Here is a 116,082-nt window from a genome sequence, read left to right as displayed (position 1 = left end):
GTACGGCACACAACTGTGATAGGGAAGACTCACAGAGTGTGATTGTTTGTTTGGGTAGCTTTTTTATGGGTGTGGTTTAATAAAAAAAAAGTAAGTTTTAATAACGTAGGTTAGTTGATTTAAACACATACGAGACAGACTAATAGTAAAAAGAAAAGGTCTTGCCTTGCCCCTACAACCAACTTAATGATGAATACCCACTTCTTTTCGAATTATTTCTCACATGTCACGTTTTTAAACATGATATGTTAAGTTATTGTGTTTTAATTATTGTTTTTCTCAAGTGTAATACTTATTTTGTTATGTTTGGAAATACTAGTATTTAGTAAATATTGTGTTTTCAAAACATGTAAAAATATGTTATTTCACTAAAAAAAAATTAAATTATATTATTATACTAAAATTTATAAATTACTGTGATAATTTAAAAAAAAATCCTTTTAATTTTAATAGAATTAAAAGGATTTTTTAATAGAAGAAAAAATAAATAAAAAATAAGGGTCAATTTTTTTTTAAAATAAAACAACAAAAACTTTGATTGGATGATGAAATAAAAAGTAAAAAAAACTTTAACAAATGGGACAGGAAAAAAAATTAAAAATAAAAAGAATAAGGACCAAAATAAAAAATAAAACATATGAGAAATTATAATTGAATGACTAAATAAATAAAAAAACCTTCTAGAATAAGAATAAAATAAATAAAAAAGGAATTAGAACTGAAATTAAAAAAATATATAATCATGAACTTTACCTCGTAGGAGAAAGGAAAAAAAAAATGAATGTTGATAATAATCCGACCATCATACGATCATCACACGTCATACCATATGAAAAAGGACATAACTATGCATCCAAAGAGATGATGGAAGGTTAGGTTAGACCACCAAGTGATGTCACACGCGCCGCCTGAATGGCATGGACGTCTTCTCCTTGCTGTGCCACTAGCTTTTTTAATTAAAAAATTAAAAAAGCAAAATGAAAATACCAAAACATCTCATATAACCCAAGTAATTATCCAAAAAAACCTGTATAAAAGTATAAAAATACCCTAAAATACAAAACTTAATTTATCTTTTCTAAGGTCAAAAACTAGCCACACATGAATAATAAAAAACCAAAACAAAACCTTGTCCAAAAAACTTTTTTTATAGGATAAATAAATATTAATCTTGGTCATCAGCTCTAAAAAAATATTTAAAAATATAATAAAAAAATTTAAAATATTTTTTATTTGAAAATATGTTAAAATAATATTTTTACTTTTTAAAATTTATTTTTAAAATTTTATTTTTTATATCAACAAATCTAAAAATATTTAAAAAAATTAATTTAAAACAAAAAAATATTCAAATATTAACAAAAACAAATTCAACATCAATACCAAACACCCTTAAATTTTTGTTGACCCGAAAGATAAAAAAATATTTTTATTATACAAAAAAAATATAAAAAACCTAAACATCCAATCTTCAACCGAGAAAAAAATCAAAACACCCCTACTTTCAAGGTTTCTTCTTTTTTTTTTCCACTAAAGGATGAATAGATAATTTTATAATGGGAATCAGCAGTAAATTATATCTATTATTAGAGTGAAAAACTCTTGCACTATAAAGTTTTGGTTACTGTGATCGAAGAAAAAAATTTCATGTTTCCAAAATGTTGCATTTCGGTACATCCAAAACCCTTAAAGATGGGTAGTGTTGTAGACTGCTAGCTAAAATATAACTGGAACAACTAAAGTACACTGCGTGAGAGCACAAAGTCCAAAAACCTATGGAAGGCATGGAAACACAACTAAAATTATCGCAAGACTGGGAAGAATTAATAAGAGGTTTTGCTCACTGATGGAAATATGAGAGCTAGTGACCACGGGTCATCTTTACTTTTGGCATTGCCTTCTTCATCTGACGAGCACGCTCCTTTTCTTCTTTCTTGCGAATTGCCTCTGCACCGAGCTTTGCTTCGGCCTCCTCTAACATCTTTTTCCTCTCTGCCTTCTTTTTCTGTAAAGCTTCTTGTCTTGCACCTTGAAGTTCTTTGTATGCCTCTTGGGCAGCTTTCGCTCTGGCCGCCTCTGTTTTAGAACGAGCCTGCAGTACAGCAGAGCACAGTTTTACAACTATCTAAATTTATAGAAAGTTAAATTAGATTATAGAAGACAATCAAAATCCAACTCACCTGTGAACTCAGCTTGTAGCGCCCAACTAGATCAATGTAATAGGGTACCAAAGCCACCAGCCGGGTCATGTCAGCCATGTTTTTGGCATCAGGAAGAGCAAATTTGAACAATAGCATCTTCTTCTGTGTGCCAGGGAGTTGATCAGAGACATGCATTGAGATGAAGCCCTTGCCATGTTTCTCAAATGATTTCTCACCAAAAACCTGCACGTTTTAAATAGCAAGGAAATAATTTAATGAACATAACCAAACATCACACTAATAATTTAATTAAGGTCAGACATTCAAGGACAAATTTCACATATAAGGAAATCAGACATAATACAAACATTCCAAGAAACAGATTAATGAAATGAGCATGGTATATTCTATAAACTGGGGAATAAATCTAACAATACATGCAATCATTTTTACTCCCTGTGTGTGTGTGTGTCCACACCAATCCAAGTCCAGCAATATAACTTAAAAATGGGGAAAAGGACAAGGTTACACAACTATCATAAGAAAAGATTGAGAGTATGTTCTAAGAATAATCATTTTATTGTTCCTAGAAGTGTCTAAAGTAAATCACAACTACACCCATCCATATCAATCTAATCTTATTGCTATTATTGGGGGGGGGGGGGGGGGGACTTCTCTGTATTAGAATACAAAGATAATCTCCTCGGTCCTTCCCCAAACATGTAATAAAAATCCCTAATTCCACCACACACCCTAGTGGGACCATGTGTTGAAGCTGGACATTTTTCGTAAGGAGCAATTTTTTCCATGGACAAGAACAAGAAAAATTATGAGGGAAATTAATGTATTTTTATTTGGAAACATGTGAAAAATTGAAAAGTACGAATTGCCACTGTTTCCTCATGAGGAAAATGCAACCAAACAGGCACCTGAAGGCCATGATTTAAAATAGCAGTTTTGGTCACTGACATGGGTGTAGCATAATAGATAATGTCATCAGCTGGTATTCCTATTGCATCTTAGTTTGTAGAAGCCAATGCTCCTTGGCCATGTGGTTTGGAGTTGTAACTCCAGGCACTCAACTAAGGTTCAAGCTCTCATAGCAAGCACCAAACCAAGTTTCAGAAAAGAAAAAGAATAGTTTTCAGTGCATTTGTATTCTAATTATGCTAATGACATCACTAAGACCATGTTTGTTTGTGCAGCCCAGCCACGCTTTTCAATTTTTTTGCTTCAAATTAATTCTTTTGGTGTTTTTTTTATCATTTCGCTGATGTCAAAAATAAAATTTAAATAATAAAAAAATTATTTTAATGTATTTTCAAAAGAAAAACACTTTAAAAAACAACTTCTGCCACAATGACAAACACTACCTAAAATTTATGAAGGTTATGTTACCCAATAGCATAGAATCGTTAAAAGGCAACGAGAAAAAGAAAACCTAAAAAACAGCACTTTGGTCTTCCTCTTTAAGGAAACAATTACAAAAATAATGCAGTAAATGAAAAGTAGCCTCTGCAACTAGAACCTCATACCCAAAACTGAATCAAGCTAATTCTTTCAAGACAACCAAACTCCCTGTTTCTAACCTGATCATTCATAGCTTAAACATACAAACTTTCAAAACACAAGCCATAGTGTTCTTCTATCAAAAACTAAAACTCACATCAACAACATCAATAAACACATTCTCAATATTAATAATAATAGTAATAAAAAAAAAAAACAATGCAAGTAATTAGTTCACTACCACAATGCTCAAATATCATATCAAACCAACAAAAACAAAAAATCACACACAATCCAACCTGCTCAAGCACGGCCTCAGTGATCAAATCCCCAGCAACTTCCTTAGACTCAGAAACAACAGCCAACTCCTCAGCCACCCATTTCCTCCCATTAGGCGGCTGCACAACACTCCCAGCAAACCTCTGCAAATCCCTCAATTCCTTCTGCATTGCTTTCGCCATCTTCTTCCTCGCCAAGGCAAAAACCACATGATCCATCGCATCATCATTCATATAAACCTCAATACTAATCTCATCCTTACATGGGACCACCATATTATATATCCTGGACAACAAATCATGCCTACTCTTCAACTCCATTGTCGCCAACAACCCTTGACAATACCTCCGTCCACTCGCATAGAATTTAAACACATTCTGCCCTTCTTTCAACAATAAAGGGGAATCATCCCCTTCTCCCACACCTAAAAGACTAAAATTCTTCTCAAAAATCGAATCTTTCGTCGCAAATTTCGACGCCCAAGATAACGCCAAGTTCTCATTCTCTCTTTTACCAGTGAAGTAATTTATCACAAACATAATCAAAAAACTCACACACACAATCTCCACCAAGAAGGACTGCTTCTTTTTCGAAACGGTGGAGGGTTTTGGATCCGGCGTTTGGACGGTGGCATCTGGAGTGGCAGACTCGGTAATTACCACGGATTCGATGTGGGGTTGATGAGAAGGGAGTCCTTCGAATTCGTCTTCGTCCCAGAACTCGAAGTTGGTCGTTGAAGGTGGGGGAGAGGGTTTGGAGGGTTTCGGATCCGGTTCTTTAGGATCCGGAGTTGGAGTTGATATGGGCGGTGACTCGGACAGAGTTAAAGGGAGATCGGGTAGTTTGAAAGCGTTGGGATCTATTGTTTCCTCGACGACGTCGTCTTCTTCTTCAGCTTCGAATCCTTCGAAGTGGGAATCGGCGAGGACATGGTAGAAGAGAGAGAGGAGGAGGAGAAGTAAGAGAGGGAGGAAGTAGAGAAGGGAAACGGGTCGGGTCATGGTGATGGGTTATTCGGGTTTTTCAATTTTAGAGAGAGGTGAGAGGTGGAGACGGGCGTGAGGACACTGTCATTGCTGGTGGGGAGACTGGGAATAAATTTAGATCAAAATTTGGTAAGTCACCCAATTATACAAATAGTTTTGTTTTAGTCACCAAAGAAATTCTTATCTCAATTGAAGCCCTAAGGTTGTTCATTACTAGAAAACCATTTTCTTTTTTCTTTTTCTTTTCTTTTCAGTGAAAAATTGAAAAATATGTTCATTTATTGAAAGAGGATGAATTTTTCTATAAAAAGATAAAAAAAAAAACACATTAAGATTAAAACTATTCTTCATAAAAATTCAAAATCTTAATTTGTAATGGTTATTTCATATATTTTTTATTCGTGATAATCTAATTATAAAATATTTATTTTATCTTATTTATATTAAAAATAATCAATGAAAAATCATATTGTTAACTTTAAAAATCTTTATTTTAGATTTATAATAAAAATTAAATTTATAAGACTATATATATATATATATAAACTTGGCCCTTTACATTGCTAAAAAAAAAAGTGCTTGTATATAAAAGAATTATACTTTTTCATTTAGAAAATATTAAAAAAAATTAAGAAAATTACGAAACCTTTAAAATATGTTTTGCAAGCTTAATATAGATTTGAAAAACCGGCAAATTAATAGATAAAGAAATATTATATATGAACATTAAGTTTTAGATTTTTTTTATAACTTTCGAATTTTTTTATAACTTAGGATTTTTAAAAAAAAATAGAGTATAGTCACTTAGTCATTCAACAATTCTCTATCCATTGAGAATTTTCTAGAACTTTAGTTTGGTCAGTAAAAAAGGAGATAAAACTCAATTTGTCTATGTACCAATATAAAAACCAACCGAGAAAATTTATATATCTAAGGAAAAATAAATACAAAAATATTATGAATTTTAATGAATTAATTAATTTATTTTTTTATTTCCTAGTTTCTCTTCTGAACAAATGAACTTTGATATGATTAGAGTTATTATACTTGATTTTAATAGTTTATGGAGAAATTTAGGTTCGATCCGTAGGGAGCCTTGAAGTAGGGAAAAAGAGAGTGTAAAAGTAACCTTTTGAGATGTATAAATGGAGATCCTACTCCACAACACATCTTTCGATTTTGGCTTTTTACAGAATAATTGCTTCTGCACGTACCAACCCCGCTTCTGCCACAATTGCTGCCATGCCAATACAGCTACCTCAACTATCCCCAAGTATTTTCTTACCCCCCCCCCCCCCCCCTTTTTGTTTTCCTTTTCCTTTTCTGTCTTTAATTTCTTTTATGTGCCAAGGTTTGTTTTTACAAAAAGTCTGGACAAGTATTAGAGAACAACTTCAATAAAAAGCTATTATTTAGGGTTTTAAGAATGATTTTATACTCCCATCTTTTTATAATTGAAACTTAGGTATATTAATTTACAGGTTCTCATCAATAAGCTTTACTAGAACATGTGCTTCGTGAAGTTCTTGCTTATTAATAACGTCTCTTATGAAGAGTGCCTAATTCCTCCATCATGTACAACAGAGAAACTAGCAGTATAATAACGTCTCTTATGACCCCTTTCCCCATAAAAACGCCCACCACGTACACGAGAAACTAACAAGAGGTCTCCCATTGATTCTACAAGATATTTCTGAACATGATCTAATGTCACACCAGGAGGTGGTGCAATCTGTGTGGCTCTAGGAGGACCCCCCAGCTACAGCTACAGCTACATTATCAAGGTCACAACGAACTACTAGTCCATGGCAATCCACCGCATAAAATTGATTCTTATAGCAAGCGATGTCTTCATAAACCAAGGAGGGAACTTCAACGTTAGTCCATCTCTTGCACCCAATCTAGCAAAGGCCAGCTTGTGATATCTTCCGTTTATGGCCATGACAATACAATCTTGATCGTGTTCATCATGATGTTTCCGAGGATTTGAGGATAGCACAGCCCTCAGCAAGCAAAATTGAGGAAGATTCAGGGTGGATCAACATCTTCGAAGGGATCGGGAAAGGTGTTTTGAGGAGGAAAAGAGATTTGATAACTTGAGAAGGGGTGCAGGAGGTTAATTTTCAAATCACTTTCCAAAGGCTAGCAACCATCCGAAACCTGCTCCTAAACATTTTTTCCCTCGTGCTTCAGGCAAAACCAACTTGTAAACCTTGTAGGATGATAAGCTAAAAAGACAACGTTGTTTTGGACTCTACTTTTCTCTTCTCTGAAAGCATAAGCCACGGGAATGCCGGAGGAGATGATTGGCCTTTCTCAATATTGTAGATTGCCATGATTTGCTCACTGCTCCAAAAACAATATAATCGCCTAGGATCTCTAACTTTTGTGATATAAAAGCTAAGATGTCTTGAGGGAGACTAGTCCAATCCACCATCCTCAATGTGTGTTACCCGATGAAACTCAGAAGTTGAGATGGAGGGCGAAAACTAAGAGAAAATCTCTGATTTTATAAATTAAGTTTGAATCCAACAAACATAAACAGACATTCCACTTAAAATCCCCACGTAGAAACGTGATACCTAATTAAAACTTACCTAACCAATAAAATTCATTTACCATTAAAATTAGTGAATAATAAAATGCTAATCAAGTTAAAAATTCTAATCTAGGAAAATAAAATCAAATTCGTAAATAAAAACACATTTATTATAAATATCTGTTTAAGAGTGTGGTTACAGTTGTTTTTCAAAGTATTTTTTGTGCTGAAATGCATCAAAATGATATTTTATTTTATTTTAAAAAAATTATTTTTGAGATCAGCGAATCAAAACAATCCAAAACATATAAAAAAAATTAATTTTTAGCAAAAAAAGAAAAAACAAATTGAATTTTTTGAGAACAAACCGCGTTCCCAAACGATGCCTAATAAGATGAGTTTTTTATTTCCGTGTTCGTATCTTGTTTTTTATTATGTTTAGTTTCTTTTTTAAAAAAAAAAATGAATCTACATGTTTTATATGCCAAAATTTGATCTATATAAAATAAAGCAGCAAATTTTTTCTTCAATGTCAAATGATTTATAGTACGACAGCTAGCTAAAGATGCTCACGACTTCATGTTTGGGGTTTGTCTTCATCTAACAACAGCTGAATCATGGATTTGACGACCTCATTATCCACAAGAGTTGCATTCTGCCAGACAACAATTATTCATGATCAGATGTCGATACACGGTAGCCGTACAGAAAAGAGTTAAAAGACTCGGCAGTTTGTCAAGACAAGAGTGATTGCAGCGTGCATGCAAGCAAGTGAGGGAACAAAGCAGCTTACTAACAAAATTACATATAGAACGATAGCATGCAGATGGCACAAAGTAAGACTAAAGGCTTGGCATGCCACATTCTTAGGAAATAATTGCTATATTCTGGTGAAGCATGGAGATATTATGATCAATTGACTTCTATTATTCCAAAAATATACTTTGTATTTCTACTTTCTTCTAAAATTCTTTGATTTTTCTTCCTTTCTTTCTATATTTTTTGGTGCTTCACGTATCTCCTCCTAGTATACTTGGTACTCACTAGGTTGTACCACCCTTGCAGCATTTTGATGAACTTCTGTTTTTCTGTGCTTCTGTAAAAATACTGGCCCGCTAATCTACAATGGCTAAAAAACATTGGTTACTGACTTGCAGCCTAGCTCTCTCCAGCTAGGCAGCCAAAAGGATGATGAACTAGTATTATGCATATGTTACTGCAATTGATAGGATACATACGACAATTATTTCAAGGAAAAAGCTGGCAGTTACTGAGAAGCAACCAACCAGTTTGATTTTTTAGTTTCCTAAACTTAATACTTCGAGTTTTCAGTAACCAAGCAATCCTGAGCGTTTCTTCAGTTGGAAGACGTTGTTTTAAAAGCTTTCTAGTAACTGACCTCAAATATATTATCCCCAAAGCAAAATCATCATGCTAATAATAGTGTGCACAAAGCCAGTTTATGAGCAGGATAGCTCCACTGAGACAAACCATTCAACAATTGTGGGCAGGATGCATGTTCGCCACCCAGAAACAAAAGCAATGCATTGCATGTATGTCACCGACCTCACACTCATTAAGCAATCCCTCAATGCCCATAAGATGAAGAACATTAACATGTTTAGCATATGGTAGTCCATTTACCAAGTTAAACACCATCAGCATTCTAAAATATGCCATTTGGAGATTATATGACAAACTTAACAATGCATGAAAGATACCTCTGGCTTTCGAATCAGCTCCTTCAATAGAGCATGAAGTGTTGATCGGAGTTCTTTAAATAAGACAGCATATTGGGCTGAAGCTTTCAGCTTTAGCCATCCATCTATCGTGAGAAGACCAGTCTAAAATTACAGAAAACAAAGGTCAATCAAGAAGGAAGAATATCAAAAGCATTACAGAAAACAAGGATCAATCAAGAAGGAAGAATATCAAAAGCAAATAAGCCATCATATGTAGCTTACAGCACCACCGAATATCATGCTATTTCATTTATCTGGACCAAAAAAGAAATAGTTTTACATGATATCCATTGCCTAACGGTTTTTTAAGGGTTGTATTAGCATTTGCATCAGGAGCATCTGTGACAGCTAATATGCAGACAACAATTATAACTTACATCAGAAACATTATATTTAAGGAAATAACGCAATTGTCTTTTTTCTTTCTTTAAAAAATACTGTAAAAATGACTCATTTCTGCTGTGTACCTTCACCAGTCTACAGTCTCAACAGTGTGAAATGTCTATATGCATAGTTATTTTAGTTTTATGAAGCAGCTGCAACTGTTAGGTAACACAGGTGCCGGCTAGCAACACGGCGACATGACAGAAACCATGATTTAAACCATGCCAAAAATGAATAACAATCACAAAATTAATAGGTGAAAGAGCAAGAGAAAATAGTGCCTCTCATTATCGAGCATGACCAACAGATATTACATGAACAGACCACCAAAAATCATTAAATACTGTTTATACTTGATAGAAAGTCAATATTAGAAGACAATTTAATCCAATCAGTCCAACAGTTTAGTATATACAGAATAATAATCTTCTGCCATGCATGTAACGGAAGAAAATAGGAGAAGCATATAATAGGGGGAAACCATAAGATTCACTCAACTCAGTTGCACCTAAATTGCTAATGCACACATCTTGATGGGTGAGGAGCAGCTATTTAAACACTGATTAATGCATCTACAACAATCTAAATTATTTGTGTACTGACAGAGAACAGACCTGGTGTTGAATGTTAATTTCGCCACCAAAGAGCAAGATAGAGAAGGGAGATATAATAGTAGTATCTCGCAGAAATACTTTGTTGGTCTCAACCTGAAAAACAAAAAATTCCAACTTATTCTAAGCCTAATTTATGTAAATCATCCAGCTTCTATTTCACCATTGCTGAAAACATGGTTTTTTTAATAATACAACAGCTCAAGATACAGATAACCTGACATTTGCAAAAGCAAACTAACTGATATCCCAATGCCCCGCTGAAAACTACATCCTGCCACTGCTTTGTCAAGTAACAGAACTATCTAGTTTCAAAAAAGTTTGAACCACTATTCTTGAAGGAGAGTTTGTTATTTGTTAAATCCCAACATGTCGTATCTCCTATGAATAATAGAAAATTAACTAAATAGCCGTAAAGAGTATCAATGCCTGGTACAACGGATTTGATCTCACATCCAATACCTTACAATGAATTTATTTGATGACTGCCTAAAACCACAGGATGGTTATTTTTGCAGCAACTGGTAGGGAAACTATTCAACAACCTTCCTTCAAACCTGTCTAACAGTCCATCTCATTTTCTACGTACATATTGGCTCATCCACCCAAGCAGTGGGGAAGCTTAGACGCTAGGTTGAAAAGAACAGCAGCATAAACAAGCCACTAACTGAAGTATATATTCACAAAAGTGAAATATTATACGGATATGACCAAACACCTCTATTCAGAAATAATCAGAAGAGAAATACTGGTATCAAAGTAAAATATACCAAGCTTCAGGGTCAAGGGTTTGAAAACCTTTTCAAGGAACACAAGAAATGGGTGCGGAAATGCTTTCATGTTACAGTTGACCGAAGAAGGGTGTATGTGAACCTCTCTTCTTCCATCGTACCATATTGGATGATCCTTTTTTCCAGGCCTGCTGGACTGTTTTAGGCCATTGAGAGTTGCTGCAGTAATTCCTAGTTCGGTTGCAGCAACATTGGGGTATAAACCTGCACATAAAATTGCCTGCCAAAATGTCTTGAGAATTTATCTAAAACCATAACAAATACTGCAAAATTTAGAATGATCTTTGATGTTATTTTGAGCTCTAATTAAGGTTTTACAAAATGAAGAAATCACACAAATAATGTAAGGAACAGGAAAAAAAAATTATGTTTCCTTGATTTCCATCATAATAAGAACTTTAAGCAGCTGCCTAGAAAGATACAGAAAAACAGAATCTAGAACTCCTGGAATAAGCACTGAAGTTCACTAAGAAAAAATGCATGTAATGCAAAAGATTTCAATCATTATATCCCTTCTGCCATAGACTTGGATATAAAATCATGCTTTTGCATTATAATAATATCGAAACAAAATACAATATTATATTTCCAGGAACATCTATAGGAAACAACAAATACATAAATATGTATCTGTATGTGTTAAAGAAATAGAAGCGTAATCATTCAAATAACAAAACAAAATGAAACATCATGTTTTACTTGACTCTTGCTCGTCTAAATTTAGTCAGTTTATGTCTATGCCAAAGCTAATTCAAGCAGCACGAGCTCCACTCATTCAAATTTTACTTGGCTTAAGCTTTGGACAAATTTACTATTGCTAAAAGATGATTTATGACCTAAACTAGGCTTATTATCAAATTATAGACCATGTATAAAAAGATTAAAATACATAATATGAACCTAAGAAAATATCATCTAACACATATTTGTCTTGCCTTGGATAAATTAAACAAGATTGATAACAAAAAAACAGTTATTCTATATATAAAAAACCCTGAGCCTGTTTGATTGGCACCCTCTAAAGTAATTTTTTTTAAGAAAAATTAAGCCACAAGGTGTTTTAATTGAGATCCTCGTAGTTAAATTCCATAAAAAAGAATCCAGTTGCATTTCATGTGAAAATCATGTGATTCACCACTACAATTCTGAAATCACATCTGTTTCTTGAGAAAAACACAAATTCACAATCAGCAAAAAATTGACAGACAAAAAACATCAAATCTAAATTTTTTAAATTATGTTCTTATAAAAAGAAATCTTTAGAACTAGAGAGAACATCCAACATGTTTAGGTATTTCGAGTTTTTAATGTTTTTTTATGGTTTTGTAAATAAACATGGGACAACTGCATATTATTTAACAGTTTTTATGGACAAGACTTTAATAAACAAGGGGGTCCGAATCAAGACATCCCATAGTTCAAGTATTGAAATCCAATAAAATCAGTTCAAGGGTGTTGATCAAAACAGCTTATAGTTTTGGGGGTCATTTGAAGGACTAGCCATATAGAAACTCTCCTTATTCAAGCCTTAATTAATTCATTAACTGAAATTTGTTTATTAAATGCAAGCTTGTTCACAGGTTGTTTGTATTCTAGTCAGGTTTCTATGCCACTTGAGCTTAAGTCATCAAGTTTAATGAACAACCTTGAGCGAGTCCACATCAACCTAAGCTATGAGTAGATCAGCTCATTTGCACCTGCGATAATGACATAGTTCTGATGGTTTTAAGAACACATACAACAACAAAAACTTAAGCAGCTGATTTGAACATTATTGTTCCGCTACCAATTTATAAGATAGAGCATCTCAAGTGGCACTTTTGAAGCTTTCTGATGCCAATAATCAAATACCATATCATGGTGTGAAGGAATCCCAAATGGTAAGGACTGTACTGTTGATAAATCCTCCATAATGCGAAGAAAATGTTAAAGGGAAATATATGATAAAATCGAAACATTATATGTGACATCAGCATTGACAAAACCTTGTCCTCTGGTATGACCCAAGGCAACACATTAGTGGAAAGTATGATGTGTTACAGAAAAAAAAATTGCAGAAACAATTAATTACCCAGTAAAATGGAAAACATGAAAGGAGATAAAAGGAAAAATAATATTAGTACTACCTTCACAAGTGAGGAATGATGTGAATACATGTTGAATGGTTGTGATTTTTCAGACAGCCAACTATCAAGATTCTCTTTCTTCATTCTCCCAACCTATGCCAAGAAACCAAAGTGTTGCTAGCCTTTTTAACATGAAGCTTGAAAGAACAGCATTACTCTAGGACATAAAAGTTAGTCCCTCAATTTCAATTTTTCTCTATTATGATCCCTCAATCTTTCTTTTTCTTTTTCTTTTCTTTTTCTTTTTCTTTTTTACTAATCAGTGTGAAGCTTGTGTGGGTTCTTCATCAGAATCAATTTATTAAAGGTTATTACTGAAGCACAACAGAAAAGAATAGAAATCATGCATGTATCAACTGAACAAAACTTACCTGATAACTCTTTGGAATACTGATAAGCCCAATGTCTGCTAGCAGTGTTCCAAACTGTGTCCTCATGTCCCTGACATTCAGCAACATATAATAAACTCTTATAAGTTGCTGATTTTTTGAGGATAGTAAATATTCATATGACTAATGTCTGCTTATTCTTTGATAGTGTTCTGTAACATCCAAGTTGTTGCAGGAATATGCTCCTGGATACCAACACCAACGCATTTTGCAGCAGCTTTTTTATGATAAAACATGTTGTTCCATCCCCTATCTTGGTCTGCTAATTTTCTTGTCATCTTCTTTTCCCATCCAATTTCATGTGGAAAATCATAGTACCCTTTAAGTTTAAAATTCTCAATTAACTAACTATTTATTTGCTTCAGGTGGAGTTATCTCCAAATATTTGTCATTATGAGGGTAGAGTAGCATATGCCATCTAGGTGGGATTTTGTGCATTTCAACAAACGGTTCGAAAATTTCAAGACTCATCTCCAACTAATGAATAGAATCATGTTTTTCTTTTTTCCTTAGTATTCCACTTTAAATGTCATTACAAGGCTTGTCTTAAACATTAAGAGGACCAGAAGGGGAACTTTGGTTTTGATATGTTGCAGTTTCCTCATCCAAATGATGTCTGATTCTCCTCACTGTACTTTTGCTCATCTTTACCACTAAAATATTTTTTCTTGATTCAAAAAATTAAATTAAAATAAAATTTTCGGATCTTGATGAAGAATGAATATCAGTTAATTTATAAAGCTTATCAAGATGCATATTCAAGTTTTAAATAAGAGAAAAGGACCAATGACACAAAGCAAGATCCCACAAGGAACCATTCACCAGATGAGAGGGGGGGGGGGGGGGGTTGAGATTATCTTGCTTGTCACACTACATAAAGGTAAAAGGCATAAAACACTCATATTGGCATTCGAAATATATTTATGAAATATAAAAGACCAAAAGAAGAGAAAATAAACCTTATCATGTGCATAACTGAACTGCTCAAAAAATAAGTAGCACAAAATTGCTGTGCAGCTTTAAATCCCCTCTGCAAGTGTGAACTTTAAAATGTTAGTAGATAAAGTATTTACTTTGACACTACACATCTTATAAAAGAATTATCGATGAATCATCACCATGAATTATATTTTAACACAGGCCAAAAAAGTCAGCAGTATTATCTCATCAAGTGATGATGTTGATTAGCTAAACACATGACAATACAAATACCGCTATCCGTATCCTCTGGGGATGCATTATTTTGCTACCAGACTTGGACTACTATAGTAGTCTGTTTGACCAAAACAAAAGCTTTTCTATTTTCCAAATTAATGCACTGCACATGCATCAGATAATTACATGCAAAGAACAACTCAGTAAATGATAACAGCATGGAAACACTGTTAAATTACCAATTTTCCAGACTATTTAATGAATGAGAATTTCCATCCATGTCCAGGCAGGGTTTTTTAAAATATCATATCAAGGCACTTTTAAGCATCACAGGTCATTCTTTAGTTGAGAAAAATCCAATTCAAAGCCCAAATTTATTACACATATGTGCCACATAAAAGTCCCAAAACCCAAGGAATAGGTTGCTGGAAAAACTGAAAATCACATGGTTTTAATGATTTCTTATATAAACCCCTAGCTTTCTTCAAACCAATGTAAGTCAGTTCCATTATGCAATGCTTACAGCACATTTCAAAGCACAAAACAACCATTTGATTGCACACCTACACCAGATGTCAATTACTATTAATGTAGAGGACAACTACTTAATAAGGTAAAGCAAACCCTGACTAACCTCGCTCAAAATCTTCTCCCATTTTTTGTATGCAACCATCATTAAGAGGTGGTCAGAAAGCCTGTCATTATAATTTGAATCATTTGAGCCATCTATCTTGTCAGCTAACAGTGCAAGCTTTGCCCTTTCAACATTTTGCTTCTGGAAGTTATAAAATTACAATTGACCAAATTAGAAAAGAAGTCCAAAATGCAACTCTTGATTTTATAGCAGTACGAAACGATAAAAGCTTGTTGCTGCATTTGAACACAGACCTCATCTTTTGGGTACACAAAAGGTGACTTGTAACTCAGGAATGCAGAAATTGACAGAATAGGTGATAAGCAACCAAATATTGCACCATAAAGCAGCATCTGCAGTTAGAGAAAACAGTTAAAGAGTATTCTAAAGAATCTGACTGGGAAGAGAGTTAAAACATCAGGAACAGTATGTTCTCTAACATCCCTTCCTATGCACTAAAGAATATAAATAGCATGGGGTAAAATATAATCCAACTGACTAGTACTAGCCTACACCAGCTAAAAAAACAAATTGTTTAAGAATGTTACACTAGAAGAGGCCTGAAGGACAGGCTGCCATGTTACAAGCATAAACCAAGATAAAGAGCTTATTGAAATCAGATATCGATTGGAATCATAATACATATACAGGTAGCAAACTGAACCAAAGAATTTACAAACACAAAGATCCACTATTGAATTGATACTGACAGTTGCATATCAATACACTAAACACGACATCCATTTTAAGACATAGGAAATACACGTACATACCAAAAAATTTAGGTCATAAAGGCTTTGTCAAAGCCACTGAAGAAATTCAAAAATACTTCCATGAAATAGCAGTCTTCGCAACTTTATATCTTCATTTTGAGTGGCCCTTTGGTCTGATATCAAAATATCTAATGGATAATATACTTGAGTGGTTTTATAAATTAAGGCATATTTTGTGTGAAAATATCAGTTTCAGGATAGGCCTTTATGCTATGAGTTTTGTGCACTTCTATGATTAGATCAAAAGAATAATTTCTAAATTCCTCCCAATAGATGTTATTTGGCAGTTTTAAGGTAGTTTATTGTCTGGAATTCCCAGGTCTATCTTGGAAAGGAAACAGTTCAAAGGCTGTAACTTCTTATCTTTCATCATCCAATCTAAAAGGTTTGGCTTTTGACTAAAAGCATGTTTTCTCTCTTTCCCCCGGCTGCACCTTCTATTCTACTCGTCTTCAAAAATCAGCCCTGACATTAAGACATTCAACCTCATGCCTCAACAGATCATATTTGCTTATATTAAGCCTACACTCTCTTGCTACTTCAAATCAATATATCCCCAAGTACTAGATAAAATGCTCCACAACAAAACAAGTTCTTGAAAAATGGATCGTGGGGGTAAAAATGCAACCAAAATAATATCTAATAAAAATGAGTTCTCAGGATAAGAAATGACAAATAAACATACTTTAAATACAGGAGGAGAAATAACTGAAAGGCTAGGGGGCAAACATTAACCAGTATAATACGTATGCATCATAAATCTTATTAGCACCTTTTTTTTTTTTTTGGGGGGGGGGGGGGAGTCAGGGGTGGGTTTTGCATTCCATGAAATTCCCTTTAAAAATTGTACGAGTTCAAGAGTGGTTCTAAATAAAATTCAAACTTGGGGGGTGGGGGGGCACCCCCTGAATTCGTCTCTGGTGGCCATTTCAGTTTCAAAAATGACTGCTGCTACCTAAGTTGAAAAAGTTTGTAATAATACAAAATCTGAAGATGAGAACTTCTCACAGACAAGCAGACACTTTCAGGCAAAAGAACCTGACACAATAGACCAAATAAGAACTACGAAAAAGAACAGAGGCGCCTACAACTTCCTGACACTGTTGAACTAAGCTGTGCCTCACCAAAACAGTAGAGCCAAAAATGATGACTCTAGGATTCAGTCCTGGGTGCTTTGTCAGTTTCCTCTTTTGTTTTTTTTTTTTTTTTTTTTTTTGGGGGGGGGGGGGGGCGGCAATATAAGAGGTATAAAAAGTTTTTGGTGAACACCTTTCCAATCAGTACATCGACCGGAAGTTTTGCCAAATGATGTCCAAGAGGTGTCAATTGTTCATCCCCTTCTAAAGCTCCAACCTGAGAATGGCAAGGTAATTGAAGTAAATTACAAGCATTACAACACGTAGTTATTCTTTTGCAAAAGGAAAATACTTGCAATAAACATAACTTTCATTGAATATTTAATACCAGGAGAAACAGTTCCAATCAATTCAAATTAAGAGAACAGCACCATATCATAGAAGAAGAATCTCATTTCACCTAGGGTCACAAAAATTCCAGTCATGACAGATCCACAATAAATTTCATTAACAAAATAGTAAAGCCTTTAAGAGCTAGAAATTCCTACTAGGTTAAAGGAAAAATTCAAAGCCGACAACTAGCATCTACTTATACGGATTAACATTGAATGCTTTCAATAGGAAGGATCCTAAACAAATAAAAAAATCTCACAAAAAGGGAAACCAGAACCAAATAAGAATTTGAGGCATATCCTAAGAATTCCAAGTGTAGATATAAAAAGAACAACAAATATGTTGGTAAACAAGCTTTACATAAATCTACCAAGTTTTAGTAAAGAAGGTTCCAAAGGAAACTGCTTAGTTATCACTGGTACACATCAGCCTAAACTTTATCTAACAGCATTTAAATAAACTGACACAAAGAGTAACAAGATTTGAATCCACATTGAAGCTATCAGTACAATATAAAATTAGCTGGAAACCAATAACAAAGGTTAATATCTGTTTGCAGTCCAGTAAATTAAAATTCATGCACAAGTACACGATAAGATCAATTGAAAAGGAAAAGGATAACAACAATTGCCAAGAACAAAAAACTGCAAGCAATATATCTAGACCAATCCAATAAATGTAAGGAGTTAGTTTGTTGGTCCACTTCTAATATTGACAACTTTAGATGATTATTTTTCTTCAATATTCACCTAACTCTTTGAACCCACAAGCTGAACTACTTTGCAAGGTCATATTGAGTTGTGTGCCAGATGATCTGTTGAGGATGTTTCTAAATAGAAAGGATCTTGATTCTTAATTTCCTTGATGGAAGTAAGGATTGGTTCTTAAAAGCAAAAACAATTAAAAAATACCTCCTATTGTAGGACAACTCTGCTAGACAATATTCTGACCAAAATAACCCAAAAAATAAGCATATTTACTTTCGCTAACTGCTTCTCATATGTTGCAACAGTTAAGTCTTGATAGACCAAAATTATACTTCGTTCTCTTTAGATCTAAGACCTTCAGTCTCTTGTTTCTTCCGGAGAGAACTTCTGTGACAAAAGTGTATCTGCTCCCTTTGGAAAGCTAAGTCAATGTTACCTAACTCTTCCTCCCTACACTGCTCTGTAGAATTTGTCCACATTACTGGACATTAGGAAAACACCTCTATTCCATATTCTCCATGATATTGAGTACTGTACCAATCCCCTCAAAACCCTGGGCACAGCCCACCCTGGTATCTAAATGAAAAATATAAAGAAAATGAAGAAAAGACCAAGATTTGAGGTTAACGTAAGAATGATTAAGACCAGTGTTGATTGGTTGACACTCACATCACACATGAAACAAGAAAGTTAATGTGAGTGAAGCAGCAAGTAGCACTCATATAAGACAGATGTTTATGCATATATGGCTCTAGTTGACAAGAGCATTTTAGAACCATAGTTTAAACAAGATAAACCTACCTCATACAACAGTGAAATTGCAGAAGTCATAGCCTCCTCCCTTGGAGGTTCTAAAGCCTGAAAATAATGGCAAACAAAATCAGCTTCAAGATCTTATCAATCAAACCATCAATAATCTAGAAACCAAAGATAGAATTAGTTACCTTGGATAAAAATGGCTTTATGTGTCCCAGAGAAAGTAATTTAATTTGCAGAGAAAGCTCCACTAATGGCATCCGAAGCATCTCGGGAACCTTTCCATTGAAAAGATACAAGGTAAGATGACAGTAAAAAAATCATGAATAGAAAGCTTAATGACATAATAAAGACAGAATACAAATCACAGGTATAGGTACCAAAAGTCTAATGGATTTTCATGCAGAATCTACCTGATAAGGACGCATGAGTTTTTCAAATCTGTGGCGTGTGTACAAGCAAAAGCAAATTCCAGGTTTTACTCGTCCAGCTCTCCCTCGGCGCTGCCTTGCATTTGCTTGAGATATCCAATCTTCAACCATGCTTGTCAATTTCTAAAGCAACAGATATTACAGATCTCACTTAAGTTTGAGAAAGTATATTTAGATAATAACTCTCATCATTGATCTTGTTGCTGGTGGCATCACATAATTAAGCCATCCAAAATTAAAGATGATATCAGAGATAGTGTACTTCTAGGAAATAGTATGAACAGAAAATTGGAGGTTTTTGGATTAATTTAGCATGCGGAGTTCCTGTTTCTTTCATTATATGTTTTGGAACAGCAGGATATTATAACGTGCATGCTTTCCAATCTTTCTATAAGAAGAATAAAATTCAATTAATAGGAGAGATCCTACTCCCTCTATCATGCAGAAATGTATGTTAGATCACAGTTCAAGGCCAAGCCATCTCCACAAAATTAGTTAATATATCGATTTTGAGCAACCTTTAAAGCACAATTTGCATAGTCTAAAAATACTACCAATCAAAAATGCTGATAGCAAAATGCTTGCCGTTTTGATATACATTTGACATGAAAGTTAAAATGAAATTTATGGACCATACCTTTTCTTCACCTTATTTCTTTGACCTTTTCCTCAAGAATAAGGCAACTAATTTTTGGAAGATAATGCTACTTATTATAAAAGGTGAATTTTATAAGAAAGGAAATAATGTCAAAAAATGAGAGAATAGCATATCCTCCAATTGAGAAACATACTCTACGCTCTAAGAAAAGAGTTTCCAATTACACTGAATATCTGCTAAGGATGAAAGATGATTTTTAGAAGTAGCTAAATGCCACTGCCAATCTCATGATTAAAAGAAGAGTTTCTAACAAGAGAAAGTCCTAAGGTCATGTAAAGACTAAATTTCTAGAAGTTGATGAACCATAGAAGATTTAGATGTATTGGATCCTGCACTTGCTCTATCAACATTTTGCAAAGACTCAATGTTGATCAAAGCATTTGGTGGTAGGAAGCAATACTATGGTCTTGCAGAAGAAGGATCTAGGAAAAAGTATGAATTACAGCATTCTTTTATGAAGTGCTTCTCTCAAGACTCTTGCCAGCATGTCAATGATTGCCAGCTCAAGATTCGTATCATTGTACCAGATAATAGCTCATCAAAAGTGCAAATGCTGCACAACATTAAGGTTCTCTTACATGGTTCAATACCAATCACTACTAAGGAGGTTAGAAGAAAATGGAGTTACACAGGAGCATATTATTTTCATCCATTACTAATGACAGAGAGACACAAAAAAGGAACAAACATGTGGATATAACATCTCAACATTCAAAATGACAACTGACCTCTAAGAGCTCCAGATAGGAGAGGATAATTATAAATCCAACCACTATTATTAACGCAGTTAAAGGAAAAGGCCCTAGAAAATGAACATAAACCAGAACAATAACTTTTGGTTCTTTAATTCAGATTTACGATCTATAATAAATCTAACTTGTTGAAACTAACATGATCTATATTAAAAAATAAGTACGGAAACATAGCTGTTTTCTTCATGTAGGCCATACAGCTGAAGAATAGCATTAACTGTCCATGCACTGAAATTTTATGTAAGATAGGCGAGTGCATCTAATTAGGAAATAAACTGTTTTCAATATTACTTCCAACTTATCCACAATACATCAAACATATCTCGATGTTACTTCTTTAAATTTGATAATTATTAATCAAACTATTTTTGCCTTAAAAAACAAGAAGAAATGCACAAACCTTCTGAGGATTATAACGATTTTCCTTGTGTTTTCCACAATCAATCACATATACGACATCATCTATTGTTAAACTTGTCTCTGCAATGTTGGTGGCTATAATAACCTGGATAAAGTAAAAGCAAAAATTAGCAATTTTTATTTCATACATCAATGGCCAAAACAAATGGAAACTTAAGGGCCACCCCCAAGAGAGAGGTGTTGGCAAGCTACTAAGAAGATCAAGCATTCACTTAATCAGTTGAAGAATAGCACCATGATATACCAGCATTATGGCAGGCTACTTACCCTGCACTTACATTTCCTCTTATTTCCTCAAGGTTTCTTAAGGTTCAACTTTCAAAAAGCTAGCTTTTCTTCTCTTCTGTATCCCCTTAAGTTTACCCTTTCCTTAGGGTTATGTGAACTTGCTCACAAATTAGGTAAGTCAGTGCCGTGCCCACTTCTATTGAACAAAAGTTGTCCATATTTTTTAGCTTTCTTATTCATTTTTTTTATTGTAGTAGTTGTCAATCTGAACTCCACCCTTTCTTCTGTCATTAGTCAAAACACTCTTAGCCTCACCTTGTTGATTTCATTGCAATTGCAATAAAACAACCACCTCATTCATTCTCTCTTTATATCCATTTTACAAATTTGTGCTACCTTTTTCCAGCTATTTATCTTGCAGGTGATTCTTCTATCATACAATTTCTAGGACATGGTGAACTTGATTCGCGCATTGATGGTCCTTGCCAATCTAAGATAGAAATCCAATTTTAACATCCTTTCTTGGTGATGGCTTCTAGAAATATTTATAATAAGTCACATGAGTAGGTTATTTGATTTCTATAGTAACCACATCCAGTTGTCCAGAATAATTTTCCCAATAATATGCTGTTTGATTTTCACTTGATGACTAATAATGGTGTATTTCAAAACTGTACAAGCCCCTTCTACAAAAAGGAAATCTTGTTTCTTTCCCGGCCTCCTCTGTGAAGAACATGTTTGATGATCTGACAACCCACCTTCCATGAAAGGCTTTTAATTGCTTTTGACACATCAAAAAGGTCATTTGCTAGTCTCAGGGTGGTCTCATTTGCTACAAACAATGGAGGCAACAATTGCAAAGTCAACCCACCAGCCTAACCCAGCTGAAAAACAGGATCACAGCTCTAAATTTTAACCCAAAGTGACCAAAATTTTAGGGTTTAGTTTGGATCAACCTCCAGGTATCCCATCAGTCAGCCACTTTAAAAGCTTCAGAGTTTGAGATCCCTAATTTTACCAAGTATAAAGCAACAACTTAAGAAATGAGTCATTTGACCTCTTGTTTCTTTCTCTTCCTATTTGTAAAACAAGTTTTTGGCATACCATTCAAACCTTCATGTTTGATATATTCAAGTTATAAAAGTTGTTATCTTTCTATTATTTGATTAGTATATCTGCCTTTTGTTATATTTTATATCATTTATGATTTGCCTGTGTTATAGGAATATATGAACATATGAATGCCATGTCTTAAGGCCCCTGCCAGTCTAAAAAATGAACACTGTAATTTTACAATATCATAATTTAGGGTGGAGACACAGCTTATGAACCCAAACCTGAATATGACCGAACAAAAATAACTGGCTTTAAGTTACCTTGCGTATGTTTTCAGGAGGCCATAGAAACACCTTTTTTTGGTCCTTTGATGCTATAGATGAATGCAAAGGAAGAACCCAATCAGAAGATGGTCCTCCAAATCGATAAGAAGCAACCAACCTATCGAGTAGCATATAAATTTCAGACACGCCCTGTTATAGAGCACAAATTGTATAAGAATGACAGTTCTTGAAGAGAATAAGACAAGCCACTCAGTTGTTGATGAAAGAAAAATATTGAACAGACTTACAGGCAAAAAGATGAGTATGGCACCCTCACCACATGTTTCATCAACATAACATATCAAGTCTTCAAGAAGGTCATAATCAATGATTTCTTCATTCAATCTTTTCTGTAAAAAAGATTGAGCATTCAGCAAGCAAAAGAGCATCAAACTAAATGGACTGAACTCTAAGCCACTACACAGAACTGGCACTTTACCAAATTCTTTTGTGTTTGCTCACTGTAAGTTTGGTAGCTAGTTGAAATATAATGGGGGTTAATACAGTCTTCTGAAAGCTGAGAATCATCACCCCATGCAGATAAAACTAGATTCTTCTTCCCTCTGTGGTTATCTACAGGACCACTCTGCAGGTGTCATGCACATGACAAGCTAAAATCAGCTTAAATAACAATAAAGTCATTAATAGGGAGCAAATTAAGTTGTTACAAAATTTTAAGCCATTTAACCATACATAAGATGAGAATGCAAAACCCAGTGCAACACAAATTACACCATTTTAAGAAAACTAGAGTTAAAATGTAGGCATGGTTTATTCCTCTTTGCTTCAACCAGACAAATGTGATAGATTCATCTGCTTGCTTCCCTGCTTATTGCTATTGCAGTTGTAGGGTATTCATTGTTGGTTGTACTGTTATTTTAATGAGGTTCAACTTCCAATAGTACGCTACAGTACAGAATCACTATCACTATACAGCTGAGTTATCTACATTTTTAAGAAACATGTTAGCTGACTTTGAAGACCTGACACTGTTAAGGGCGGGGGTAGGAGATGGGAAAAAGGTCGTGATGATCAAACAAAATTACACACGCAAACACACAAAGTGAATGACTGAATTGAATAGATTAAAGCAGACAATCCACATCAGTATCCTACTCGCCAAGCAATCATGATCTTCATCAATGACCCAACCACATTATGCAATAATATACATTACCTAAGTTGAAAAAATTGAAAAAATATACATTACTAGCTTCTTTCTATCATACTTCCCTTATGCTGCAATGATAAAAACTGAAAAATCTTCATCATTAAGTGATTAGTAAAAATTATGGGTCTTCACTATGAAATATGGGTATATATTATTTGCAACACACCCAGCAACCTGCCCATTGGGCATCTCCTCTGCTCTCAGTTTTTGTTCCTTTTTCAGGTCCCAAAAAGAGTAACAGATGAATAAAAATGAAGTTGAGAGAGAGGTATACATGGTCATGATTACTGAATTACTATGTGCATATGCACAATATGGAACATTTCAGAAAAAACAAAGATCAAACCATAGATTAGGGGAAATTAAATAGAATAAAGCAGCAAAACAATATGAAAACAACAACCACATTCTGGAATAAAAATGTTTAAGCACCTTATCAAATGCAGATGTTTCGTATCTTAAAGCAGCTGGAGCATCTGAAGCCAGGTTATAATTGATGTATTCATATATATCCTCAAGAAAGTAATTTGTCACAGGATGTGTACGGCCTTGAGCAGTAAGTACAGGGCATTGTCCAAAGTACCTCGAAAATAAACTTGAATCTACTGTGGCAGACCTGAACAAAGTCATTGATTAAATAAGAACACGTGCAAGATTATAGAAAAACAGAAGTGCTAAGAGAAAACTGAAAATGAACAAACATACATAAGAATAACTTTAAGTTTTGGTGTGTCTTGAGAAGATTGCTTCTCAATCAGGTTCTTCAAAACAATGAGTAGAAAATCACCCTGTCACAGGAAAAGAGTGATTAATTTTGTTTAATTCAACTTTTGGTTCTTCTGATATAACTGCCTTTAGCCGGGAACAGGCCCCTGTCTATTACAAACTAAGTAAACAAATAAAATAGAAAATAAAGAAACCAGTACTGATTAGGCACTTCCCAGATTTAGCAGCAGTAGAAATGCTTCAGGAAAAAGAGGGAAAAAAATTGTAAAGATGTGAATCTAACCCATGTTGAACAAATCGTGATAACAGATTGCTCCTTCAGTTTTCCTTTTCTAGATACTAAATATGCTCCCAGCTAAGTTTTCCAAAACATCAATTATCAAACACTATGAAAGCAAATTAGAAAAGGCTCATAAGCATCACATTTTTCATAACACAGCAATCACATGAATGTCAACAAACCAGGTCAGCATAGCATCAAAGCATCATGCACAGGTTACTGGAGTGTTTAGACTGTAGAGCCATGTTAACAAAGTGGTGATCCCACCTAGACATGTGTCTGAATCCTGGATCACATGAACCAATAGCAACACATTCACAATCCAAACGAACAGGATGATGAGTCCCACATATCAGAGTTTTCCAATATCAGATGAGGAATTGAGAAGGCTAGCAACAGAGGAATCTTAAAATTCAAGTAATGCCTACATTGTGAATCGCTGTGACTAATGGACATGATAAATCTAGTCATATTGCATCAATGGCATCCACTAGTAAGCCCGGTAACATTTTGAATGACAACATGTGGGGTATTGTATATGCTATTAACATTTACAAACTTGCCTAGCCAACTATATATGCCTTCTGCATACGAAAAATCAGTGCTTCCAACAAGATGCAACCAAACTACCTTATAATTCAATTCTGTGTAGGGAACTAACTTGATGAAAATAGCACTGAAGAGGAACACCACATGCATGAGTAAGAGTGCTAAAACAGAAGGAATCCAAAAGAAACTACTTTTCAAAATCCAGGAGATCAAGAAATTAAACTACTAAAACTATGTTAAACTTCACTCACCAAAAGAGATCGTTCATGCACTTCATCAACTATGACATGTGTTATTCCACTCAAACTCCTATCCCCCTGCAATTTATAAGATCCATAATCAGATAATGCCATGCATATGAAAATGCAGTGCCAAATATTTTTTTCTAATATGCAAAGCAATAAACACTTGTCCTCGATACTTGAAGATCTTTCATATCACCAATAATTAATCCTAAATAATTCTTATAATATACTACTTCCAGAAAAACAAAGAAGTTGGCCTCTAAATATTTGTTGGTGAAACATTATTTGAGACAAACTTAAGAACCACAGATTCAACAGAGTTAAGTTAAATAATGGGCATACCGCAAGCTTCCTTAGAAGAATGCCTGTTGTACAAAAGAGAAGTTTTGTTTTTTCATTCCTGAGAAAATAAAGCATGAGCAAAAAAAATTCAATATCAATAGTAAATATTCAATATAATATTAGGAGAATCTCAGAGTCATCTGTGACATAGATCATCATGCACAATTGTTTAAAACTTAAATCAATATGTAAACACAAATTTAATAATAATGTGGAACTTTTTTTTTTTTTTGATAATATAATAATGTGGTACTTAAATTGTGTAGCTTTAAGTGTGAGTTTTGGTGAATATGTAAGCAACAGGAGAATCATAACTGAAGTCATTTTGTGCAAATAGGAGTATCAGATTATATCCATATTTAAGAAATATTAAGCATCTTTCAGGAAGCTATGGCTTTGCTTTTGTGAACCTATAAGTAAAATAATGAGTCAACTTGGTTAGGCTTATCATATTCATATAGCCCCAATTGACTAGGCATTGTAGGGTATCTAAACGAACATGAACTGCAAATATTCTAGTCCAAACCTATAAAGCCAAGCAGAACCAAAAAGAAAACTTTATTTGGTTGTATTCAGTTTTTTCTTTCATTTGGTTTGGTTTTCCACACTTGGAATTCAATACTTCTGTTCAGTGTCACTTTTGCCTAAAAACCCAGGCACAGCAAACCATTTACAACCCAAACAGACACACACAAACACAGAAGAGAGAGAGAGAGAGAGAGCAACCAACAAACAAACAAACGCTTCCCATTAGCTTCTCTTATCTCAAAAGCAAATAAAAACTAGACACTTTTCAAGAGCAATAATAAGACATGAATTGGCATATTTACAGAATTTTTTATTAATAAAAATCCTAGTTTGATATTTCAATTGAATCTTGAAAACAAATGATAATTTCGATAGTATGTATGCATATGCGGTGAGAGGGTTTGAAACAAAGTAATTAAATACAACAATTTGATAGCATCCAAAGAAATGAGGCCAGAGGTATGAGTTTCTTGTTAGTGCATTCATAAAATAATTAAAAACAGAAAAAATAGACAAGGCAGATTAAGACCTTGCGCTATCAAGCCGAACTTGATAGCCAACCAAAGAACCAACTGCACCAGGAGAAGGTTCACAGCGCTCATCAGCAACTCTTTCAGCAACAGATATAGCCTACATGGTAATGCAGCATCACAAATTGTAGATAACAAGTACATAGGGCTTACATGCAATTCCTTAATACAATCAGAGAAGCAGAAAATAATAACAATGGTACTAAATGAGCTTTACTGGATTAGTATTTCATTATAAGCATGAGATGACAACCATTTGCAAGTGTAGGTGAAAAAAGTTGTAACAACCACCAAACCTCAAAAGGAGAGAATTTGTAATTCACCATTCCAGGAAATTAGTCAGGCTCATTTCATAAGTTACCTTAACTGTAACTGACAAATGGATGTAATCCAAACAATTCTTAATGTTTGGTGGGGGGCGAGAAAAAAAAATTTCAGTGAATAATTGAGACACCTCACAAAACCTCAGGGGGATCCTTGAAATCTACCAAAATAAAAACTTTTCAATTTACTAAATTACAGATAAAGGGACAGAAACTCTGATTCTTCTTTTCTTTGGACTGCATCAACATGACTAGGGACCGAAGAAACCTTCATTGTAAAGTCACCAAATAAAGTAACAGGGCTCATCAAGGATCTGGAGGCTCCCAATCATGGGATTTTCACTTTATATTTTTCTCATGAAAAAGATTAAAAGAAGTAAAGAAGAAAAATGTTACATGAAGGAGATAAGGTATCATCCTAAATTAAAAAAGAAAAGAAAAGGGGAAGAAAGAAGGAAAGACAGGTAGGGGAAAGAACTACCAAATGAAAGCAATCAATTTCACCAGATATTAGCTAAAGACATTCCTGGAAACACCCCAGATGCAAAGCACCATAAAGAAGAAAAATGTTACATGAGGGAGATAAGGTATCATACTAAATAAAAAAAAAAAAAAAAAAAAAAGGTAAGGGAAAGAACTACCAAATGAAAGCAATCAATTTCACAGGATATTAGCTAAAGACACTTCTGGAAACACCCCAAAAGCAAAGCACCATAAAAAAGCTATAAAAAGGGTCCTGTCCCACAATAATTTCTTGGAAAAGGAGTAGTTTTTTAGTTCCATTACATCCAAAAACTCCAAATAACCACAAAGACAGCACATCATATTCATTCACATGCATTGCGTCTGTATTGCCATTGAGGAAAGGATGGATTTTTGCTCAATCTTGACATCTAGAAATTCAAAGGTAATATGAAAATGTATCACCTGCCTACTGTTCACACCACCTCACAAACAATCTATTCTTGACAAATTATCATCACTTAACTAGTCCTTGGCATTCTAGCTTTCCCACTGATCCAATAGCTCGAGGGAAACATGAAACGCTCTTATTGCCCATGGGAGTTTAGTCTCCATTTATAAGCACCCAATGACCATATCAAACAGGGAACTCTCCCTGTTCAATTATCACAATTCTCTCTGACAGCCATGGAAACTTCTCAATGGTCCACTCTTAAGAAAACACAACCTTAGATCTTATCTTCTAGATCCTAATTAATCTTATAGAAAACTTGTTTTCTCCGGTAACATTCATTGTACGACCCCCTGACAAATATATAGCTGCATCCAGTATGATAACTTACCCTTCTGAGATTGTGTGAACTAGACAGAATAATATGGATGTTTGATTCGCACCATAAGTTTGGAATAACAATAGCATGAAACAAGATATATATCTAAGAAATGAATACAGTTGAGGATAAAAGCATGCACCCACCGCTATTCTTCTTGGTTGTGTGCATATAATGTTACAGTTTCCACCATGACCTGACTCAATCATGTCATCCAGTATAAATTGTGGGACCTGTATAAAGGTGAGTTAGGGAACACATGGTATGACCATTTCCAAGCAAGAAGATCAACAAATAAAAAAGTACCCTTTCAAGTGCACCGACTTCTTTCTTTAATTAAGACTGGAAACAAGAACAGAGTTGTGTGCAGACTAATGTTTTTTTTTAAGATGTGAATGAATATATCGTAGCAAGGAATATGAGACCTGAGTAGTCTTTCCAGAACCTGTTTCTCCACAAACAACAAGAACATCATTCTCCTTCAGCATTTGTAAAATATCAACCTTCAATCCAGCAATAGGAAGTGCAGCTCTAGAGCACAGCATTTCCTAAAACAAGCATAGAGTTACACATGTGTGTGTGTGAGAGAGAGAGAGAGAGAGAGAGAGAGAGAGATCACCTCAAGAAGCAGATATTCAAAGGAGTAAAATCTTTAAAAAAAAAAGGGGGGGGGGGGGATGTGAATGGAAAGAGAACAAATGGTATTGACAGGATTTGGAATAGACAAACTATGTTCCATTACAAAACAACTGACCATTAGCCTAAACCATGACATATCCATTGATATTTGTGATAAATATAAAATAGGAATTGCAGTCAACAAACACAACAAAACAAAAGGAATGGAGAGCAAAACACACCAACCTTGTATTTCTTCAATTTCCTTTTAGACTCTTGCTCCTGTCTCAAATAAGAACTTTCTGCATCCTTAGCATATTTTTTTCCTAGACATGCAATGGTCAAAAATTATAAAAAAAATCCAATGATAACAAACTAGAAGTACAAATTTCATTCTATTGACTTATACTCACAATTTGCCACATAAACTCCAGCATTGAATCATACTCACAATTTGCCATATGTTGTCCAAAACATTTCATGAATTTAACGATTAGCTTAATCCTTCTAAATATTAACCATTATTCCAGGGTGTCATTATCCTTATATTCACTAATAGGAGAAGACTTTGACCACATATATGGAAATATGATAAAAGGGAAAAAGAAGAAGAGTATAATAAATAAACATGTTCAGCCATTTGTGTTTGAAAATAGCAGTAGAGTAAACCAAATAAAAAAGGACACCCTTTTTTATTAAAAATCAAATTTGAAAAGACAGTGAATCAGTAAAGGATGTTGACTGCGAAATTTACTACAACAAGAAAGAACATACTTTCTACTTTTGCATCAGCACCAGAATCCTTGGTTTCTTCGACATCGGTAATTTTTAAAGTTTCTTGAGAACTAGTTGTAGCATCAACAGCAGATGAACTAGAACCATCTGCCTTCAATAATAGATCCACAAAACCAGCCCTTCGATCCTCCACACTGTCTTCCACTCTTTTTGATGTTTCCCCTATAAGTATTTGTAGATTATTGCATTGCTCAAAACTCCCACCAATACAGAAAATACTTCAATTAATTCAATTTTGTGGCATAGATTTTAAAGAATTACCTTGTTTCCACTGCAAAACAAGAGAAGAGTAAGGGTTGATGATTGCTAGGTGAATAGGAAGATCAGGAAAGAGTTGATGAAGAGCAAATGCTGCAACTCTGTTCTGGGCATCCTGCAATCCAAATAAATTGCAAAATATAAATGTATAACAGCAATCTAAACATCCAATTTATTTTCTTTTTTTTTTCCTTTTCTTTTCTATCTGGGTAATCATTTTTTTTTATAACCTAAATTTGATGAATGTGGGAGTGGGGGGGGTGGATGGAACCAGATGATGAGCACCAGAGTTTCAGGGCCAAGACAACTGATGACAAACAAAAGTTGAACCTTAAAAATCTCCACTAATCAGATTGATGTGATGCTAGCTATAAACTCTCTTCAACTAGAGACAAATACAAAAAAAACTTGATTGCTATTAGTACCACACATGTGTAGGGCGGTAAATGCACATAGTAGCCAATGGCAGATTAGGACATTTTTTAAAGGGGAATAAACCAATTATGTTATTTTCCAAACTAATTATGTTGGGATATATCTAGAAACACCCCTGCAGCAAATTTTACTGTGTGAAATATAAACTGTCAAATCATACAGCAAGAATATATACATATACATGTAAGAATTTAGCAGAAAACATTAAGAAGGAAATCAAAATTGAGTATTGGGAGCTGTCATTTTTTTGTGGGATATGCTAAATTATAATTACACACAGCTTGTAAGAAGAGAAACAAGAAAGGGGCAATGGGTAGAGAGACGTGCTAGTAAAAAATAAATACAAACTAAGAGAGGAGGAAAAAAACACAAGGAGAAAAGGGGGGGTCCCATCAGAGAGAGAGAGAGAGAAAGGATACATCGGGATAGTAAATGCATGATGGTAGCATGTGCTTTTAAAACAAAATAGAAGTTTATAATTTCAAGGCCTTTCAGGGAGATAAAATGTTCCTATCTTTAGTTCAAACCAGCTAGGTGTCAGCACCACACAGACTTGCTTTTACCAATGTCACCTTATCAAGAAAATATCAAGAGCATTGAAGCCCAGCTTCCCATGAAGTTCACCATTGGTAAAGCTTTTGGAATCAGGGGCAACACAACCCCACCTCAATCCTTGGCCAAAAACCAATTATAGCAGTTATAAAACCTGCTTATTGTACACCACTTTTCAATCCTTTGATAGTTGTATGGTATCCTAAAGGCACCCCCAAACTCATTAAAGATTGCAAATTAACAGACATGTGTTGACATTTCCACTCCCATTCCCACTTGCACTTTGCAAAAGGAACCAAAAAGAAGGCACCCGTGCCCAAAAAAAAAAGGTGAACATCATTGCGATGCTGGAAAGAATTTCAATCATAACAGTTGGTGTGGAGGAGAATGAATCCAAAATTTATTGCACCAGGATGCTAAGAAAACACATGGATCTCATTCTTGATCGAAACTGAAGACACATTAGCTTTTCTTTATTCCCTTGTGAGATTCTATTACAATTAGGCCAGAGCAGAAAACTTGGTTTGACAACATTATTGCATTCCTTGACTACAGCCTGGAGAGGTGAACATTCATGTGAGGGAAGATCCAAGCAAAGGGTTTATAGAGGACTCTAAAAGTGGAACGGGCATATAACTACTCTCCAATGAGTGTTTGTTTTTTTGGTTGGACCAACTTTTCAAAATACTTTTCAAACTGGTTTTTGCCAGAAAAGGTATAAAATCGATGCTTTTTTAGGGTTTTTTTCAATGATTTTGATGTGCTAATGTCAAAATAAAAAAAAAAATTGAAAAACATCATTTTGATAAATTCTCAACTAAAAAGCACTTTTGAAAAGCAACTTGCACCGCATTACCAAACACACACTCAAGCATCTCCCAAATTACCACTTCACAATTCACTTCTTAAATTGTGCCTTACACCAAGTTCACAGAATGGACCAATAGAGTGATATGAATTGTGCATATGAATTATAAGGGCAGGATAAGAGGAAAGTACCTCAGCAGATTCAAATGTGTCATCCTGATCAGGAAGTTGAAGGCTGATAAGCCCCCCAGCTTTTCTGCTCTTGCCCCTCCCACTAGCTTTGCGTAATATGCTAACAGCATAAGAGAAACCTAGTTCCCTTTCAAGCACTTTATTGAATTTTGGAGCTTCCCAGCCTGATTTTTGACATAGTTGGTGAAGAACAGCTTTAGGAATCTTTTGCGGGTCCCCCTGTAATCATTTTGACTACATCAAAAAAATAGCAGATGAAGAGATGACAATTGCAACAGAAGTATATCAAACATCCACACAAAGGAAGCAAATAGAGGAGAACATATAGTAATTGCCACTGGATAATCTTCCCAAAAACAAATGAAATGAGAATGATGGGAATTTAAATCCATTAAGATCAAAGAAACCAGCTATGTAGAAAGCACTTTGTATTAAATATTTTACAGCCAAAATCACCCCATAATAAGATCCTTTACAGGTTCATTTCATAGTGGATGTTCTCCAAGAGACATGAGATTAAAAAAAAATAGATAAATAAATTTAAACTACTATCATGTAGGCGTTAGATCCAAGTTTGGTGTTTGAATCCATTGGGACAAACAACAACATTTTTAATGCATCACAAAATGTCCTCAAATCATCCAGTTCCAACAAAAAGATAAATGAATGAATTCACTGCATAGTAGATATTCTCCAAGAGATCTGAGGTTCGAAAAAAAGTACATGCATGAATTTTGGACCAAGTATCATGTATGGCATTATGATCCAACATCAGTAATATTATCCTAACAAGTTTACTACATTTCAGATGTTAGTACCTTCTTCCAGATACCTTCTAATTTCTCTAAATTCTTCTCACTACACAGCTCTCTCATTTTTTCCCTCTTCTGTAACTCCAATATTCCAGGAGGTAAAGCATCATTAGACGATGCATCATCTATGAAGAAGTCGCCAATCTCCACATCTTCCGATTCTTCCGAGACAATTTCTCCCTCAAGGGGCACACTAGAGGGAACAGGATTCAATGGAAAACCAATGGAGCTTGAACTTTCCAAATCATTTTCATCAACTATTGATTCAACAATGGTGGAATCACCTTCCACGTCCAATGATGTTATTGCCTCAAGGTGCTCACAAGGAGTGGAAGTAGAAAACATGTCCTCAGAAACATGCTGGTGCCCAAAATCTTGTTCCAAGAGATCAAGTGATAATCCTGATCAATGAATGCAATACAGGTCATGGAAATCAGAACAATGACCATGTTTTCATACATATCAAGAAAAAAACAGATTTAACCTAGAGCAGACATTTCTTGCTTGAGTTTGCGGATAGCATGGCCTGCCTGTTCTTGGCTCTTCTTGTCCCCTTTTTCCTTGGCCTTTGTAGCTTCCAAACGCACTGCATGGTACTCTTTGGCAATAACATCATAAGTTCTTGGTTGTGGATCCTATCAAAATATAGACAAAAGGAAATAAACACCAATCAAACAAAGTAAGCTTCCAAAATATTCTTTCTCTGAAAATTAAATATCGCATACCATATACATAATATGACTAGTCATCATGTGTACTAATTAAGCACACTGTTGGAGCAAGCAATTAAAGCTAGAATCATGATGATGATATTAAATGACAAAAGAGTAACTTGGTGTGAAATTCACTTAGTAGTAAGATGAAAATCATTATACAACCAGGAAGCCAGCATATTATCATCAAAATAGAAATTAATAGCATGAAAACAACCCATCACATCAAGTTAAGGTTTAGCCAGAACCAGTAATTTTCACACCTGAGAACATAAAAAGACAGACACAGTTTCCCCAGAAAAACACCATCACAAACACAAAAGGGAAAAACTATAATATATAGAGATTCCCCACCTTGGTAATACACTATTGGAGCTAAAATTTCAAGATTATTGATTGGAGCTGTTCAGACTCAGTCTCCATATGACAGCATCAGGAACCAAACAGGTAGGCTGAATTGAATTTTTTATTTTTTAAATCAGAGACTCAACACCTTGGTAATGCACCAGTACAGCCCTAACTTGAATATAACTATCACAAGATGTTCAAGTTAGCATCCTGCAACTTATAGTCAATAACAGAATGATCTCAGTAGCTTTTCAGCAGCTTTCATAAAGTTAACTGCTTAAGAAGGCAACCTAACAGCCAAAAAAACAACCATCTCCAAAAACTGCCACCTACAGATATTCCAAAATAAGTATGTACTGGTAATTCCTAGTCACCCACATAAAAACAAGCCTTAGCTCATAGCCACCCCATGGGAGCGTGGACAAGAGGAGAGAGGAAGGGAGGGCATATGCATGCGAATCAGACATACATAACTAGCCATTTACATTCCTCTACTCAAAATAAGAAAAGTTAACATTGGTCAGAGTACTTTAAGAAAAACATTAAAACACAAAGGGAAAAGGATTATGGACCTTGTTGGTGAAACTTCCATCAACTGAATCATCTTCCCAAGTTTTAGATTCCTCCTGCAAATTTTACAATACCGACAGAATTCCTGATTCATTGACTGTATTCCAACAATTTTTCTCAAATGAAGTTCGAAAAGGATAAAAAAAAAAAAGCAGCTAAAACAAACCTGAAGCACTGTCCATCAGCAACATTTTCATGAACCATACAAGTACATGATTAACCCTTAAACACAAATTAAAACAAAGTTGGGCAAACCTCAAAAATGTCCCAGCCTATTTTTCATCTCAATTAGGTCCCCAACATATCAATGGATTCTCAATTAGATCCTTCCATCAGTTTCAGTTAGCAAAATTGTTAAGTAGGCAAAACCCATGAAAGTACTAAAATCCCCCATCACTTTCCTTGTTTTCAAGAACAAAATAGATGCATATAAAAATATAACAAGCAACAAAAAAAAGCTCTCCTAATGCATACCTCTTCCTGTTGCTCTACATACTGCCTAATCCAATCCGCTTGCGACGGTTGGCGGAAATCAAGAACATTACCATCACCATCCTCCTCATCCCACCGCGCCTTGGTTCTAACCAAAACTCGCTGCTCCTCCTCCTCGCCCTCAACCCTTCTAGACGAATCCACATAAGGAACCCAATCTTCCCTGGCAGTCGATACCACACTAACAGCCCCTACAAAATATGCGTCAACAACATTCCGAAAAATACACACATATATAGACATAATTAAATCATAAATTAGACCATTGTTATACCTAAATAAAATTATAAAAAAAACATTCACCTCGATCGGAATTGAGAGAAGTTCCGCCAGAAAACTTCAAAGGAAGCTCATTTCCAGCCAAATTCAAGCATAACCAATCAAGCGCGGTCTCAAATGTCGCATTATCCTATCCAAAAACAAAATTTTATAAAACGGCACCGTTTTTGAAGAAAGCAAACAGGAAAGATAACTACCTTGAGAGAAGAAAGAGCGAGTTCAATATGATCATTAGAGAAGCCTTCACAGGAGAGTTTCTCGTAAATATTCTTAAGCTTTTTAGCTTTTTGAGCTTTAGAGAGAGAGTTAGTGTTATCAGTAACGGTGGTTTGTAGAGGCGGGGTGGTTGTGGAGTTGAGTAGGAGACGGCGTAGGCGGTTCTCGTTCTCGGCTGAAATCTGGAGCCTTGGACCGGAATTAGAAGATGAATTTGATTTCGAAGAGGATGCTTTGTTGTTGCTGCTGCTTCTCTGTGGCTTCTTGGGAGCCATTTTTTCCCTTCTTTGGGAGTTTTGGGTCTGGGTTTTCTCTGCAGAGTGCAGAGAAAGGGAGACGATGGGAGGGTATTTAAGTACTTAATGGTTTGGTGAAACGGTACCGTGTGATTTGATTCTAGCCTTCAAGCTAACTCTTGATAATACATTTGTTTTTTGTTTTTTTTTTAACTTAAATCAATCGAAAATTTAAAAAGAATATTGAATATTTTTTTATTAAACTGTTAAAGCAATAAAACATCTATAATATTATTTTTTATTAAGATCTCTTAAGTTATTTTAAAGTTTATAATAGGATAGGAGTTGAATTATGTATATTTGTTAATTTATAGTTTAATAATCAATTATTTTGTTAATAAAGTTACGAAATAAAGAGATAAAAATAATAGTGTTTCATTATAAAATTAAGGATGATTAGGATTTTTTATATATTGAATATGCATCCAAAATGTATAATATGCTATTCTGAAAATATTTTTGATAATTATATGATTTTTTTATTTAATGTTAATTAATGAGTAATTTTATAAATATTAAATCAAGTAGATTGCAATGATTTATATAGTTTTATATAAATAAGACTAGCTTCATGTGAAAGAAGTCCAAATTATTGATTTTATAGATTGATGGTGATAGGAATTAAAGAGACTGTTTGATTGTTTATTTATTTTTATTTTTTTGGCTTTTTATAAACTATTTCTTATGCTTTCATGTTAGGACAACATTATAAGAATTAATTTAGAGTTGACTTAACCCAAGATTTAGGTTACGAGTACACTGTAAGTCAATGAATCAATCTAAACTATAATTTATAAATAAATAAAACAATATTAATTTAATAAAATAATTTATTTAAAGTAAACTTAACCTAAAATATGTTTTGAGATAACAAGTTACAAGTCTAATTAATGTTTGGACTGAAGGGACACTTTTCTTTGAACTTTTACTGTCATCCTAGTCAAAAGTTATGTTTGACATTATAGGATGATGTAGTTGGAGATATTTTTTGGTTGGTCATAACTTCAAAAGTTATTTGACTTTTACAATTTAAACTTGTTTTTTATCTTGATTTACGGTTAAAATTTGAGTTTAAAAATCTTTATAATTTATAATTGTTTTAAATTTGTCTTTTCAAAACATAATTATAAAAGCTATTATAATATCAAACACACACAAAAATATATACTAAGAATGAGTTGTGTGCTAGACACGGACCTGTATTATGTTGCATAGTCGTGCTATTGTTGTTATTGTTATTGTTGTAAAAAATAATGTTTAGATGTCGCAAACACATTTTAAAAAAAGAGTAAATATCTACGACTCGGGTTATAATATTGACTGATAAAATAAATTGATTTTATTCTAAATAGATGATAAAAAAAATAAGCAACAATAGTAAACGAACCAAACAAAAAAAATAAAAAACAATCACAATAACCCGAGAAAAAAACCCTTTTCCAAAACATAAAAAATGATATAGTTCAATCTCCAACTAATTAAATATGGAATGATGAAATTAGAAAAAAAAATGGCTTAGGTTAACTTGTCATACCCACAACCCAGGTAATAAGATCAGAATAACCCGATAAAAAATAAATCTTAGAAAACCACAAAGCTATTTTTTTTATATAAAAAAATTATGTCGAACAATAAAAACAAAAAAAAGAATGTCAACCTTTAAAAACTCGTGATTTAAGTTATTAGACCACAAGCACCTTGCATGGAAAAAAATATAAAACCTAATCCCCAACAAATCAAACATTGAAAAATGAAATTGGAGAAAAAAGATCCAAAACTAAAAAATAATAATTAAAAGAATGAGGATACAAAACCAAAATAAAAAATAAATCAGAGGGCAACTATAAATTTTCGATTGAAGAGTGAAATTAAAAATAAAATAACTTTAATAGGAGGATTAAAAAATTAAAAGAATAAAGATCAGATTGGAAAAATAATATACCATAAATTTGGAATTAAAGATGAAATTGAAAACAAATAAGATTTGTATAAAAAGGCCAAGAAAAAAATAGAAATTAAAAGAATAAGGACCAAATTAAAAAATAATATATGACAAATTGAAAACATGAAAAAGAACAAAAATCAAAAATCAAAATAATAAGGACTGGAGTTGAAATATTATTAACAAAAAGGACCGTTATTAATTTTTTGGAGGAAGGAGAGAGAGAAAAAAAAAAACCTTACCGCCGAGAAACCGCTCTACCAACGTCGACATGTGCCGCCTCAACAAGAAAAGAACAAGATAACTAATTAAATGACACCGCGGAAAGGCATTTTTAGTCGTTGGGAGGCGCCGTATCCATTGTTTGAAATGCGCAGCGTCACCCACGTGCTAAAAAATTATTTAATTTAAATAATATTTAATATTTATTAAAAGAACAAATTGCCCTTGGTTCCTTAGTAATAGCAAAAAAACCAAAGTAAAAATACAAAAAGACCACTAAACACAAAGTTTATTTATTTTTTTGCATCAAAAGGTAAAGTTGTAATTTTACTATAATTAAAAAGTAAAAAGAATAAAAAGGCCATTGTTTTACTACTCTAAAAAACTTGTTATGAAGGGTAATCTAGTTATTTTAGTGTGTTTTAAAAAAATAAAAAAGATAATTATATTCTCAATTAATTTTTTTAATGACCAATGAGATGTACAAAATAACAAAGTACCCCTAACATTAAAGCAATTGATATTTTGTTGGAAGAAAAAAATGATAATTACATGAGTATTAATAAAATATACCTGACAGCTTAAAATGTATATCAATATATGGGTCCAGATTTCAAAGGCTAAATCAGGCCTATATTGGCATTGGGTCAAACAAAGGATAAATTGGGCTAAAATAATTTGGATCGGAAAATTTTAGGAAAGCAAAATAATAATAATAATAATACACAGAAGGTAATGCAAAAACAATTTAAAGAAAAACATTATCAGATCAAAATCAGGCTTTTTTTTCTCCTGGATTACCGTTCTCTCCCCTGATAACCAACTGCACTACCTGTTTATTTTTGTATTTTAAAAATATTTTTGAAAAAAAATTAAATTTTTTTTTTTTCAAATTAATATTTTTTTGATATTTTTAGATCATTTTGATATTTTTATATAAAAAATAATTTTTTAAAAATAAAAAAATATTATTTTAATATATTTCTGAATAAAAAATACTTTAATCATAACTACACTTCCAAGCAGTGAATCTATATACTTTGCAATGCATAGTAACCAAGCATGTCGACATTTATACGATACACGTTAAAAGATGAATGAAAATGAGAGTTTAAGTGGTTCTTTTTATAAGTGAAAATATAATTATTAGAATACATCCACTGAGAGCATGACATTTGAAATATAGTCATTAAAATATAACTATTATAGTATTTAAAATTTAAAAATAATAAAAAATAATCAATTAAAAATTAATAAAAGATTCACGACTCCCTATTCTAGAGAGCATAAATATGATAATATTTTTTAGAAAGTTCTAGCTATTTTAGCTAAAAAAAATAATAGAGAACATGGATGTAAATATTCTAAAGTTAAAAGTTCATGTTATAAAATGTGATTAAAGAAAACAATAAAATAATTCAAATTACTAATTTATTTATGAAGAAACTTTAAGATTCGAGTCTTTTATGAAATTAAATTTAAATTAAGCATCTTTCATTGAATAAGATATGATACGATTCCTAAGACAAATAAAGGTATATAATTATTTCAATTAGCACAAAATTTAGGAAAAATCATCATAAAAGATATTAATATCATAAAACATTATATAGAAAAAATCAAAATTAGGCACCTTTACACATCATCACAATTGCGTGTTCATACTTACTTTTGACTTTAATTAAAGGTAAATTTGATCATAAGATTAATAATGTGCAAATAACTTAAGTAATTCGAATGTCTACCATAAAAAATTATTAAACTTTTCAAAATAAACAAATAATCAGCCTAACAAGTTGACCTTCAACAACTTGTTTCCATGGACTAAAATAAAAGGGATTGGGGAGTTAACTTCATCAGTATTGTTTCCATGTGATCATAACATTGGAGGCTTACATGGTCGTTAACTTCAGGGCCCGTGGGATTAGTCGAGCGCAAGCTGGCCCGGACACCCATATTAAACTAAAAAAAAAAAAAATCATTTTACATTGCATTAAAAAATTTTCAACTAGACTTGAAGCTTAAAATAAATAAATAAAATAAATCATTACTCCATTGAACTAAACAATAATAATAATAATAATAAAAAAACAAAAGAGCGCAAGATCATATCAAATTGTTTGCTTTTGAATCGACCAAACTGAACGTATAAAACAAATATGGACAGAGAAGGAGACATTGAAGTATTGAAGTTATGATCACCACTGTTTTATCTAAAATTCTTGCAGTCGCCATTGTAAGCAGACGACGAATCAAAATCCGAGAACGACATATATCAATGATTAATCAAAACCCTTCTTTCTCTCTTTTCTAGTCGTTACATGTTTGGCAGATCCAAAAATGACAGTTGCAGAGATAGATTTTCCATTAATGTTTTTGTTGTTATTTTTTAATTTTCTATTATTGATCAATTTCAATTTGCTTTTTGAGGTCTATATATATGTTGTCTCAATTAGAACAAAAATCCTTTGATTTGTTTTAATCACACTTAAGCAAATCTGATCTCTTGATCAAGAGTTAATTATCATCCGTACGTGCTCGAGTGCTCCATCACATGCCTCAACCGTTGGTAGTTTACTAGTCTTTGTCTTCCTCCTCTATTGTCTTAACCTTGAAACAACAGTCTCCAATATTTCCCATACCTTCTTCTTTCTTTTTACTCTCTCTGTAATCTTTTGAAGTGAAAGCAAAGAAAACCAGGCCCAAGCCAACCCTGCAGGCCATCATCAAATATTCCCTCTTACCCCTTCCAAACACACCACTTTCTACATCAATATGGAAACACCAATGACTCCTTCTCCAAAACCAGCGAAAAACTACAGCTCCTCGGTTGACTCTTCTCGCCCATTTCGATCCGTCAGAGAAGCTGTTGCCATCTTCGGCGAGCGATTTCTCGTAGGAGAAATATACTCTCCAAAGCCTTATTATACTCCTCTAAGAGAAGAAACTAATGCATGGAGGTTCTTATCACCAAGCCCCAGTTACAAAAGCCCCGAAGAAGATCATCATGAAGTACAAAATGATCAGATCTTTGGTACTCTTAAGAAACTCGAGGCTGAACTTGAGGAAACAAAGGCAGAACTGAAGTTGCTAAAGGAGAGAGAGTCCGAGACCGAAATTGCACTGGCTTCATTGAATGCTGAGCTCCACATGAATTTGTCTAAGTTGGCTGAGGCAGAGGCAGCTGCGGCTAAAAAGGCGGCAGAGTCGACAATAGCGGTGAGTTTTGAGAGGAAAAAGATGGAAGATCTTCTCAAGGAGGAAGAAAGGAGGAGAGAGTTGACGGTAAGAATGGAGAATTTTCCAACCTTGGCTCAGATATTGAATCTTGGGGGAGAGCAAGGGTCCTTCCGAGGGAAGAAGGAGAGGAACGTAATGAAAAAAAAGCCTATTGTTCCTCTTGTGGGAGATTTGTTTTTCAAGAAAAAAGGTTCTTCTAATACTCTTAACAACCCTCTATATGCATCCCCTGAAATGTATTTTAATTGAGAAATTTTGGAAAAACTTTCCATTGATGTCGTAGAAAAGTGTGTGCATGCATGCACTGTTGCATGCAAGGTGAGTTAAATTTCTGTATATGATGCATATGTAATGTGTTTTTTGTGCCCACGCTATTAAAAAACTGGAGAATTTCTCCAATATTGCCTGTTCATAGTTTTGCAGCCTTGCAAACCCTAAATATACCAGGCAGAGGGAAGAATCCCGAGTTGATTCTTCCATTGACATGGATCTTTTTTGATCTGGGTCATGTTTCTTTCCTTAATTAAGCAAGAGGAACTACTTATCCATTTCATTTAACTCCATGTGTGCATGGACAAACTAGCTCATATATATGGCTTCAGGCACTCCACAATATTTTTGGTTCCCAAAATTAATTATTAGGGAAGAAAGTTAACTATGGATTCCAGCATCCAATAATGCAAAGAGCATGATGACTAGCTGCATTGGATGAATTTTTCTTGTGTTTTCCTTCTTCCAGCATCACATTTTTCCAAGTTTCTTGCAGCAAGATTAAAATCAAATCAAAATCAAAATCAAAATCATTACTATATATCTATATGTTCTTAATTACCCATGAAACAGCAAGGATGTTCTAAGCATGAAAATACCAAGATATTAGGACATTAATAAAACATGGAAAAATTACTTAAAATCTCACAAGACTTGAACGCGGTAATATTTTCCCTTCAACATTTAAAAAACTACACTTTACATACCATGCTCAAACCTTGAAAGGTTTTATGTAATTTTTCTATAAAACAAAAGTATACCTTGAAAGGTTTTATGCAATTCTCACTACAAGAATTTTTCAATTTACAAATAGAATATTTCATCGATGGTTAGAAATTAATTTCATTGGTATGACTTTTACCGAAGGGCTCGTAGACGATTACTATTCATTGGAAAAACTTTCCTCGGTAATTTTTATTTTGTTTGTAATTTCATCAGTAAAATAATCATCGATGGATTTACATACGGAATAAGTACAACAAAGAAAAAAAATTACTCGTTTTATTTTGTCGGTATATCCATCGGTGAATATGACATATTACCGATAAAAAGATCATGTATAACATCCTTATTTCCGAGATCAAACAACACAATTATACCACTGAATTTGTTAGATTTTTTTTAAGGTTTACCAAAATTTCTATCAAAATTTCAGCAGAGTCTCCCCTATATCGGAAAGATTCCAAGTTATCGATAATTTATCCTGCACACATTTCATGCTCATTCCACAATCATAACATATTCATTTTGCATCGCAACCACAATATTCACTACTAGTCACAAGCATAATAACTCATATTCATTTTCCTTCTTATTTACAAACACATACAAACGGTAGTCAAACATGGATAAGCAATATCGATATTACAAGCATAAAATGGTAAGAATCTTAAGTCTTGATAATTAATATAAAGAGTTACTAGTACAATTTGATTCATATAATTACTTCGGGCAAAATACATTGACATTCATTTAATTTCTAATTCATATAAAAGGAACTAGAAACATTAATTTCCTAATTCATTCAAAAGGAATTAGAAACATGAATTCCCTAATTCATACAAAAGGAACTAGAAACCTAGGACACTACTCCCGACATGAATATGAAGGACCTGCTATAACAAATTATGGAAATAATTATATGAAAAGCAAAAATACAATAGAGATGAGGGGGAGTAACAAATACATGTATCTACATATATGATTGCCTACTCGTTAGTACATGATTATTATTGTCCATGAAATCCACACTTAAATTTTTCCTTTACTACTTATAGGGCCTATCATTTCGTAACCCACTTATAGTTTTTCTTTTTTATTATTATCCATTATTCTTCACTGAATACACCCATCTTACCACCTTATCCCAAATTTAGGGAGGTTATTGCCGACACTAATGATTTCTATTAGTGTCATTAGTCACCCTTGATCGGACCGACTAATCAAATTCTTGGTAATGTTGGCACCAACTTATCGGTTGATGCCATTAATTATTTCCAACCCGAAATAGTCAATCAATTCTTTTCCACCTCACTTTGGAGATTTTTACGGTAATGCTGATGCCAAGGTCTCTTGACATCATTAGCTCCTTCTTGGGAAGCTAATCAAATTATCCTGGGTTTACCGATACCAACATCATCTGTCGATATCATTAACTATTCTTAATCTGAATAGTTAATCAAGTCCAACATTCATTATTTTTCCATCAAAATTATGTCGATGTTAGCAAATCTTACTAACATCATTAGCCGCCCATATCCGGGATCGACTAATCAAGTTCAAAGACAGTTGTTTAGGATTCATCATTTTAGTTCATTATTCAAAATCAGAGTCCATAAGTCCACAACCAAAATCAGAATTCAATCCACATTCGTTTTATCATGTCTTTCCTCCCTTTAGCTTTATTCGCAGGAGTTAAATTCCAAAATAACATAGAATACTAATTTCACTCTTAACTAAAGAGAGTTTAGGTGTGAAACACCTACTTGCCATTGATGCTCGATTTGCGCTTCCTGATTATTGTTGTACTCCCCTCGCGATTCCTTTTAAATTCACAAGTACACCACATTAGTTCATGTTCAATTGTCATTTCGTAAATAGCAAGGCAACAACAACATTTACTCTTTACCATCTGAAGAACTTTTCAAATTAAATTTGAAGTCACCACCTATGTTATTTGTCCTTTTCACTTTAATCTTGTATCTTTTAATTCAATCATTTTTTTAAAAAGAAATGTAAGTAATTTGGTGCTAATTTAAATTCAAAATGGTTGAATTGTGAAAAAAACAAGTTCAAAGATCAAATTGATAACTGAAAATCAATTTTTTTTAAAAAAATTGATTGTTATAATCTACCGTGATGGTGATTTGTGATAAAGTGTATAGTATAGTAAATTCAACTCACGGGTTAGTTTTTTTTATTATGTGGCCCGCGCTCCGCGGCGGGTCATATATTTTTATTTTCTATAAAAAAAATATATATGCAGGTTTTTTCAATGTATTTCTGTAGTTTAAAAAATTTAATTTCAAATAAAAAATTTATGCATACATCTACTTAAATAAATCAAGAACTATGTGTGCGAATAAATAAATAAAAATTCTTTAACGATATTTAAAAATAAAACTTGAAAAATCGAGAGACATGTTTAGATCAAGTTATTTAATCTTTAAAGATGTGATATTTACTCGGTTGTGTTTGCTAAATTTATTTATTAAAATAATTTTTTTATTCAAGCAAACAATAATAGAAATAGAGACACAAATTAAATTGATTGAATAAAGTAAAAGGTGAAAAAAAAACATCATTCAAAGTTGCACATATTAGAATTATTATCTGAAAATATTTTTGTTATTTAAAAAAATAAAGTTCATCCATATAAAAGATTAAAAGAAATTATAAATGAATCAGAAAACTCTTCAAATTTAAATGCATAACCAAAAAAATAATCGTCATTTCAAAGAGGTTTTCTAAAAAAAATAAAAGAGTGAAGGAGTACTAATCTAAATATAAATTAAAAAAATATAGAGAAAAAACCATAAAAAATCATTAATTTAAAAAATAATTAGAAAAAAGTAAAGGTCAGATATTGTTGGGCCTTACCAACCTTTTTTTTTAGAGCCTGCGTGAGAGGGCTCTTATTTTTTTGTTTGCAACTAGGGTGGGTGACATGTCGTCCGACCCTAATTTTTTTGAAAAAGAAAATCAGATGACACGTTACCTACTATGGCAAACAATGTGTCGTCTGATTTGCCCAGATTTCGGCTACTATTGTGGTCGAAAAATCAAGATTTAATTTTTTTTATCAAAAAATCTGTTTTTCAACTCATTTTGTCCCAAACACCTATAAAACACTTTAAGAATCATGATAAACCTATCTATGCCCTTAAAAAACCATCCTAAAAATTGAAAGGAACCCAAAATAAAAAAATAACATGAGGTTAGATCTGTTTTTCATGAATTTTAAAAGTAAAAAACATCTAATATAAATTTTCCTCATCAAATAGAACCATTTGACACATATATTGTCCGTTTTAGTGGTTTAAATCGGTGTCAATGACATGTTTCTCTCTTTACCGCAAGAATCTGGTGACTTCTCTCTTTCCTCTGAACCAGGGACTAAAAATAACAAAAATAAATTTTTGTACCTAAATAGAATTTGAAAAATATTAAGATACTAAAATTTGTGTTATTTTTTAAGTTCGAAGACTAAAATATATATTTTGCGAAACTTATATTTTGCGAAATTTATGGCACGCCATCTATATTTGATATTTTTATGGTCTCTCATATTTCAATACCATTATTTTATAAAAAAAATAAAATTAATTAATTTTTAATTAGGATTAAATTACTGAGAAAAAATAAAAAAATCAAATAAAAAAAATAAAAATTCTGCATAGTTTATCCGGGTGAAAGTATTAACGGTATACTTTTTTATAGTGAAAAAATTGATAAAAAAAATTAAAAAATTGGTAGCTGGTAATTATTTTTATGCCTTCTTGGCGGAATCAGCACCCCAAACAAACAGAGACAGAGCTTTCTCCGCTCCTCTTTCTTTCCCATCTCCCATAAACCACTGTCCGCTCTTCCCATTTCCTGCTAAAATCCAAAACAAAGGAAGAAGTAGAGAGATGCAATCGGTGGTTTGGAACCCAACTCACTGTAGCGCCCAACAAACCCTAGACACCTCCTGCAGCTCTCCTCTTCCTCTTCTTCATCATAAGGTCTCCTTCTCTCTCCCTGTCTCCTTTTTCTTCTTCTTTTTTTTCCTGGAATTATTAATCAGTTCTTATTATGAAGATGAATATTTGAATCCCGTATGCTTTCACAGAGTTGTAAAGGCTTTTTTGGTGCCCATGTGAGGAGCGCCAATCAGCTGCGGCGAGGCACCCCTTGCCATTCCTTACGGGCTCGACTGCCTTCTTTCACACAGAGGAGGCTAGGTTCGTTTTTTTTCTTTTCTTTCTTATAATTCAGGATACTGATTCAATTAAATCATCATACCCATTTCTCTTCTTTTAATTTGGAATAATGGGTTTATTTTATTTTATTTTGTTAAGTAATGTTGCTGAATAGGTATTTTTTGGTATTGTATAGTTGTAAAGGCTGTTGCTACTCCAGATTCGGCGGTAGAATTGCCGTTAACCGCGGATAATGTTGAGAGTGTATTGGATGAGGTTAGACCCTATCTGATTTCAGATGGTGGTAATGTGGCATTACATGAGATTGATGGGAATGTTGTACGGTTAAAACTACAAGGAGCGTGCAGTTCTTGTTCTGCTTCTGTTACGACAATGAAGATGGGTATTGAGCGTCGTTTAATGGAAAAGATTCCTGAGATAGTTGCAGTAGAAGCTATATCGGATGAAGAAACCGGACTTGAGTTGAAGGAAGAAAATATAGAGAAGGTAATCAAATTGGAGCCTTAATTTTTAGTGCTGTTATATGTTGTGGAATTGAACAGTTATTGAATGGTGAATGACCTCGGGTAAATATCCACATTGTAATGGTTGAATGAAAAAAAAAATTCGAAGATGCTAAGTTGCAGGGTGAAAATTGAAAAAGAAAAGAACAGAGTGTAGGTTTCCACTCGATTCACTAATAGCGTAAATCATCTCTGTGGTTCTCTACTTGCTTCAGAAATTCTGGAATATTTTCCTTCATTTACAACTTAATCTTCACCGGCATGGTTTTGCATCAACTATTATTTTAGCTCTTGGTATGTTATTTTGGTCTAGGGTGCTGTGTTTGTTTAAGATACATCTTAAAGTTGTCTAAACTAAGATGCACTTTGAGAGTCCCTTCTGCGATATTCCACCAACTGCATCTACTGGCTAAGCAGTTTCAACCCCCTCCTGTTTTTTTCCCCCCTCTTGGAGAAACTTAAATTGCAGGTGGTTACTGCATAGTACCATTATGGAATTTTGAGCAAGGTTAAATCTTTGAAATCATTGAATGCATGGTCAATGGTCCTCTACTTGCTCAATCATGCCTAATACCAAGGCTTCCCTCCCTTCTAAGAGAATTTTACCTTTGCATGAAAATGGAATTGGAATTATGGGCTAGGTTTATTCCTGCATGGCCTATTGTCAGATGATTAGCTTACGGGGTCCGAAAACTGTCATCAAGGCAAACCAACAAATAGTTTCCTAAATTGTTAATAAGGTTCTACTTGAGCTATTGTAGAAGAGCACGAAAGCTAGAGAGAAGGAATAATAAATTGGCAGATTATAAAGGAAAAACTCAATCAAACTTTTGAAATAGGAGATTTGGTGTTTGTTAACAGAAGATTTATTGTATTGTTGTAAAGATATGGGTTTAGAAAGAAGATAGGCCATATACGTTTTGATTTATCCTTCTAATAGAAAGGATAGATCTGGAATTAGATAAAAAAAAAAGGTTAACAAAGGGAAAAAGAGGCCAAAAATTATAAAACTTGTACCATTCGCTCGTTTGGAGTGTTAAGGATTTTAGCAGTTACTGGAGTTTGGGGGCTTATAGAAAACCCTCCCATTCTCTTGCAAACCCTCTCATTCCCTACCCTTCCTCTTAAAAAAAAATTTCCAAACAAAGTTTGGGAGTTCCAAGCCCACCCCACCACTCCCCATTAAGCCCCTCAAAACAAACACAGTGTTAGGGTAGAAGCATTTTTTTGTCCTGCTTTAGGATTTAGTCGTAGCTCTACTAGCTTCAAATCAGTGCTGTCACATTAATATGTAGTCGTGTTCATCAGCAGGTTTGCAGTGAAATTGGAGAGTTAGATGTCATAACATTGTTGTTTTTGGATGGTTCTTTACAGCTTTTGTTTCTAAGGATGAAGTCTCTTTCTCCTGCATCATACATCCTTCCCCTGTTCTCTGATACTAAAGTTTATTTTTTTATTGAAATATATGTTTGCTTCTGTCAAGTCTAAGATGGTCAGAAGCGCAACAGGATTTTTTGTGGTAGTGTAGTTTGTTTTATCGAGGCCCCTGAAGTTGCAGCCTTCAAGATACAATTTCTGATAAGAGCTGTTTCTGACTGGCAATGTTCTGCTTTTCGTTAGTGCCCATAGCCTCATAGGCTGATGGCTGGGTTGATATATATATACATATATCTTCCTCTTTTTTCCTATGACAACACCCCTGCTTCCCGCTCTCAGAAGAAGCCTATAATACCTGCATGTATATGCAGATGCAAGTTATAAAGTATGTGATGGCTGTTTTCTTCTCAAACTTCAATGTTTTTAGCTGATAACTTGTTAATTGTGCCAGGTGCTGGAAGAAATAAGGCCATACCTTGTTGGGGCAGCTGGAGGATCTCTTGAACTAGTGGCAATTGAGGAGCCAATAGTTAAAATCCGAATAACAGGACCAGCAGCTGGGGTCATGACCGTAAGAGTGGCTGTTACCCAGAAATTACGAGAGAAAATTCCAGCCATTGCTGCAGTTCAACTCCTATGATATTCTTGCAGATTTCTAGGCCAGGACATGAGTTTATCAAATAAACAGTTATCAGATTGTGTACAGTTTAGATGGGTGCAATTGCTTGAATACTGATATTCTGAAAATCCAATTAAAGGAAATTGAGATTGCAAGTCATTTTGTATTCACACAACTATCTTCACCATGTTCAGTGAAATATAGTTGTAGATATGAGATGATTTAGACTATGTTTTTGGTTCAAAATGTGTCTGGTATGTTTTTTCAAGCATAAATATGCAGATAATCCGACACTTAGTGAGATAAGTAGGGGAAAAGGTGTCCTGTAAAACTTTGGTTATTGGTGCTAGGTTAAAAACTGGAGGTGGATTATTGCAAGCTTGAATGAAATCTAAAATTGTTTTTAAACATAACAATTCTTAGCCTAATTTTGTTTTTAATTTTTAGTTTTTATTACTTGTATTTAGTAATATATAAAATTGAAAACTCTTGAAAGAATGTCCAAAGAAATATATTTTTATATTATAAAATTAAAATTTCTACTCTTACTAAAATTACTTTTTTATATTACTCCTACAATTTTTGTGAATTACTTTACTTTTGTCAAAAGTTTTTTTTCCCCCTCAAATAAAGCATATTTGATAGTTGCTTAAAGCATGATACCTGAAGAGTTCATATGGCTCCAGACATTTACGTACCTACTTAGAAATCCCTGTAATACCAAAATTGAGGATTCACCTAAATTTGCTTTCAATTCCCAAAAGTACATATGCAAATCTTCATCATTAAGTAGTTCTTCTAGCTTCTCTTTGGTTGCGCCACATGAGTCTTTGGGGGTAGGGTATAGTTAGTGTAAGTGATAAAAATATGTTTGGTTAAAAAAATTAAATAAAAATATAAAATAAATATGTTTTCGTAATAATTTTGGAGTGAGTTTTTATATTTTTAAAATATAAAATATATAGAAATATATTCATTTTGTCTTCATTATTTGTCTTTTTTATTATGAAACAGTACCTAAACGCTACTTAATAATGTTTCTCGGAAAGAGATATGCAGTCCAATTAAAGATTTTTTATATCTTAGAGGGTATTTGAGAATATAGTAGCGGTTGTTTTTCAAAGTGTTTTTCACTCGGAAATGTATCAAAATAATGTTTTTTTAGTTTAAAAATTATTTTTGATATCAACATATTAATATGAAAACACAAAAATAAAATTTAAATTTCTTTTTAAATATTTTTAAAACGCAAAAAAAAGAAATAAAAAAGATTTCCCTTTTGTTATTTGGTCGGTTCTGTTCAACTTTTGTTTCCAAGGATGTAGTCTCTTTCTCCTGCATTACACTTCCTTCCCCTCTTCTCTCTTACTAAATTCTATTTTTCTATCAAAATATATGTTTGCTTTCGTCAAGTCTAACATGTCCAGAAGCACTACAGCAATTCTGTGGCAGTGTAGTTCATTTCAACGAGGCTCCTGAAGCGACTCCCTTTCAGATACAATATCAGATGTAAGCTGTTGAGCTGTTTTGGACTGGCAATGTTCTCCTTATCATTAGGGCTAATAGCCTCACAGGCTTATGGTTGGAGTGACACACACACACACATTTCCTTCCTTCTGCGTGTAAACAAACACCCTGCTAGTGCTAGCTCTCCAATCCCAGAAGAAGCCCAAGTTGTGAATAATATGATGGTTGTTTTCTTCTCAAACTCCATCGCTGTTAGCTTATAATATGCTTGATAACTGTGCCAGGTACTCGACGAGACAACGCCATGCCTTGATGGGGCTGCTGGAGGATCTCTTGAGCTAGTGGCAATCGAGGAGCATATATTAAAATCCGAATAACAGGGCCAGCAGCTGGATTCACGCCTTTACGAGTGCCTATAACACATAAACTACGAAAGAAAAATCCAGCCATTGCTGCAGTTCAGCTCCTGTAGTTTTGCTGCAGATTTCTAGTCCGGGACATGAAGATGATGAAGATAATAGATTCATTATCTTTACGTGTTAGATGTATCCTCTTCTGTGTCTTTTTAAGAATTCTTTTTTTATAGATTTTTTGTATATTCATATTTTCTTTTGTACGAAGATGATGAAGATAATACAACCTGCGACCTAACGTGGGTTAGGTAACTAGTATTCTTGATCCAAAGTAAAAAAATATATGAGAAATTGTAAAAGTATTTAGAGTGAACTAGATTACTAGATTAATGACTTCTATTTTGCTGCAGGTTAGATGAAATATTTTAAATATTTAAATAAAATATTTAGATATTACTAACATGTTTTATAATATAAAAAAAATTAAATCATAATAGAGTTAATTTGATATAACAAGATTGATTTTGTAAATCCAAAAATAATATATACGACCGATAAAAACATAATTTGAATAAAAATATTCAAGATAATATTTTTTTAAAAAATATTGAGACGACAACATGTTGTATTGATTCGGGTCAACTTGAGATAACCTGTCAATTTCACGACCCAGATCACAAGATTAGGATAACTTCATAGAAAGTAAATGAAACCAAATTAAAAACCCAAATTCCCAATCAACCTAACATTGATTGATTAATTTTTTTAAAAGAAATCCAATTAAAAAAGACCAAAGAAACAACCCAAATCAACTCAAGTTAGCTGGCTAAACCCGTGATCCGGGTCATTAGATCATGATAACCTCATAGAAAATAAACTATAATAAATTGCGAATCATAATTCCTAACAATCCAATGTTGAAGGTTAAAATTGAAAAAGAAAAGGAAAAAAATGACCCAATTCAACAAGGTTAACCCACCAAGTCTGTGATTCGAGTCATGAGATCGGAATAACCTTATATAAATTAAGTTAAAATAAATTATAAAACTTAATTTCCAATTAAATGTTGAAGCATAAAATACAAAAAAAAAATCAATTGAAAAAGGAAAAATAAAAAAAAACTCAAGTTAATCAGATTAACCCACTAAACTCATGACTCGAATAATAATATTAAGATAACTTGATAAAAAAAAATCAAAACAAATTTTAAAGCTTGATGCTATCAATTATTAAAGAATACAATTAAATATTAAAAAAAATTAATTCCAATACCGAGTAATAATCGAGCAGGGGAATAATAATTTCCCCTCCTCGATTAGTTCTAGGTAATATTTTTAAGAATAAGAGAGAAAATACCTAATAGTTAGGAAATATTTCATGCAAAACGGATAATTTCTTTTAGGAAGCATTTAATTATTGTTTTAAAATAATATATATAAAAATAATAGAAACAAAAGGAATATGTTTTTTTGTACCTATGAGAGCATAACAATTAATTTCAAAACCATATCAGAAACAAATTTATTTTATAACAAATCTTTATTTTTTAAATCAAATACTTTTTTTTTGTCTTTTCTGTATCAAGGCTTTTTAAATATGAAGTGTCTTTCTTATGGGTTTTCCTTGCTTGTGGGTTTGAACTTCAGAATTGGGCTAACAATGTACTAGTTAGCAGTTCAGCCCAGTACTTTATGCCTCCCTCTAAAACCCTGAAACCCTACCTTTGCGAATCCATTTTCTTGTTGCAGACAGCCTTCTCTCCCCTGCAAGGCTCCACCTTCCGTTTACAGAGCGAAGGGAGAGAGTTTTAGAGAGAGAGATAGACAGGAGAGACAATGGGGGCGAGCAAGAAAGAATCAGTTGAAGTGGATAAAAGAAGAAGAACAGTAAAAAAATCCAACCCACCAAGAAAGAGAAGCACAACACAGAAGAATCTGTACTTGCTCAAAAACTAGAAGACACAGCAACTGATTACAAGGTATGCACCGTTTCATCTTCTGGGTTTTGCTGGGAAGCATGAAATATTTCTACCGTTTGCAGAAACAACCTCAGTTCGTGCTCATATAAGCTTGTTTTTTTTGTGCTTTCACAGCTGGTAATAAGCTGCCGTGGTTATTTTGTGATAAATACTTGATGGGATATTGCTGTTTTGGTTGTTTGAGTTGTTAGTGCTGTGCTTGTTTGACTATTTGTTCTGTAAAACGTTAATGAGTTTTGAGTAACTTTTTTATGGTAGGAACTTTCTGCGGATGATGATTCCGAGGATTATAAATCAGTAGGAGAGTTAGAAGCTGGCGATGGTGAATCCTCTGGAGATGAGGTACATGGTAATTGCCTGCATTTGCATGTGCAATATTTACCAACATACACTTAAAAAAAAATGTAATAAATTTTGATGTTATCTAGCATGTGCTTTTTCAGGGCAAAGAAAATAAAGAGAAGGCTAGTTGTATTTAAACGTTAGTCTAGCCATAATGCTTGGTTTAGAAGTGGTTGTAGTTTGAATGGGCTCTAATCAAAATTAGGGCTCAAGTTTTTTTATAGTGAAATCCTTTTTATAGATTCCTGGCAATTAAAATTAAACAGAGGGGAATATTTTTCCTCTGTTCTTTGACATTATGAAGTTTCATGTTTCACCCGGAAACGTTTCCATGGTATTGTGGTCATTTGTACGTTAATATCTTAATAATAACTATCGCAGGGCATTCACAACACTGGCAGTAGTGAGGGCTTGGCCATTGATGGTCAGAGTGAAGACTCTGAACCTGATCTAGGAGCTGAAGAAAGTGATTCTTCTGAGGATGAGGTACATTTTTTTCACCTTCCTTTGATGCTGGAAAAATAAATTTTAATTTATTTCGGTATTTTCTTAATTCCTTATTGAGTGGAACTTATTTTGCTTGGTTATTTTCATTCAAAAGGTGGCTCCTAGAAATACGGTTGGTGATGTTCCCTTGGAGTGGTATAGGGATGAAAAACATATTGGGTATGACATTGCTGGAAAGAAGATAAAAAAGAAAGAAAGACAAGATAAACTCGATTCATTTCTGGCAAATGTTGACGACTCAAAAAATTGGTAAGTTTTTCAATTGAATCCATGTGTTTCTCATGCCAATATTATCAATGACTGCAAAGTACTTTTTCCTTATTTTTCTTTTGTTATCTAGGCTTTTTTCCCCATCCACACTTAGTTACTTGCTTCATTGTTTTTTTTCCCTATCTTTGGAGTTATCTTTTTCTATTCTTCCTATGTTTTGTGGTTATATGTGCAAGGACCGGTCAGCTGTTGTTCCAACATAAATATCATGGTTTTATTTTCTCCTTTTTGTGATTGTGACTAGGAATAATTATTGCCATACATCATTGAATAAATGGCATCCTTCCGGAAAAGAAAAAAGTAGAAATTAGTACCAAATGACCCCCCCAATTTTCATTTATCTAGTAAGAAACCCCTGTATTTAACCAGCTTTAGAGCATCAGAAGTTGGGGAAACTATTTTATCAGATACGATAAAAAAATAATTCATTTCCTTGAAAGATTCTCAAGCTAATCCATTCTAGTCCACAAAAATATTGGGTAGATATCACAATGTTATGAATTGGATAGGGCCCAACTGTGTATCTGATTTCTCTGGTTTGACACTTCCTCACACTATATTGTTTATAACAAATGGTTGCATAGTACTAGGAAAACAGGGAAAAGGAGTTGTCTTAGTTGGATTTTTAGAGGGTTTAAAATTTTGTTAGTTGAAATTTCAATATAGTGTTGGATGTGAGTGTATTTAAATATGGGTGGGGGCATTGAGTTAGAGTTTGCTCTTCCTCCACCATGTTTTATTGTTACGAGGAGCTTAAAGCATCATTAATGGGCTTGTGACCTTGTGAAAATGATCCTTCATCTTCTTTCTTATGCAAAGTTGTTGTCATTGTTCTCGGTAGAATTGACTGAGGAGTGATGTCGAGCCTTGTGAGAGGGATGCATTTAGGAATGACCTAGTACTCTGCTCCTCATTGAAAGATATTACTTTCAATAGCATTTCAGGATCATGTTGTCAAGAGAGTCTTACCCAGTCTTGGAAAGTGAACATATTTTCTATCGGGGTTTGCATTTTCGTCATTCAAGCATGCTAGTTTCCTATTTAGTGTGTGCTTGGTAATGCTATGCAAGTGCTTTTGTGAAAGTGTGTTGGGTCTAAAAAACATCAATTTAATAGTTCTTTGGGTGCTTTTTGATGGTTTTGACATCTCCATATCAAAATCATCTAGAAGCACCCAAAAAAGCACCAATCTGATGCCTTTTCCGGCCAAACATAGCTTAGCCAAACACAGCTTTGGCATCAGAGTGGTGCCAAATGTAGCCCAAAAAAGGGTTTACCTTTGTTTCCTATTTATGTTGCGGATGCTGAATAAAAGAAACTGACTGATGAGGGATTTACCTCAGTCGTAGCAAGGAAGGAAAGGAAAGGTGACCATTTGGGTTGTTCATTGTTGGCACCCTAAATTCGAGAGGTTTAGGACATGGAAATCTCATGTTTTAAGGAAATTTGTTTAATGTAAAAGATTGCAACTGAAAAAGAGAAAAAAGAAGAAATAGAAAAAGAATAAAAAGCATGTAGTCAAGGAAGACAAGAGGGGCACTATCTTTCTCTTCTAATGCTCATTCTATACTTAATGAGGATGATGGTTTTATCTTTTGGAAATATTTTATTAGTAATTTTTCATAGTTTTGTCGATGGTAGAGTCATTGTTTGAATCATACACATATCGTTAAAGTGTTCATGTTTTGTAAGGACAATAGAAAAGAATGCAGTATCATGTCTTAGTGTTCAATGATTGGTAATCATTATGCAGATTACTAGATAGAAAATTCAAAACATTTAAATAGCCTGGACCCCTACAACCTTTGTGCAATAGCACTACAGTCTACTATTTCTTATTTGGGTAGATAAGTTATTATTCTAGATCTTTTTTAGTGCTATAGAAATGTGTGTGCCAGGCATATGTGCCTGTGCTGCTTTTTGTTCATAGGCTCAAAGAGCGGTAGTGGATCACTGCTTTATTGTCCCGAGCTTTTTCAACAACATTGGGTGTGAAAAATTAAGGTTGTTTAGAATTATGCTATTTCTAGTGATTTTAGTGTTTTGATTGAGAGGGAAAAATGGTCAATAATTGTTTTTTGTTAGAGCAATTATTGTGGAGGTTGGATATGGAGTCTTTATGATGTCCAACTCATGGAACTTTTGTGGATTGATTTGGCACTCCTTGTATGAATTGAATCGGCCGATTTCAACCTGAACAAAAAAAACTTGGAACTTTATAATGACTGTCTTGATTGTTTTCAGCATGACTGGACCACACTCATCCTTCAATATTTTGCACTTCCTATTCAGGAGGATGAATCATTTTCTTCTCCTTTTCTATCTTAATAAAATTTATCTTTGAAGTGCACATACACATAGCAACCTCACCCAACCCCTTGAGAAAATTGTGAAGTATCAACTTTAATCAAGTTTAATCTAAGCTAATGTGTTTGCTAATGGTGAATATTTTTGTATTCAGGCGCAAGATTTATGATGAGTACAATGATGAGGAAGTAGAGCTTACAAAAGATGAAACCAAACTTGTTCGTAGAATGCTCAAAGGAAAAGCTCCACATGCTGACTTTGATCCATATGTGGTCTGTAGTTCTCATTCATATCCATGTTCAAATATTTTATACAATTATAATTTTGGATTATCATATCATTTTCCACACATATAATGCTTAACATTATATGCTCAAAATTGATATCTTATGTGTTCATTCAGCCTTATGTTGATTGGTTTAAATGGGAAGATGCAAAGCATCCATTGTCAAATGCACCAGAGCCAAAGAGTCGATTCATCCCCTCAAAATGGGAAGCTAAAAAGGCAAGTCATTTCATATTTTATTGATCCAAGATCGTTGAGGAGATAAATAATTTACGTTCAACTTAGGGTTTATTTGAATGGCCATCATCGTTTTAATGAATTACCATTCTGAATTTTATCTGGAGAGGTTCATTTGTGAAATCATGACATGGTTCTATGCTTCATGTTCTGTGCCTTCTGTTTTATGAATCTACAGGTTCTTGGACTTGTCAGGGCAATTCGCAAAGGATATATAAAGTTTGACAAGCCTAAAGAAGAGCCCCGTTTCTACATGTTGTGGGGGGACGATGCTAGCTCATCAGAAAAGACTGGGCACTTGTCTTACATTCCTGCACCAAAACCAAATTTGCCAGGTATGATATTATATCTCTTTTTTTTTTTTTTTCACATTGCTTGAATGAATGGGACTTATTAAACTTGATTTTTCTTTTAGGTCATGAGGAGTCATACAATCCTTCTCTAGAGTACATCCCAACACAAGAGGAGATCAATTCTTATCAGTTGATGGATGAGGAAGACCGTCCTAAATTTATCCCTAAAAGGTAACTCAATTCTTGACCTGTTCATTTACATATCTTGTTTATCTTTGAACACCTAGCATCTTAACAATATTTCATCCACTCAGGTTTACATCTTTGAGGAGCATCCCAGCTTATGAGAATGCTGTTAAAGACTCTTTTGAGCGTTGCTTGGATTTATACTTGTGTCCTAGAGTTCGCAAGAAACGTGTAAGTTACCAGTCCAGATTGGAGATTAAAGTTAGTCTGCAAGTTATCGAAAGTTCTACGTCATAAAGCTAATCAGAATCTGGACTCTTGATATTGCAGATTAATATTGATCCTGAATCTTTAAAGCCTAAGCTGCCAAGCCGAAAAGATCTTAGACCTTACCCAGCGACATGCTATCTTGAGTATAGAGGACACAAGGGTGCAGTTATGTCCATTTCCACTGAAGCTTCAGGACAGTGGATTGCTTCAGGTTTGGATGTTCATCTTCAGCATTTATTGTATTATCCATCAAACATCAAATTTATCCTTGGATGTGGATCTTATGTTTTCATGCTCTCTGATAGGTTCTAGTGATGGAACTGTGCGTTTGTGGGAGGTTGAGACTTGTAGATGTATTAAAGTCTGGGAGTTTGGTGAAATTGTCCAATATGTAGCATGGAATCCTTTGCCGGAGCTTCCTATCTTGGCTGTCACTGTGTAAGGCTTATTGCATTTTTCAGTGGGTTTAATTTTGTCGAGCCTTTTATCACATAAAATTAAAGCAAGCATACTTTGGCAGGGGACAAGATGTATTTCTTTTGAACAGTGGGTTGGGAAATGAAGAAATACAGAGAAAAGTTAAGGAGCTTCTGCAAGTTGAGACACCTAAAGCTCCAGAAGATTCTGGTCTGTGTTAAAAATGGCTCATGCATTGTTATTTTATGGCCAACGGGAATTTTCTTATTTTTTGCCATTTATTGGTTATTTATAGGCAACAAGGTGTCTGGCTGGAGCTGGCTTCAAGATGATGAACATGAAGGAATCAGGTTAAGGCATTTCAAGGTAATTTTCTTTGCTCATTTTGAACATTGGTGAAATATACTATTTTACTAGTTTTAATGGAAGATACTTCATTTGAAAACTTTTTTCTTATTCATCCCTCACTTTCTTTTGCTCTTGCAGGCTGTATTTTCAGTTGAATGGCATCGTAAAGGAGACTATTTCTCAACTGTGATGCCAGCTGATATCCTTTTCTTTCACTGTCATTTGATTGTAGTTTTGTTTCTTGTTCTATAAAGTATTGTTCCATGCATGAAGTCTACCGGTCTCACTTAACTTTTCTGTGCTCATTTTGGTTACTTAGTTTTCCTTTTATTTATCCTTTTCCGGCTCTTATTCATTCTTATTCTTTGTAAGAAGACAATTTCATGATTGCAGAGGAATGCTTTTTCCTTCATATGCAGTGAGGGATGTGTTGCATTCAGTGCCAATGGTTGGTAGATGAGCTGCATATTAATGTGGATGATGTTTCTAAACTAAAAAAGCATGCATTTCTCATCTTTTGTAGATTCATTGGGTAGTTTTTATTTCCACTTTTTGACAATCCTTTGATCTTATTATGTCCATGAGCTTAGAATTGCTGTTTTGTGTTCTAGTGTTACTAGTCCATGGGGATTTTTTGCATCTTTTTGCCAAAGCAAGGCCATGCTCTGAAGCTCACCCATCTTGTATACTGTATTCTGGTTTTGTTTTCATTTGATTCCAAGGACTGTTAATCTTCTTGTGAAATTAACACGTGTAATGCGGGAAACTCTATATCGAAAAGTGTGATTCATTTATCAGAAATAGGTAGGTATGCATGCTCAAGTCACTTTGAGATATCCATGAAATTAGACATGCATACTAATGACATGCAAACAACAGAACATGTCAGAGCTTTTTACTTAAAGCCAAAAGAAACAAGAATGCCAATTGCCTATGATTTGTAGCCTTGACCAATTAATTACGCGATTCAAAAGCAATTCTTATCCACCAGCTCTCTAAGAAATTTACACAAAGACATCCATTTAAGCTGCATGGACTTCCGGTGTCAGCAGTTTTTCATCCTACTCGCTCCATCTTCTTTGTTTCAACAAAGAAGAATGTCCGTGTTTATGATCTGGTGAAGCAAAAGCTGATTAAGAAGCTGGAGACTGGATTACGTGAAGTCTCCTCTATTTCAATTCATCCTGCTGGTCTGCTCCTCATTCTTGTTGATAGATTTTCCAAGTCATCATATATATCTCTTTTCCTACAACATTCTTATTCCGGGTTTGACTTCCGTGCAGGTGATAACGTAATTGTGGGAAGCAGAGAGGGCAAATTATGTTGGTTTGACATGGACCTTTCATCTAAACCTTACAAAGTTCTCAAGTATGAATTCTGATCATATTATTTGGTCAACTAATTTTAAAACAATATGAAATTTTAAAACAAGTGACATATTTCAAGCATTCAGCCAGATGAATCTTGCAGAAAATGTATACATATAAAATCATGTGCTTACTCTTAAATTTGGTGTTTGCCCACCTTTTATGCTTTTATTTTGTGTGATGACCATCTTTTCCTGATGTGATTTTCTTTTCATGCCTTATATGATGTGAATTTCTAATTTCTCAGGTGTCATCCCAAAGACATAACCAATGTGGCCTTCCACCGTTCATACCCTTTATTTGCATCATGCTCTGATGATTGCACTGCATATGTTTTTCATGGGACAGTTTATTCAGATCTTAATCAGAATCCTCTTATTGTTCCTCTGGAAATTCTCCGTGGGCATGCAAGTTCAAATGGAAGAGGTCAGTGCTTGGTGATACACATGTCACATACACATATGCACACATATTGTCAAGTATGGGGTAGATACATGTCCGATTCCTGAATTAGGATTGGGTTGAAATTTGAGCATATACTACTAGTAGTTACTCTGAGCAAAGCTGGCTCCTCATAAGCACTTGAAGGATATGACTTTCCAATAATAGAACAGTTTTGGCCAAAGCGCAGCCATAATTTGTTTTACAAGATCTGAGTTCGGGCAAAAAAATCCATGTTCACTACAGATCTGATACAACTTCACCTCTGTGATGTTCAACATATTTTGATTCTCATAATCATCACTCTACATCTTCATTGGCTGGTTGGACGGATAAAACAGGAAGTACTGATCCATTTTGGCTATTAATACTCTCCTTTCATCACATAATGATACAAGTTATCAAATTGATTCTCATTTATTGCTAGAAGTGATCGTATGGGGTTGCATTGTGGTTAAACTTTCTGTTTCCTGTGTAGTATTTGTAGCATGTCATATTGTATATGTGCTAATGCATTTACATACCAGTCAAAAGAACCCTCCCAACATCAACTGTTGAGATGAAACTGACACAGTTGCAATTGATTCTGGATTGTATTGTAGGAGTATTGGACTGCAAGTTCCACCCACGGCAACCTTGGTTATTCACTGCTGGTGCTGATTCTTTGATAAAACTTTATTGTCACTAGATGATGCAAAAAGAAGAATGTATTATTTCAGGCCAGTTTGAGAAAGATTGCAAGCCAATGACGTAGGGATTAATGAAGCTGGAGCTGTATTGTGTGGTAGAAATTACAGTCCAGGCATTACAAATAGGTTCAGCTACTGATATTCCATCATTTAGTGTTGCACGTGGTATTCGAACAGGCCTTGATTATAATTTTGACGGTGACAGAATTTACTCTCTTATTATCATTTTAATCCAATCTTGATTCTCTTTGTTTTGGTGCCTGGGAATTTCTTTTGTTCAATTATTTGAGTCATTCAATTCTCAATAGTAGCTTCAATTAACCAATGAAATAAAGCAATGGTGAGAAGAGATACTGCCTGGAAACATGACAGAGATGGCTTGGATATGGAACTGATTCAAATAGGTATTCTAAGCTTCCTATTCTGGAGTCTGTTCTATGCTTTTATTCCAGCTCTATTTTTAGAACAGCATCCGTAGACCATTTGCCAATTACTATCTGATGATCTGACTGCTGGCCACTGCAAGTTTCCATTGTGGCTATAAAACTATGGCTGGCTGCCACTTCGCATCACAAAAAAGAGTTACAAGACTCGAAAGATCTTTTCGGAGCATGTTTCTTAAGAAAATATAACTTGGGTGAAGTTTAAAATATGATTCATTGTTCGTTAACATGTTGGAATTTGATGGTTTATAATAGCTTAAGCTATTTCTATTTTTATAATGTACTAGATAGGTTACCTGTGTGGCAGGTTATTTTTCGAACGTGTGCTGTTTTTAATTTTTAAACAATTTAAAAAAATCATTTTTTAAGTATGTATTCAAGAGCTGGTAGCATTAAAAGGTATATGATTTAACTTTCAAGTAACAAATAAGTAACATGAAAAAAACTTAATTAAACTATTTTGAATTTTATATAAGAATTAAATTGTAAAATGTAAAGAGACATCAATCTAACATAGAAATTTTTTGAGCAACTCGAAACAAAAGGTGACATAATAAACAAAAAAAATATGAAAACCCAACTTTTGAGTAAAAAGTGAAGTCCCAACAACTGTTAGCAAGTAAAGAATAACAAATGTTTGTCAACTCTTTGTTACTGCAAGGACTTTAATAACTTAATTAAGTATTTGTAAAAATATTTTATATATCTGGACCTAATGTATAAAATGAATATGGTACATTCCTCAAACACTCATTTTAGAAGATAAATTCCCCCTCAAGAGAAAGCAACTTAAGAGCACCTAAAGCCTTTAAACTTTCTTGATCAAGTATTGGCCCAAAAATTCTTAGATGTAAATAAAAAAAACATATGCACGTATATAATTAAACAATTCAATAACCATTGTGTAAAGTAATAAAAAAAATTCATCAACAATAAACAAAAATGAAATTGAGAAAACCAAGCGAAAAATAAAGATCAAGATATCTCACATTGCAACACCAGTAATTTACATGGTTATGTTTAATAAATTCGTCTATGAAAATAAATTTATAATAGAAAAACACATGAAATTTATAATGGAAATCGACACACATAAAAATTATTGAACAATAATTATAAAAAACAAAAAAATGCAAGGCTGCACATAACACATAAAATTTATTAAACAATAATTAAAAAAAAAACAGTGAAAGGTTGTATATATTAAAAATCTTGTAAAAAAATCAATATTCAAAAAAAATATTTAATCTATATAAAATTAAGAAAAAACCACAGATAAATCATACCTACCTAAACATAAATAAAAAATTTATTTGAAACAATATACACAAATGATGCATTATTTTTTAAAAAACTGAAAAATTAAAATATATATATATATATATATAAAAAAAAAAAACCAGGCCAAGTGCTTGCGGGCTTGGTAAGCTAGGCAATTGGACAACATGATTTTCTAGGGGGAGAGAGGGAGGGAGGGAAAAACCCCCAGTCAAAGCTCTTTCGTGGTCTGCGGCACACGTGCCTTGCCATTATGCTTAGGGTGGCGAGGCGCATCGAACGCCGCCTCTTATGGCGACACTCGATTCTGTTTTGTGACCGCACGCGCCACTCGAATGGCATGGGTGGCGCCCACCCACGGGCACGAGCATGGGCACAGGCACGTGCTTAGTATGCGTCAACCATTTCTGAATATAAATAATAATTTATATACATATAAATACTCAATTACCCCTGACCTAACATTATATTTACAATAAAACCATATGAAAACGATGAAAACACCCCTACATGCAGCCTTGTTTTTGTTGAAATCCAAGGGTAATTTCGTATTTAAACTGTTTCAATAAAAGGAAAAGACAGAAAAGCCCCTCAACACATGCATATTTTCTCCTCCTTCAAGGGCATGATTGTATCTTCATTGTGTTTTTTTTTTTGAAAAAGACAAGAAGCTCTCAACCTAAAGGTTAAAATTTTGTGCCCTGAAAAACAAATAAGTATCTATATTGTAGCCCAAAAAACCCAAACGGATTATTTTGTCCTCAATCACTTTTTCAATGTCAAATATATCACATGAAAAAGACAATCCTACCCTCAACTGCATGCTTAACAAGTTCCTTTAGCAAAGATAATTTCGTCATTACACTGCTCTAATCCACAATAATCTATATTTAGATAAAGAGTAATGAACACTGGTTTTTAGTTTTTGTTATAATATTAAATCATCTTTATTCAATTTTAATTTAATGATTTAGATTAAATTCAAGACAAAACATGACATGAAAGAACATTAAAGAATCAGACTGTCAACAAATTCATTAGTCACCAGAGCCTTGTTGACATGTTTTCTTCCCCTTCCTGCTCATTCATTAAACTTGACAAAGCTTTTCGACCTTGAGAGCAGCTCAAATTTGCAAGGAAGTGGTAGAACCCTAAATTACAACCCCAGTTTTAAAAGAAGCTCCTTCCATCTTGGCGTGACTTCCTCAAAAATGTAAGTTAAAGGAGAAACTAAAACACCGCTGCCTCCAATCTACATCAAAATATGTACAAGAAGCCATGTTAACGCATTCCTGATAGGATGGGATTCAGATAATAAATCTAGCCATGGTTTAAATGCATGCATCAGAGGTAATGATGTAGAGTTCACAGAGTGATATTACGACATTGTCACATACACATAATAGAATTCAAGCCAATATAGAAGGGTTCTGGAGACCTGTCATGTCCACACCAAACCAAAAGTTTGTCGTGTCTGGATTGCCAAGTTAAATTATGCAGAGCCATCATTGATATACAAGTTATCTATAGACTGAGGGATGTAGTGTTCAATGAGACCAAAGATTACCACTCCGCCGACCCAAACCCCTCCTGATTAGATTTACGGCAACTAACAGTGAGAGTAAGAATAAACAGAATATAAAGTGCACTCTTCTCAGCATTGAATATGGATCCAGTTTGTGTATCACGGCATCCTGCTTCTACTAGTCTATTATGGTTAGACAACTCACCTCTCTCAGCTGCTGCACAGACTTGTATAATGCTTTCTTTGGAACACATATCACTATAGCATAGTAATCAGGGGTAACCTTTCCATTATGTTTGCAGAAAACTGGACTTATAGTAGGTCCCTGTAATAAAAAGAATACACATGAGCTTCCAAGTTGAAAAACCTGAGGGGGTAGATAGGTGGTTAGCATCTCAGCATTCTCGGCCTCATGAGGCTTTGGTCTTTGATTTTTCCCGTTTTGGTAGTGTGAGTTTCGTCAAGCAAAAATACCGGATATGCTAGTCATTAATTGGATCTTAAACTAAAGACAGAGGGCTCGAGAAACTTCTCTTCTGTCTCAAACCTCACCTCCAATCCGGACAAAGATGGTTGGCTGCACACTCGTCCAGCCACTTCCTCTGCACTACTTCCTCTCATGTGCGCAGTCACCTGCCATGAGATGAGAAAGTGTTAAAACAACAGAACCTGAACAGGAAAGAGAATAAGGTGGGAGAGTGAAGATTGAGAAAGATGATAACCACACCGTGAACTGATCAACCGCCCTCAAATGAGCCTCAAACCTTTCTAGAATCTCTTTTGTTCTGCACCTCACGTCCTTTTGTTCAACCAATGATTTTCTCCTAGCAACAAGAACGGCCTGAAGAATGTATGAATTTTAAGGTAAGACAAAATGTATTAAAGGCAGAATGTAAAACCAGTTATTTAAACAGGTTATAAACAAAAATGAAGAAAAGAAAAGAAAAGAGAAACCCTCTACTGAGCTACAATCAATGCACCTTGATCGCATACCTGGCTCTCCAACAAAACTCCACCTTCAATTTCTTTCAAGTTGTTTTCTTTCAGTGTTGTTCCACTGCTCACAAGGTCCAAAATAGCATCAGCTATCCCCATCTGCAATAATAGAAAAACGATAGTCTCAGTAGATACATGTGTATGGCCAGACTATAAAATTCACATAATTATCATTGCTCAAGAGGTGGAAGTCGCAAGTGAATAGAGCAGAAGCGCAGCTCATTAAGACTATTGTTAATGATAATTAAAATTTTCCAGATTAAGAACACTTGACCTCATTGCAGCCCCACTTGGCTTAAAATATCTCTAACCAAGAGGATGTCAAAACGTGAAAAGTTGGATGGAAATTAATATGCCAGTCACTGAATATTCATAGCATGTCAACAAGGTCAGATCTTTAACTTTTGACTCATGCAAATAATCCAATGAAAAACAAATAAATACTGTGATGCACCATTTCGAAGAAAAAAGAGGATAAAGAGAAGACGGGGAAGGGAGAAAGACATGTAATCTCCATGTAAACGTGGGGATACAGAGCATCATCATCCAAGATAAGAAACTCTTAAACCAAGAAGCAAGAGACACAGCTGGAGAAGTGCAGCTCAACAGGATCAAGTCACGTAATCTTTTCTAGATTAAGAACTGAAATCTTGACCTTATCAACTCCTTTTTTCCTGACTAAACCACCAGCACTAAAACATTAACCATGACAATGTCTAAATGTTGAAAATTGAAATGAAATATTCTCACTGCACTGAAATCACAGGTCAATGGATTTTCATGGTTAGTGAAGACAGTCGAATTCTGTGAAGTTATTTACTGATTTGTTAATAGTTTAATGAGAAAAATCAAACGGAAAGACAATGTCATATAAAAGAAAAGTTGAGCATGTCTCATAATTTGTTTCTGCAGGAAAAAAAGAAGATTGATAAATATGAAATGATGAACTGGGGGATCACGTAAGAACTGTATGTCTACTGCAGCCTGCTGAGTTGTGGTGAAATAAATCAAAACTATCTTCCAAGAACCTCATTCACGAGGCAAGAACCTCGGTGGGCCAAGAAAAAAAACAGGATTCTTCCCTGTTTCTCTTTGCATCAATGCACCAGACTAGAAAGAAAGTTGGACTTTCGAAATTCTCTTTCTAATCTGTGCAAAGATAAAGTTTATTATAAAACACCAAATAGTTAAGTCCTGTAAAAAGAATCAAAATAGACAAGGATAAAAACTAAGCAAAAGAAAAGAAACCTAACAAAAAAGGGGCTGGGCACTTTCTAATCGGTGAAAAGATTATATTCATTATAAATTCAAAATAGTTGTCCCGTAAACGCAAAAGAAAAAAAGTCCAACGAAAAAAGAAGCAGAGAAAGGGCCGGTGTCATGAAGCTAAATCTTCAATATGTAATGGTAGTAAATATATGACATACAATAACTGTATAAATAAGCTTAGTTACTGGCAACATTCTATTGGCTTTTCATTCAGGCTTACCTGAAATATCAAATCATTCAAAACAATATTAGATAAGGAAAAAAGTGATTCACTTATGTTAAAAAATCGATTCTCACCGCAGGAGCAGCTTCCAGTGCTCCATCAGCAGTTGAAAATGTCACATTCACGATCCCATTATCCTTCATAAATTTAGGACCAAGCTGTACATAAAGGCAAAAGAGAATTAAATTCAAATGGTTCACCAAAGGCAAATGCAAGAGAAAATGTTCCCAGAAAGCATTCATCAGGGTATGTTATAATAAAGCTATCATACGTGAGTGAAGCCAGTAGCTATTCGTAGAGGTTTCGAAGCTGTCCATTGAGGCATTTGTGATAGCTCCCTCAGTGAATTTATACTTTCAAATATCCCATGATTAGGAATCTGAAAGGAAAAAAAAATGAAATGTTATGGACGGTGAAAACTATGTGCAAATCAGCTTCAAAGGTTGAAGTTGACTTCAAGTAGAAAAAGGGAAAATTTACTGCAAGGGATAAACGGCAGTCCCCGTATCCAAGAGCATCATGAACAATGATAAGATCTTCATTTCCCTGACAAGGAGTTTTAGATTGAATAATAAGTTTCCAATGTAAATGCACTCTTTAATTGTGATAGAAAGAAACAGAAACAACCTTGGAAAGGAAATGATGCAACCAAATGATTTTCATTTCTCCAACCATATACTTTTTCATATTAAAAGAGAGAAACAACGGTTGAATTCACCAGGTAAAGAATAAAATAACCAATGCTCGATCCTAAGCTTGGGAATTTAGCTTTGCAGTAAGAGTTTATGGCCTTCTAAAGGCTGTGTATACCGAGTATTTTGCAAGGTACAAGAATTCAGTTGTCTTTGTATTGTAGGGAACCCTTTATGTAGTTGAGATTTGTTCAATTAGAAATCATCATTAACAACAGCAACACTCAAGAACCCTTGATAATTGAGATTCGACCATTAGCAACATTAACAGCATTTACCATGTTCCAGCTATTCACAATTTAGGAAACGAAAAACGAAGGGAGATAATGTATCACCAGTTTAAACATGCATCTATTGCATTTTAACCTTACTTCTAAAGATGGAAATGCTTTAAGAATCGAACAAGAACATGTGCCAACGGTTTCCTACACTGAATCTCAATGCCAACATTTCAAAAACACATAAAATCGTTGTCTCTATGAGGTTGAAACTAAAAAGGGGAGAAGAAGATTCAATGTGTTCTAATAAATGAACATTAATTACTCACTAAAAGATCCAATGAGTAATATCCTTTGTATGTTTTAATTAATACACAAAAGGGGTGAGTAACTTCTCCAGCTTGGATCTCATAGACATCAATGAATAGACATAAATCCCAAGTAAAAAAAAGATAGACAAATAACATCCACAGTACACTATAGTTAGTCCTTAATTCTGCTTACCAGTCCATATTCACTGAAAGTATCAAAACCCACAATTCCAAGGTCCAGATCTCCTGACAACAACTTTCTTACAATGTCTTTGGGTCGTTGAAACCACACTTCCAAGTTGGAAAGCTGTACAAGAGTCAAGAGTAGTTGCAGTAGTAATAATGTAACCAAAAAACTATTACAAATGCCTGTTTATCGTATATGGTATTAATCAAATTAACATCTCGAGAGAGATTAGAAACCTGAGGAATTTCTGCAACGTATTGTCGAGGGTTGACTTGCTTCACCAACAACTGACAATCCTAAACCCAACAATAATCAAGACAGACTTCATTTTATATATGTGGGGACAAAACAGAAAATTGAAAGAGACAGACAGTACCATGCACTGATGTAGAATGCAGTAACATTACCTTGAGGAGATCGAGAGTATCGGCAGCCATGCGTCCTTTGCTAGGCAAACCGAAACGAATCACTTTTCTTTCAGACAGTACACTAGTACTAGTCTCATTTTTCTCAATAACAGCAACAGATTGCTGCTGCTGGGGCAAGTGGCAAGCAATGCTGCTGCTCCAAGTGGCATGTGGCCATCGTCTTTGAGAGCAAGGGACATGAAAACATGGAGGGAGAGAAAAGGAGGAAGAGAGAGGAGAGGAGCATTGTTGGAAGTTTGGCAAGTGAAGTCGCAGAGACATCTCTATTGAGTGTGGGACTGAGCGAAGAGAGAAAGAGAGAGATGAGGGAGCAGGGAAGAAGATGGATATGCTGTAATTGATTCTCTTGGCTTTCTGCTGTTTTGTCAGCTACACTCCTGGTCGGAAAATGAACTATTTACGGTGATAACCACGTGCTTCAAAACACATTGTCCTTTGGAGAACTTCAAATGATAAAGCTCACCACCACTACTGCTTACTGATTATTTTATCATGATAACTTTAGCATCAAATTATTAAAAGGATAATAATTTTGATTTGACGTGTTATTAGTTCTATAAAATTAACAAAAACTTTAAATGCATCAGTAAAATAATATAACAAAAGACACATTTTAATGATTATTGGAATAGTAAAATGAACTTTTTTTCCTTCTTCAAAAATCAGCAAAACTTGCAACTGGGGGTAAATTTATCCTTTCTAGAAGATTCATTGGCCATTGCAAAATTAATTGGGATAAATTTGTTAATATTTTTTTTTATACAGTGAAATGATTTTATTTTCTTTAAAAGCAAAAAAAAAAAAAAGGGTGAGCTTTTATATCTTTTCAATATTATTTGCATAATAAAATAATACTTATACCCTTAAAAGAAAAAACAAAAAAAAAGACACTCGAGAGCTTTTTAGACCTTTTATTTGTTTCGGAACAATAAAATAACTTTTTTACCATTGAAAAAAAAATGAATAAGCTTGAGTTTATGGGTGTTTTTATCTTTTTATTTTGGTTTATTTGTAGTTTTTATGTTCTAGTGATCGATTTAGTCATTTGATAAAGATGAAAATTAAGGTCATGAGTGAACATTACGACTATGCTTTGGATGATGTGAATAACGTCGTTCGATGGTCAAACACCGCCTTTCAAGATGGTATTGGCTTCATCTCGATGGTGCCTCCATGATTGGATGATGTGTGTGATTGTTGAATCTCTTGTTCGGAGCCGACGATTTTTTTTCCCATTTCCCCCTCACCTCTTGATTTTCGCGCTTGCCTTTCAAATTTTCAAAGAAACTCTTTAATTTGTTTTTTTTTCCCTTCAAATTTACTTCTTATTCTTTTTACCTCTATTTGTTTTATTTCGTATAATTTCTTAAATTAGATTTTTTTTAGTTTCATCCCCTTTAAACTTTTTTTCATATGTCAAACTTAATCATTATTCTTTTGATTATTTTTTTTATTTGAAAATGTTTTTTAAATTGAATTTCTTTTACAGTTTCTTTGGTTTTTTAGTTTTTTTAACATCAATTTTTATTTTTATTTTTATTTTTTTATTGTTATTTTTTCTGCATTAGAAAATTTAAGGTATGCCAATATATGTGCAATCCTACCACTGCACATTGACAGAGTTGTAAAAGAGTTTTAAGGTATTTTAAAGAAACAGTTAACCAAGGCCTTTTCTTTTTCCTTCTGCAACAACACAGTTGCAAGCATTTTCCGATGCAGACTGGACAAACACAAAAGATGACAGACAAAGTACAGGAGGAGGAGGAGGAGGAGGTTATGTGGTGTTTCTAGGTAAGAACTTGATTTTATGGTCTGCTAAAAAACAACCAACAATACCTAGATCATTCACTAATGTAGAAATTTTAAATACAAAAATAATTATGTAGTTTCGAATAATGATATATCAATATTTTATTTTATTTAATAGTTTAAAAACTCATTGTATTTAAAAACTCACTTTCTTATTTCCAGGCACCTTACCCCCTTGCACGATTTAACATCAATAAATTAATTAAAATATATTTTTTTGTTTTTTTTAAATCCAAGCATGGAAAATATCTTTAGTATTTTAAAAATATTCACCACTCATTACTTTTGAGTCAAATATATTAATTGAAAATCAAAGATGATATTTTCTTATATAATTTAGAAAAATAAAAATTATATCAATTTTAATATATAATTATTAATTAATATACGCAACTCAATTTAAATAAAAAAATTTAAGAATAACAATAGTTCTCAAATACAAAGTTATTTTCAAAAATAAATTACTTAAGAAATACAAATTGAGAAGCTTTTAAGACTTGATAGGAGAGTCAACATGATTCAATGTTCGGATCTTGAGTAATATAAATTAATTTAGTGTTTTTTAATTTTTAAAAAAATTTATTTTGAATTTTTTAAAAAAACTTAAAACAATATTATTTTAAGCTAGATCTAGGTAGTGTTTAATATTATTATAATAGTGTTTGTTTTTCAAAATATTTTTTATTTAAAAATACATCAAAATAATATTTTTATTTTATTTTTTAAAATTTACTTTTAATATTCATCTAAATAATTCAAAAATATAATAAAAAATATTTTTAAAAAATGAAATAATCTTTCTGCTCTCAGCAGAATGAAGATGGATAGTTAGGAACCAATACAAGCTTGTCACGTAAGCAAAGTCATGAGTTAATTAAGGTTATATAGTCAAGCCAATGTCCTTGTCTTTTCATGTCCCTCTGTTTCCATCGTCCCTGTTACCCCTCTCTCTCTCTCCCTCCCTCTCCTCAATTGAATTGAATGGAAACGACGAAGCGCTTGATAGGCATATTGAGACCAAAATTAAAGCAAGGATTGTTACTATGGCTTGAAGGTTTCAGGGAAGCTTGCTGTCTTCACAGGGTTGTTTTTCTCTGCTCCAGGTTCTTCGCTCCCCCCCTCCCCTAAATAAATCAATGAATCAAGTTTATATTTTTCCTTTTCTTTTCTTTTCTTTTTTTGAAATCTTGTGGTGGCAGGTCAAGAATGCTGTTGGTTCGAACTGGGCAGTGTTTTCTTTTGAATGGTTTTATTTTCTTAGGAAGGTAAAACTGACTCTCTCTTTGCATATATAATGTTTTTTATGGTTTCTGGATTGTTTATAGGCTGTGCTGTTATCTGGGTATTAGTCAGTTTTAGAGAAAGAGTCAAGAACCTGATGAAGCATGCAAAATTCACGTTCTATTGGTTTATTGAATTAAGAAAGGCTGAAAACAGTTCATCATTAGTTATTTGATTATATGAATATTTGAGTCTTCATTTCCCTGCAGCATACTTGTTTTAAAATCAGTGGTCATCCCAACATTACTATGGATATTACCTAATCAATGCTCAGAAGTTTCTTCTCAAGGACCGTGCTCGTTTGACAGTGTTTCAAAACTTTACTCGTCTTTGCGCCTTGGACTCGTACAACTCTTTTATGTAAGTTTTCTGTGCTTGTCATCTTCATAGCTCCAGGCTTTCTCGCATTTGCAAGTTCCTTAAAATATCCTCTTGCTGTTGTTTCTGGGATGCATGGATAGTTTTTCATTAATTAAGGAATTGGGTTAATTTATATGGTTTGGTTACATGTCTTGTAAAACAGCATGGTTCAGAGCCATTTGCAATCTCGACCTTTAGGATTCTATTTATAGTCGATATGATTAAACAATATGGTCATTTTATCCTTCACCGCCATTCTTATGCCAGTATAATCAATGGTTTCTTGAATTATAGGCGCAGAGTGAACAAATTTACATACGTGCATGTGCGGATTTGCATGTGTGTGTTGGTGCACAAATATGTTCTTGTCAGATATCTATTAATTGTTACCAAGGTTAATTTCCTTATCCACTCACAATGTGCAGGTGTTCTGGTTCTATCCGCTGTACATATTTAGCTTCATTCTGAGCACAATTTGGTATTGTTCTCTCATTCTATATGCCTATTCTGTTGATGCGTTCTGTACTTAATTAATATTTCCTTGATTGGTTTGGCCAGTTTATGGTGTCTGTGAGTTGGATGGGGGTTTTTTTGGCACCATCTTCTTTATAAGGTTATGAGTATCTGTGTTTTTTAGGTACTAGATTACATTATGCTTCTGTGGCTTGTCAATTACAATACCAAGGCTATCTTAAGATGCATTAGTTTAGAGTGGAATTTGCAATTTCCATACTTATACAAGTAGAGTTATCTTCATCTAGTTTGCACTATACAATCAGCATCTCTTTCTCGCTGAAGTTTCTTCTCCTCTCTCTTTGTTTTATTTACGGCCTTTTTCTGTTATCCATGTTTCTTTTTCACCATTCTATTTTATTGTAGAGTTTAAACTTCTCATGCTCCCTTAACTTTGCTTGCTATATCTTCTTGTATGCCCTGTGCACGACCCATATAAATGGAGAACAGTGTATGAACAAATAGTTGAAATCTTATCAAATTAATTAGAAAGTTTGATCATATGATTTTGATGCATGACAGCTTTGGAGGTTTTTCTGGATCTGAATTTCCTTTAAACAATCTGGAAATACAAACATACCCTTGTCTACAGAAAAACATTAATCTTGCTTCCTATGTGGTCTGCATCAGATTTACTATACACTTTGAAAATTGTATTACAAGTGTTTTAGTACATATCCTGACAAAATTTTCAAAGTTTATCCACAAATGTTTTCAACTAATTTCTTAATCAAGGTACAATGATATTGCTAAGTATGGTTTTGCGGCAATGGGAAAAAACGGGCATGATATACTGGAACCCTCAAGTCAGAATGAGGTCAAGACCACAGAAAATACAGCCTTGAAGGACAAGCCTGCAGGTCTAGGAGGGTAGGATTCCAACCTGTAAATATTTTGTTTCTAAAATGGACTCTTTGCTCCTCATTGCTTGCATTTCTGTGCCTCAAATAAACAATCTTATTCGACAATGAACATGCATGGCTCACTTTTGCTTTATATTTTTTTGTGCAGGGTTATGATTGGAATTGGAGAGCAAGTGTATTCTATACTTCTTTTGACCTTCTTTTTTCTAGAGGTAGACAATGCCTTTGCATATGAATAGATAGATACTATGGCATCCTTCTTCTTCTTTTGTTAATATTTTACCTCCATTTTTATCCTATTCAAGTGTCTCGCAGCAACTTATTTTTTGTTTAAGCAATTTATCAGCTGATATGTGATTGATTTGGAATTAATAAGGCTTCACTTTTCTGTGTCTCTGCTTTTTATTTAATTCTCATACCTGAAAATTACATGCAGGTTTATGCAACGGGATTTATACCACATATAGGAAAGGCACTCAATTTTGTACTCCTTTCATGGATGTATGCTTACTACTGTTTCGAGTAAGTGAGGAATGCACATCTGCTATTTGTTGTCTTATTATTGACTGGGTAATTACTAATTGTGCATTTAACTTTTTTAGGTACAAATGGAATTTATCTGAAGTGGCTCTGGACAGAAGGCTAGATTTCTTTGAATCTAACTGGGCCTTTTTTGCTGGTTTTGGTAATATATTATTTCAACTGGAGTTGATGCCACTTAGTGTTTAGCCAATTATTTTACCAGGAAAATTATAATGTTTAAGGTTGTATTAACTTTGAGATTCCATGCTCCTCTGCTGCTTGTTATTAAGTGATACTGGCTTGATAAAATCCACACGTGGTTCTACGTGGAACCTGTAATACACTCTATACATAGCAGGTTAATGTTCTTTTGCCTAATGGTGGTGATTTCTTCCTTGTCTTTCCAGGAAGCCCTTGTGTTTTGGCTATTTTCTTCTTCTCTCCTCTTGTGAGCTATGGTGTTATGGCCATTCTGTTTCCTCTGGTACATGGTTTTATTCCTTTTTTTCTGCTCAATTTTCCAATTCCTCTAAAGCACATGCTTCCATTTTGCTAGGTTTTACTGTAGTAACGGAGATATCCTGCAGTTTGTTTTGGCTGCGACAGGTTCAGGGGCTGAGCAACTTATTTTTTCACAAAGAAGAAAATGGAAAGGTGTGGGATTGGGAAGGCTTCCAATATTTTATGCAGCGGATACATTATCGTAAGATTCCTCTTTGCTGAGTTATTTTCCTACTGAAAAGAAATGGCATTTGGATGTGCTTACATTGTCTAGGGTATTAATGTTGACAGCATTTGTTATTATCAGAATTATGAACTCTTGGACTCGTCCTTTCATCAGCCTACTATAATTGCTGGGCTTAAGTTATTGGTAAACTTAACTCATTTTTTCTTGAACAATGCTGAATGAGCCTCTGTAATGGAGGGGAGCTTCAAGAGTGCTGCTCGTTAGAATGTGACAAAGCACTCAGCTCATCAATATTCTGCTCAAGCTTGATTTTGAAATTACACTAGCCTTGAAGTTGTGTTTTCGGGATCATTCTTCCCATGGCCAGAGATGGATAAAATTTAATGGGCTTCTTTTAGATCAGGAAATTTAAATCTGCAAATGGATATTGATCCACCATAACATACTGGTTGTAGTACAAGAGATTGACTTCTGTCTTCCTGCTTGTCTTTATGATTTTGGTTATGTATTTCCTTTTCCCATCTCGTTCCCCATTTGCTGTGGATTTAGGTCTTGGGCCTCTTCTTCCAAATTTTATAATCCTTTTCAGATGAAAAACTGGCTTCATTTCCGCTTATCTTGGTAGGCTGCTTTTTTCTGTAGGATGCGGGTTTTATCTCTCTTGCCCTTGGATACTCGAGATCAGATGGGAGACAATAAGGCACTCTAAGAAGTTCTGGCATAATTCTTCCACAATGTGGCAGTTCTTCTATGATGTGACAACAGTAAGTTCATTCTATTTTATCAAATTTAAGATCCTTTAAGCATGTCGAATAGTGGTGTGATTCAACACGATTTATGATGTTCTTGTGGAACAGAAATATTGTAAATCAACGTTTACAGAAATCAACTGAATGACTGGAGGACTCTTATGGCATCATAGTTAAGAGGGATCATATTATATCTTTTGTGGGTAGGAGGAAGCTGTTGTTACTATATCTATAGCATTTTTATCGACTCCGGTTGGCAAATATGTACAGTTCATGGATCATTATTAATTACTCTAATTCCTGTATAACTTTGATGTTCGATTTTCAGAAATTGTAAAGACTGCAACTGGAAACAGTACACATTCAAGAATATTTCGTTGATAATTGATGTATTTGTACTGAGTTGTCGAACTCTCTTTATTTATTTCATTACCGATTTCTCCTCTGTAAAATAGGCATGATTAATTGACTATCATACATACATTTTTTTCCTTCTCAATTGTTGTTTGCAGTGAATTTTCAGTAGACCTTTGAGTTGCAGAATTAGTAGTATAGAATCTATATACATCTTAACATTAAAAAAGAAAGCCAAAAACTACTACAGCTGACAATCATCATATTGTTGTTTTGCTTCTCATGCTTCCCACTCATTAAACCAATCATCATTTTCAAAACCATGCTGATAGGCTTCATCATTCTCCATCCAGTTACGTAAACTCTCCATCCAGTCACTTGAATCTTTTGGTAGTGGTGGCATCTCAAAGCTGGTGGAAGCTGCATCCTTGTCATTATTACCAACAGTTTCCACAACGTTGATGTTTGTATCCATGACGTCTGCTGGCCAGGCAGTTGCACCAGCAGCACTGCTAGGAACGGATGATCCATCCATCTCAAATTCCATATCAACATGATCTTGAATTGCCTCTACCTTATCCCTCTGCATGCATAACTTTATTTTCTCTTTCAAATCAAACAATCTAGACTCTAAAGTGTTAACTGTGTCCCTCAAAGCATCATCAGATAACCCATCAACATGATCGGACCACTTGACAATGAGCTCTTTATTAACCTTCTTCTTCATCACCTTCCGTTTCTTGACTTCAAGCTTCATCTTTTTATCATGCAAATAACCCAAGAGGCTGCTCTCGTATTTTTTTCTATCACCGAGTCCTTTGTAGGACATGATTGCATCCTTGACCTCCACAGCACCCTCTGGCCATGTCTGGACGGTGCTGTCAGGACCAAAACAGACCATGCAAATCTTGACATCACACAGTGTCTGAAGCTCGTGAGCTTTCTTCTTCAAGGTTTTCGTTCGCTTGGAGAAGCTCATAGCATGGCTTGCTTGGTCTCTATTCAGGATCTTCTTCCTCTGGTGATTCGGCATTCTAGTTGTTCCAATCTCTGCCATTGATTGAATTAGAGAGACTACAAAGCAAGATCCGTTAAGACAGAACACTATTGTTTTGTCTTTGTGCTATATAAATAGAGCAATGAATCACCAACGGTCGGGACGACTGAGAGGGAAATCTTTCCCTGTTTACTTCGGAAGCTAGCAATTTAAAAGGAAGGCTTGATTTCTCTGTTTCCTAAAGATACAAGGATTTATTAAGCAGCAACTTACTAGTTGTTTAAGCAATTTATGAGCTGACATGCAAATAAAAAAACTAAATTAAAAGAATAAGGACCAAATTAAACAAAAAAAAAATAGACCGCCTTTTTCATTTTGGCATGTAAGACTTCACTTTGGTACTTGAACATTTGGTCTTTTTACACTTTTCGCTTTAGTATTAAAAATTGTTTTTTAATTACAGGGCGTGGAGGTTATTACCACGTCAATTACTGGTTCTTCATTCCACCACGTGTGGAAAATGCTTTTGTGTGAGCAGTCACCGTTTCTTACATGCAAGCTGTCACTTCAGGACGTGGCGACACTGTTGCTGCCACCCGGGTGGCTACGACGCTTACGGTGGCTTTAATGATAGCCAGTTTGGTACAGTAACATATTATTTTTTATTTTAAAATATAAATTTAATTTTTATATTAACATATTAATATTAAAATGATTTGAAAATTAAAAAAAATTATATAAAAAAACACTTAAAAAAAAGTAACTTATTTTAAGAACAGCCACGTCAATTACTCGCCAGGAGTAGTGTATATATATATATACACTACCCCCATTATCATGGGAATGAATATTAATTTGTACCCTTCACCTAGATTTTGGAGTTTTTTTTTAATAACACGTGCAATATAAAAAAATTAGCAAGCTAGCATAATGATTTACTTGCAAAAAGTGAAGTTTGCTTTTTTGATTATTGTACATAAATAAATTATATTTGCAAGATGTATTTATAGAAATGAAATTTATTTGTTTTTAGCAAATGTAATTAAGCTTTAGGATAAAATAAATATAAATATATAATATAAAAAGCCAATTTGTTTTTTCACTGGGAATAAGATAAACCTTTTATTTTAGTATTTAATTAGGATTAACAATTTTTTTTTTTATATATTTATTAATTTATTTTATCAAGTATAAACAACATTTATTTTTATTTTTCAATTAAAAAGAAATCACGATAAATATAAAATACATCTATAACATTAATGTTTTATTTTCTAGCATTAAAAATTAGCTTGAAATCCTATCCACGGAAATTGCTAGCTATGAGACTAGTATTGTACTAAAAAACTTTAGGTAGTTTAACATAATATTAGTCATAATTATTAAACTTGGCCTGAAAGATTAATTTAAAAAATCTTGAATATAAAGCTTGGCATGAGTTGAATTTCTAGTTAAACTAAATATATTTTCTCTAACTAAATTTTTAGTAATTTAATTGTGTTGAAAATGAAACCACCAAAAAATGCCAAGTGTGAATTGTCAATGTCGTTGTCAAGAAATTAGTGAGATTTACAAAATTTGGCGGATGCAAAGTCCCCAAACACAGAGGACTCACGTGAAGGGCGTGGGTTTAAATTAATTTCAGCACAACGAGGTTGTCCTATAAATACAAGACGGAGCACGACACATCACATGATTACCAAAACAAATCAATCAGGAATACTCATCACGATCACAGATATATAAACCGACAAGAGATAAGGTTCCGGTAATGAATAATCAACCCTTCATATACATTTTTTAAAATAATGAAAATTACTTTGTTTTTATAAAAAGAAAAAGACATTTAGAAAAAATAAAAACAAATGAATTGAGTTTTTTAAAAATTCTCTAGATATAGACTCCATAACATAATCAAGTAAGCCAAGTTACCGAAACTCAATCATGTTAATAAATCTTAGCCTGTTAATCTTGTTTAATTAACTAAAAAATTAGCTTGAATTAAGTTTTAAATCCTAAAATTCTTAGATTAATCTATTAGACCGGGTCGGGTATAACATTCATGCCTCTGTCTAGTTAACCTCTTTAGCATGATTTTTTATCTGATAATTGAATTGAGCTGAAATTTAAAAAAAAATTATGAAGCCTTCTTTTTTGTAGTGTTGAAATCTTTCTCCAATCAAATATAAAAAAAGCTTTCAAATAAGACCAAAAAACCATCATTATTCAAGATTTACAATGGTTTTTTAGTTGCTTTAAGATTCTCTTTTTTATTTGGTAAAGAACTCCTTTATTGTTTTTTAATTTATCCATGGTGCTTTTACTAATATAAATATAAATAAAATTATTTAGCTTATATTTATATAGATTACTTGAAAATAAAATACCTAGTAATAAAAACTTAAATAAATATTCTTCTGTAATCCCTATTCAATGTAATTTTATATTACCATGTTTTTCATTTTACTTTTTTCTATGTTGTTTCTTTCCGCGTAGTTTGTGCATGGCAATCATCATTTCATTAGGGAGAAAAATATATAAATTAATCCCAAAGTAGTCTATTTCTTGCGGAAACTAGGGAATGGTGGAGCAGTCTTGGGTTGGGTACCCAAAACAAAGTGTTGCTTTGCTTTGCTTTAAATTAATATATAGTTTTAGTAACTATATTATACAGTAATGTTCTTTGCTTAATTAGTGGGTGAAAGTTGAGTTTTGTCCATTTAAGAAGTAAGACTTTAGATATGAGTTCAATATTAAGCATGAAATTCTTTGGTTTGTCGACATTTTTCTCTATTAATATTATAATTACAATTATAAATAAAACTAAACTATTTGGTGTTTTAATTCACTATCCATGTTCTATTTATCCTAGCATATTTTTGTTTAAATAAAACTAAACAATTTGGTATTTTCACTTTTGATATTCTTTCTATCCTCACATATTTTTGTTTGCATCATTATTTATAGCTTTTCTTTCAAAATGACCATTAATTTATTTTTTATTTAATTATTTTTAAATTTTTAAAAAATATTTAAATAATCATCCAATTATGTATAATCTCATGGTGATATTAACAATTAATTTATAAATAATTATATGTTAATCTAATATAAATTTCTTTTAAAAAGGTTACTCATTAATATTCAATGTATCTATTTTGTTATTTTTTATGGTAAGTATTTTATACATTGTTATCATATTTATTATTCTTTTTTTTTTTGTTATACATATGCATAAAAATTATTGTTCAGTAGTTTTTATCTTTTATTGAAAATTGCTTTTAAAATCATAATAAGTCTTTATTTAAAAACAATGATTTTGATAAAGAAGTACAAAAACAATCTTGTGGATCATCTATTAAGTACATTGTTTTCAACCTTCAGAACCCCATAATTAACTATGAAAAAGCTAGACTTCGTCATTAATTATACACTAACAATTAATAAATGAAAATTTAGTGTTTTGACAAAATCTCCATCTTAGTGTTTTTCACGAACTACTTATTTTAATTGCTTTAATATGATTATCTCAGTGTTCAGAGCAAGAAACAATTTAATTTCCACAAGAGTTCAATTTTGTTGCTATTCTATGTTCTCATTACATGAGTATTATATAGTTGTGCTTGGGGAGATGGAAATCCATGGAGAATTCAGTAAGAAAACATGGAAATGATTAAGCAAAGCCATCTTGAATTGGCTGTACAAGTCAAAACAAAAGTAACTCTCAACTGATCATGTTTAATTAATGATTTTATTTATCAAAAATAATTTTTTATTTAATCAAACAATAATAAAAATAAACACATACAAAAATAATTAAATAAAAAAAATATTATGTAAAATTACACATATTAGAAATATGAAAAAAAAAATTATAAATGAATTAAAATAATCTTTTCAAAAACTAAAAGTATGCAAAATAAGTAAAACAAATAATCAATATGTAAAAAAGGCTAAATAAACAAAATAAAAGAGAGAATGAGTATCAATTTAAATCTAAATTTAAAAATATTTTGAAAAAAATACATAAAAAATATATTTAGAAAAAAATAAAAGAAAAAGCCAGGTGCTGCCAGGCCAACGCACCTGGCCCGTTTAATAAGGGCTCGCACTCCTAGCCCTTATTTTATTTTTTATGATCCACCCCAATTGTTTTTGAAAAAGAAATAAGTTCGACGATGTGTCGTTTGTTGAGACAATCAAGCATCATCAGATTTTGCCCAAATTCCAACCACCACAATAACATTAGGGATGAAGGGTTTTTTTTTATCAAAAAAACAATTTTTTAACCCATTGTTTATTCAAAACACTTTAGTTATCTTGATAAATCCATTCATAGCCTAAAAAACTAAAAAGACTATCCCAAAACCTAAAATAAAAAACCTTCTCAAGCTTAGATGTGTTTTTCTAGGTATTTTAAAGGTAAAAAAAAACACCTAAGTTGAGCTCCTCTCATTAAATAGAATTATTTGACACAATAATCAACTGTTTTGGTAGTTGTAATTGGTGCCAAAGCTAATTTTCTCTCTCTACTAGTGGAATTCGATAATCTTTTTCTCTCCACTCTTAAACCATGAACTAAAAAAAAAGCTTTTATACCAAAACTGAATCGAAAAGGTGTTGACAGACATAATAGGTATAATATATGAAGTTTGAGGTCTAAAGTTAATTTTTTGTGAGAACTTTGAAATCATTACTCATTTGTTATCTTTTTAACTTTGATTCCTTATCTTTTAATTTTATTCTTAGTAAATAAATTTAATTTAATTATTCTTTAATTTAGTCCAAAAATAATGCAATAACCTAAAAAAAATTAAGAATCAAAATGAAAAAAAAATCTTTAACAATAAGTCCACGTGAACAATGTTTTATAAAGGAAAACGTCATGTCATTTAGCGTTTTCTATAATAATAGTAATAATAATAATAATAATTAGTTTTTCGCATATGTATCGAGTCTAATTTAGGAGGTGTTTGTTTGTCCGAAAAGTGGTTTTCTGGAAATCAATTTTCAAATATCAAAATAATTTAAAAATATATAAAAAATAATTTTAAGTAAAACAAATTTAAATTTAACTAAAATGTCATTTGCAATTCCAAATGACTTATAATGAGGTGAGTTTGGGTTTTTTTGGTGGGGTCTATAATAAAAAAAACACCAAAACGCGTATATTTGTAGCTTTTAGGTAGTGTTTAATATTATAGTAGTGATTAATTTTAAAAGTTTTTTTCGTTTAAAAATACATTAAAATAATTTTTATTTTATTTTTTAAAAATTTATTTTTAAAATCGACATATTAAAACGATTCAAAAATATTAAAAATTAATTTAAAACAAAAAATAAAATTCAATTTTCCAAAAGCTTAGCCTAGCTGTGTTGCACGTCTTAGTGAAATGTCATTTGTGCTTAAATGTGTTGTAACTCTAAAAATAAAACAAACTCACTTGAACTCATTCTCAAACACACTCTAAATAAAACATATGTTATTGAGATATTTATTTTTATTAAAAAAATTATTTTATAAAAAAAATTAAAATTAGCTTAATTATGTTTGATAAGATCAAACCAATAATTAAAAATCAAAATTGATAAATTAAATTTTTTTCAGGTCAATATCTTATCTACTTTTGTAAGAAACTTGATGAGATTCCGCGTTTTGGATATAGTAGATCAGCCGACCACCAAGATGGGTTTCACATAAAAAGAAGGGGAAGGTGAAAATTTAGAGAGCAAACAAATCTCAATTGTAAATTCTTTTCGCTTCTCATTAATTTTACTCATTCAAAACAAAGCAAAAATAAATAAATTTTATACTACTAAATACAAACAAATTAATATCCTCCTATACAAACTCTCTCTCTCTCTCTCTCTCTCTCTATATATATATATATATATATATTTATTTATATATATATATATATATTCCTTTTCTTGTCCCCTTTGGACCAAACTAACAAATTACATATGCAAATTAATTAACTTAATTCTCGACATCAATCTAGAATTTTTTTTTCATAAATTAAAATTAACAAACCACACTAAAATGGAAACTAGAAACTAGCCAGGACTCTCTCCTCTACTCTTGACTTGAGCATCAACATCCATGGTACTACTTATTAGTACTTAGCAATAATAGTTCTACTCCCAAATCTGCAAGAAGAAACAAAAAATCTCTAGCTTTCTTGCTGATCCAATGGATCATTAAAATGAAAAATGAAAATTTAGGGATGAATTAAGAGCAAGAGCAACCAACTTGTTATGTGATATTCTGTCACTGAGAAGTATTCGGATCTTCATCTCCACTATCAGGAGTACCCTGAGTCTGGTGGTGGTGGTGTTGGTGGTGGTGTTGGTGGTGGTGATCCAATGGATTATTTTGCTGGGAATTCATGTTCAAATCACCTCTTGAATATGCATTGAGAGCAGCCAACATTCCCAAATTAGACTCTGGCATGCCTAACCCCAGATACTGAGAAGGTTGTTGCTGTTGATGTTGCTGTTGCTGTTGCTGTTGCTGTTGTTGGTGCTGCTGCTGCATTAACATAGACCCCAACTGTAAAGGACTCATAGATCCCAACTGTAGAGGACTCCCTCTTCCACGTTGAAATTCAAGACTAGTAGTGGGGAGATTAAATCTTGGCACGAAATGTAGTGGAGCTTGCAATGGGTTTCCACTTGCTGGTGTTGCTGTAGCGAAAGGCCAAATCTGGGGTTCTGAACTAGGACAAGCCACAGATGTGGCCAAAGGAGGACCGCCACCGGCACCAGCAGTCATTGGTAGCATCCAAAATGTGTTGCCAGCACCACTGCTCGGCGGAGCTGGTGCCATTGCCCACATGGCAGTGGTAGGCAAGATATTTGATGGCCTAAGCAACCCTGAAGATCCTGTCTCTTGTTGCTGTGGTTTTGGCAGCTGTAAATCACTTTTAAATGCTTTAATGGGAGGCTCTTCTCCTCCATCACCACCACCACCGCGACCACCACCACTTTCTCCTTGTTCTTGTGGATTATCCTCCTTGAATAAATCTTCTCTAAAGCGTTTCCTCATATAATTCTCTTCTCCACCACCACGACTCTCACCGCCACCGCCACCGCCATCAGCACCAATTGGCAGTGCTTGCGCTATTTGATCTGCTGTCATTAGATGATGCTGCTGCTGATGCTGCTGCTGGAACCCTAAAAAGGCTGGGTGCGCAAACCCTTCTTCATAATGAGGATGATGAGACAAACCAAGAGCGCTATGGAAAGAATGAGGAGCAGATTTAGACGGAGGAGCTGAGAGAGTGGAGCCACTGCTCCTTAAAGAAACATTGAGCGTTGAGAAATTTGCTGGAATAGTACCAGTCCCAGTGGCTGCTATAATTGTTGATTCTGCTTGCTGTAACAACCACTCAATTGTTTCTCCATCAGATTTGTGACCCAGTTCTCTTGTCAATTGAAAAACCCTTGCTGCACACGTTGCTGGCATTCTAATTCTCCTCCCTCGACCATCTACTTTTGTGTGTCGGTCCTTTGTGGACCGCTTTGCGGGTGTTACTGCTGCTGTTGTGGCTGCACTAGTACTGTTTGTGGCAGCTGGAGCAATGGATAGATTTTGTTGCTTCTTCTTCGTGGAGTCTACGAGAGAAGGGTCATAACTGGTGGCGATGGCGAGAGAGGCGTCGACCAGGCGTGGTGGGGTTGTGGATGAGGTGGATGCGGAGGTGGAGGAGGAGGAAGAAGATAGAGGTGAAGATGATGGTGAAGGTACAGACCCAGTATTAGCTGTGGTTGGAGTTGACGATGCACCGAGATTATGGTGATGGTGGAGGCCAGCTTGGATGGAGATGGAGCCCATGAAAGGACCTTGAGATGGTCCTCCTCCTCCTCCTCCTCCTCCTCCTCCTCCTGATGATGATGATCTGCCATGATCAAAAGATAGTTGTTGTTGGAGGTGTTGACGGTGGTGGTGGTGAGATTGGTGGGGCTCTTGAGTTGTATTATTTTCTTTGTTGCTTTGCGAATTTGAGAGTTCCATTTGTGGGGCAGTGGAGGAATTTGATGGCCTGGTTTCTCCTTTTATTTTTATCTTTTTTTATTGTTATATATATATATATACACAAAAAAAAAAACAAAAATATATTAATTTCTTGTTGGATTGATCAAGCCCATCTCTTTTCTCTCTCTCTCATCTATCTTTGAAGTGAAGAGAAAAGGTAAGAGAGTTCAAAAATCTTGCAGGGATCCCTGGACCTCCTAAGTAAGACTAAGAGTCTGTGGGGGTTCTGCTTGATTCTTGTCTTTGCCTGAGAGAGCTTAGGTTAAAGACTTCAGAAGAGGTTGTCCAAAATGAAGCAGGTGGGCTGGGGGACCTTTGGACGAAGAAAATATAGCATAAGTCCACTGGTAGGGTCATATTTTGTATTTGAATCTACTCGTTAAATCTAGCCTGACATGACAGGTTGAACCGAAAAATTTATAACTCGAAACCTAATCTTAATCAGATTTCAAGTTAAAATAGAAAAAAAAACATTAATCATGCAAAACCCCGTCGATCCAAGTAGATTTTAATAGGTTAATCGTGTAACCTATTCAGACCAACCTCAAGATTTAATTTATTTTTTTTAAAAAAAAACAACACTAATTTAATAAAATAAAGATAATTAACTGAAATTGATTTAATAACTTGCAAATTAATCCCAATACATACCATTTTCCATGTCTCCTCCACCAGCTATGATATGAATCCAGAGCCCAGAGCATCTAATGCAGTGGGACAGCTCATCCCACCAATGAATTCTTGAATTTGTTTTTTCCTTCTTTATAGTTTTGGACTTATAATAGCATTATCTTTTCTTTAGGGTTGAATTAATAAGTCAATTGGGGAACCTCTACTTTTGATTACACAGCTTAATTACGATCTGAAAATACTAAAATACCCATAATTATTTTCTCCAACTTGGTAAAGTCGACATGGTAGCAATTATTGAAAAATGATACCGATTTTAATAAAGCTATATACCATGGTGCCGTCACCATCATCATGATGTTGTTTGACAACATGTGTTCTTGGAATGGTTACTTGCTAGTCATCGATATTACAACTGCCTCTAGGTTGATGTTTTTTTTAATTTAACCCGGTGTATTTAAATAAAAAATTATAGTTTTGATCTGGTTAAAATCTTTTAATTTAAAAATAGTTTTTTAAAAATAGTTTTTTTATTGGATTAATAACTCGAGTCTTACGTCAAGTCAGTTTATAAATCGAATTTAATAACTATGATTCTCGGTGGGCAAATGAAACCGTTTATTTTTATCTATTGCCACCAGTATATATGGAAAGAATTAGAATTAACTTGAAATAACAAAGCAATATGATTGATTGGGTAAAAATGAAAGATACATGGTTAGATGAATAAAAAATGTTTTGGGAATTGTTGATTTGGGGATAGAAAATGTTTATGGAAGTAAGAGAGAAGTGTTATTTGCAATGTAATCTATGGAGGTTGATAGAAATAATACACTTTCAGAACACAACAAAAACATCAAAAATTCAAAGGATGACAAGGTGGAATATTTTTTATTTTTTAATTTGACAAAAATATATGTAGAGAGAGAAATGAAAAGGGAATCTTGTAGGATATTTCATGTGTGTTTGGAACTCGGTTTTCCAACAAATTGATTTTTTTTTATTAAAATTAATATATATATATATATATATATATAAAGATTGTTTTGTCAAAAAATAAATAATATATTTTTAATTAAAATATATTTTAAAAAATAACCGCTACTATACTTTCAAACAACATCTGTATTTACATGCAAATCTTTTAATCATATCTAAATGTTTTGAATACGTAAGTACCTTTAAAATTCCATTGGGAGGTTATTTGTCAAGAGATATCTATGACAAGATGCCATCATGCACTAATCTACAAATCTTAAACTGTTAATATCCTTTTGTTATGCTTATCATCATAAGCCCTAAAATTTCCCATAGGAAGAAAGGAATCAAATACAAGAATTTGTGAATATAGATTATGAGTTATTTTTCCATGCATGCACTAGCTAGTCTATATTTTTTAAATTCTTTTAACAATTATATAATATTTTCATGCATTAAAATTAAATACTTTTCAGATCACATTTTGAATTAAATTATATATCTACATTCAAACTAATATATTTATGAAAAACTTCTCTCTCGCAACTCTAAAATTATACAATAAACATATATGATTACACATTTTATATTTTGAAGCTATGCTTAAAAATAATAATTAAAACAATTTTTTAAGATTTTTATTTATTCTTCACATTAGCATGTCAAATCATTCAAAAACACCAAAAAAATTAATTTAATGTTTTTTTATACAATAAACGTACATGATTACACATTTTATATTTGAAGCTATACCTTAAAAAAAATTAAAAATGTTTTTTTTAGATTTTTATTTATTCTTACATCAAAATCATTCAAAAAACACTAAAAAAATCAATTTAATGTTTTTCTAGACAAAAAACACTTTAAAAAACAAGTTGTAAAGCAAAAACAAACATTCAACTTATTTAATCGGATAAAATTATAATAATAAATGGCGAATTCAATCCATTTGTCTTTACAAATTAGATCTAACTTCAAAACCAATGGATGACACCCTTGCCTATCATATATATATATATATATATATATATATATATATATATATATATATATATATATATATATATTGAATAGTTTATTTTGTCTCCTTTTACTATGATAATGTCCCTTTTAGATGAGAGAAGGAGAAACCAATTTTGAAAAATCCCCCAAGTGGTCCTAAAAAAATATATATGGCAAAGTACATTTTTGTCCACTCATGTTTAGGGCCGGCCACTTTAAACCTTTACCATGTGCCCAAATCATTTTAGCCGTCGATGTTTATATTTCTTTGATGGGATGGGATCTTTGAACTTTTTATATATTGTTTGATTAATTAATTAATTAATTTTGAGAGCACTAATCAGCCAGCTCATTCCACCTGGACCCACTTTATTAAAAAGCTACTACTTAACACTAAACAGATAATCATCTAACATAATTAAATCAAATAATCTCTTAATAATAAAACCATATCTTTGTCCCATCATCTTGCCAATGTTTAATCCAATCAAAGATCTATGAACGGTGGTACAGAGTGATAGGCATATCAAAAAACTCTCTAATTTGCCGAAACTCAAGTATTTATAAAGTTTCTGGCCACTATATAAACTATATTATAAACCTTTGTAGTTCAAAACCATGGACAAGCTTAGAGCCTAGATAAATCTCGTTTAATTTTTCTTTGCTATCTAAAATTAATTCATTATAAATATGAACTAATTGAGCTGAAAATAGCTTAGAAATGACACTTTATCGATAAATTTGCCCAAACAATAGTATCAAGTTCGACCACTTTAAATAATATATTCTGAAACTCTAATTGATCTAAAATATTACCACAATATATTTTCATTCTTTAGAATCTTCCTATAAAATTTGAGCTTGATTTAATATACGTTTTGAAAGATATGTCTGATCTCGCAAAACTAGTCAGTAGATATTTTAAAATAAAATTCAGACTTGGCTTGGTTTGTATCAACATTGTCATTCCTTGTATGGGTATAGGTATTTTATTTATATCAAGAAGATTGCAATATTTTGTAGAAATTATTTCATTCATTGAAATTTGTTTATTTTACAAAAAGAAAAGATTTGAAATTAAATTTCTTAAAAAACTAAATAAATTACTCAATACATTTAAAATATTCGAGAAAGCTTATGGTGCTTCATTTGTTTCCCAATCTCATCAAAGTGTCATCTTCTTTCTTTCTTTGTTTATTTTTGCTTTTTTATTTTTTTTAAAAAAACTCTCACTCTAAATAATAAAATTAAAAGTTCAATAAAAAATCTAACAAAAATAAAGAAATGTTACATCATATTCCAAAATGATGGTGTCTCAGGACTGTCAGATTTTTTCAGCCTCCACGTGGTCTACTTCTTTGAAATGAGTGGTCTGTCGCTGTGTACAGCCTGAATTTGCTAGAATTTGTACAGTGCCCCCCCTTTGAATTTTCAGTACTGAAATCCTCATTTCTTTCTGTATCCCTCAATTTCCCCTTTTGACCTTTGACCCTGAGTTTATTTCCTCTTTGCCAGAAAAGTAAATACAAGAAATACAAATAGCTGCAAATTAGGGCTTAAAAAAAGAGAGTTAGCCATGACTTAGTCCCTGTGGTTTATAAAAACAAATAAATTAATCCTTGTAGTATAAGTAAATACAAGAATATAAGATAAACAAGAAGATTAAGTAATAAATGAATTTAAAAAAAATAGGGATTAGATGTATTGTTTCTAAAATCACATGAGCTAATTGATTAATTCTGTTAAACTACAGGGACTAAATTATAATTACCTTGAAGCTTCATCTCTCCCTCACTCTTAATTATATATAAAAAAAAACATCTTAATTTCAGTCCCTTGTGAAGGATAAGATTTTGAAAATGAAAGGGCTTTGTATTATTACACTTTTACCCTTAGATTTTGGTGGATTGCTTTGACCCATAAACAGAAACTTTCAGGCATCCTTGTCAGCATTGCTTCGGCTTTCAAACGCACTCAGCTAAATTTTGTGGTACAATTCAGTGATGTAGGACCTGCTGCGTTTTTATGGGGTTCTTTAGAATTCCAACGCAATTTGAAAATTTTCTTAGAAAAGTAAGACAAGTTAGAAAAATATAAGAGAAATAATATATTTTTGAAACATTCTAGAATAACAGTTCTTTCAAAATTATAGATCTTTTTATTCGATTAGCATGTATAAATATTTTTTTTATGAAGATTTGATAATTAAAAAATGAGATTTAAAATCAGAATTAGATATAATGCAAGTCATTATATATAATTAATTATGACTTTATTTGATGTTTTTCAAAGAAGAATTATTTTATCGAAATCATTTTATCGGTACTAAAAATGCTGAAAACAAAGTCCCAATGTATTTTTAGTAACTTATTCTTTCTTTTGTTTTTTTTTCTTTTTCTATTTCTCGCTCCTCTCATATTATCTTATTTCTTCTATTTTTTTTTGTCATTATATTTTGAATCTATTTATAAAAGTAACGTGTCTTCAAATATGATTAAATAATATATGGAGCTGTGTACAAAAATATATTCTAAAATACCATTATTATTTTAAATTATAGTTGTTTTTTTTATTAACCAACGCAAGCTATAGTTTTACATGAACTCACCACAAACTCTAAGTTAAAAAAATATAATCTGTAGTTTTTTTAGTTAAAAAAAAGGAGAAACTATCACAATGCTAAACATATAATTAGAAAGTCTATAATACCCTTTTCATGGAAGGGTTTTTTTTGAATAATCCATAAAATATTTAGAAAAATATTAAATGAGTGGTTGATAGAATTTAATTTTGGTGAGTACAAGAGGAAGGTTAGCCATTTCAAAATTTTGAACGAGTCAAATTGCGCCCATGACATCTACATTTTATACCTTATACCAAGATTGAAACTTTGAGGTATTTCAATAATGAAAATCACAAAATAAGATGAAAAATTGACACAAATCCCATCATCTTAAAATTTCTTTTGATAGCTATATCTTTGGCAAATCAAACGTTTCAGCTGCCGTATATAATGGCTTGCATACAATACAAAGAGAATACCATGCCAATGGACTTTGAAGATCACCATGAACAAGCAAACGTAGCAAAGTAGGGTTAGGGCACAATGTATTTTTAATAACTTATTATTTATTTTGTTTTTTTTCTTTTTCTATTTCTCGCTCCTCTCATATTATCTTATTTCCTCTGTTTTTTTTTTGTCATTATATTTTGAATCTATTTATAAAAGTAACGTGTCTTCAAATACGATTAAATAATATATGGAGTTGTGTACAAAAATATATTCTAAAATACCATTATAGTTTTACATGAACTCACCGCAAACTCTAACTCATAATCTAAGTTAAAAAAATATAGCGTGTTAATTTATTTATTTATATATTATTTTATTTATATTTATTTTTTGTATCAACGAATCACATAAACACCAACTTTTTTTATAATCAACGAGTTAATTTTTAAGATATTTTTTATCATTACGCTACTCTTCGCGAGATGAACTGATATTATTAAAATTTATAAATATTTTGGATCATCGTATAAACATTCAAGTCATTTAAGTTTATTCAAGAACTGCGCACCGGTTCATTCAATAACACTCTTCCTAAAATTTTTATTTTATTTCTCTATTTATATATTATTTTTCTTTTTACATCCACCGATTTAAGTGTTGAAGGTCGACAAAGAATTTGTTTTTATAGTAACAACCATACTCAAAGACAAACAACTTCATCACTATACGATCGAAATGCATGACCAAAATAAATAAATATTGAATTTACATGTTGATAAGATACCGACAATGAGATAGAAAACTAGTTTTGTACTGTTGAGACTCTAGTGCACACATGCATGTATCGAACTTCTCATAAAATAAGTATTCTCTACAATATACAAGTTGAAATAATAAATTTTTATATTTATTAGCATATTGAACCGTTTTCTGCAGCATGTTAGTAATAATTTTTTTAAAATATAAAATAAATATAAAAAATATTTTAAATATTTTGGATCTGGCGGTCCAACCAGACCTAATATTATTGAGTTTGGCTGCCCAACCAAACATAAAAACATTAGAACTAAAGTTAAAAAAAAAAGTTTACAAAAGAGTCAAGAGGAAAAAAAGAAGTTTTTTAATCGCGGAAAGGAAAGACAGATTGTTTCGCTTAAGCTCTGAAGCATCTTTATATTGTGCAAAAGTTGGGTGATGATAATTATTTTTTATTTGAGACTGAGTTGAATTTTTTTATTAAAACATTTTTGTTTTTTCGTTTTAAAAATACTTCTAAAAAATTTGAATTTTTTTTTATTTACTTTAAATTAATATTTTTTTTAATGTTTTTGTATTATTTTTTTATATTCTTAGGCAGCCAGACCTAAAGATATTGGGTCTCGCTCGACTGCTAAGCTAGACTCAACTTTTGATATATAAAACAGAAAAGACAACGCTCCCCAACAACAATTTTTAACTAAAAAACAGCAAAAACAATGCTCCCATGACACTATAATATTATTTATAGTATAAATATTTTATATCTATAATGTGATCCACGGTATAATAAATTTACGTTTATAGTGTCAACATAATATTTAATATAATATAATTACAACATTAACTTTGAATGAAACGTTAAAATAAGTCAAACCAAAACTTTTCGTACCAATTAAAAATATTGAAAAACTCCATAATGGTATGAACACTTTGAATAAGCAAGCTTCATGGTTATTTTCATTTGATTTCAAGTGTGTTCCACAATCAAATATTAATCTCCTAATCAAAGAGGGATTGTATGTTGATGGGGTTGCAAAGCTGATGCAATTGCAACCAAGAACTTTGCTTATATTAAAACAATTTGGAAAAAAAAGAAATTTGTGATAATGAAGAGCTTGGGATGAGAGAGGAAGGAGGTTTTGTGTATAATTAAGGTTTAATTCTCCAGCTTCATGGTTTTTTAATTTTTAATTAAAAATTATTTTTAATATTATCATATTAAAATAATTTTTAATTATAATTATGTCTATTCTGGAGGCTAAAAATAAAATTTAATTTGTCCTTAAACACCCTTTTAGCATTAAAATATATAAATTTCTTCTTAAAAACAAATTCATTATGATTTATACTCTAAAATGTATTAAAAAATAGCTTGATGATAGTGTTTGAAAGTACGGTAAAAATTATATTTTGAAGTATTTTTTGTTTGGAAATATATTAAAATAATATATTTTTTATTTTTTAAAAATATTTTGAAAATTCTTTTTAATTATTTATTTGTTAAAATATATTATTTAATCAATTTTGTTAAAAAACTAATAGTTTAAACTGGATTGTTGATTATAATAACCCTATCGGATCCGGGACAGTGATAGCCTCACCTCAATGAACATGTGGCCGTTGCTGCGCTGATTGCCGAAAACCCTAACGAAAACCCTTTCTCTCTGAGCAATTTGGAAACGGCCACCAATATTATAGCCATGAGGAGAAACCTTCTGCTTTCTCTGATTCAAAAACGTTTCTTGCAAACATCTTCATCGTCGTTTACTGTTCAATTCCTTGTCAACTCTTGTGGGCTTCCTCTACAATCTGCCCTCTCAGTTTCCAAAAAGTTCCAAATCGACGAAAATAACCTCCATAAGCCCCAATCTGTCATCCAATTCTTGAAATCTAACGACTTTAAGGACACCCACATCGCTAAAACGATCGAGAAGTGGCCTGCTGTCCTACATTCCAGAACAGAAGATACTCTCAAGCCTAAGTTTGACTTCTTCATAAAAAATGGTTTTGCGGGTCAGCTTCTGCCCCAGCTTATTGTATCAAACCCGGACGTTTTGAGAAGACATCTGGGTTCTCATATTAAGCCATTTTTTGAGTTTTTGAAGCCTTTTTATGCCAGTAACGAGGAAGTTGTAGAAGCTATTATGCGTGCTCCATGGTTGTTGTCGATTCCTTTAAATGGTGATATGCAGTTAAATACCGATTTCCTGATAAAAGAGGGAGTGTCCATCGATAGAATAGCAAAACTGATGCAGTGGCAACCAAGGGTTATGGGGCAGAAGCATGATAAGATGGTTTATGCAGTGGCTGCTACTAAAAAATTGGGCGTTCAACCAGGGGATAGTATGTTTGTACGTGTTCTTGCTGTGCTGGTTATAGTGTCTGAATCAACCTGGAGGAAGAGAATTGAGGTGATGAAAAGTATGGGTTGGAGTGAAGGTGAGGTTTTGTGTGCCTTTAAGCGATTCCCCCCGCTATTAACTTGTTCAGAGGAGAAAATCAGGGGCGCAATGGATTTTTTCTTTAATACCATGGAATTGGGACGGCAATCTTTAATTACCTATCCCTATTTTATTGGTTTCTCAATTGATAAAAGAGTTCGTCCAAGGTACAATGTTATGAAGGTTTTGGAGTCGAGAAAGCTAATTGAAGGAGATTGGAATATTGCTACTCCGCTAACAATCAGCGAGAAGAAGTTCTTGCTGAATTATGTTACCAAATATGCGGACAAAGCTCCAGACTTATTGCAGATATATGGCGGTACTGACAAGTCAAAAAGAACTCACTCTTTATGACAAAAAAGTAAGTATTGCTTCTGCAATGCACAGCGTAATAGTAATCTTAACTTGCTTCAGAAGTAGTTTGTGTGTGTGCTCGGATCAATTTATGTTTCTGATTTTATTGTTCAGTTCTTTCTTTTTGGAGTCCAAGAAACTGATTAACGGGACTAACATTTTGAGTTTGCTTGGCAATAAGTGAGAATAAATACTTGGATAACTACCAATAATTGTCGATTTATTGGAGATATAAGATGGTACCAGCTAGAGTAAACGATAGTCACTTCATGGAAGAGAGTTCCCTCGTGTAATGCACATCATCAGAGTCGTGTAAATTGCTTCAGTGACTGTTTTTTTCTGTGTTCATATTCCAATCTGTTTTTCTCAGTTTGTTGAATGAGCACTATATGTACATTTGGTTCTTACTGTCATCTCATGGTGATTCTCCTACCTCTATCATTTGATTTTGGCTTTTGCTGGAGTTCGACCTATTGTTTCAACGCACTACACTTATATGGGAACATAGAAAACAACCACTGCATTGTTAAGATTGATAAAATGATTCTGTCAAGGTACCATCTTATGAAGGTTTTGGAGTCGAATAAACTGGTTAAAGAGAAAAGAAACTTGCCCATTTGCTAAAAACACATGAGAAGAAAGTTTTGAAGAATTATGTTATTAAGTTTATGGATAATGTCCATTGCTTGTTCGAGATGTGTGTTGTACCAGCAACGCTAAATGGATAGCCAAAGGAGCAATTTACTTTTGAAATGTACCATACAATGGCCTTCTAGAATTACCTCTAGAGTTACTTTTGCTTTCTTGGGTTTCATTCTATTTTGGTTAATTGATTTTTGGAAATGACAAGTAATACAAGTTCATTTTCTGATCATTTTGGGCATTCGACTCTTAAAAGTTCTCTCTTGATCGTTTGTTTTTCTGTCATCAATTTTATTTCTTTGTCAATCTTTCGGCCTGTGCTACATTTTCCACTGGATGTTTGAATTCGTTGCATTTATGCTGCAATCTTTTCTTTTTCGAGAATCATTTATGCAATACCTTAGAAGGCATTCTTAATTTTAAAGTTTTAAGCATAGGATTAACTGCATTTAAGATTTTAGAAACGCTCTCTCTCTCACTCTATCAATCTAGACAGATTGTGCGAGCTCTGCAAGTCATGTCTTGCAAATGTTAGGAGTCGTGTTGCTGCTGGTTTGTGCACCAATACGGAAAAGTCTTGCAGTTGGTGAGCATGCTTGAAGTTCTGCATAAATTGGGATTTTCACTTGTCTCGGTGGGGAGATTTTTCCGACCATTTTGCTACGGACCTGGTGGTGTATTTTTCGTGGTGGTGCTAGCCCTACCTGGTGCTCATGGGTGCGCGCAGAAAGGGATGGCTTGACCGGGCAGAGCGTATGGAGGAGATGATGGTTGGCCGTCTCTGGCATTCCAGTCTTCTCTTCTACCATCACTTGCCCCTTATAAACATATAAAATCTAATTGAAACTCATCTTTGGTGAGGTAACGCCGCCAAATCTAAGTCAAATTAGGAATCAAGATAATAAATAAAGACAATTTCAAGAAAAAAAGGGGGTCGAAGGGTGTGTTTGAGATTATAGTAGTGATAGTGGTCTAAAGTATTTTTTATTTAGAAATACATCAAAATAAAGTTTTTTTTATTTTTAAATTTTTTTTCACATCAACATATCAAAACAATTGGAAAATATATAAAAAAAAATTTAATTTTTTTTAAAAAAGAATTAAATTAGGAGGGAAACACTTCCTAAAACAAAAAAACTTAATCTTGGATAACCACCTTTTTAATAGTGATCATTATAAGAAATGAAAATCAAAATCCCTAAACATGCAGAAAAAATAAAAATAAAAATAAAAATAAAAATAAAAACTAAATAGAAAAATAATAAAACTAACATTTTAGGCTTTTTTTTTAAGGCATTTGAGTCGACAAACTCACTTCTATTGCACATAATTCAAAAATCAAATCAAAAGTTTAGATTATTTCTATCAAATAAGTTGTTTGACATGACCTCTTTTCTTGGATTTAAACTTATTTATATGATTAATAAATATATTTATATATTTGTTAGGCTTTTTATATGGTCTAGTTACAACAAATCTGTATTCGATAGTTCATAACCTCCAACATCATGAAGACACCTAAAATTTACTTTGGTTTGAGTTCTCATTCTACTGATGCCATATGTTCGATTGTTCATACATGTTGGATAAATTACATGAAGGAACTAAAAAAAGAAAACTTAAAGGCTAAGTGTTTTACGGTGACAAGTGAGTGAAAATATTGTGGATTTGTATAATATTTTTATTTTTAACTGAATATTTTTTAAATATTATTGACAGATTAAGTTTGTCGGTATATTTTAGAGAATTGAGGAAAAATTACTACAAATATCATTGCCACTGTTTAATCATCGACAATTTAATTTCGTTGATAATATTAAAAAATCACCGATAAAATTACATATAGTTTTTTTTGTCGATGATATGTCATATTCATCGAGGGATATACCAACAGAATGAAGTGAATACTTTTTTTTTGTTTGGTGTGCTTATTCCATTTGTAAATCTATCGGTGATTATTTTACCGATGAAATTATAGACAAAACAGGAATCACCGAGGAGATTTTTTTCAACGAACAGTAACTGTTTGTGAGCCCGTTGGTAAAAATCATCTCAATAGAATAGTGTCTAACTACTGGTGAAATATAATATTCCGTCGGTAAATTTAAAAATTCTAGTTGTGGTTCCTAACCAGTTCTTAATTTGAATGGATTATCTTTAGAAAATAAGAATTCTTTGCATTGTTGATTGTAGAAGAGAATGAAATTGTTTCAAATGATTATAATGAGCTTGTTCAGCCATTGCTGAAAGAATTTGAAGATGTTGTTTTTGACGAGATTCCTCTGAGTCTGCCATTTATGGGACAAATTCAGCACCATGTACACCTTGTTCCCGGAGTTTCATTGCCAAATGAGGCTACCTACAGATTGAATTAGGGAGAGTTGATGGTTATGAGACTAACGAGGGAGAGCATGGGCCATTGTGCTATACCAGCCCTAAGTGCTGGATATGAACTTGGTTGCATCTTGTGGCCAAATTGGTTAAATCTAAGTAGTTTAATGTTATATCGGTTCTTAATTTTGTCAAAAAGAACTTGGTTTGATTTCTTTCAGAGAAAAATAAAAATTAAGAATCAAAATTTATAAATAAACCTTCATTAAAAAACAAATTCTTTTTTGGTCATTTTTTTTACTCCAGCCTTAATTGTTTTTTCTTTTTTTATTAGTGATTCGACTTGATGATTTATTTCTTATTATTTTTTTGTTAAATTATTGCAATCTTAAAATAATTTCTTGACATTTTGTGAAAAATAGCCATCATAAAATAAAATGAAATATGATAGTTTTGCCTTAAAAACCAGACAATTTTCCACTTAAAAATAATAGTTATATTTATATATTAATTAAAATTAACATAAATTAAGGATGGTTAAACTAATATTACTATATTTCTCGAAAGATGTTGGCTTTAAATTAACTATAAATTAAAAGAAAATGAGGTTTTATTATACCTCTTCTTACAAAATCCTATTCATTAGAATAATGCTTTATTTTATTTTATTTTCTTTATTTTTTTCAATTAATATTTTTTTGTTTAATTTTATTTTTTAATATTAGATTTTTTTTCTATTTAGTTATCACACTCTCAGGATTTGGATCCTAGATTTGACGTGTTAACCTGGTCTGGCGAGTTAACTCAGTTGACTCGGATTTTATTTTCTTTAAGTTTCATCCTTTAATATTGATTTGATTGAGAATTAAATTTTATGATTTATTTTGTTTACTTTTCATTAGATTGTAATGATCTCATGACACGAGAATAATGCTTAACGGATTAACTTGAGTTTACTCGAGTTATTTTATATATCTTTTATTTAATTGATTTTTTTTAATTTTATCATTCAACATTGGGTCGGTTGGAAATTAAGTTTCATAATTTATTTTAATTTGCTTTTTATGAGAATATCTTGGTCTTAAGATCAAGGTCACGAGTTTTAGCATTTTAACCCTGATTAAATCATGTTTTTTTTTTATTTTCTTTCTAAAAGGTTATATTGGTCTCATTACCTGGGTCACGAGTCCTTCAACATTTTTTATTGGTTGTCCCTGTCTCATGACCTAGGCTGCGAGTTAACCTAATTAACTTATTTTTTTTTTAATTGATTATTTTTAATTTTATTAATTAATATTATGTTTAACTGGAAATTAGGTTTCATAATTTTTTTTTATCGTTATGTTATCCTGATCTCATAATTCTGTAATAGTGCTTAACGGTTAACTCATGTTAACTTAACTTATCTTTTATGTTATTTTTTTAATTAAAAATTTTATTGTTTAATATTAGTCTAATATGGATGATTGAGAATTTAGGTTTATAATTTTTTTTGGGTTATTTATTAGAAAAAAAAAAGTAATATTTAAATATTTTATGACTTTAAATTTTTTTTAATTTGACCCGATAGTACAGGTGAATCATCTAGCATCTTCTAAATAAATAAACTGAAAGAGGAGCGGTGGGGAACAAAACGACCGACGGGGTCTCATCCCTCGTCAGAAGCGTTTCTTTTAACTAGGACAGCACAGCTTTTGCTTTTCTCCAACTTTCTCTCTATCTCTTACTATCTTTTCCTTTCTTCAATAATTCTTCCATTATATTTTTCCTTTTCATGCCACCCAAAGCACCCTTTATTCTCTGCCTTCTACATCACCTTTTCCTTTACATTTTCCAACTCCAGGAAGCCCCCACTTTCCCCTTCAACCAACCAGCTTGAGCCAGTAGTACTGGTTTTCTTTCTTTGTTTCACTTCAGTTTCTTTCAAACCTAGCAAGTACTTGTTAACGAAAAGAAAAGAACAAGAAAAATCGATGGTGGAGTTTGACTATAAGGAACTTGTAAAGGCAACTGGAAGCTTCTCTCCTTCAAGGCTCCTAGGAAAAGGAAGCCATGGATCAGTCTACAAGGGCACACTTGAAGAAAACAAGCTTGTTGCGATCAAGAAATCGTCTGTTGGCAGTGACCATGTCTCTATTGACAACTCCAAGAAGCTTGAGAATGAAATATGTGTTTTATCCTCCCTAGGTGAAAGTCCTTATGTCATCAACTTTCTTGGAACGACTCGTGATGATGATCACTACTCCACTTGCAAGGAGAAGAACAGGCTTTTGGTTATGGAGTATATGCCTTACGGTTCTCTCCATGACTTGTTGCATGTTGATGCCACTCCACCATCATGGCCTAAACGAGTAGAAATTGCTATCCAAATCGCAAGGGCAATCCAATTCCTTCACGAGGGCAAGCCTTTGGTTATTCACAGAGACATTAAATCTGCTAATGTTTTGTTTGATTTAAATTGGAAGGCTAAGTTGGCGGATTTTGGACTTGCTGTGCTGCGCGTGGATTCATCATCAAGCCCTGATCAAGAGACTCAACCGGCTGGCACAATTGGGTACTTGGATCCTTGTTACACCACACCTAGCAAACTAAGCACCAAGAATGATGTTTTCAGCTATGGAGTTGTTTTGTTAGAGATCGTTAGCTGTCAAAAAGCGATCGATGTTTCTAGGCTGCCGGCTTCAATAGTTGATTGGGCAGTGCCATTGATTGAGAAGCAAAGATTGATGGAAGTATGTGACTCGAGAATCGCATTGCCAACATTCATGGAGGGCACGATTAAGCACTTGTTATATGTAGCATCGCGTTGTGTCTCATGCAAGGAAGAAAACCGTCCATCAATTAGTGAAATTGTTATGGGGATGGATAAGAATTGCTTGGTTGGAAGAGTAAAAATCCCCAGTTGGACAAGTCTCATGAGGAGTGTGATGCTAATGAGAAGCCCCAGAAAGTTTCTTAAGCAATGGCAGGAGGAAAAATGTGATGATCTACACAGTAATATTTCAAAAGGGAAGGTATATTTATGGGAGATATTGGCTAATATCACACAAAACTGATACATCTTGGTCAAGGTTGGTTCAATCAACTAGACCAGTCAAGGGGCTGGCCACACAGTTCTGTTTTTGGTTACACGACTGGTGTGTCTTTTAGTGAACAATCAACCTGCAGCGCATGTAGTCCAAGCAGAAGATTACCAAAAGTTGGTGCGCAAAGCTTACAGCAACAAAGGTTGGTTTGATGCCCTGTCATTCCATGGCGAAGTTACAAATATATATGTATGCTTCCACTTTCTTGTCCAATATCCTTTTATATTATACGTGTTCTCTTGCATAGGTGGGGTGCACTCAATTATGTAATTATCATAAGGAACATGCTTGAGTGACCTAGCTTTTAATCTCAATTCTTGATCACATATTTTAATATGAAGTTTTATTAGAACTTTAGGTTCGTGAATGTTTGATAACGTGATGTATAATGTTTCTTAATTGATAAAATATTAAAATGTTGTTTTTTTTATTATTATTTTTAACACTAACACGTAAAACTATAGAAAAAACTTTTAAAAAACATTATTTTAATATTTTTTTAAGACACAGAACACTTAAAAAACAGAAACCATCGCCGTTACGTACGGCAGTAGAGTCAGTTGTCGATTGTTGATCAGCAGGTCACTCAATCACACACACAGACACAAGAGGCCTATTGGATTAGTGGTAACGTGCGCGCCAACAAGGAGGAGATTAGCAGTTCCATTCCTTGTACCACCATGTATTCTTACTTCTTTTCCTTCGAAGTGAGCGAGTGCCCCATGTCCATGGCAGGCAGACAGACAAAAGCCACTTACAAAGAAATTGTTACAGCTAAACATGTTACATAAAAGATAAACAATGTTAACATCTACAGAGTCAATATGGAAGGATGAAGAAGACAACCTGTTGGGGTTTTCTTGATGGATGATATGGTAACTAATGAAGTGGTTAATCAAGATTTCCAAGAAAATGATCCTAATACATCTAATTAAGGGAGTGATTCCATTGAAAGAGACTGAATCAATTGGAGAAAACTGTATTGGTTTTAATATTCTTGAACCTGCGGATTTACATGATGTTAATAAAGTATATTTTATAAACATTAAGCTGTTAATTAGATATGTGAAGTTTTAAAATATGATTTATATTATTTTTTATTAAACATTCTCAAGTGAAAATCCTTTAAATTTGAAACTTGTATAAACCTACACTACCTTGTGCTTAATTTTATTAAATAAATAGCAACAATGAGATTTAAACTCGTGATCGCTTGATTACCAAGACTCCGATATTATATCAATAAACTAATTTAATTTAAAAATTTAAATTATTAAGTGATATTATTAATTAAGAGAACCGCAATAGTTTGGAGATTTAGAGCACGTTTGGGAACGCGGCTGCGGCTGCGTTTCCAAAAATTTTAAATTTTTTTTTTGCTAAAATTTAAATGGTTTGTATGTTTTGAATCGTTTTGATGTGCTGATATCAAAAATGATTTTTAAAAAATGAAAAAACATGATTGATATGTATTTTGGTACGAAAAATTATTTGAAAAGTACCCGCAACTACACTGCCAAACACGCTCTTAGAAGACAAGGAATCCGCAGATGGTAAAGATGCAACTGTGGCTGTGAAGTTTCTTGAGGATTATTGTTTCAAAATACATGGTAATGCAAAAGGAGTAATCCTTCGCATGATCAAACAACTTGGTTTAACCATTTTTTTTCTCTCCTTTTTACCACTTACCATGCAGAATTCATAGTCACAAATGGACCACCTTGGCTTAGAGTTTTTGGGATTTTTGCACTATATAAGATGGGTTTAGCTGATAACTTCCATGGGTATCGGCTAAGGTTCTTTAATAGTACTGAATAGGTGTGCTGTCACATGAATTCATTGATTCTCCCTGTTATTCTTGACAAGGAGTTGGATTCACCTGTATATTTTGAGAGATCCAAGATGGATTTTACAACGTCCAGTATGTGGAGTCTCGGCAAGATCCATGGTTGCAGATACTGGTGGAAGTGTTGTTTTTGAATGAATCCATATCTTGTTAGTGAAAAAGTCAGAAACTTGTAAGGCTGTGAACTTGTTTTGTTTCTTGCCCGTTTTGTAACGTGTTTTTTTAAATTTTAATTTTTTTTAAATAATTTTTTTTTATATTTTAAAATTGTTTTAATGTGTTAATATTAAAAATAATTTTTTAAAAATAATTTTTTATTATTATTTTGATATATTTCTAAGTTAAAAATACTTTGAACTGCCACTGCTACCACAATCCTAAACACACCTAAGAATGATTTTTAAAGTGTGGTAAATTGTGAATATGATATCATTTGATTTTTAAAGTGTTATTTGCTCGAAAATACATTTAAATATATATATTTTTTATTTTTTAAAATTTATTTTTAATACTAGTGCATTAAAACAATCTAAAAATACTAAATTTTTTTTTAAGAATTTGATAAAAAACAGTTTGAAATTCAATGACAAACACTCCTTGAACTTAGCTGACTTGGGTCGTCTGAGATCTGGACCGGCGGGGTTTCAAAATAAAATAAAATAGAAAGAACTTATTGTTTAGGGACTAATTGGACATCCCTGTCATATTCAGGGTACCGAGTTGTAGTTAACACATAGAAAGTCGATTAGGGAGTCATCCAACATGTCTTGGCTTTCCTTGAGAAACAGGGACACGGTCGAAGCTCTATCAGTCTATCGTCCATGCATACTCCATATCTTCTCTCTATCTCCTAATCCCCTCTCTTATTCGAACCCTAACCCTAACCCAAGATTTATTCAAATTATCTATTGCTGCCATTGAAGAAAAACATGGAGGCTCATCATCATCATCATCAGTTCACTCACAATATATTTGAGAGACGCCCCATTATCAGATCAAAGACTCCTGCTGTTAAATGGTTCAAAGAATGGTAATTCCTCTAATTCTCTTCTTTTTCTCAATTCCTGTCCGCTGTACAATTATATTTCTTTCTTTTCATTGTTATGCATTTTGGGTTTTTCAATTAGGAGCCAAAAGACTCGATTTTTATTATTTTTCTTGTTTACTGAATTCGTCTTTTCTTTTCTTATAGCTTTCTGTTTGGTTTCTTTGAAAAATTGGGTTAGGTGTTTCGTTTTTGGAACATGGGTTGATGAATTGTCCAATCCCAACAATCTGATCGATTCTGCTTCTGTTGTCTCAGGGTGCCTCAAGATGTGGTGGCAACTGGTGGAAGGTGTTCTCTTTTCAAATGGGTAACAGGTAAATTATACTAGTACATTTCCTTTTTAAGTGATCACATTTGTTGTTCTTTACAAAATATAATGTTTTTCTTTGTGCAAATATATGGAGAATCATTAAATTTGCTCCATGTTTTATGTTTGAAGTATATGCCTTTGTCTTCTTTAATTAATATCACATTTCAATGCAGATGACGTAAGACTTGGCAATTAATTTGCTTAGCTGGGTTTTGTTTTGTATAGCCTTCTTGCAGTTTTGGAAAAGATAGAAGTTGTTGAGAGGTTTCTCAGTTGAATGAATTTTGATATGCTAATCCTACCTAACTATGTTCTTTGTTCTGTTACGTTAGAAAACCAATTAAATGCCTTGAAAGAGAAGGCAAAAGAGCCCCAAGCACCAGAGCCAGAACCAGAGCCTACTACTGAGGTTCTTTTCCTTTGCAGTTTTGAAGGGTGTGGTAAGACCTTTATCGATGCTGGTGCTTTGAGAAAGCATTCTCATATACATGGAGAGAGACAATATGTTTGTCACTATGAGGGATGCGGAAAGGTGCTCAACATAAATTTTTTAGGTTTTATTTTGTTTCTTGAAGATATTATGTTTGTGTGGTGAAACCTTTGAGTGTTTGTATATATACTTTGCAATTTGAGAAGAGAAACAGTGATGAAATATCAACATCATGAGGCATTTTAATTAGGCAGTGAAGAGAGGACACTCTATACTTCTAATTCAAATCATAAAAGAACTGTTTTAAGTGTACTTGAACAGCTGTGAAGTGGTGAAAAAATGAATGATAAGTAACATGGTTTTGGTGACTCTGGATTATTTATGCCTGTAGAAGCTACAACTACTGCTACCATGAAAGGCAGTACTGTTTACTTTCTTGGTTCAACATTTGTGTTCCTTATGATGAGGTCTCATTATGTTTTTGGAATGTCCCCATGAAGTTAATATCTGTTAAGCTGAGAGGGAAAGCTCGAGAGAACACATTTCAGTGGAATTTTGACAAATCATGTTGGAGGTCAACTACTTGCAATGTGACACTGAATTTCTTGTTATTAATTTCATGGGTGCTGGATAAATTTTTAGAAGAGGTTGATAGTTGATGTCAATAGCACATATCAGAAAGAGAAAATGGGAAAAACAAGAGTGCTCAAAGTTATTTGTTGTTGAAATTGTGAAATTAACCTACATATGCAGCATAGATTTCTGTAATGATTGAGCCTAATGCATCCTTTAATGTAATTTTGTAGCAAAAAAGATTTTTTTCACTTTATTCTTAACATTCAAATGTTATAATTCTCTTAAATATTTTACTATTTCCTTTTTCTGAACTTGTATTATGGTGTTTTAACTGTTGTGTATATGCTGCAGAAATTTTTGGATAGTTCCAAGTTGAAAAGACACTTTTTAATTCATACAGGGGAAAGAGATTTCATATGTCCTCATGAAGGCTGTGGTAAGGTGATAAATCTTTCCACTAACATTTTTCTTTTAATTAGTTGACATCTTGATGGTTAGATTGTTATGTTCTCTATAAATGATATTCATGTTTCTCGTGTGCTTAAATTCATTCTTCCATTACTATCTTACATTCAGGTTTCTTATTATTTTTCATTCTCATTTATCAATCAGTTTGTTGATTTTTCCAAATTCCACAATTAAAGTTTGAACCTGTATTTTAACCTCAGCAATTTGGAGACAGTTAAGTTGTAAAAAAACATTTTTCATGTCAAATTTCAGTTTTGTTCTCCATATCTAGTTTTCATTTTCTAATGGAAAATTGGATATGCATCCACTTGTCGGAAACAATTTTTTTTTTTTTTTATCTAAAAATAAAAGACTCATCTTTGCATATTATTTTTTGTTGAGAAAGCAGTGAACAACTTAAAAAGGGAAACAGTGAAAAGTATATTTACTGTGTTTCCCAAATTCACGGAAACAATCAGTTGGAGAAATACTACATTTGTGCAAGAAATCCTGATTTCTGTTTTCAATGAGAATTTTTTTTAGAAAACAGTTCCCATTTTTTCGTAACTTAACATGCCTTGGACATTTGGTTTGGAGGTTGGATGGGTCAAAGAACCTTTTTTTCTCCCTGTTTTTTATTTTATTTTTATTTTTTTAAGGGACAGGGAAGGGTTGGTTGATTGTTGCACTTGGCAGATGATTGGGAGGTTCAAAGAGAATGGTTGGTTCAAGTTATGCAGGAATCCAAGGCAGAAAACTGATGTGTTCACTGTTCTAGGCTCTTGTGAGAGTTATCATCTGTGACAGATTGATGACTTGTTTTACATCATTGTATGCTGTGTGCTTCGGATTGCTTCTTTACTTGTGTTGTGGTGGATGCATCACTTAATATTCAGGGCTGTACTTCTGTCTAATTTCGATTTTGGTTGATTCAGGCATTCTCCTTGGATTTCAACCTGAGATCTCACATGAAAACACATTCACAAGAAAACTATCATATCTGTCCATACCCAGAATGTGGAAAGAGATATGCTCATGAATACAAGCTGAAGAACCACATTGGTTCTCATCATGAAAAGGTAAGTTCCAATCATTCACTTGTAATGCTTTTGGCATGCCATTCCACTGTTAAATAGTTGAGCTGTTTCTGCATCTATTCATTTACTTTCTTAATTGAAAGTCATTTAAAGCGGCTATCAACATATACTATGTACCATGATGCTCTTGGACAAATTGATAACATTTGCTTTTCTACTGTCTTGGTTTTTGAAGTTATTTCTGATGTTTGTTGATGAAGGTACCTTGATGCATTGACTGTTCAATGTTATACCATATCTCTAGCATTTGTTGACATTGATTTTTTAAAATAAAGTACTTTTTGTATGCAAGATAAGGTAGAGATGACAAAACCTTGGATTTTGGACTAAAAGTTGTAACACAATTTCAAATGCCCTAATGGCTTGGAGTCCTCAGAACTATACCGCATGCGATACAGATTGGATTGATTTAGATTATAGATACAGATTGGATTGATTTAGATTATTCAACCTTGTGAGGAAATTTGATGGGTTATACTTGTAACCTGAGAACCAAGTATTTGGGAGGAATTCTGGAACAAATGGTGGGCTAGTAATGGATAAGTAGTGGAAATCTCGTCCCCATTGAAGGACTAATCTGAATCAAAAGCTTTGCACCGAAAAGAATTTTGTTGCATTTTCAGTTTAAAGATGCAATTTGACACAAATCAATGTCATGTGGGTCTTACATGTTGGATTGCAACTGGTAATATGGCGTGAACATATTCTGTCTCTTTTCATGGAACCATCCACACTTTAAGGGCCAAGCCATCCTTTTCTCTTCCAGGCACCCATTCTATGGATGAAGTCACTGCTCAGACGGGGGACTTTTAGTGTAATACTTTAAATCACTTGAAAATTTAGTTCTGATCCTCAGAATTTTCTTTAATTCTACAGAATCCGACTCCAGAAGTGGTGAAATATGCTACACCTCCAGAGAGGATACCTAAGAATGCCAAGACTCCTCCAGGGGTTTATGGCTCTGCATCATCAGATCGACCATACATTTGCCCTTATGAAGGGTGTGAAAAGGATTACATCCATGAATACAAGCTCAAACTCCATCTGAGAAGAGAGCATCCTGGCCACATGGCAGATGAGAATGCTGAGAATGCAACACCTAATGCTGACAATGAATTGGATGAAGCCAGTGATCAAGATGCTTATGGTGGAAAGCGTGTGAATGGGAAAAGTCAGAAACAGAGCAGGTCCAAGCCAAACTTGAAGATGCCTCCTGTAAAAATCAGACAACGGAAAGGCTCAAGTCCATCACCTGCCACATTGAATGTAGTGAAAAAACCTTGGACAATTAAGGATGAGACTTATGAAGAAGAAGAAGACAGTGAAGAAACCGAGGAAGAGGATCGTGACAATGCAGAGGATGGATGGAGGTATGGAGGAAACGAGGATGATGATGAAGAGACGGAGGATGAAGACTAGGGCACTTTGCTATCCTTTGGGGTTTGTGCTTATAGTAGCTCTAAATAAAAATAAATTTAAATAAATACATAATTTTTTGGCTCATATTGCCAAATGCTCTCTCCCTCTGCTCCCAACAGAGTAAACGTAGAAATATAGTTATATAGTTATGGTTGTTTTTTAAAGTATTTTTTATTTTAAAATATAATAAAATAATATTTTTTATTTTTTTAAAATTATTTTTGATATCAAATTATCAAAAATATATTAATTTATAAAAAATATATAAAAAATATTTTTAAATATTTTTCAAACATAATATTAAATATTATGTAAAAATCTTTTGTTTGTTTACTTGAATCTTATTTCATTAAAAAAAAAAATGCAGCTTGTTCTTTCGATTTAACAAAAGAATGTGTGGTCAAATGCAGCTTGTTCTTTCGATTTCTTGATACTACCTTAGTGAGTTACGTAATTAAATCTCATTTTCACAGGTTAATATACCTTAAAGATTGTCAAATATTCGTCCTTTTTCATTAGTCAAATATCCCATAAATCAGCACGAGTTTATGTCATCGCTTTTTTATTTAATGGGGCATGAAAGATACAAAATTCAAGCATCTCACGTCTTGCAATGAGGTATTGCTGTATAATTTATTTCAAAAATATATCTTAATTAAAAATATAATAGAATAATATTTTTATTTTTTATTGATACCAAACTTTAATACTAACTTTTTATCTTGGGTTGCAAACACCGACAATCAGTACCAAAATACCACTTCTTATCACCATTTCTTGGAAACCTAAATTAGGGCAATTAGCTATGGTTCAACGGCAAGTGTTTCTTCTTTTCCAAGGGATTTTAAATCCTGTCAAATAACAATTTCAACTTAAAAATTTAAGCTGTTGAATTACGTAATATTTATTCAGACAAGGCTTGAACATCATATCCTAACTTAGAACACAGAATGTTTATGCTACCAGCTGCAGTAAAAAACATTAAAGCTCAAAATACACAACAAGATTACAGGCAGACTCTTTCTTTCATCTTGCCAGGGAAGCAAGGAATTATTCATTTTTTCTTACATAATTATGAAAGCAGACAAGAAAACAAACAAAACACTGGAAAACTAATGCAAAGTGCTCTAGCACTAGCTAGCTCATCACTTGCTATAACGTCCAGGACTCACAGGCCAAAACCAAATTTACTGCACATTAGCCCAAACCTTGAAAATCTTTCTTTCTGCTCTTATGCTGTATCTCACTCCATTCACTCCTTCTTCCCTCGTCAGAAAGAGTTTATCACCCACTTTAAGGCCTTTGTCACGCACAAATTGAAGCCAGTCCCCAGTGATCACAGGTTTAGTATAACGATCATTTTCCCCACGAATGGAAAGCCTAAAGTTCCACTCGTTCTCAAGGGTATCTGTTGCTTCAAAGTACACAGCAGTTTCTCCTTCAGGCATTGGGAAAGCCCACAGACTAGAGGTCGGAAATGCCAAACGATATTCTATGTCAGTTTGGCTCAATTTCTTCTCCATGATCAGCACTTCCATTTCTAAGCAAGTATAGAATATAAGAAGTTATGCTAAAAGCTTTGTAAACTTGATTGAGATATTGAGTTGGAGCTTGCCATGTATATATATATAACTAGGGAAGCTGTGTGATAATGATGGTCTAGCGATTTACGAACTTTCAAGGTTCGTTATCGCATTTGTCTGGTTAACTTTCTGTCAGTTTTTGCACGAAAGACGGTCGATTTGAGCATCATGGCCTTTGATTTCTTCTTGATTGAGACTCACCTTACACTATAAGATTTTAGTTTAAATTTTTTTAGATTGATAATATTTGACATGTGGACAAAATAATTTTTTTTTAGTTTATCACAATACAATCGCCTCGAGTGCTTGTATACACTGATGAACACGCGCTAAAATATGAAGATTATGCCCATGAGATCGTTGATAATCTTGGAAGGGTGGTGCGATAGCAGGACTACTTGAACTTTATACTGTCAAGAGTTCACTAGACAAGACAAACGGGCTGTAGCCGCCACTGCTTGCTTATCAAACTCGACATGCTTAGCTTGTCTCAAGAAAGTTGACAACGGAATCAATGGGAGGTTATAATTTTATATATTAGACTCGATCAATTTTGAACCTTCAGTGCTTAGTAAGATCTTACAGACGTCAGAGAGTTGGTCGAAAAGAAGCAATGGTTTTGTTTATTATTAGTAACGTACCATTATAAAATAACGAAAAGCAACATAAATTTAACATTTTTCATATTAAAAAAATATTAAAACAATGATTAAAACAATGATGTTTTGATAATTTGTTATCTGTTCTATATTTTTCTTGTTCATATATATATCTATTTATTTTATGTTACGATTCATGAAGGATTTGCTTTCTTGCATATATAGACTTGGTCAATATATATGCTAAAGCAGTCTTATTCACATTCTAGCAACCACTCTTTTGAACTCAATATTTCTTTAATAAATAAATAAATAAATATTAGAAAAGGTTTATCTAAAAAATTAAGTTTATGGTTTGGTTTTTCTTTAATTTGTTGGAACATGATTGATCGGTAAGTAAGGGGAGTTAAATTAAGAAAAAAAAGACGATGTTAACATATATATATGCACCGAAGAATGATAGCAAGTTTATTTTTTTAATTGCTTTCAGTCAAACATTTGATTTCTAAAGCTATCCACCGACAATTTGGTTACTTATAAGTTGTGTGAAATCTTCATTTCCAATTAGCAAACCAACCATTGATTGGTTTATTAACAATTTGTTTTATCAAAATTATATTTATGACATCATCCAGACGAAGAGATCATACCAAGTCTTCTGATTCTCCCCTCTATAAAAATGCTTGCAAACTATCTTCTTGAATCGCAAATTATCTCTCAAAGCATATATAGCTATGAGGATCTTCATGAAGAAACTCACATCTGTTGACATTGAGAGACATTTGGAGTTGCCGAACGATACAAGAAGAGAAGCTTTGCCACCTTTCCAAGGTGCATGGGAAAACGTGATTCGAATCATGTTTGAGCAAGCTGAAATGGAAGTTGATGTTCACTGCTCCTGCAGATCAGGAAGTCTTGCATTTACTAAAGGCTGGATTGGAATCGCTCGCCATCTGAGGCTCAACGCTGGTGATGTCGTTACCTTGCACAGGGAAGACCAAGGTGGGTACAAAATGACAGTGAGAAGTGCAAGTTGATCCTAAAAAAAGAGAAAGAAAGAAAGATCTGTGAAGGAAGAACAGATGTTGATCAAGCTATCTAAATGGAAACCATATATGTTACGTAGCACTTTGTTGTTTATTGTTCTATTTTCCAAGTTCTTTATATTTCGTTTCTTCTTTGTTTTGCATGTGCTCTATCGACCACCATATATGTTTTTCTTCTATAATTTCAATGTCAATGAGCCTTGTAGCTCAGGATGTCTCAAATTCAAAAGCCTTTAATTTCTATTTCTATTTTTATGAATGATGTTTTTCTTACCAGTTATCCCCTAATTTCAAATTTCAAAATTTTTTCATTTTATTTTTATAATCATTGCCAACAAAATTTCATTATTTATTTATTTTCTCAAATAATAACATTATGGTAGGATATTTCATCCATAAACTGTAACTACAGACACTAAAGTTACAACCTATTGACCTTTCAACAAGTTGTTGATGAAGAAGCAAATTACAAATCATTTTAATTTAAAAATTTAATCTAAAAATTTAAGTTATTAAGTGAAATCATATATAAGATATAATTTTTTTTTACTTTTTAATACACTCTTTAAATAAAGTTTTTTGAACTTAAAACTTGTATAAATTCATATTATTTTGTGTTTTTTTATCAAATAAATAAAAATGATAAGATTTAAACTCATAATTATTTAATTATCAATACTCTATGATATAATATCAAAAGAGATATATATATATATATATATATAGCCATGGAAAGCAGTGTAAATTAGTCACCATTCAAGAAATTGCCGCATATTTTCAGCTTCTCAGTACACAAAAGTGAACATCCTTTGACTAAGTAATTACGATTTCGTCTTCTAATTAAATTCAATATCACAACATATCTGAAACTGGCCCGAGACAAAACGATAAACGATCGTTATATGTTGAGTGGTCGTGCATTAGCCGTCATTAATACATTGTTATTGTCGTATTCTCAAGTTTTGACCTCGATCATGTGATGATAAGGTCAAAAGAGAATATTCAATTGTGTACTTTATGATTTTTTTAATTAATATTAGTTTTTTTTTAATTAATATGAATATTCGGATCAGTTTGTGCGTATCTCGACTAATTTCACGGATCCTGAAGTTAACGACCATATAAGCCTCCAGTGACCATCATATTAGCAACCACATGATTCAAACCTAAGATTATAAAAGGAGCAAACTCCTTAATTCTAAACTCATATCACCGGGACACCTATTAAATAGTTGCTTTATAGATTTTTAATATTGGTTTTTTTAATTAATATACAAGATCGGAGGTTTGTTTTTGATTATCGATTATTATGAGCATAATTTCTTTTTTGTTTGCATTAGCCGTCATTAATATATTTTGGGTGGTCGTGCATTAATATATTGTTATTGTCGTATTCTCAAGCTTTGACCTCATGTGATGATATAATCACATGATAAGGTCAAAAGAGAATATTCAATTGTGTGCTTTATAGGTTTATTTATTTATTTATTTACATAGGTGTCCGGTCCTGCTTGCGCGCACCTCGACTAATTTCACGACTCCTAAAGTTAACGATCATATAAGTCTCCAGTGATTATCATATGAGCAACTATAAGACTCGAATATAAAATTATAGGGGAAACAATCCCTTAGTTCTAAGTTTTTATCATTAGACTATCAAGTAGATGGTTGTTTTATGAGTTTTTTATATTGGTTTTTTTAATCAATATAAAAGATCGGAGGTTTGTTTCTGACTATCAATTATTATGAGCATAATTTCTTTTTTTTTTTTTTTTTTTTCCGAATGACGCGAAAAGTTAAAAATCAAACCGTTTGAAATTGAGATTCCAAATTCATGGGAGCGAGCTTGGTTGAAAAACTAATAGATCTGTGCTGTCCACACCAACTTGCTTATTTGAAACAAAATTAAGATGTGATCATACCAAAATATTCTGAATCCTCAGCTCGCAAATTGTCGCATACCGACAAGCATGCTCTCATATCTCTTACACTCATTCACGCCCCGTCTCGCGCTCACAAGATAAAACCTAGATACTTTAATTAAGAGGCTGTCTTAATCAGGTACTTAGAGTAATATACTATATTATATAAGATCAATCATAATATTTTTTATTTTACAATACATTCCATGATAAATATTAAATAACTACTACTCTTAACAGTTTTATTAACAAAAATTTATATTTATAGTTTGTCGGTATGTATTTTAATGACGGGTTAATAAACAAAATTAAATTATTTTATTTATTTATTTATTTATTAAAAGTCATGCTGTGAACAGACTAAAATATTTTATAAGCTCTGTTTCATTTTATAATAAGTCACCTTATTATAATTAACTAAGTTCAGTCCATTATAATCAACTAACTGGTCATAATATTTGATAGTTCTGTATTTATTTATTTATTTTTTGCTAGTATTTCTATTTATTTTATGTAGATGTTGCAAAACACGTTACGATTCATGAAGGATTTGCTTTCTTACATATATAGACTTGTTCAATATGCTAAAGCAATCTTATCACATTCTACCACTCTTTTGAAATCATTTCTTTAATAAATAAATAAATTAAGAAAAAAGATGATTTTACCATATATGCACCAAAGAATGATTGCAAGTTTTTTTAATTGCTTTCAGTCAAACATTTGATTTCTATAGCTATCCACCGACAATTTGGTTAACTACACGTTATGAAATGTTCATTTCACAACTATTGATTGGTTTATTAACAATTTGTTTTATCAAAATTTTATATACACACACTATTAACCTGCATTCCCTGACGACATATGTTATGGACTATATTAAATTTAATAAAAAAAATTTAAATTATTTTTTTAATTATATAATAAAAATATACTCACGAAATTAAGCACCAACCTAAAAATAAACATTTATTTGAGACAATAGAAAATAAATCATACAGTTTATTTCTCAATCAATCTAATATTGAAGGATAAAATTAAAGAAATAAAATTTTAAAAATCAAAGGACCAAAAACAAAAAAAAAAATCATATTCATCTAGTGGATAAACTCATCAAACTTGTGAACCAGGTTACCCGGGCTAGTATGTCGAACCTGTGAATCGGGTTATGGACTCTAGTAGAATTATATTTTTTTTCTTTTAAATTATTTTTTATTTAATTATACGATAAAAAATAGACAATTGATAAATTAAACACCAACTCAATACTAAAATGTTGAAAGAAAAAAAATGTTAAACTCTTCAGACCTATGAATCAAGTCAATAAGCTAAACCTGTGAAAATATCCATGGATTTTATAAAGTTTAATAATATAGCTTTTCTCTGAATTTTTTTTTTTACTGTATGAAGAAAATATTGATAGGAAAGAAAGTCATGTTCAATTAGAAAAAAAAAAATGGTTCACCAAATTCGTAAATTGAACATCAACTCAATACTAAAATGTTGAAAGAAAAAAAATATTAAACTCTCCAAACCTGTGAAAATATCCATGGATTTTATAAAGTTTAATAATATGGCCTTTCTCTGAAATTATTTTTTAACTGTATGAGGAAGAAATTGACAAGAATTAAAGTCATGTTCAATTAGAAAAAAAAAAAACAGTTCACCAAACTCGTAAATTGAAGCAACTTGAGTTACTCTAACAAACTCATAAACCACACAAACCCTATAGAAAAGGCAAAACAAAAAGAAGGTTAGCGTTATTATTATCGTGATCATTAGTACTATTACTATCATTATTACCATTATTATTATCATTGTTATTATTATTATTACAATTAATATTATTGTTACTGTTGTTGATATTATTATTATCCTTACTAGCATTATTACTATATATTATCATAACTATTATCATTACTGCAATAAATATTATTACTATTTTTATAACTAACACCGCAGCTATTATTATCACTATTACTATTACCATCAATAACATTAATAGTATTATTCTTGTTGAGTCGGTCTTCTGAAGAAGGTGATGAACAGTAGAAATGGCACCGGTTTTTTTTTATTATTAAAATAACTATCTTCCATTTACCCGGCCCCTGAACTTCGACATTGAACAATTGGATCCTTAAATTCATTAATTAAACAATTTCAAGTTCAATTAAGTCCCCAAACTTTCAATTCTTGACCAAATTGACCCCTAAATTTATAATTCAATCCTTATTAGTCCCCAAATTTTTAATTTGTGTTGTCTTAACCCAATTTTCAATTCATTCATTTTTTATTTCTTATTATATATATATATATATATATATATATATATATATATATATATATATATATTCAAATAAAAAATATTTTTAAAAATAACCGAAAAATCAAGCTGAAATTTTGAACAAATTTGGTGTATAATTATATCTCGTTGTACCCAAGACTGGAGAGATAATGTAGATTTCAAGTTAAACTAACTTGGCTATTTATTTCAAACTCATCCTTGAACTTTAGTTTCTTTTAAATTTATCCAAATTAAACCAATTTAAGTCTTTTTCTTCAATTTGTTTCTCAATTCAAAGCGGCCCAAAAATTTCAAAATTTTATTTTTGCACGTGATACTCAATTATAGGTTCAATTTCAACCCTAGCTATATATTTTTTTGTTTTTGTATTTTTTATAATAAAATGATTAAAATTAACTAAAATTACTAAAAAAACATATTTTTAAAATTTTTTCTAATGTTTTCAAAATATATATAAAAATAAAAGGTCAAGAATATATCGAGTTATATAACAACTTGGATTAAGAGCTGCATTATCCATCATAAAAACATGGTGCCTACATGGTGATTTCAATAACATTCCAAATGCTTTTAATATCTTTTGGCTCAATTTCAATAACCATGATTTCAAGAACATGGTGCTTACTTGGATTAAGAGCTGCATGCATTATCATAAATTAAAGACTAGAGGTCGGAAATGCCAAACGACATTCAATATGTCAGTTTGGCTCAATTTCTTCCCCATGAGCACTTCCATTTCTAAGCAAGTATAGAATATAAGAAGTTATGCTAAGAGCTTTGTACGTAAATCTTGATTGAGATATTGAGTTGGATCTCGCCATGTACGTATAAATATAGCTAGGGAAGCTGTGTGATGATGATATGATGGTCTAGTGATTTACGAACTTCAAAGGGTCATGATCGCACTTTTTAGCTAGATTTACGAACTTCAAAGGGTCAAGATGTTGCAAAACACGTTACGATTCATGAAGGATTTGCTTTCTTACATATATATATATATATATATATATATAGACTTGGTCAATATGCTAAAGCAATATTAATTCACATTCTAGCAACCACTCTTTTGAACTCAATATTTCTTTAATAAATAAATATTAGAAAAAAAAGAGTTTATGGTTTAGTTTTTCAACAATGTATAATTTCATAATACAAACAAACAACCGAACCCCTTCAGGCCAGCCAGAAAAAGAAAAGAAGAGAAACAGCGGCGGCCCTACATGCATTTGACCTGCAGCTTCAGCCGCGCGCAACCACTTCGGGATTGAGTTCATTCGTTCATTAACAGTATTCATTTTCATGCCTAACGTACGAACTCCGCAGGTCAGAGATATTAGACTCGAACAATTTTGAACCTTGATCAGTGATTAGCAAGATCTTATATATAGAC

At 32.9% G+C, this 116,082-nt stretch overlaps 12 protein-coding genes and 1 long non-coding RNA gene across 21 annotated transcripts in view; 8 read left to right on the top strand and 5 right to left on the bottom strand.

The window, feature by feature from the left end:
- Positions 1 to 1,602: 1,602 nt before the first annotated feature.
- LOC18098309 (uncharacterized protein At5g49945) lies at positions 1,603 to 5,018 on the bottom strand. The gene is made up of 3 exons (XM_006384962.3): positions 3,950 to 5,018; positions 2,181 to 2,384; positions 1,603 to 2,092 (listed from the first exon to the last, which is right to left on the bottom strand). Exons 1-3 carry the CDS (start codon positions 4,928 to 4,930, stop codon positions 1,862 to 1,864), a joined length of 1,416 nt encoding a protein of 471 aa, XP_006385024.1. The 5' UTR covers positions 4,931 to 5,018; the 3' UTR covers positions 1,603 to 1,861.
- A 2,819-nt stretch (positions 5,019 to 7,837) lies between these two features.
- LOC18098308 (DExH-box ATP-dependent RNA helicase DExH7, chloroplastic) lies at positions 7,838 to 36,268 on the bottom strand. 5 transcript variants are annotated; one of them, XM_024599260.2, is made up of 34 exons: positions 35,914 to 36,266; positions 35,741 to 35,846; positions 35,420 to 35,628; positions 34,948 to 35,001; positions 33,799 to 33,949; positions 33,321 to 33,715; positions 32,503 to 32,721; positions 30,520 to 30,631; positions 30,238 to 30,420; positions 29,710 to 29,789; positions 29,271 to 29,393; positions 28,992 to 29,078; positions 27,230 to 27,330; positions 26,173 to 26,230; positions 25,837 to 25,902; positions 24,736 to 24,818; positions 24,463 to 24,646; positions 23,299 to 23,445; positions 23,108 to 23,209; positions 22,857 to 23,009; positions 21,233 to 21,337; positions 19,405 to 19,545; positions 19,180 to 19,269; positions 19,037 to 19,093; positions 17,329 to 17,412; positions 15,541 to 15,639; positions 15,287 to 15,427; positions 14,457 to 14,527; positions 13,480 to 13,549; positions 13,109 to 13,201; positions 10,990 to 11,202; positions 10,195 to 10,287; positions 9,176 to 9,298; positions 7,838 to 8,109 (listed from the first exon to the last, which is right to left on the bottom strand). In XM_024599260.2, the coding sequence occupies exons 1-34, from the start codon at positions 36,205 to 36,207 to the stop codon at positions 8,032 to 8,034; spliced, it is 4,365 nt and encodes a 1,454-aa protein (XP_024455028.1). In that variant the 5' UTR covers positions 36,208 to 36,266; the 3' UTR covers positions 7,838 to 8,031. The 5 variants fall into 5 exon arrangements, with proteins under 5 accessions (XP_024455028.1, XP_024455031.1, XP_006385023.2 ...); XM_024599261.2 differs by lacking the exons at positions 7,838 to 8,109; positions 9,176 to 9,298 and having other exon boundaries at positions 10,962 to 11,202; positions 35,914 to 36,267; XM_024599262.2 differs by lacking the exons at positions 7,838 to 8,109; positions 9,176 to 9,298; positions 10,195 to 10,287 and having other exon boundaries at positions 11,011 to 11,186; positions 35,914 to 36,268.
- A 4,780-nt stretch (positions 36,269 to 41,048) lies between these two features.
- Positions 41,049 to 42,044, top strand: LOC18098306 (WEB family protein At1g75720). Its single transcript, XM_006384959.3, has one exon. It carries the CDS (start codon positions 41,168 to 41,170, stop codon positions 41,879 to 41,881), a length of 714 nt encoding a protein of 237 aa, XP_006385021.1. The 5' UTR covers positions 41,049 to 41,167; the 3' UTR covers positions 41,882 to 42,044.
- Positions 42,045 to 46,407: 4,363 nt separating this feature from the next.
- LOC18098305 (nifU-like protein 2, chloroplastic) lies at positions 46,408 to 49,569 on the top strand. The gene is made up of 4 exons (XM_006384958.3): positions 46,408 to 46,626; positions 46,734 to 46,845; positions 47,000 to 47,310; positions 49,156 to 49,569. The coding sequence occupies exons 1-4, from the start codon at positions 46,534 to 46,536 to the stop codon at positions 49,342 to 49,344; spliced, it is 705 nt and encodes a 234-aa protein (XP_006385020.1). The 5' UTR covers positions 46,408 to 46,533; the 3' UTR covers positions 49,345 to 49,569.
- A 3,312-nt stretch (positions 49,570 to 52,881) lies between these two features.
- LOC18098304 (ribosome biogenesis protein BOP1 homolog) lies at positions 52,882 to 61,342 on the top strand. The gene is given in 19 exon segments (XM_006384957.3): positions 52,882 to 53,015; positions 53,018 to 53,121; positions 53,380 to 53,463; positions 53,845 to 53,949; positions 54,065 to 54,219; positions 56,702 to 56,819; positions 56,951 to 57,052; positions 57,249 to 57,405; positions 57,486 to 57,594; positions 57,678 to 57,780; positions 57,880 to 58,030; positions 58,125 to 58,257; positions 58,340 to 58,446; positions 58,532 to 58,602; positions 58,723 to 58,783; positions 59,547 to 59,774; positions 59,868 to 59,952; positions 60,199 to 60,377; positions 60,995 to 61,342. Coding segments are annotated over 19 exon segments (2,175 nt in total). The 5' UTR covers positions 52,882 to 52,978; the 3' UTR covers positions 61,081 to 61,342.
- A 2,375-nt stretch (positions 61,343 to 63,717) lies between these two features.
- LOC18098303 (ATP phosphoribosyltransferase 2, chloroplastic) lies at positions 63,718 to 69,111 on the bottom strand. 2 transcript variants are annotated; one of them, XM_052451912.1, is made up of 11 exons: positions 68,631 to 69,111; positions 68,460 to 68,510; positions 68,230 to 68,343; positions 67,296 to 67,361; positions 67,087 to 67,194; positions 66,890 to 66,973; positions 65,321 to 65,422; positions 65,055 to 65,168; positions 64,880 to 64,960; positions 64,533 to 64,652; positions 63,718 to 64,054 (listed from the first exon to the last, which is right to left on the bottom strand). In XM_052451912.1, exons 1-11 carry the CDS (start codon positions 68,910 to 68,912, stop codon positions 63,959 to 63,961), a joined length of 1,218 nt encoding a protein of 405 aa, XP_052307872.1. In that variant the 5' UTR covers positions 68,913 to 69,111; the 3' UTR covers positions 63,718 to 63,958. The 2 variants fall into 2 exon arrangements, with proteins under 2 accessions (XP_052307872.1, XP_006385018.1); XM_006384956.3 differs by having other exon boundaries at positions 68,460 to 68,519; positions 68,631 to 69,110.
- A 2,253-nt stretch (positions 69,112 to 71,364) lies between these two features.
- LOC18098302 (protein EI24 homolog) lies at positions 71,365 to 75,847 on the top strand. 2 transcript variants are annotated; one of them, XR_008059000.1, is made up of 12 exons: positions 71,366 to 71,563; positions 71,660 to 71,725; positions 71,951 to 72,101; positions 72,527 to 72,579; positions 73,350 to 73,484; positions 73,626 to 73,689; positions 73,914 to 73,999; positions 74,080 to 74,162; positions 74,407 to 74,483; positions 74,587 to 74,702; positions 75,330 to 75,451; positions 75,545 to 75,847. XR_008059000.1 is itself a non-coding variant. In XM_052452203.1 (11 exons), exons 1-11 carry the CDS (start codon positions 71,442 to 71,444, stop codon positions 75,394 to 75,396), a joined length of 1,020 nt encoding a protein of 339 aa, XP_052308163.1. In that variant the 5' UTR covers positions 71,365 to 71,441; the 3' UTR covers positions 75,397 to 75,449. The 2 variants fall into 2 exon arrangements, 1 of the variants encoding a protein (XP_052308163.1); XM_052452203.1 differs by lacking the exon at positions 75,545 to 75,847 and having other exon boundaries at positions 71,365 to 71,563; positions 75,330 to 75,449.
- Positions 75,848 to 75,933: 86 nt separating this feature from the next.
- On the bottom strand, positions 75,934 to 76,885 carry LOC18098301 (agamous-like MADS-box protein AGL75). The gene has a single exon (XM_024599657.2). The coding sequence runs from the start codon at positions 76,845 to 76,847 to the stop codon at positions 76,071 to 76,073; it is 777 nt and encodes a 258-aa protein (XP_024455425.1). The 5' UTR covers positions 76,848 to 76,885; the 3' UTR covers positions 75,934 to 76,070.
- Positions 76,886 to 82,527: 5,642 nt separating this feature from the next.
- On the bottom strand, positions 82,528 to 85,114 carry LOC18098300 (transcription factor TCP8). Its single transcript, XM_006384953.3, has 2 exons — positions 83,041 to 85,114; positions 82,528 to 82,937 (listed from the first exon to the last, which is right to left on the bottom strand). Exon 1 carries the CDS (start codon positions 84,802 to 84,804, stop codon positions 83,059 to 83,061), a length of 1,746 nt encoding a protein of 581 aa, XP_006385015.3. The 5' UTR covers positions 84,805 to 85,114; the 3' UTR covers positions 82,528 to 82,937; positions 83,041 to 83,058.
- A 7,669-nt stretch (positions 85,115 to 92,783) lies between these two features.
- Positions 92,784 to 95,573, top strand: LOC18098299 (transcription termination factor MTERF5, chloroplastic). 3 transcript variants are annotated; one of them, XM_024598652.2, is made up of 2 exons: positions 92,784 to 94,009; positions 95,141 to 95,573. In XM_024598652.2, the coding sequence occupies exon 1, from the start codon at positions 92,908 to 92,910 to the stop codon at positions 94,000 to 94,002; it is 1,095 nt and encodes a 364-aa protein (XP_024454420.1). In that variant the 5' UTR covers positions 92,784 to 92,907; the 3' UTR covers positions 94,003 to 94,009; positions 95,141 to 95,573. The 3 variants fall into 3 exon arrangements, with proteins under 3 accessions (XP_024454420.1, XP_006385014.1, XP_052307777.1); XM_006384952.3 differs by having other exon boundaries at positions 95,137 to 95,573; XM_052451817.1 differs by lacking the exon at positions 95,141 to 95,573 and adding an exon at positions 94,467 to 94,876.
- Positions 95,574 to 98,611: 3,038 nt separating this feature from the next.
- LOC18098297 (serine/threonine-protein kinase-like protein At5g23170) lies at positions 98,612 to 100,395 on the top strand. Its single transcript, XM_024599125.2, has one exon. It carries the CDS (start codon positions 98,949 to 98,951, stop codon positions 100,029 to 100,031), a length of 1,083 nt encoding a protein of 360 aa, XP_024454893.2. The 5' UTR covers positions 98,612 to 98,948; the 3' UTR covers positions 100,032 to 100,395.
- Positions 100,396 to 102,675: 2,280 nt separating this feature from the next.
- On the top strand, positions 102,676 to 107,318 carry LOC18098296 (zinc finger transcription factor YY1). Its single transcript, XM_006384949.3, has 6 exons — positions 102,676 to 102,937; positions 103,211 to 103,269; positions 103,598 to 103,797; positions 104,623 to 104,712; positions 105,654 to 105,797; positions 106,692 to 107,318. The coding sequence occupies exons 1-6, from the start codon at positions 102,837 to 102,839 to the stop codon at positions 107,232 to 107,234; spliced, it is 1,137 nt and encodes a 378-aa protein (XP_006385011.1). The 5' UTR covers positions 102,676 to 102,836; the 3' UTR covers positions 107,235 to 107,318.
- Positions 107,319 to 110,122: 2,804 nt separating this feature from the next.
- The window catches only part of LOC127905185 (uncharacterized), a 15,840-nt gene continuing 9,880 nt past the window's right edge, over positions 110,123 to 116,082 (top strand). The window contains exon 1 of the long non-coding RNA XR_008058965.1: positions 110,123 to 110,247. This is a non-coding gene — a long non-coding RNA (uncharacterized LOC127905185). The remainder of the gene's footprint in view (positions 110,248 to 116,082) is intronic.

Source organism: Populus trichocarpa, chromosome 4, assembly GCF_000002775.5.
Source record: "Populus trichocarpa isolate Nisqually-1 chromosome 4, P.trichocarpa_v4.1, whole genome shotgun sequence".
NCBI lineage: Eukaryota > Viridiplantae > Streptophyta > Magnoliopsida > Malpighiales > Salicaceae > Populus > Populus trichocarpa.
This window is presented reverse-complemented; position numbering and strand designations above follow the sequence as displayed.

Coding starts and splice junctions, on each gene's coding strand:
- LOC18098309 (XM_006384962.3), bottom strand. CDS start 4,930: ATGACCCGACCCGTTTCCCTTCTCTACTTCCTCCCTCTCTTACTTCTC. Junction 2,385..3,949: donor CTGAGGCCGTGCTTGAGCAG/GTTGGATTGTGT, acceptor TAAAACGTGCAG/GTTTTTGGTGAGAAATCATT. Junction 2,093..2,180: donor GCTACAAGCTGAGTTCACAG/GTGAGTTGGATT, acceptor GCTGTACTGCAG/GCTCGTTCTAAAACAGAGGC.
- LOC18098308 (XM_024599260.2), bottom strand. CDS start 36,207: ATGGCTCCCAAGAAGCCACAGAGAAGCAGCAGCAACAACAAAGCATCC. Junction 23,446..24,462: donor AAACATCTGCATTTGATAAG/GTGCTTAAACAT, acceptor TGACACCTGCAG/AGTGGTCCTGTAGATAACCA. Junction 15,640..17,328: donor TCGATGTACTGATTGGAAAG/GTGTTCACCAAA, acceptor CTCTAACTGCAG/ATGCTGCTTTATGGTGCAAT.
- LOC18098306 (XM_006384959.3), top strand. CDS start 41,168: ATGGAAACACCAATGACTCCTTCTCCAAAACCAGCGAAAAACTACAGC.
- LOC18098305 (XM_006384958.3), top strand. CDS start 46,534: ATGCAATCGGTGGTTTGGAACCCAACTCACTGTAGCGCCCAACAAACC. Junction 46,627..46,733: donor TTCCTCTTCTTCATCATAAG/GTCTCCTTCTCT, acceptor ATGCTTTCACAG/AGTTGTAAAGGCTTTTTTGG. Junction 46,846..46,999: donor TTTCACACAGAGGAGGCTAG/GTTCGTTTTTTT, acceptor GGTATTGTATAG/TTGTAAAGGCTGTTGCTACT.
- LOC18098303 (XM_006384956.3), bottom strand. CDS start 68,912: ATGTCTCTGCGACTTCACTTGCCAAACTTCCAACAATGCTCCTCTCCT. Junction 68,344..68,459: donor ACGTTGCAGAAATTCCTCAG/GTTTCTAATCTC, acceptor ACTCTTGTACAG/CTTTCCAACTTGGAAGTGTG. Junction 64,055..64,532: donor CTGTGCAGCAGCTGAGAGAG/GTGAGTTGTCTA, acceptor ATTTTGATGTAG/ATTGGAGGCAGCGGTGTTTT.
- LOC18098302 (XM_052452203.1), top strand. CDS start 71,442: ATGGAAACGACGAAGCGCTTGATAGGCATATTGAGACCAAAATTAAAG. Junction 73,690..73,913: donor TGACCTTCTTTTTTCTAGAG/GTAGACAATGCC, acceptor AATTACATGCAG/GTTTATGCAACGGGATTTAT. Junction 74,000..74,079: donor TATGCTTACTACTGTTTCGA/GTAAGTGAGGAA, acceptor TAACTTTTTTAG/GTACAAATGGAATTTATCTG.
- LOC18098301 (XM_024599657.2), bottom strand. CDS start 76,847: ATGGCAGAGATTGGAACAACTAGAATGCCGAATCACCAGAGGAAGAAG.
- LOC18098300 (XM_006384953.3), bottom strand. CDS start 84,804: ATGGAACTCTCAAATTCGCAAAGCAACAAAGAAAATAATACAACTCAA.
- LOC18098299 (XM_024598652.2), top strand. CDS start 92,908: ATGAGGAGAAACCTTCTGCTTTCTCTGATTCAAAAACGTTTCTTGCAA.
- LOC18098297 (XM_024599125.2), top strand. CDS start 98,949: ATGGTGGAGTTTGACTATAAGGAACTTGTAAAGGCAACTGGAAGCTTC.
- LOC18098296 (XM_006384949.3), top strand. CDS start 102,837: ATGGAGGCTCATCATCATCATCATCAGTTCACTCACAATATATTTGAG. Junction 102,938..103,210: donor GTTAAATGGTTCAAAGAATG/GTAATTCCTCTA, acceptor CTGTTGTCTCAG/GGTGCCTCAAGATGTGGTGG. Junction 103,798..104,622: donor ACTATGAGGGATGCGGAAAG/GTGCTCAACATA, acceptor TATATGCTGCAG/AAATTTTTGGATAGTTCCAA.